Source organism: Sorex fumeus, unplaced genomic scaffold, assembly GCF_029834395.1.
Source record: "Sorex fumeus unplaced genomic scaffold, SorFum_2.1 ptg000001l, whole genome shotgun sequence".
Lineage (NCBI taxonomy): Eukaryota > Metazoa > Chordata > Mammalia > Eulipotyphla > Soricidae > Sorex > Sorex fumeus.
This window is the reverse complement of record NW_026606058.1, coordinates 9713979-9835874: the sequence shown is the minus strand read 5'-3', so window position 1 is coordinate 9835874 and position 121896 is coordinate 9713979. Positions and strand designations below refer to the sequence as shown.

General features: G+C 47.0%; 1 protein-coding gene and 1 pseudogene across 1 annotated transcript; both read left to right on the top strand.

Moving 5' to 3' along the window:
- The first annotated feature begins 392 nt into the window (after positions 1-392).
- Positions 393-14473, top strand: LOC130026436 (RAD52 motif-containing protein 1-like; annotated as a pseudogene).
- A 1225-nt stretch (positions 14474-15698) lies between these two features.
- Positions 15699-61950, top strand: LOC130032320 (leucine-rich repeat-containing protein 37A-like). The gene is made up of 13 exons (XM_056123927.1): positions 15699-16052; positions 18463-18534; positions 23208-23279; positions 27350-27421; positions 28290-28370; positions 39941-40012; positions 40928-41002; positions 45812-45927; positions 54161-54316; positions 55616-55911; positions 57343-57450; positions 59836-59879; positions 61460-61950. The coding sequence occupies exons 1-13, from the start codon at positions 15706-15708 to the stop codon at positions 61797-61799; spliced, it is 1851 nt and encodes a 616-aa protein (XP_055979902.1). The 5' UTR covers positions 15699-15705; the 3' UTR covers positions 61800-61950.
- The last annotated feature ends 59946 nt before the right edge of the window (positions 61951-121896 follow it).

Sequence of the window (121896 nt, the reverse complement as noted above, 5' to 3'; positions counted from 1 at the left end):
GCAGTACCACACGTAACACCAGCGACTAATTCCTTTGACTGATGTCTCAAGGACCTTTCCCAATTCTCCACCCTCCCCACACCAACATTCATGCAACCTCAGTTCTATAGATAAAAACTTTCTGTTTAGACTATAGAAGAAAAACAGTATGCAATATTAGAGAAGTGTGTATTACTGTATTGGGTTTGAGGGTATAGAGAAATATTCTAGATGGAGGAAATTCTAGTTCTGTGCGGTGGGTGACCGCGGCGTCCCTGCAACATTCTCTGTCCTCAGCCTTCCCCGCTTCGCCTTCTGAATGCCATGCGGGTCTTCCCCAAGGCTGCTGCCACCCCATCCGCAGTTCTAGGCCGTGGTCACATTGTATTCGCGTGCGCCGCCCACTCAGCCCAATGGGCCTGCAACCTGCAGCCGCTTTTCCAGTCCTCTCCGTGAAGGTGGGTTGGCGCTTGGCTGGGATTGGGGCCATGGGAAGCAGTACTGGGCTGGGGCACCTTGCACTGCCAGATACCCCCTGCCCCCCCAGCTTCCCGCTGCCTTGCAGTGTCTACCAGTATCCAGGCAACACACTGCGAGTCCCCACAGGCTGTCTTCTGCAGAAACTCCGAGGCTGGTTGCAGTAAGAGACTAGCTGGAAGGGTCAGAGCCCAGTTCCCAGCCTCCACTGGAGGCTTTGAGGGGGTCCAATGTGCGCTTGACAGTTCTGCTGCCTGGAGGGACTCGCGGCCAGCATCATCGCTCTGTCTTCCGCCCACTGTTCCCGGTGCCCACCCTGAGTTCCCATTTCCCACTGAAAACATTCTTCCCTTTGGGTGCTCCTGGGGCTCCACGGTCTCCAGCTCCTGAATTCCATCTTTAGTCCCATTCTTTTGTCTGGCCCATTTCCATTCTTCTGTGGTTCGGTTCAATTTTGGTGGAGCAGGGTTGGGTGTGGAGGGGATGGGGTTAGAACCTAGGGGTCCCCCGCTCCGCTGTTTTCCCGTGCAGACCCCCACCCCCTCCCATACCTCTGAATATATGAATGAGAATTATGGTTTCCAAGCCTTTCACATGATAATTCTAAGCCTCCTCTGATTGGCTCCCTGAAGTGGCTTCTCTTGTGGTCATTCTCACTCCCCGTCCTTTTGTCCTTGCCTGCGACTTGATCAGACATGAGAACACCCCTTCGTGTGACCACAGACTCTTCTGCTCCTCTGCAGACCCAACACCTGCTTCAGCCCCTACTCCAACCCCTAGGAGTGAAATCAAGGTCTCATGGACCTTATTTGCTTTGCAGACAGTAAGCTGCAGCTAAACTCTGGCCATCTCACGGTCATATTACAGCTGGATTTGAAAACGTTTTTGGCCATAGCAATTGAAAAGCTGGAGCGATAGCACAGCAGTAGGGCATTTGCCTTGCTCGCAGCCAACATGGCCGACCCGAGTTAAATTCCTCCGCCCCTCTCGGAGAGCCCGGCAAGCTACCAAGAGTATCTCGCCCGCACAGTAGAGCCTGTCAAGCTATCTGTGATGTATTCGATATGCCAAACACAGTAACAACAAGTCTCAAAATGGAGACGTTACTGGACCTGCTCCAGCAAATCGATGGACAACGGGAGGACAGTGATAGTAAAGAGGGGGAAAGCTCTTGGCTTCCACTTGCTAACACTGGTTGGATCCCTGGCATCCGGTAAGGTCTCCTAAGACCCACCAGGAGGGGTTCTTGAGTGCAGAGCCAGGATGAAGCCTGGGCATTGCCAGGTGTGGCCCCAAACCCCAAAATAAATAAATACACTTATATCCATTTTGGGCTGGAGCAATAGCACAGCGGGTAGAGCGTTTGCTTTACAAGCTACCGAAAGCTACCGAAAGTATCTCGCTCCCACTGCCAAGCCTGGCTAACTACCCATGACGTATTCGATATGCCAAAAACAGTAATAGAATCTCACAATTTGTTGTGAAACGTTACTGGTGCCCACTCGAGCAAATCTGTGGACAATGGAGGATAGTGCTACAGTGCTATATCCATTGTAATTCATGAGTGGTACTCCTCCCACCCCTTTCTCTCATTGGCTATTAAGACCATTTCGTAGGAACAGGGATGTGACTCAGTGGCAGAGCATAGACCTTGCATGAGTGAGGGCACCCCAGGAGGAAGGCGAGTTTCATAAATATGGTGTTGAGATTTTTATGGCATAAGATTCATTACCAGTATAGTGATAATGGCAACATTCTGTAAATCAGTATGTAGTTGTGAAGGTGGTACTCTAGTTTGATCTTCTCATGCACAGGCTGGGATTACTACCTTATCTCTGAAAATTATCCATTTCCATGAGAGGTTCTTTTATAACTTGGAGAGCACCCATTGTTCTTGTCTATCTTTGGCCTCCTATAAGTACAGAAAAGTAAAGGGGATCTTAATGTAAAATGAAGGAAAGACTCAAGTCATCAGAGAATTTCTTCATAGTTACCAGCAAAAAAATGAATAAAAAAAAACTGTTACAAAATTAAGGTAACTCCTCTCCAGGGTCTCAGAACCCTTCTGAAGCTTCCTAAGTTGACAAAACTGCAGTCACTACAGGTCCAGGCCAGTCTGTGGTGTAAACATTCAAAGATCAGTCTTCATTGCTCCCTCTCCTCAGGCAGCTTTAGGTTGGGGAAACTAATTTTGTTTTCTTTTCTCATTCCTTGATTTATTCTCTCAACCAACAAACTATCAAGCCTTTGTGAGTAACAAACTTTTCTTGCATCAGAGAATGAGGAAAGGATACAATATGGATCCTTTGAGCACTGAAGGTGTTTATAAATTGGTAATAGTGATAGGCACAGGAGACAAATCAATAATTAGTATTGCTCTGCTTTTATTTGTGTTTGAATAGTTTTTCTTTTATGTTTTGCAATGCTCAAGGCTTTCTTCTGACTCTGCACTCAGGGATCACTCCTAGTAGGCTTGGGGGCACCACATGGGACACTGGGGGTCATACCCAGATTGGCCACATGCAATGCAAAAATGCCTTGCCCATTGGACTATCTCTCCACCCTTGCATTTGAATTTTTATTAATAAGTTCATATAGTACATATTGGCTGAAAGTTAAAATTGTCATTTAAGAACTAATGATATAAGAAGTCCACAGTAATGTATTTAGTGAAGTTAGAATACAGGTATTTTGTATTTTATAAAGAATCTCTTATGCAGATGATCTTGATCACTTGGTCACTTGATATCCCGTTATTCATTGATTCGCTCGAGCGGGCGCCAGCAATGTCTCCATTCATCCCTATCGCGTGCTATTGTAGCCCAATGGCATCTGCTCATTCTAGGAACACGAAGAGCCTCAAATCGATCATTCAGGGTCTTGATAAAGAAGTCTGATCATCTCATAAGTGGACGGACACATGATCTTTTGATGTCCCGTGGAATCCAGTCCGTAATGGCTCTAGTCCAGCAGTCATCTCCAAATTTCATTACGTGTCCAACCCATCTGATTTTCGACGCCTTGGCAAATGAGACAGCATCCCTGATTCTTGACCGTTGAAGAAGGTGGAAACTTCGGATTCTTTTCTCTCATTTGAGTGAAGCATGATACTCAAGCATAGCTCTTTGGATTCCTCTTTGGGAGACTCGAATAGCGTTCTCATCATGTTTGTGTAGGGCCCAGGTCTCTGAGGCATATGATAATGCAGGAAGAACAGTGGAATCGAAGAGATGTGCCCAGAGCCAGAGGTTCTTTGTCCTCTTCGCTATTTCTTCAACATTCTTGAAGGCGTTCCAAGCCACTCTCTTTCTCCTGCGCAAGTCAGGTGCCAGGTCATTCGTCATGTTGACTTGTCGACCTAGGTACACATAACTGTTGCATTCGGAGATGTTCATCCCATTGAGAGTGAATGGAACGTCAGGAACGAGACCATTTCTCGAGAAATGCAGGTGATCGTTGCTTATAAAATGGTATAACAAAAAATAAACGAAACTATAGTCTCTTCTAGCAAGGCTAATAATTTGGAGAGAGGAGTGCTGTAGATGAGGTCTTGCTTTGGTGGCAGGTCTATCTTACCTATCTTTCAGGTTATAGTTACAGGCAAGAGCTTCTAGATAGAATCACTGAAGCAATTTACTTCTTTTGCTTATCTACAATCTTGCAGATCTTACAGCTTATAGTTTCACTTGCCACCAGAAGTCAGGGACATGCTCAGATTAATCAGAGATTTTGGAAATAATGCAGAAAAGTACCACGGCTTGAGAATAATAAGTATTAGTGCTTCCTATGAACTTAATGCCTAAACTGTTTAAAGGACCAAAGAAATAGGCCAGGAGTTAATGGGCTGACCTTGCTTGCTGCCAACCTGGTTCTATCCCCAGCCGCACATGATTCCCCCAACCACCACCTGGAGTGATCTCGGAGCACAGAGCTAGGAGTAACTGATTACTGCTGAGTATGGCTCTGAAACTACAGCAACCAGCAAAGTTTGTTTGATTTGCTCTTCACGGCCACTTTATGAAACTTGTACTGAGAAGTCTTGGGTGGGCTGAATTAGATCTCTGTGGGAAGTCGTTCCTAATCTCGGGTATCTCTCTTATGTCTTTAGGTTCGTCTCAGCAGACATAAAGCAGTTCGACATTCTACACTTGCCCTAAACAGCTCCCAGTGCCAGGAACTGGCAAACTAATATTTTGGTTTCAATGGATGGTCTAAAAGGATTGTCAAGGTAGGAAGCGGGGAGAGAGTTCAAGTGCGGAACTTGTGCCCACCGTGTTCAAGGCCCTGGGTTTTGTCCTGAGTATTGCACGACTCCCAGCTGTGTGGGGTGTTACCCCAGCGGGCTCAGAGAACCTACAGACCTGATAGATGAGAGTCGTCTAAGTGAAAGTGTTTGATCACCGGTCACACCCCAGAATCAATAAGGTCTCAGTGAGTTGACGGTGGTGTCCATATTCTACAAGTCTTGTGTGCTCTGTATGTTCATGGCTGGGAAGTTTTGTTTAATGTTGAAGTCACAGGTTACTTCAACGGTTGGCAAGGATTGCTGGAGTTTCGTTTTTATTTCTAATTAAACTTTTTTTTCCAGAAATATGTTTTTGTTTTTTAGAATTTTATAGTGAAATACCATGAGGTACAGTTGTACATTTACAAATTTTTGTGCTTGGGTTTCAGTTATACAATGATCGAATACCTATCCCTCCCACCCCCCCCCCCATCCTCCCCATCCCACCCTGCCTCTGTGGCAGGGCATTTCCCTTAGTTCACTCTCTCCTTTTGGGTGCTGTGGTTTGCGAAAGAGGCATTGAGTGGCATCTAATTAAACATTTTAAAATCTACATTGAGATGTTCAGAAGGACCTTCAATCTGAACTCTTAACAGCTTCAGGATCTTTCTGAACTTGAAGAAAGGGAAAATGAAGATATTGTGGTACCACTTCAGAAGCAAAGCGTGAAGATCTTCTGTGCTTTAGAGGTGGTTTTGTCGTCCTTTGGCAAGAGCCCTGGAGTTGGCAGAGCCGAGGAGACTTTGGATAAACTGGAAGGTCTCTGTGGGGACTGGAATGGGGGTGTGGGTAAGAATTCATTCTCTCTCTCCCTCTCTCTCTCTGTCTCTCTCTCTCTCTCTTTCTCTCTCTCTCATCATATTTTCAGATACATCACAAACTGCCCTCTCCTTGCTAAGTAAGCTGCTAAAGCCATGGGCCGATGCTTTTAATAATACTTGTTTAAATCTTAGGTAGTAACCAACAGAACCTTTTCTTTTTGGTGGGGGGAAGGACCTGGGGACCCTTCACAATTTTAGAGCTGTCTGCTTACCAAGAACCTTAGGGGTATAGGGATGGGAATAGTGTTTCTCCTATTTGGGGGTAACAGTCTTCTTTGTTCCAAAGTAATTTTTCAAATACAGATCATGTGTAATTGTCTGTTATCCCAGCGAAATCTTCATTTTGACAATGAAATACCCAAATAAAAATGTTTTTCCCCCCAGAATCTGTGGCATTTAGGCTTAGGGTATTAAATTAAAGGCAGCACTATTAGTGAAAGAACTGGAACAGACTCTGGTAGGTGAATCTTAGGGAGAGACCAGCTCATCCTTTCCACTACCAAATCTTCCTCAAGCTCCTGAAGTTGATAGGTGATAGGGCAGATGTTTGAATGGGTTGTCACACCCCGTGGGGGGTAGGGGCGTGCCATCTGCCCGAGGTTATCTAGTCACCATCACCAAAGCCGCCTGCACTTCCCCATGGCCGGAACCAAGGGGAGGCTGACCAGATTGGTTTTTAATCTGAGAAGTGCACTCATCCCCTGGGAATGGGCTCAGCGCCCATCGGGATATATTAGCTCTAGAATTACCAGTTATCCAATTCCGTTATTCCTAGCTGCGGTATCCAGGTGACTCGGGTCTGCTTTGAACACTATAATATTTTTTTTTTTTGCTCTTTGGGTCACACCCAGTGAAGCACAGGGGTTACTGCTGGTTCTGCACTCAGGAATTACTCCTGGCGGTGCTCAGGGGATCATAAGGGATGCTGGGAATCGAACCTGGGTCAGCCGCCTGCAAGGCAAATGCCCTATCCGCTGTGCTATTGCTCAAGCCCAGAACACTATAATTTTTGCAAAGTAATCGACTCCATGCCAGGCTGTTTTCCTCGAGGCACTCCAGAGAGGGGCAGGTGAGAGTCCTTCCTGTCCCACTACCCAACTGCCGCCACGCTCCAGGCCAGGGCGCTTTCACATTAGAAGACACTTCCTACCCATTTTCCATAATTGCCACACCATATTTGATGGAGTTCAGACAGTAGGCAACAAGTCATAGAGAGAAATACATAAATATTTGCCTCTTGGAGAGCCCATCCAGCTACTGAGAGTATCCTACCCACACGGGCAGAGGTTGGGGACTCCCTGTGACATATTCGATATTCTGAAAACACTAATACCAACAAGTCTCATTCCCCTTATCCTGAAAGTGCTCCAATCATTGGAAGAAGCTGCTAAAATCTCATCACTGGAAGGAATAGAGACGTTACTGGCCCCCACTCGAGTAAATTGATAAACAACGGGATGACAGTGATACAGTGATTATTATAAAGTAACTTATTATTATAAGGTAAAAGGTAAAGGCCCTCCCATTGATCGTTGATTTGCTCGAGCGGGCCCAGTAACGTCTCCATTGGAGACTTTGTTGTTACTGTGTCTGGCATATCGAATACTCTCGGTAGCTTGCCGGGCTCTCCGAGAGGGGCGGAGGAATCGAACTCGGGTCGGCCATGTTGGCCGCTTGTAAGGCGAACGCCCTACCTCTGTGCTAAAATCAAAATATTTGATTACATTTAATATTCAAACGCCAATCCCACCACCAGTACACCTTCCTACCACCATATTTTGTATATTTTTGCATCTCGAACCTGAACCCCTGCCCCAAAGCAGAACCGAAAGAATTTATTTTGTATTGTGTTCTGAATCAACTACTGAAAATACTCCAAAAAAGTTTCCTTAGAGGAAAGTATGTGAAGATTGTTCTATTTCCCCCAGGGACCATTAAGCCCTTCAATAAGAGGTTACTGACATGTTGTTAAAGGTTGAGCCTTGTTTGTTTGTGTGTGTGTTTGTGTGTGTATATATACACTCCTATATATACACACATCTGTAAAAATATATGTCCCTGTATGACTGGTAGCCTTCTACTTTAAATCCCATCAAATGTTTAGTGATACTCTTGGATTATTAGTGGTGTGAGGTATGTCAAGTTCCTAGTGTATAGTAGAGGAGTCTATAGGTGTCTAGCTTCAATTTGCCCATTTGAAATACATAATCAGTCTGAGATTTGTGCCATGGTCTTGACTAATTCCCTTCGAGTTTACCTGTTTACGAATGTCCAGAATAGATCAGACAGCAAAAATGTATGGTAATAGCCCTGACAGAATATACCTACCAGAGAACCTTTGAGACATAGCCTTGCGTGGTACCTTCCCTTACTCATTAAGATCGTGATGTAGTTCTCTTTTTTATTTTTTTATTTTTGTTTTTATTTTTATAACCTTTTTATCTTCTCGGTTACTCCCAGCGATGTTCAGGGGTTACTCCTTGTTCTACACTCAGAAATTACTTCTGGCAGTGCTGGGAGGTCCACATGAGATGCGGGGGTTCGAACCCAGGTCAGCTGCATGCAAGGCAAACGCCCTACCTGCTGTACTAGAGCTCCAGCCCCAGTTCCCCTTTCAGAGGTCATAAAAATCAATTCTAGAGGTTGGCATAGTAAATCCATTTGTTTTGGTTGGATTTAGGATCATTATCATTCCTTACGAAAAGGAAGACCACTCAGAAGTTTGCTATTCAAAAGACTGTGTCAGATGCATTTCAGAAACTGCTCATTGTGGTTTAGGTAAGACTTTTGTAGGTTGTCTTGAAGTCCTGCAGTTTTCTTACTTGAAGAGCAAATAAATTGATTTTGAGAAGTCAATTATATTGAAAATAATGGAAATATAAGTACTTCCTATTCCTCTATTTTCTAGGTGCTTTACAGAGTAGTCACAAATTTGTTCTTTGTGAAATCTGTGAAAAATAATTACAGCAAATATTACCCCCAATGTATAAACGTAGAATAGTTTAGACTGTAGAGAGAGTATTTGATCCAATTCTTCTTTCTCAATTGTTTGTCAATAAAGCAGAAGAGAATAGTGGTTCTAAACTTCAGAATCCTCTGTTTAAGTACTAGTTCTGTCCATTTTTTTCTTTTCTTTTCTTGGTTTTTGGGCCACACCTGCTGACGCTTAGGGCTTACTCCTAGCTATGTGCTCAGGTACCACTTCTAGCAGGACTCGGGAAACCACATGGGGTGCCAGGGACTGAACCTGCGTTGTATGCATGCAGGGCAAATGTTCTACCCATAGTAATAGAACTCTGGCCCCTCTACTTTTTAAAATGCAGCTGTAGGTCTCTAAACATATATGTGAAGGTATTTCTAAGCCGCAATTTTCTTTTCTTTTCTTTTTTCTTTGCTTTCTTGGGCCACACACAGTGATGCTCAGGGGTTAGTCCTGGCTCTGCACTCAGGAATTATCCCTGGCGGTGCTCAGGGGACCATATGGGATGCTGGGAATCGAACCCAGGTCAGCCATGTGCAAGGCAAACGCCCTCCCTGCCTCATTAAGCTGCAATTTTCTGAAAAAATATACTTTTAGTTTTGCTTACCTTATATTGTAAAAGTAAATAACACTTACCTAGAACTGCACTCATTTGTGGAATATAAAGTAACAGAATTGGAGACTAACACCCAAGGATAGTAGAGATCGGGACCAGGAGGATTGCTCCACAGCTCGAAAGCAGGCCTCGCATGCTGGGGGAAAAGGCAGCTCAGATAGAGAAGGGACCACCAAGTAAAGGATGCTTGGAGGGCCCATTCGGGATGAGAGATGTGTGCTGCAGGTAGACAACAGACTGAACATGATGGCCACTTAATGCCTATATTGCAAGCCACAACATCCAAAGGAAGAGAGAGATTGAAAGGGAATAGGGAGATTTAAAGGGAATAGGCCTGCCATGAGGCGTTGGGGGGGATGGGGGAGTCGTGGGAGGGATACTGGGAACATTGGTGGTGGAGAATGGGCACTGGTGGAGGGATGGGAACTCAATAATTGTATGACTGAAATGTAAGCACAAAAGTTTGTAACTCTGTAACTGTACCTCACAGTGATTCATTGAAAAAGAAGAAGAAACATACTGAGTAATAAAAATAAATATTTGTAAAGACTTACCTAGAATTCAGTAAAGGACGAAATATTCTAATTATTGCTACTGTTTTCTACTGAAGAGGAAACTTAACTGGAATGAGTTCAGGGTTGGTTTTCAGCACTGACATATTGAGTGGTTGTGATTCTATGTAGCAACCAAGTATGTGTTGTGCACCTTCACAATGATTCTGCTGGGGCCAGGAAGAAAGCTGAGAGCCTGGTGCACATGCTATGCATGTGGAAGGCCAGGGTTGGATTCCTGGCACAACATGAGCGTCCAGGAGCAGCCCCCAAGTACTTCGGTCAGGAGAAGACTTAACACTGCTGGGTGTGGCCCCCAACAAAAACAAATAGTGGTCATACTATTTAAGATTTTTAAATGTTCTCCTCTTATGGAATTTTCTAGTGCTATGGATATTTCCGGCTGTGCCCAAAGGAAAGTGAATAATCCGTAGAGAGTCCACAAACAGAATTGCTTTCCTTGCTTTATAGCCCTGCAGTCTTAGAGAAAGGAATTTTCAGTTGTCAGAGACCTTATTTATTACACGAGTAGCTCCTGGGTTGACTTCAGCCTTGCAGTCTGGGCAATTTTCTAGCAAAAGTGACTTCTGTGGTCAACTGGTAAAATTTCTATCAACTATAATAACTTTTGAGAACCAGTGGGGGTTTTGAAGATGGTACCAGAGCCTTGCATATCCCTGGCATGGCATATGGTCCCCTCTAGTACCATCAGGGAGCACAGAGCCAGGAACAGTCCCTGAGTACCAGAGGGTAGGATCTGCAAACCCCAAATAAAAAGAAATGAAAGAAGCAGTGGGTTGGAGAGATAGCTCAACAGGCTGAGCACATTCTTGGCATGCAGGAAGCAGGTTTCAGTTCCAGCTCAGCACAGCATTGCCAGGAATGACTCCAAGTACTAAGTGGGTATAATCCCTGAGCACCTTTGAGAATGGCCTCAAAACAGAGAGGCAAAAGGAACCAAACTTAATGTCTGCATTGACAAGGAAAATGCTCTTATTTTATGCGTTAGAAATAAAATTATTGGATGTATAAAGAAAATACACACCCACTATCACTGTGTACTACCTTCATAGAGAGAACATTTTAGCCAATAAGTTTGAATTGATCCTTGTTAACTTTATTTCAGAAAGTGGTAACGTAGCCGTGGAATATCGGCCTTTTGAGGAGCTCACTGATGCCAGAACCGAAGAGCTTCATGATTTAGTTCAAGTACATGAAAGAAAAACTCAAGGATGACATATACACAATGGTAGCAATTCAAAATAATGAGCAGATTTTAGAAGTGTTTAGCATGTGTAGGCAATTCTACCATCCCCAGAAAAATATGAAACTCTCAAGCTTTAGTTCAGAGAATTTCTGAAGTTTCCCTGAAGTCCTAGCCATTGGTTCTAAAGCCTTCTTTGAAATTTGGAGAGTTCTGAGTGCCCTCTGAGTTCTGTCAGAGAAATACCTTTTTGAACTCCTCTTAAACAGGATCTAGGGATTTGGGACCTTAAGTACGATTATGTTACAGCATTTGAAAAGTTACATTTTTTTTCAAGTATGATGTCATATCTAGAGCTCAGCATCTCATATATATCTTGTATGAAATATTTATATGAAATATGAAATATCTTTCTGTTAAGCCGATTGGTTAGGTTTGGTTTTTTTGGTGTTCCTTGAACAGGTCTCGGTAAAATTTATTCTGCCATTTCCAAAGCCTCCTGTTTTCATCTTGCTCTCTATAAGGCATGAATATATTGGTTTCTCATCACCCTGCTGGTGTTTGCATGTAGTGTTTGCTGATTTTTCTCTTTTTTTGATGGTTACCTTGTTCTTAAGAACCAAGAGATAAATTGATTATTTTTAAGATTTGCGGAGCAGAATGAAAACATGAATAATACTTTTAAGTTCCACAAACCATAAAAACTTGGGTTTGTTTCCTGTTCCCATTGATTTTGTTTTTTCCTACCATGATCCTTGTAATGAAATGGAGTGTGCCTTTTCTTGTTAAAAAAGAAAAGCTCATTTGAGTATGTTTTGTGTAATTTCTGAGTTGATAAATTGGACCTTCTTCAAAAAAGATCCTTAAAGTCAATGTCTTGCTATATCTGAAGAAGAAATATAAACTCTGTTTTCAAATTATTATGGGTGATAAATCCAAGACAGGCCCTTTTATAAATCAGATGTAAAATTTTAAAATGAGGTTTATAAAAATGGGCCACATTATAAACTTTTCCTGTTTTGGATCTCAGTGACAATATTTTGCACTTAAATACCTCTTATCTGAATTTTACAGGTTAAAAGGTAAGTAGCAGGAAGATAGTGTTTGGGAAGCATTCAGAAGTAAGCTTTTCTCTCCATTGTTCTGCATTTCTGGATTTTGATGCAATGCAGTATGAATTGTTTGCTTTCTTCAAGCTACATCCCTGCTCGACTACAGAATGGTGCTAACGAGTTAAATGAATGAATCAACTTGAAGGCTGATATGTGGATCCACAGTTCTGATTGGAATGTGGTTTAAACAGAAATTGTGTTGTTTTGTTCACACATTATTTACTTCTGCTTACCATTAGGTCTGCCACTAAAATCCATGGCTTAGATTTGAGTTCGTTGGTTTGATCTGAAGATGTATTGGTATGAAACTTTGTAGGTGCTAACCTCAGTTCTAGTAGTTTGTCTGGAGGAGCCCTTCCACCTCCATGGATGTAGTTCCCTTACTTTGGAAGTATAAAATTTGATATAAGCTGGTTTCCTAAGCCTGGGACTGGGGGAATGGCATTGCTGGTTCAGCACCTGGGAAGGATCTGACTCAGCATCAAAAACAAGGTTGGAGAAAGAGAGTACAGGGCGGAAGGTGCTGCTAAGGTGCTTGCCTTGCATACAACCGATCCTGGTTTGATTCCTGGCACCACACATATACCCCCTAGCGCTCCCAACAGTGATTCCTGAGCACTGATGTATATAACCAGAACCTTCCCCCTATAGTAAATAATAAGCATCAAAAACCCAATTTGAGTGGCATTTCTGACCTTTCGCTTTGAGTTTTTCCATCCAAACAAATGATCTTATCCTGTTAGTCCCTAAAATTCTGTTCCTGGGCTGGAGCGATAGCACAGCGGTAAGGCGTTTGCCTTGCATGCAGCCAACATGGCAACCCGAGTTCGATTCCTCCGCCCCTCTCGGAGAGCCCGGCAAGCTACCGAGAGTATCTCGCCCGCACGGCAGAGCCTGGCAAGCTACCCATGACGTATTCAATATGCCAAACACAGTAACAACAAAAGTCTCCAATGGAGACGTTACTGGGCCCGCTCGAGCAAATCGATGAACAACAGGAGGACAGTGATCAGTGATCAGTGATGAAATATTTTATGAAAGAACCTTTCTGTTCAACAATTGCATAGTATTCCAAATTAGGAATTAACTTGTTAATTTCCAGGAGAACATATGAATACACTATGTGTGTATTCTAGGGATGCTGGGGGGTGGCAAAATGTGTTTAATATCATTGGGAACAAATTTGGAGTTGGATATATGTAATTAACATGGCTCAAAGTCAGAAAATTTATTTCCAAAGTTAGGGAGTTAGGGGAAGATAAAAAGAGAAAAGGTGATTCTGTTCCTCTTGTTGAAAATCTGTTTTTTTCCTTTGTAAAATAAATTTTATTTGTGGGTAAGGTAGCGGGATTCACACTTGGTGGCGCTCAGGAATTACCCAGCCTGGCTCGTTGTTATAATCACTTGTGGAAGTGCTCGAGGGACCAGGTGATGGTAGGGATCAAATTCAAACCTTTCTTGTGCAAAGCATGCGCTCAATCTTTTGAACTATTGATCTAGTCCTGCAAAGAAATTTTTTAAATAGTTTAAATCAAACCCACCAAGAAAACTTCCAACACCTACAATTGGGTCTTAAAAGACTTAGCTTAGGAGCCTGAGACATAGTTCATCAGGCTGGAGCATGGACTGTGATGAGGGAGACCTGGGTTTGATACCTGCCACTGCATGGCCTCCTGAGCACTGTCAGGTACAGCGTCAAACACCTCCAGGTGTGGCCCCCAAAGAGACAACAATGTCCACCTTACTAAGAAAGGTGAGAAGACATTTCGTACTAATGCCAAAGAATTCAGAAAACGAACATCCATCCCTAAATGAGGCTACTCTTGGAACCAACTCCATTCGGGGCTCTCTACTCAACTAGAGAGTGGGAAGAAGCCCCTTCTCATGGAATTTATATTCTGGAAGTGTGAGATAATAAGAACTGATATGGATGAGAAGAAGGACTGTGAAGAAAGTAAAATGGGTACTAGTTACAGTATTGCAAGAGAGCCTTGTCACTTTCTGACGTGAACATCTTAAGTGTTCCCTCCGAGTGCTAGAAGGGCAGCCCTCTAGAAAGGAGCTTGCTCCTTTTTCTCCGTGAATTTATGTTGAGTTCCATGCAAGAAAGGGGGATTTCCCCAGGCCGGTGTAAAGGAGCGCATATGGCTGTTCATTCAGTTTAAGAACGGTCTTCCAGAATCAACTGTTTCTGGCCCCAGAGCCCTGCTTCAGAAAATGTTGTGTCCCTGATTCCGTGCTATCCCCTCTCTAGGAGAGTGATAAATAATCAGAGAGACTAAGAGCTTAAAGGAAATGACAACATTTGTGAACCCCCACCCACCCGAAGTAGTGCTCCTTTTGCAGGTCAACTGCCTTTCTTGGAAGCAGGATGGCCAAGGGGAGGAAGAATGTCTCTTGGATTTCAGTAGTGAGGAGGAAGCACCAAGACCACCACAGCTGGATTAGTGCTGTTGAATTCACCAGTGTTCCCTGTCTGGGGACAAGCTGTTCCTCCCCTACCCTCGGGGCTCCGCCCAGTCCCAGTCCTGTTGGGTGGCAAGAGTGGGAGGGGAGGCAAGGGGGGTGGGGTAGAGGACCTGATTGGATGTGTTTGGTGCCTTGGGGGAAGAAGGAAAGCCTGGGTCTTGCTGGCTTTAGATCCAATAAAGGTTGCTTAAAGGCTCATAAAGGTGCTGAGGGGGTGGGGCCCCCGGTTGTCAAGGGCCTGTGGTTGTCAAGGGCGTGGTTGATAAGGGCGTGCAGGGGCAGTGCCCAGCTGCCTTAATCCTCAGGCTCAGGAAGACTACACTTCCTTAGCCATGAATGTGGGATTAAACATATTTATAATTCTTTACCTCTCCACCCATCTGCAGGGCGCTCCTCTCCGGGGGAGAGTCCTACCCCCAGTCCCCCTGGCCCCCAGCCCCCCAGGGCTCCCCAATCCCTGGCTTTCATCTTCCCCTGATCCTGCCGCTGAATCACCCCCTACCCTTCAGCCCCGGATTTCAAAACTCCCCGCCTTCCTTTTGGATCAAATTGGCGGGCACCATGTTGCTGAAATTGTTCCAACTCGCAGGAAATCTAGGAGACCTCGTCGTCGACCACAACCAATGCAGGAGGATTACTTCGATTCCAGTATGGATACCTTTTATCCTGAGGGGAGTCAACCTTTGGTGGGAGATTCAGAGAAACATCCACAGATTCGTCACGAGACTGGATCCTTTTCACCCCAGCCTCAGCATCCAGAAACCTTTGAAGAGCTAGAACAGCTTCCCTTTAAGGCCCTGGAAGCTGAACTTTCAGCAAGCACACAACAGAGCCCAGCTGCACTTCTAGGATCTCCCGAGGAATCAAAACCTGTGGTAGTTTCAGACTCAGATTTGCTGTCAAGTACCCCTGAAAAGGGTGATACTGCTTCAGTCCTGCCAGAAACCCTAGTTCAGCCTACATTGGCTTCCGAGGAGAGAGGATCTTCAGTGCCTCAGGAGGTGGAAGCTCAGCCTTTAGAGTCAGGTCAGAGTTTGAAGAAAGTTGAGCCCGTATCATCTTTGGTCCATGAGGTGTCAACGTGGCCTCGAGAGCCATGGCCTCGAGAGCTTGTAGGTAAACCATCAGACCATCCTGAATATGTGTCATCACCAAGTAAGAATGAGGCTCAACCCTTCAATGTTCCAAGTGCGAGGGAAACACTTGCAGACATGACAATTGACATGTTTGCAGAGGTCAGTAATGAGCGTCAGCCTTCTCCCGAGCAGCAGGAGGTCTCAGCTCAGACTCCAAATGAAGCAACTCCACAACCAGAAACATCGACAACATATCATTCTTCTCTGACACACTCTTCTGCCCTTCCTGCTGTACGACATGCTTCAGAAAAGGCACACGTAGATTTCCCTGAGCAACTGGAACAGAATGTCTCCATGACCTTTAACATATGTGAGCTCTGTACCTGCACAGATAAGACCCTCTCCTGCTCCGGTCTCAGTCCAGAGAAGAGGCTCCATAGAGTGCCTGTGCCAGGGCCCAACACCAACACCTTCACCGTCCTGTAAGAATCCCCTTTCCTCTGTTCTCTGCATTCTGCCTATTGACATAGCAAGCCTTTTCTTCAATGTCTCCCTGTGTCTGCCTCATCCCCCTGCCCACGTTAAATGATTTCCATTTTTTATCTTTTGTTAGTCAAAAGATATCCTCATTCTCCTTATCTGTTGCTGCTGCTTCTCTAGTCTTTTGGTTATAAACGTCCGTACCCTTTTTCCTTCTCTATTTTTATCTCACCATCAGCCTATCCTTCATCCCATCATCCACTCATTTAATTCCTTAACCTTTGTTTTCTTTGTGCTACAGCCTTTTTTTAAAAAAAAATAGTTTGTCCTCCTTATCTTTTATTGCTGGTGCCACAATCTTGTGCTTATGGACATGAATTCTGGAGCCAGATTGCCCGAGTTTGCATTTGTTAGCTTTGTTAACTTGGACAAGTTATTTAGCTCTGTGACTCAGTTCCCTTTTCTTGAGGTGGGGGTAATGGTAAGTTATCACCTCCTAATATTGTTGTGATACTTGTTGATTTTGATACTTATGAAGTTAGTACCTTGAAACAAGTTTAACATGAATCCCTATAGAGATGAGGCCAAGGTGGTGGAGAAGGGTTGACTGTGAGATCTAACCAGCTCCAATTGCAACAAAAGTAATACTATGAAATCTATGTAAATACTTTGGGCCAGAGTGATAGTACAGTAGGTAGGGCATTTGCCTTGCACGTGTTCCACCTAGTTCTGATCCCCGGCATCCCATATGGTCCCCTGAGCACCACTATCAGTGATTCCTGAGTGCAGAGCCTGGAGTCACACCTGAGTATTGCCGGGTGTGGCCTCCCCGTGAAACTATATACTTACATCAGGCAACTAGCATACACATGAATGCTGTCTGTATTCATTAATCTCTCATTTCAGAATTACAGTTGTTTACATCGACTTTCCATATAAAGCACCCATTTCCCTCAACCTAGCCACAACAATATGTCATCGGCTCTTAAACATGATGGTATTGGGGAGAAAGGGAATACACAAAAAGGAAAGGCAGCGTGTCACCAAGCACCAACAGAGGCACAGAAATGTACAGAATCTTGTCAGTTGGGGAAAGCTGCAGAGAGCTGACACAGAGCAACTTCAGCTGGGAATTAGAGGTTGATTTTTTTGGATCAAAAATTATTTATGTGCTGGGCATATAAAAAGCTGTGCATGTTTGGTATGATTTTTGTGTTTGGAGATATGTAATATGCTTGTAATATGAAACAGTTACGAATCTGTGCCTCCTTAAACATATCCCTCAACTTGGGGCTTAGACATCATAAAGCATCCAGAAGTCTTGAGTGGAAATGTTCTCTAGGTTGGTGGGATAGGTTTCTGTTTCAACATTTTCACCCTGAAAACTGTGTATGTAAACTGATTAGGTTTATATTTGGATTATGTACACATTTGCAGCTTATATACACATGTTGCTGAGGGAAGTTGACAAAACTAGATTCAAAGTGATCCACAGAGTTAGTGTTTAAAACTGAACTCAGGGAGCCAGAGTCCTAGGACAGTGGGTAGGGCTCTTGCCTTGCATGTGGCCAACCCAGGTTCAATCCCGGACACCTCATAGGGTCCCCCTCCATCACTGCCAGCAGTTCAATGAAAAATTATTGACCCTGAGCGTGGAGCCAGGGGCAAGTCCTGAGCACCATCCCCCCCTCCACCAACTTCATGCGTCTATACATGTGTAAATTCATGAACATATTCTCTTTGTTACAATAGGTCAGTAAAGTAAACAGGATAAGGTGCAAAAATCCCACTTTCCCACTCTACCAGCTATTTGACTGCCGCGTGGTAACTTCTGTTACCATCTTGGGTTTCCTTCTACTCTCTTTCCTGTGCATTCCTCGCCACCCCCAATGAAGGTAGTTCTTTGTGATTTGTTCTTTTCCTGAGGCACGTTGAATATATCTCTCCTCACTAGTCCCCCCTCACTTTCTAATTTCCGTAGTCTCTATCTAGAAATTTCTACTATCTTGAAATTTCAACAGAGAGCATTGACTTAAACCTTTGGTGTTCCCTGGCAATGCTTTAAAATATTTATTTGCTGATAATTTTGTTCATTTTTCTTTATATGATAATTATGAAATTATAATTTTCTCCATTGATTTGCAGTAGGAGTTACAATAGGTGTGAGTTTAGAAAAATGGCTTACAGGCTAATTAGCTGGCAGTATTTATCTACTCCAGGAATTAGGAAGTTCAGATTGTGAGATATTTCATTGTTTGACCAGTCACCCCACATCATGTCTTTAGTTGGGCATAATGGGAAACTCATAGCTATGGAGATAAGCTGGAGTATTCTGTGTTTCCATGATTCTTTTACTTATTCTGTTCATTCTTTTCCTACCTGTTCAAATCTGTGAACTGTGTTTCTTCACAGAGATTTCCAAGGAAACTCTATTTCTTCCATTGATGGAAATACATGGAAGGCATACCCATGGGTTGAGAAACTGTGAGTATATTCTCTCCAAATATGAATATTAAAAAATAATTGCACCATAAAATCCTCCGTAGTATACAATTTTAAGATCAACACCACATAGAAGCTATTTCGCCCTCATGTCCCAAAACAACCTCTCTTAGTTATAATAGTTTACTTTAAAAAATTTTGGTTTACCAAGCTCTTACGTTAAAAGTCTTTTTGTTTTCCATTCCATAACTGGTAGAGTTAATTGTATACACACACGCACATATACATATAGGTATATATTTTGGTGATGTAGATGGTTTTTATTGAACTTATTTTAGAAAGATGTGAGAGGAGAAAAAGAGAAGTTCTAGAGAGAGCACACAGAGATGAGCAAACAGGAAATGTGTTCACAGGAGAACCTTGGCTTGAGTAGCAAGCCAACATGATTACTTTCTTTCTTTCTTCCTTTCTTTCTTTCTTTCTTTCTTTCTTTCTTTCTTTCTTTCTTTCTTTTTTATGTAGGAGTACTGCTATTTATTTAGCCACTGATTAGAACTCCATCTTACTTTTTTTCATTTTTTATAATTTTATTTATTGAATCACCATGAGAGCAGTTACAAAGCTTTCAGGTCTAAGTCTCTGTCATACAATGAAACACACTTGTACCTTCACCAGTGCCCATTCTCCATCACAAAAAACCCCAGTATACCCCCCTCCCATACCCTCCCCCTACCTGTGGGGCAGATGATTTCCACATTACTCTCTCTCTACTTTGATCACATTCAATATTTCAACACCAGACCCACCATTATTATTTGAGATTTTACCCCAACACTCAGATCTGTTGAAAAGGCAGCAGTAGACAATTTGTGTTCTATTGCTGGTTATGAATAACATATGATGTTGCGTGGCTGTAGTAGGGTCATGTGATTTTGCAATTTCAAAATTTTAACACTTAAATCTGGAGGGATTTCTGCCAAAAGCCACCGGGTTTTGAGATTTGCTCCTGAGTCTCTGGGATCATGGCCGTTGAGCAGCTTGATCAGGAGCCAGAGAGGCCGTTCTTGGGTGATGACTTGGGGTCTCATTGGGACGGGGAGACTAGGACCCGCTCCACCCCCATCCTGTGAGGCCCAACAAGTTTTGTCGCTGCAGGCCCAGACCTGACTGTCTAATGGCCTCTGGAGGATGATGGCCACTGAGCTGCCAAGGGGGCGCAGGCGGAGGGACAACACCCTTTCCCCCCTGGGGTGGCCCGGCGACAGTAACCTACTGCGGAGTCTGGACGCATTTCTGCCAAAAGCCACTGAGTTTTGAGATTTGTTTCTGAGTCTCTGGGATCAAGGCTGTTAAGCAGCTTGATCAGGAGCCAGAGAGGCCGTTCGTGGGCGATGACTTGGGGTCTCGTTGGGGTGGGGAGGACAGACCGGCTCCACCCCCATTCTGTGAGGCCCTGCATGTCTCGTCACTGCGGGCCCAAACCTGACTGTCCAGTGGCCTCTGAACGATGGTCGCCACTGGGCCAACAGGGGGAACAGGCCAAGGCACGAAACCTATTCCCACCTGGGTTAGCCCAGCTCTGGTAACCTACTGCAGGGACCAGACGCATTTCTGCCAAAAGCTGCTGGGTTTCAAGATTTGCTTCTGAATCTCTGGGATCATGGCCATTAAGCAGTTCAATCAGAAACCAGAGAGGCCATGCCTCCAATTATATAGCTGAGTCGGAGGTGGTTTGTAGGTATGTGGGAAACATACCTAACTTTTGTCAGTTTACTTTCTTGGTAAACTTTGCCCCAAGTTTTTGGGGTCTGGCCAAAGGCACAGCAGCAATTTTGGGGTATCTGGAAGTCTGAAGGTGCCATCAGGCTGCTGATGCTCTCGACTCACAGGTACATGATTACATTCTTCATTAAAAATTTTTAAATGATCCATAATGCGAAAGTAAATCTTCTGATTTGTTTTTTCTATAAATATAACAGCTACCACTTGATACTTTCACTTTATTTTGCTTTAGACTTCTTTCCTTTATGGTGCATAGAGGTTTACCCCATCTATTTAAAATCCTGTTTCATAATAATTCTATTGAAAGATGCTTTGATTTTTTTTGGTCACATGTATTACCGCAGCACAGGGCCTTGTGAATATGGGCAGATAGGTCTGTTAATTAGCTATTTAGAGATGGATTTGTTGGGCTGAAGAGTATATAGTTATAAAAATTTAATTGACCTCAAAATAGTTGTGCCAGTTCATGAAAGTATTGTTTCTCCATGCCCATCCACCTCTGGGCATTCTTTATTTTGGGGCTGCCCTGATGAATCAATAAAAGGGATCCCATCCATATTTTAATTTTATGGTTAGTACAATGGGTAGGGCGTTTGCCTTGCATGGGGCCAACCTGGTCAACCGAGTTTGATTCCTCCGCCCCTCTCAGAGAGCCTGGCAAGCTACAGTGAGTATCTCGCCCACACGGCAAAACCTTGCAAGCTACCCGTGATGTATTCGGTATGCCAAACACAGTAACAAATCTCACAATGTTACTGGTCCTGCTTGAGCAAATCGATGAACAGTGGGAGGACAGTGACAGTGCTATTAAATAACACATATTGACATACCTAATAGCCACCTGTATGTCTAACAACTAACTTCAAATTTGTGATGAAGAACCAAAAGATTGAGATGTCTATAACAAACGCGATGTGAAAAATATCTGTGGTTTGTATTAGAGGCCAAATGAACAATTTGCTAATCTGTCATTGTCAGTTGACATTCCTAATATGAGAAATGACCGTTTTAGGGCCAGAGCGGTAGTACTGTGGGTAGGGTTTTTGCTTTGCATATGGCCTACCAGGATTCAATCCCCACCACCCCATAGGGCCCTCCAGCCCTGCCAGGAGTGATCCCTGAGCACAGAGCCAGGAATAAGCCATGAGCACAGCCAGGCGTGATCTAAAACCAAAACCAAAGGCTGTTTCAGTGCGTTGGAAATAATTGTATTTTCATCCAGGCTATGACCTCAGACCTAGAGAGAAAGTCTACAAATGGAAATCGCTTGCATACTTTTCTAAACATTAAAAAAAGTAGAATTTTTTTTTAAATAATTTTGCTCTGGTGCCACACAGTGGTGCGCAGGGGTTATCCTTAGTTCTGAAAGGTGAAATTTTTCTAAACAAAAGGGGACATTGGAGCAGGGAATCTAAACCATAATTGGCAGCAATTATCGGTTTCCAACATGGGAGTCCTCAACAGACTATACAAACTTTCCAGTTCTGGGGCCTGGGCTGGGGGCAAACCGTGTGGAGACTCCCTTTTACATTTGATCCTTATAAGGTAAAGGAGGGAAGAGAAGCCGAATTTCAAGTCTTTGTTTGAAAATCTTGGATAGCTTTCCTGCCCTCTGGTCCTGCCTTCCAAGGCAACCCAATTCCATGGACCAGTATCAAATTCTCTGCCTCTGGAAAGGCTTTAAGCTTTGCAGACTGCTGACCTGAGTTTGAGCACCCCATATGGTCCCTTGAGCACCACCAGGAATGATCCCTGAGCGAAGAGCCAGGAGTAACCACTGAGCACTTCTGGGTGTGGCCCCACAACAAAACAAAGCACCGAAGAAACCCCCCAAATAATGTTCGTTCAAGTCAGGGGTGTGTGTCAGAGGAGGGTGTGATTGGTAGGGGCATGCTTGGGGCCTCTGGGAAGCTGGGTTCCTTGTCAGGAACGTGTCTTGGGGCCTTCGCTTTATTGGCCTGCTCTTTTTTGTTGGGGGGGGGTGCACAGCTACTGGTTATGGGCTGACTCCTGGCAGACGTGGGGGATCTATGGGGTGCCGGGTCCGACCCAGGTAAGCCACGTGCAAGGCAAAAACCCTCCCCACTGTACTATTGCTCTGGGCCCAAATGTCATGTGCACTTTGTGCACGTTTTCCTTCCCAGAACAAAACAATTTAATGGTGTTAAGTTTCTTAGGGCTTCCTTTCCAGACTTAATTTCATTCTTCATGGGGGACTCAGAGTAATGTTTGGGAAGAGAGCAGGGAGTGGCAGCCCTGTGTTTCTGGTGTCACACAGAATTTGGATCTGACAGATTTTGTGACCTAGAGAATATGCTTTATATAGGTTACTTGGTGAGAAGAGTCAATAGCTGTGTTCGTGTTCATGATGCATCTAGGTGAGGACAAAATAAAGAGTTTAAACAGAGGCCACTATCCCTAAGTTAAATAAGAATTGGGATATTTAGATAGCACCATTATTATGTGTAAGAATAGTCCTGTGCACAGCTGCACACGCTAGGGGAAAAGGCAGCTCAGCTAGAGAAGGGAGCACCAAATAAAGGGCGTCGGGTGGTTCTTCTCAGGATGGGAAATGCATGATGAGAGTAGACTATAGACCGAACAAGATTGCCACTCAATGTCTCTTTTGCAAACCACAGCACTCAAAAGGAGAGAGATAAGAAAAGGGATGCCCTGCCACAGAGGTAGGGTGGGATGGGAGGATGGGGGGTGGGAGGGATACTGGGACTGGTTGTGGTGGAGAATGGGCACTGGTGGAGGGATGGGTATTCAATCATTGTATAACTGAAACCCAAGCACAGAAATTTGTAAGTCTACAGCTGTACCTCATGGTGTTTCACTAATAAAAATTTAAGAAAAAAAAATAGTCCTATGTAATAAATAGTCATAGTTATTTTGCATTTTAGACCAGAAATAATTTTTCCATTTTTCAGAATACTCAGTGACAATTCTTTGGCAGAATTACGTAAGGATTCATTTGAAGCCCTTCCAAACCTCAAGTACTTGTAAGTTAATCATTTATTTATGAATTTTTAGCTCTGTTTTTAAAACAAGGGGGTGTGCAAGTTAATCTTCATCCTTTTTTCCAGCAATAAAATTTTGTAGTTTTGTAAGTATGGCATTAAAAACCTCTCGTGTCATTTCTGACACTAAATTACATTTGCATATATATATATATATATATATGATGTCGGTGGGCCCCACGGATGACTTATGTGAAGTGGGGTCTCGCAGAAAGGAATTTCAGGAGTAGACAAGCAGTGAGTGAAGTTAATGGATTTTATTTGTAGGATTTTTAGGTGCGGAGGGGGAGAGAGAGAGAGAGAAAGCGAGAGAGAGAGTAAAGTTAGACACGAAAGAATGAAAGTACACATCTGAAGAGGGGAGATGCGGGCCACACATGTGCTCAGACACCACATGTGCTCGGCCACGTGGGCGCAAGCAGCACATGGGCTCAGGCAGCATATGTGCGCCCTTCCTTTGTTCAAGGTGGCCTTTATAGGGTTGCTCCAGCCTGTCCCCACGTGAGGCCTCTTTCCAGGTAAAAGTCCGTTGCTAAGGAGGTTACCAGGGAGGTCCAAAAAGAGGAATTCCGTGGGGAGGCCTATATCCTGAGGGTCTGGTCTTATCAGGCCTTTGTTTTCTGTGTCCACAAGGTGGGTCATTCCTAGAATTCTTCTTCCATGAAACTTTGTTTCATTGCAAAGGGCCTTTCCCTATCTACCTGCCTACATCATATATATATATGGACATATATGAAAAAAAAAACTTTAGGCTTACTCTTCAAGCCCATGTTCTCCCTGGATCATGTAATTTGCTTACTTGTCCTCATGTCTCTTTGTCTGCTTTTTCTGCTCTGAGAAGCCGTGTTATCTCATGAACACATTCTTTCTCTTTCCCACCTCCCCACATCTTTCTAAGAAAGTTTCTTTCGATGTAAACTATCTTGCTTCACAAAAGTGTTTTTCAAACTTTACTAATAGATGAAAAGTACTTATATCTGCTCCACCCATAGAAACCTAAGTGCTAATATACCATCTCCTCCGTGTTCATATAGAGTTCCTTTATGGATCAAATCCAATGCATGGTCCAGTTTTACCTGGCCCATTAATTTAAGAATTGTTTTTGTCAGCTGAGGAGATTGCACAAATGATGAGTGTGATGCTTTGCAACAGGAGGCCCGGGTTGGATTTCCAGCAGGACACAGTTCTGGGCTCCCCAGTCCCTGACTCCCAGTAATATCCCTGAAGTAGACCCTGAGCACTACTAAATAAAAACAAAAATCTATGCAAATACGTTCGTTTTTATTTTTTAATATTTAATTATTATTTATTGCTTTTTGGATCACACTCAGCGATACTCAGGGGGTACTCCTGGCTCTGCACTCAGGAATTACTCCTGGCAATGCTGGGGGGACCATATGAGATGCTGGGGATCAAACCCGGGTCAGCTGCGTGCAGTGCAAGGCCAACGCCCCACTATCTCTCCTGCCCATGTTTTATTTATTTTTTAATTTTGTGTATGAAGCAAGGTAGTTTTTATTTAAACTTATTTAGAAAGATGTGAGGGAGAGAAAGTAAGAAGTCTGTGTTCGAGAGAGAACACAGGCTCTCCAGAGTGGAAAAAAGCAAGCAAAGAAACAGAAAGAAACAAGTGAGATATTTAGGGCATGAAGAGCAAGCCAGGTGCTTTTATTCAATCCTTCCAAAAGGGTTGTTTTTTCCTGGAATTTTGCATACTTAAACTTCATCTGGGTGTTTTCACAGGAATGCCTTACACTGTTGATATTCTCTTTGTTATCTCATGGATTCTTGTGTAACTTCTTCTCTGAGGGGGACCAGCCTTTTCTGGGTGGGACCTTGGAATTTTGCATCCTGGTGATATCTCAGTTTCTCTTCAAAGAGCTCAGAATTTGTATGTCAAATGATGTGATTGTCGAGCTCTTGGGATGCATGCAAGGCAAAGGCCCCACCAGCTGTACTATTGCTTCAGCCCATGGTTTTATTGATTTTGTTTTTTAATTTTGTGTGTGAAGCAAGGTAGCTTTTATTAAAACTTACTTAGAAAGATGTGAGGATTTGTATTTCAAATGATGTGATGGACAAGCTCTTGGGCTACTTTGGGGCTAGAGAATTTCTTCTTTAGTTTTATTATTCCCCCAAAGTACATTTCCAGGGCCCCTCACCCTGCCAGCTTGCACCAGCAGGAACGGGAAAGCAGTCCCAGCCTCATCACAGGCAATGTGGGTTCACCGCCTGTCCCTTGCAGGAAAGAATTTAAAGAGGTGCAACAGTGAAGCAGCATAGATTTATTGAATGTAAGGTGCTTAGGAAGATGTGGGAGGAGAGAAAGGAGGGTGATGTTGGAGAGGGAGCACCAGCTTTTCCAGCGTGAAAGTGAAAAAGCAAAGGAACATAGAGACTAGCAAGTGAGATACATGGGAGAGCACAGCTTGAAGAGCAAAAGAAAACTATGTGTTTGTAAAATCTACATTTGTGTTTTTCTGTAAAAAAAAAAGAAAAATTAAAATATGCTCTGCAAAATCTAGAATATTATTATTTTTAAATTTCTGGCCTTTCTACAAAACTTTTAAAAGCTGGTTTAATAAAAAACTATTTAAAAAATAAAATAAAAATAAACCTGAATTATAAAGAAAATAAAGAACTTGAATGCCATTAGCCTAGAATTTTAAAAAATTTTTAGTTTTCTCATTGTGATTTGCAATACAACATTCTAACACCCTATGTCAACATATTTTCGAATGATCTATGACTTAAACGAACATTTATATGGGAAATACGAGGCTAATACAGATGGATTCTATAGCAGTAGTATTAAGAGCAGAGGAGGTTATCACGAGGAGAGTTCTGGTGATAAAAATTCCAGTGTAGGAAATGTTGGGCGATTGTCAGACAGACATCTTGGACAGAATCTCGTAAAAAGAGAGCAGGAGAGAGGTAAAACACAGGAAAAACACCTCAGTGCTCTCAGAAGACCAAGAGAAAGAGGAGGGACATAGACCCAGGTGTTGTAAGCCAGGGCTAGCATGCTGAGCTTCCTCGTGCCCACCTGCGCTGGGGCACTCAGGCCTGTAGCAGATCACTGGGTGGGCCTGTGAAATCCCCCACCACAGTTCCTGCTTCAGTTGATTTGGAGTAGGTTGGTTTGAGAATAGGCGTCTTCAATCCGTTCCCAAGTGAGGCTGGTACTTGAGAAGGTTAATACATGACGGTGTGCATTGTGTGTTGGAAAAGGAAATACTGGGCCTTGCTTCTGCACATGGGTGACCCAGGTTTGATCCGTAGCACCATGCAAGATCCCTTGAGCACCCTCAGAGTGATCTGTGTGCAGTCAGGAGTAAGCCCTGAGAACTGCCAAGGAAGGAAGGAGACCAAGAAGGGAGGGAGGCAAGAGAAGAAGAGGGATGAGCTAGGAGATAGGTATACCCATCTTGGTCATATGTGAAAGAACTTAAGTAGAATTCAAAGATACAGAACAGTCACTTGTAGTCAAATCAAAGTTCAGTACTCTGATTTTCTTTGTTCCACCACTGTACAATTAAAGCAGTGAAATTCATGGAATATTCAGAAAATGTAGAACCAAAAATTGAATTTCTATGATGATAGAAAAGTTTAATTCTAAATTAGTTCAAAGTTCTGTCTAAAAGGATTTTCATATTATATGAAAAAGGCTAATTTTTTCTAGGCCAGTTTCTGTTAGCCTAGAAAACAGCTACACAGGAAGGTATATAAACATGAGACTGTTCATTTGAATATTGAAATAACTATATTAAATATAGTAATTTTACATGAAGATAAAAAACTCAACCCCTTCTAGAACATAAAATCACCTCATCAATTCTCTGCTCCGAGAAAAGTTTAACTCCAATATTAGAACCAAGTAGTCGTACATTTTATTCATGAAGATGTGTGGTTGAGAAAAAGGAAAGCCAGGTTAGGGATTCTGGAACATTCAGATCTACTCATTCAATATTTATTTTGACTTCTACTAGTTATTCCAAAAATTAGATACTTGGTAGTTAATTGAAGCAATATTTTCCCTTTCCTTTCCCTAGAGACTTATCCTGCAATAAAATACAGTTTATTGAAAGGCGGACATTTGAAGCAGTACCGTATTTGCAATCTGTGTAAGTTCAAAATATGCTTCATTATTTTTGGATTTTTTTTTTTTTGCTTTTTGGGTAATACCTGGTGATGCACAGGGGTTACTCCTGGCTCATGCACTCAGGAATTACTCCTGGTGGTGCTCAGGGGACCATATGGGATGCTGAGAATCGAACCCGAGTTGGCCACGTGCAAGGCAAACGCCCTACCCGCTGTACTATCACTCCAGCCCCTATTTTTGGAATTTTTGTAACACTTAATTGTCAGCCTCTGTTATTCAATTTAATATTATTAGAACATTTAAAAGTGGCTACTAAAACTGTACAGCAAATCCTTTTTTGCCTGTAAGTAACGATTACAATGGCCCTCAACCAGGATGATTTTGTACTCATATGACCCTTGATAGTGTCTCCAGGTAGTTTTTTTATTGTTTTGATTGCCAGATCTGTAATGATGCTGTTGGTATCTAGTAAGCAGAGGCCTCCAGATACACTGCAGAATATCTACAATGTACTGGACAGCGCCCCCCCCCCCCCCCAATTATCCAGCCCCCATGTGGTAGTAGTGCTGAAGTCATGAATCCCTGTCCTAGAGAACTTAATTACTTAAGTATTTGTTAAAATACTTAATACAAAATTTTTTTGCGTCTAATGCCCCCACAGCATCATAAACATCAAAGAATAAACCTTAAGCTTAGGTCGTCCACAGTGATGTTTAGCACATGAAATGTGTTTATGTGAATTAGAAGTTATGCTGGGTGTGACCCAAAAACCAAAAAAAAAAAAAAATTCGTCCTTCTTCTTCCTTCTTCTTTCTTCCTTCTTCCTTCTTCTTCTTTCTTCTGCTGCTGCCACTGCTTTTATCTTTTTTTTTCTTTTTTTTCTTTGGTAGGAATCTTAGTTGCAATTTAATCACCGAACTGAGCTTTGGAACGTTTCAGTCCTGGCATGAAATGCAGTTTTTACACAAAATGTAAGTGAAAAAGCAGATAAATATATATATAATAAAACTGCATAACCTCATCGTACAGTTATTATTAGCTAAGTGGCATAAGGCCAGTGTGAACTCTAACAAGTGTGTCTTGAGATCAGTCCCTTTTTTCAAATGAGGAAACTAAGGAACGAAGAGGCCAAGAGATTTGCATGGCGCATGGCATGCTTTGCTTTTACCTGTTACTGATGATTGGCATGAGCACTAACAGAAAGGCATCCGTTAGCATTGTCTTGTGATTCCCACTGGTGCAGCGCTTTAAATTCCCAGTTTAATTCCAACTTTGGTTCCTGTTCATGTGCAAAGTTCCTAACCACTTAAATGTATGCAACAAAGAGCTGGGAAGAACTAGATATAGCAGTTTTTACTGGGAGTTGGCAGGGAAGGAAAGTTATGGATTCGTTCATAGCTGGTAGCTTCTTTTACATGGTGAAGCAGAAGAGTTCCTGAACGTCTGTCTTAGCATATTTCCCTCCTAAGAATCTCGAACATTATTTTGAAGAAAAAAATGATATATATATAAATTGAATTCACTGTGCTCAGTATAAACCTTTGAGCTAGGGCAAAAGGTGGAAAAAGCTATGGTAAAGACGTTCAATAGTCTTCACACCTGGCAGTGCTGGGGAGGGACCAGGATCACTCCTGGCAAAACTGGCATCACACTGGCCAGCTGACCTAGAAGGAGGCCATGTATGGCACCTGGAGTTCTGTGGTGCGGTGGAATCAAACTCTGGGCCTTATACATGGCAGACATGTGCTCTATCTCTGAAACTATCTCTCTGACCCCAGAAGCGTTTGTGTTACGTCAGACTGAGTGAAAAGTATTCATCAAAAGTACGTTGCTGTTGTCTAATTTCATTATACTTACTTTTCTGATTACTCGTCTGTAAGAAGTCTGTGGTTTTATACCCTTTGGGTGAAAAGTTCTCTCTGATTTCTCTGATTTGATGTGACACAAGCAGATCAAAGTTCAGAGACATAAAGGAAATTCTGTACTCAAGCGGAAGATCCTCCTTTGAAAACGAGTCTTCACCTGCTTGTGTTTCAGAAATCCAGTTTTACACAATTTCCTGCAGATTCGATGAAGGTAGGGCAGGAAGGCAGCTCGGTGATTCTTCATGGGTATAGACCTGAGTTGACTCCCCGGAAGACCAGTTTAGTAAGGAGCAGGCTTAGAGATAATAGTTACCTCATTGTTTTAATGCCGCATTTTTACTAAGCATTTTATTATACCAGGCATCATAAGAACCTCAGTTTCGGTATAGTTTTATAGGAGACGGTGGGGGTTGGGGGCGGGGAAACGCATCATAGTTCATAAAAGTTAAGACATTCAAGAGCATTCACAGAGTGACATTTCTTCTGAGCGTCAGGCCTGTCTATACAGAAGAAGAAAGCAGGGTGTTTGTCACCAAGAACCTTAAATACTGAAGGAAAGAAGACAGATGCTGGTGGGAAAGCATGAGAGCCCCACTGCTAGTCCAGACGGCAGGGTAACAAGATAGCGGGATGACACTGGAGATAACGGTGGGTGGTATACTAAGAAAGACTCATGATGAATGAGGTTGAGGAGACAGCTCAAAGAGCTGGAGTCCACGCTTTGCACTGCCAGGAGTGACCCCCATTCACACCTCAGAATGTGCCCCCCCCAAAATGAGAAGAAAACCCAACAAATTGAAAATGGAGAAGGTGATGATTGATTTGCATTGCAGCACAGCGGTAGGGCGTTTGCCTTGTGCACAGCCAGCCCAGCCGAGCCAGGTTCGATTCCTCCGCCCCTCTCGGAAAGCCCGGCAAGCTACCGAGAGTATCTCGCCCGCACGGCAAAGCCTGGTGAGCTACCCGTGACGTATTCAATATGCCAAACACAGTAACAACAAGTCTCAAAATGGAGACGTTACTGGGCCCGCTCGAGCAAATCCATGAACAACGGGAGGACAGAAATACAGAGATACTGAAATTTTACTCTGAAATGAGAGAAAAAGGTAATGAAAGAATCAGAGATACCTGGAAAGAAATGATCATCCCTGTCATGTGATTTAAATAGAACTAGCTCCTACGACCAATTCGGTCAGCTCAACAGATTGTCACGGAGTCTGGGGAGATAGTGCACGCTTTAGTGCTGGAGCCCGAGGGTCAAGCCCCTGCACGACATGGTTCACCAGCACTGCACCAAGTGACCCCCAAACACCAGTGATGGCACTACCCACCCCAGCACCGAATGTGTTGGGGCCCGAATGTTTTGGGGGGTAGGCTCCTTTCTTTGGGTCCTAATTTTTCTAAATGACCAAGCTCATTCCTTTCAGGTACAATTTGCCTGTGTGATCAAAACTCTGTGACTGGAGCACAATTACCGTGGATGCGTGGCTTGCGTTGCACATGGATGACCTGGGTTTAAGCCTCACCACCCCACAGGGTCTTCCTGAGCTTAGCCAGGAGTAAGGCCTGAGCACCCTGCCATGTGTGGCCCAAAAACAACAAGGAAAAAAAAGCTGTTACATCTCTTTCCAAAGGCCAGGGATGCTAGTCCTTCAGTTACGTCACTTTATGGCCTATCTGACAAATGACTGGGTTGATTAGAAGCTGGGTTGATCATGATTTACTCCCTGCATTAAATATACCTGGGAAGAGCTCGAGATGAGAGCCAGAGAGAGAGCTCAGTGGGCTGAGGACCCGTCAGATGTAATCAACCTAAGCACAAAAGAAAACAGGCCCAGCTGAGGTGAATTGATGAGGAAGCTGAACTCCAAACCTTACTTGCAAGATCTCGGGGAAGATCCCAGCAATTTTTATATTCATAATTTTGCATTTCATTTATTTTGTTAAGCAGGGTTTTAGTAAACTATATAAAATTCAGGGCCCACAAAGCCTTGATTCTTCGTGGATTCCGGGTAGTTATCATTCAGTGAGTTTCTTGAATGAAGCATCTATAATATTAATAAACACTGAGAGGTGAACACATTATCAGTTGAATGAGTAACAGGTCACCTACAGTATGCCATAATAATTTGCAACTACATTAATAAATTTTCCATAAATTGCCAGAATATTTATAAGATGCCATTTTTTAAAAAAACTTTTATTAGTGAAACACCATGAGGTACAGTTGTAGACTTACAGATTTCTGTGCTTGGGTTTCAGGTATACAATGATCGAGTACCCATCCCTCCACCAGTGCCCATTTTCCACCACCACGGATCCCAGTATCCCTCCCACCCCCTATGTCCCCCATCCCACCCTACCTCTGTGACAGGGCATTCCCCTTTGTTCTCTCTCTCCTTTTGGGTGCTGTGGTTTGCAAAAGAGGCATTGAGTGGCAATCATGTTGGTCTATAGTCCACTTTCAGCATGCATCTCCCATCCTGGGAGGATCCTTCCAAAATCCTTTATTTGGTGCTCCCTTCTCTATCTGAGCTACCTTTTCCCCTAGCATGTGTGGCTGGCCTCCAAGCCTTGGAGTGAACCTCCTGGTACTTACCTCAGCTATTCTTGGGTGTTGGTCTCCTATTTTGTTTGTTACTTTATGTTCCCCCGATGAATGCAGTCTTTCTATGTCTGTCCCTCTCTTTCTGACTCCTTTCACTTAGCATGATACTTTCCATGTAGTACCACTTGTATGTAAATTTCATGACTTCATCTTTTCTAACAGCTGCATAGTACTCCATTGTGTAGATGTACCAAAGTTTCTTTAACCAGTCATCTGTTCTCGGGCACTCAGGTTTTTTCCAGATTCTGGCTATTGTAAAGAGTGCTGCAATAAACAAACAAGTGCAGATGTCACTACGGCTATGCTTGTTTGCCTCTCTGGGATATATTCCTGGGAGTGGTATTGCTGGGTCAAATGGGAGCTAAATTTCTAAATTTTTGAGAATTGACCATTGTTTTTGAAAGGGTCCTAATCATATCTCTTACAGATGAAATCAGGAATGAAGTATGTTATGGAAATCCAACAGTGTTTGCTAATCCTAAATGTTCAGTTTTGTTTTTTTTCCTTTTGCTTATGTTTATGGGCCACACCACCATGCTCAGAGGTTGTTCCTGGCTCTCCTCTCCGCGATTACTCCTGGTGGTGCCTGGGGGACCATATGGGATACCAGGGATCAAACCCAGGTCAGCTGTGTGCAAGGCAAACGTCCTACCTGCTGTACGATTGCTCTGGTCCCAAGTAACTTTTTTTTCTCCTTCTGACTTTCAAGTGTTTCTTCGTTCACCTACACAGGTCTAGACTGCTGGCTCGTTTAAACAATTCTTTTAGTCATTTCGTCGGTTCGAACGATACAAGTTCCATGATGGTAGCAACTGAAGACTTGACAAAGTGCAAAGGCGCTGCCGTACTCAGACAGAGCATGTGGACACTCTGGCTTGTTTGTGGAACTTCAGTATTTTGCCAAGACATAAGAACTAAGATAGAACAGAGGAAACCCAAAACTTGTTCCCACTGACCACGTGACCCCACTGTGGAGATGATCAGTGAGGTGGGGAGCTGCACTGTGAAGGCAGACGGAGCTGTGGTCAGGGCGAAGCCCTCACTCTCTCCCCGCCACAAGGCGTAATGACCTGTCTTTAGATAAAGTGTCCACACAAGAGCTTACTCGAAGGCATTGTTATCATTTGGGGTTATGTTCTGAACTCCTGGCAGCAGCTTCTCCTAGTTCAGAAGCTTCTACCTTAAAGATGAAGGCCGCTCAGGACCTTGGAATGGTTTAGGGGTGACTGGTGGGAAAGTTGAGGAGTTCATCACATTCAGCAACTACTCTAGTCTCCCAAGTGCATCTTTTCCTCCCATCTTTGCAAGGAGACATCTTCTGTTTAAACTTAGTACTGCTGCCAGAGCACTGCCAGGGGCCATTCCCGAGGACCACCCAGATGTGGTCCAGCCACACCCTGTAGTCTCCCAACAACCCCCAACCCCCGCCAACATGTTTAGCTTTCCTCCTCTTTATTGTTGCAAAATGTCTGAGGGTCATACACAGCCCTGGCTGTGATGCTCCCATATTCAAATCCCACATCAGGGCCAGGCGCTTGGCCTCTGGCCAGGCGCTTTGCTGAAGGCCTCTGTCCTTTTGGGGGGCAGGAGACTCGCACACATGACCACCAGGGGTCGCTCTTCTACTTTTGTGTAAGAACGTCCTAGGAGCGGAGCTCACACCTGTGCTTGTCAGGGGTGCCACTTCTCAGCGTGGTTCTTGCGCACCGTTTCTCTTTTATATCAAAGAGCAGCAAAGACCTTCGTTGCCTGAATTTCAGGTGGATTCATGTGCCTTTTGGGGTCTTGCTTTTCCTGAGACTGAACTCCACCCCATGCGCACATGCAGAGAGCCATCTGCTCAGCCACAGTGGCCTGGGCTGGAAGCCACTAGAGATTCTGTGGTCCCTAGCAAGAGGACAGTGAGGTCTATCCCAAACTAAGTATCCATATTTGTTCAGGTAAGCTGCGTGGTTGGGGGACAAATATGAAGTTCACTGTGTGCACATCTCTTTTTAAAAAAATACTTAAAGAACCACAATTTACAAAGTTATTGAGAGTTGTTTTTTGAATTGAATCACCGTGATCTACAGTTACAAAGCTTTCATCTTTGAGTTTCAGTCATACAATGATCGAACACCCATCCCTCCACCAGTGCACACTTTCTACCATCAATGTCCCCAGTATCTCCCCCTTCCACAATCCCAACCCTTCCCCTGCCTCTATAGCAGACAATTTTCCCCATACTCTTTCTCTACTTTGGGGCATTATGATTTACAATATAGATACTGAGAGACCATCACATTTGATTTTTTGTGTACTTTCAGTACACATGTCCTATCACGAACGATTCCTCCAACCATCATTGACTTAGTGATCCCTTCTCTATTCCAGCTGCCTTTTCCCCCAGCTCATGACATAGGCTACCAACTATGAAGCAATCTTTCTGGCCCTTGTCTCTACTTCCCTTGGGTGTCAGTCTCATTTTATATTCCACAAATGAGTGCAGCCATTCTATGTCTGTCCCTCTCTTTCTGACTCATTTCACTTAGCATGATACTCTCCATGACCTTCCACTTACAAGCAAATTTTATGACTTCATCTTTCCTAACAGCTGCATAGTATTACATTGTGCAGGTGTACCAAAGTTTCTTTAACCAGTCATCTATTCTCGGGCACATAGGTTGTTTCCAGATTCTGGCTATTGTGAACAATGCTGCAATGAACATATAGGTGCAGATGTCATTTCTACTGTGCTTTATTGTACCCTTGGAATATATTTCCAGAAGTGGTATTTTGGGGTCATATGGAAGCTCAATTTCTAGTTTATTTAGGAATGCCCATATTGGGCGGCCAATCGTTGTGTTTTTTTTTTTTTTTTGCTTTTTGGGTCACACCTGGCAATGCACAGGGGTTACTCCTGGCTCTGCACTCAGGAGTAGTTACTCCTGGCAGTGCTCAGGGGACCATATGGGATGCTGGGAATCAAACCCAGGTCAGCCGCGTGCAAGGCAAATGCCCAACCCGCTGTGCTATCTCTCCAGCCTCCCAGGCATTCTCGTGACATCCCGTGGAATCCAGTCGGTAGCGGCTCTGGTCCAGCAGTCATCTTCAAATCGCATTATGTGTCCTGCCCATCTGATTTTTGACGCCTTGGCAAATGAGACAGTGTCCCTGATTCTCGATCATTGACGGAAGTCGGATCTCCAGATTCCTTCTCTCACTTGAGTGAAGCGTGATACTCCAAGCATAGCTCTTTTGATTCCTCTTTGGGAGACCCAAATAGCGTTCTCATCCTGTTTTCGTAGGTCCCAGGTCTCTGAGGTGTATGTTAGTGTAGGAAGAACGGTGGAGTCGAAGAAATGTCCATGGAGCCAGATGTTCTTAGTCCTCTTAGCTATTTCTTCAACGTTCTTGAAGGTGTTCCACACCGCTCTATTCCTCCTGTGCAGCTCAGGTGCCAGGTTGTTCGTCTTGTTATGTTCTCGACCTAGGTATACATAACTGCCAGGAACTAGTCCATTTTTCATGAACATTGTCTTTGTGAGGTTCAGCTGCAGTCTGACCTTTTCATGCTCACGGTCAAAGTCGTCCAGCAGTTGTGATGCTTGGTTAATGTTTGCTGTTATTAGAACGATGTCATCAGCGAAGCAGAGGTGGTGCAGTTGCTGACTGTATATCTTTACTCCCATTCCTTCCCATTCCAGTCATCACATGACGTTCTTGAGGGTGGCACTGAAGAGTGTCAGTGAAATGGTATCGCTCTGCCAAACCCCTCTCTTAACATCGATGATCACTTTCTTGTAGAATGGTGAGATCCTAGTGGTGAATCCGTAATACAGCCACAGAGGATCCTGATGTACTGAGTTTGACTGCCCTGTTGGGCTAGGGCTTCGATGACCATGTCAGTCTCAACAGAATAAAAGGCCTTTTTTAAATCGATGAACGTTAGGCAGAGTGGCATCTTTGGCATCTTAAACTCTTGCAAAATCTCAGTGAGCGTAGTGTGGATATGGTCGATCATGCTGAATCTCTTTCGGAACTCGGCTTGCACGCATGGTTGTCCATCATCTAGTGTTCTGCCAATCCTATTCAGGATGACAGCTTGTAGATGGCGGACAATAGGCAGATCAGGCGATAGTTGCCAATGTCGTGGATGTCTCCCTTCTTGTACAACGGAATGGTCCTGCTGGTTTTCCATTGGGAAGGAACCTTGCATCCAGATAGGTAGAGTGTGAAGAGCCAAGCCAGTGTATTGACCAGTACTGGTGTCAGATTCTTCAGGTGTTTGGGTCTGACCTTGTCTGGGCCAGGTTCTGTACACTTCTTTACCAACGAAATGGTGTGTCGGATTTCGGAAAGGAGGACGTTGGGAACGACATATCCATCCTGTGGAATTTGGTATGTGGGCACTTGGACATGGCTGTTGAAGTGATCCAAGTAGAAGTTGTGAACAATCTTCTCCATTTCCCTTCTGGAAGATGTGATAGATCAATCAGGACATCGGAGGGCAGTCATCTTGGTCTTACTTATAGTTGGCGAAGGACAGGCAGGTGTTGTGAATATTTTTCCCAGCTTCTGCCGCATCAGACAACACTATTGCTCTTCTCTCTTTGAGGTCTTCCTTTATCACTTTTCTGCACAGCTTTGCGAGCTCGGACATTAGCTTGTGATTGCCAGAGGCTTGCTGCAAACCACGTTGGCAAATGAGCTCAAGAGTTTCCTAAGACAGGCATCTGTTTGTGACTTTCCCACTCTTGGCATTCCTTGAGCAGTCATGGAGGTGCTGAACCAGTCAATTGGATTCCTCGTTGATGTCAGCGACGGCATCTTCCTACGTTGCCTCAATAGTGCCAAAGAGCTCCCGTTTGGTGGTCATTCTGGAAGTTCTCTTCTTAAACTTTGCAGTCCCTTCTCCTTGCTCCATAAAGTAGAATTTTGCATGAAGGAGATGGTTGTCCGATCCGTTTTGGAATTTTGGGACAACAGCATCATCAGTCAGGCAAAACAGTCCATTGAAAATGATGTAGTCAATTTCACTGTGGAACTGTCCACCAGGAGACTCCCATGTCCAATGTTTAGAATTTGGCCTTCTGGAACTGTGAGTTACCATGTATGGTCTTGGTCAACATGATGAACTCAGACCGTCTCTCACCCTGTTCGTTCCATTCTAGGCCATTGGTCCCGATGTGGAGTTCTTTGGGCAACCTTCTCAGTCCTATCTTGGCATTAAAATAACCTACAATGATCTTGTAGGAGGTGTGGTCTTCTTTATAGAACTTCCCCAGCTCCATGTAGAACTTCTCAATACCTTCTTCATCGTAGTTGGATGCTGGTGCATAGACGATGAAGATGGAAACTGCCAGCAGTGAGCCACATCTATTCAAGCATAATCGTCTGATTTGGGTTGTTAGGCATTCATATGAATCAATGCTCATGGCCAAGTTCATGTTGACCAGGACACCAACACCACCGATGCCTCTATTGTCACATGTTCCGAGGAACAGTTCTTCTCCAGTGTTGTAAATGGCATGATGTGATCGATGCCTTCTCATCTCGGTCAGACCAATGATGTCATACTTAATCTGCGATTGCACCATCAGGTCCTTGATGGGTGCTTCGGATGCTAGCGTACGTTCGTTGAAAGTAAAGTCATTTTAGTCCTTCGTTTTGGCAGCCTAGTTCGGCCCTGAGATTTTATCAGCCTCTCTTTGTTTATCCTTATTAACACTGCCGTATTGGGGGCTCTTTCAGGTCAGGGCAATGAGGCCCATTGTTTTTACTGTTTTTGGCATATCAAATATGCCACGGGTACGTGCCTGGAGTCCAAGGTCACAAAGTCCCACCTCACCTGCTTCTGTGAGGCTACACTCATGTGCGAGGTCGGCAGGAGCTTGCCAGGCTCTGCCGTGTGGGCGGGATACTCTCTGTAGCTTGCCAGGCTCTCTGAGAGGGATGGAGGCTTTTAGGGAGGCCTCTAATCACCGTTACAGGCATTCCCATAGTTCACACCATATTTGAACCCCATCAAATGTGGTGCAGTAATTTTGGAAAATGGGTATTAAGTGTCTTATGCTGTGTTGCATGCCGCTTTGTGGCCACACTGTCCAGAAAGCGGCCTGCAGCATGGGGGCAGCTGCGTAGTGGAGGTCAGCAGATGAGGTATTTATCTGGCACCTGCAGGGTGGGTATTATGGGCATGATCCCTGGGTCTCCAGAGATTGGGGGAAGCAGGCAGAGGATCTCTGTTTCCGGGCCCCATTGAGTCTGGAGTCCAAGGTCACAAAGTCCCACCTCACCTGGTTCTGTGGGGCTACACTCATGCGTGAGGCTTGGCCTGAGCATCTGGAAAGCAGCCTGGAGCGTGGCGTATATATATATATATATATATATATATATATATATATATCTGTATCTATATCTATCTATCTATGTATCTATCTATCTATCTATCCTGCAAGGGTATGCCAATGTTTCTTGAATAGAGTTTACTGAAAATTTCTTTCCGTTTTTTTTTCCCTCCTGTGTATTTCTTTGCTTGTTTTAAAGAGTTTGCATGTTTTTAAAAGAAGAAAATTCATTCTAGCATCTTGGAACAAAATCTTTTGTCAAAAATGAACTGCTTCTGGTACTGGAGTGGTAATATAGCAGGAAAGGTGCGTGCTTTGCAGGCGGCTGACCAAGGTTCGATGCCTGGCATTCCATATGGTCCCCTAAGCACCACCAGGAGTAATCCCTGAGCATTCCTGGGTGTGACCCACAAACCAAAGAAAGAAAGAAAAGAGAGAGGAACTGAGGGAGGGAGGGCAGGAACTGGTTCATTTGACCAATATATCCATAATGTTATTTCTGAAGTATCTAGTAAATACCCGATATTGTCAGACCAGTGACAGTCAGGTGACCCTGGCATTCAGGAAGCTGAAAGTCCAGGAGACTGACAGGTGAGTCCGTGATCACATACAGCGTGACAAAGGTCTGGGCACAAAGATCTCTGTGGGAATGACTGGTAAGAAGACAGCTTCTAACAGCTCCTCTTCCATTGACCATGTCTTCTTTGTCCAAAACCAAGGATTGACCCTATTTTAATCTTTAGCTGGGTGTGTTGTCATGAAGTAGTTTGAATTTCTCAGGGTGTAAGAAACATTTTGAATTGTAGAGGCATCCATTAGAAATAATATTTGCTGCAGAGCAAGGACTTCTGCAGACATCATCACTCCTAGGGTTTTATTTCTTCTTTGGGGTTGATGGGGAGACATGCCCAGTGGTGCCCAGCGCTTACTCCTGACGCTGTGTTCAGGGATCACTCCTGGTGTGTTCCAGGGCCTGTGTAAGGTTCCAGGAATGAAACACAAGTGGGCTGCATGCAAGGCAAGTGCCCCACTTGCTGTTCTATTTGGTCCCTATTCCTAGAGTTTTCAACTTGGAAAAATTTGTCAGCATATTTTTTCTTTGCTCTACATTTATTTTCTCCCCCCCCCCCCCCGGTTCCCCTTCACTTTGTCATCTAGAGACTTGGGTGTTTCTCAAAGGGAGAATGCTTGGGGCTGGAGCAATACCACAGCGGGTAGGGTGTTTGCCTTGCACGCGGCTGACACGGGTTAAATTCCCAGCATTCCATATGTTCCCCCCGAACACCAGCAGGGGTAATTCCTAAGCGCATGAGCCACGAGTAACCCCTGTGCATCGCCAGGTGTGACCCAAAAAGAAAAAAAAAAGAATGCTTTATGGATTCTAAGCGTGATTATAAATAATCACAGAAAATAATGTTTTTTCACCTTCAAATTTCATGCCAATGGCTGGAGCGATAGCACAGTGGGTAGGGCGTTCACCTTACAAGCGACCAACATGGCCGACCCGAGTTCGATTCCTCTGCCCCTCTCGGAGAGCCCGGCAAGCTACCGAGAGTATTCGATATGCCAGACACAGTAACAACAAAGTCTCCAATGGAGACGTTACTGGGCCCGCTCGAGCAAATCGACGATCAACGGGAGGGCCTTTACCTTTACCTTTACCTTTTCATGCCAATAAATTAAATATAAATTTTAATGCTACATACTGATTATGCATATAATTTTAATTCTTTTTTTAGAATTCTCAGCCATAATCCCCTAACAACTATTGAAGATTTTTATCTTTTTAAATTGCCAGCATTAAAATATCTGTAAGTATTGTAATAAGTTTGTAGCTTATATGGTTTCTGCTATGATTTGCTGTCTTTATTTTTCTCCACTTTTGTCAAAGATAGAGTGTTTTGCATTGAATTTAAAAGTTATAATTTTAATTTTAACACTGGATTATTGAAATGACAGTTATTCTCAAAGGAAAAGATTAAGAAAGAATGACATGGGCAACAGCCAACAGAGGAAAAGAGCTATGTTGAGTACATATAGATAAGAAACATACAGATGCGTGTAGAAGTATTATTTATTCAGAAAGTAACAAGTAATAATGGACACATTATTGAAAAAAGAAAGTAAAGAAAAGAGGACCAGATAGGTGAGTGGTTGGAGCCCATGCACTGCTTGCTTGGAGGCCTGGATTCAACCTCTGACCCCTTATGTGTTCCCCAGAACTCTACTCAGAGTAACCCACAAGTACAGTGCCCAACATATCCCCCATGTACTATCAGATGTGGCCAAAATCCAAGGCCACCCGCAGCTCACATGAAAAAGAATCATTGAAAGGAGTAGATGCAATTTAGAAGTCGGACAAGGAAGGAAGGAAGGAAGGAAGGAAGGAAGGAAGGAAGGAAGGAAGGAAGGAAGGAGAGAAGGAGGGAGGGAAGGAGAGAGAGGGAGGGAAAAAGGAAGGAGGGAGGGAGGGAGGGAGAAGGAAGGAAGGAGGGAGGGAGGAAGGAAGGAAGGAAGGAAATTTTTTTATTCTCCAAAGTGTCATTAATTTGATGATAGAAAAGGCTTTTATCAGCAAGAGCTCTCTGGAATTATAGTCTACAGCAAACAGTTGACCTGGATTTACAGCAAAGCCAGAATCAAAGTTATCACTTCATTTATCTCATCTATTTAACTCTAGAGCTTCTGTATTTGGATTCACATCATGCTTGTGCTTTCTCCCTCAGAGACATGGGAGCAACACAAGTGTCACTTGCAGCAGTTCAAAACATCCTCATGATGAATCTTAAATTAGAAAAGCTGTAAGTTGATTTTCTGACATTTATTTCACTTAATTTTTTTAAGGCTTGTTTATTTCTTTCTCTCTCTCTCTCTCTCTCTCTCTCTCTCTCTTCTCTCTCTCAGTCTCTCTCTCTCCCTCTTTTTGTAGGGGTACTGGTATTTATTCAGCCATTGATTCAGCTAATTGAATTTGGCATGAACTCCACATTACTTTATTTTCAGAATGGTAATTTTATTTATTATTTTTTTAAATCATTGAATCCGTGAGATACAGTTACAAAGCTTCCCTGTTTGAGTTTCAGTCATACAATGATAGGACACCCAACCCTCCACCAGTGCACATCTTCCACCACCAATGTCCCCAGTATACCCGCCCCCGTCCCACCCCTCCCCCTGCCTCTATGGCAGACAATTTCCCTCATACTCTCTTTTGTATTGCTTGTTATGAATAGTACAATGCCATTCGGCCACAAAAGTGGCTGTGTGTTCCTGGAATTCTAAAGTTTTAGATAATTAGGATGGGGAGAAGGCAGAGAGCTGCTCAGTTCAGAAATTCTTTTGTGTATCTCTGGATCATGACCATTAAGGAGCTTAAGTAGCAGCCAGAAGCAGTTTGTGGGCATGACCTCCAGAGTCCCACCTGCCCCCTAAAAATCCCAGGGGCCACCAACATCCAGAACCCAATGAGAAGTGCAGGTATGCAGTTTCAGTGACAGCAAACTCCAGGCCTCCAGGGATAGGGGATGGGCCTGTCTCTCTCATTCCGCCCCCTACTCCTGTGGGACCCAGCCCGGCAGTCGACCTCCACAACCCAACCACCACCATGCTTCTGGCCACTCCCCTCTCACTCGGGCTGAGTCTCACGCATGAGTGAAGTCCCAAGGAACTCAGGTAATGTGGAACTTTGTGAGCTTGGATTCTGGGCTCAACAGGACCCAGGAGCAGAGATCCTCTGCCTGTTTCCCCCAGTCTTCAGTGACACAGGGGTCACTCCCAGAAGCCACCTCCTGCCAGCGCTAGATAATCTCGTCATCAGCCAGCATCCAGATCACAGGGCTACTTCTCCCAGAAGGGAACATAACATGAGGACCCCATAGCCGTGCCACCAGACTTGGTGCCAGGCTGATGGTAGAGACCTAATCAAACCCAAAGAAGAAGGCACAAATTTTCCTGAATATGTTATCAGGGTGGAAGGGATGCCTATCTGCACTAGCAACGGGAGTCATTGCTTAAAAACACACACGCAGTACTGAATGGCTGAATATCACAATTCTACTGAATCTGATAAAAAGCCATTGCTTAAAAAAAAAGAAAGCCATTGTTATTGCTCGCAGCAAATGGATTTCTGGATACTGGAAGTGAAAGTTTTGATACTCTACCATCTCTGCCTCCTATGTGAACTCCCTAAAGTTATTGAATTAGAAAACTGGATATATTGGAAACGATGTAAAGGAGAAAAAGCTAGAATCTATATTGATTCCTCTTATGGAAAAACTATTGATTGGAGTCCAGTAGGCTCAGCCTGGGCAAAAGGAGCTAAAGAATATTCTGAATTGGGGAGCAATACAAGGCTCCGAAGTGTCCCAAATTATAATTAACTCTAATATTAGCATAAGCCATAAGCCACACCCTGCCAGCGCCAGATAACCTCGTCATAGGCCACCCTCCAGACCTCATAGCTGTTCCTCCAGAAGGGAGCATAAAATGAGGCCCCCATAACCATGCCACTGGACTCCGTGCCAGGCTGTTTTCACTTGGGGCGCCCCAAAGGACCCAGCCCCAGCAGTGACCTCCACTACCCAACTGCTGCCATGCTCAGGCCACTTTCCATATGCTCGGGCTGAGCCTCACGGATGAGTGAAGTCCTACGGAACCCAGGTAATGCAGAACTTTATGACCTTGGACTCCGGGCTTAAACGGTAGCCAGGAGCAGAGATCCTCTGCCCGCTTCCTCCAGTCTCCGGTGACCCACGGGTCACACCGATAAGCCACACCCTGCTTGTGCCAGATAATCTTCTCATCGGCCACCCTCCAGAAGGGAGCATAAAATGAGGACCCCATAACCATGACACCAGACTCTGCACCAGGCTTTTTTTCATGCAGGATGCCCCAGAGGGGGACGAGTGAGAGCCCTCCCCGCCCCAAGGGACCCAGCCCCAGCAACTGACCTCCACAACCCAACCGCAGCCACGCTCCAGGCCGCTCCCTACTTGCTTGGGCCGAGCCTCACATGAGTGAACATATTCCTGGACCGCACGGCTGCGACATATCACAAGACACTTCCTACCCATTCTCCATAATTGCCACACCAGATTTGATGGGGTTCAGACAGAAAGCAACAACTTACCTATCTAGATAGATAGATAGATAGATAGATAAGATAGATACCTCTTGGAGAGCACAGCAAGCTACCAAGAGTCCACCTGTACATCAGAGCCTGGCAAGCAAGCCATGACATATTCGATATGCCAAAAGTGTAGCAATAAAGGGTCTCATTCCCCTGACCCAGAAAGAGCCTCCAATATGTTGGGAAAGATGAGTAAGGAGAGGCTGCTAAAATCTCAGGGCTGGGACGAATGGAGACGTTACTGGTGCCCACTTGATTAAACCGATGAACAAGGGGATGACAGTGATACAGTGAATATTGGCATAATGGGGTGCGGAGGTAGCTTTCCGCCTCCTACACCCTTCCTTCCTGGGCATAAGAAACAAAATCATCTATGGAAAATAGGGAATTCTTTTGGATACATGACAGCCCGGACAGTTTTATCCAACATAACAATGTCGGAACAAAACGTACTTTACATTTTGATAGAAATCTTACCCGCTATATACAGGCTTGTGTTCCACTGCCATATGCCATGCTGAAAGGGAGAATTAGCTGGGATAAAGTAGCAGAGGTAATATCTTGCAGTGACTGCTCTATGTTCACTTGTATTAATAACACTATGAGTCTCACAGCAGAAGAAAGCATCTATCTTCTTAGAGCTTCCATGGGGGTCTAGATGCCTGTGTGGCTTAACCGCTTGTGGGAAGACAGTCCAGCTACCAACATTCTTCGCCGGCTGGTCACTCCCCTGGCGCCACACACAAAGAGGTTTGTAGGACTCGTAATTGCCATTATCATGGGACTCGTTGCCATCACTGCTACAGCAGCAACGGCTCATATTGCATTGAGGCAAGGATCTCAGACTGCTGAGTTTGTTAAGAAATGGCACGAGGGGGCTGGAGCGATAGCACAGCAGGTAGGGCATTTTCCTTGCATGTGGCTGACCCTGGTTCGATTCCCAGCATCCCATATGTTCCCCTGAGCACTGCCAGGAGTAATTTCTGAGTGCAGAGCCAGGAGTAACCCCTGTGCATCTCCAGGTGTGACCCAAAAAGCAAAAAGAAGAAAGAAAGAAAGAAAGAAAGAAAGAAAGAAAGAAAGAAAGAAAGGGCATCAGGACTCTCAGAAACTGTGGACAACCCAGTGACAAGTTGATGCAGGATTACAAGAGGAATTGTCCGATGTTACACGAACTGTTACCCTACTCGGTGACCAGCTACCGAGTTTAAGAAGACAACACACTCTAAAATGTGATTGGAATACTTCTGCATTTGTATAACTCCTGTACCTTATTATGAGTCTGAATCTCCATGGGAAAAGGTTAAAAAGTATTTGTTAAACCATCAAAAATATGACCGACAAAATTATAGAGTTGCAAACTAACATTCACTGTGTATTTCAGGCCCACTTGCAAGTCTGGGGACCTGATACCATTGGGGGTGGATTGTTGGATGGGATCACTCAACTAAATCCTAAGAAGTATATTCTAGTCCTTGTGATGGGCTTTATTAGTATGTCTGTACTTATTGTTCTGTTGTTTCTTTTTTACATAGCCTGCCAAAAATTCAGAAAACAAAACAGAATAGCCCAATAACAACACGCTGCACATGTCGTCATGAAGGCTAAGCTGGCTGCAAAACAAAAAGGGGGAGACGTTGGAGCCCGACCAGAGTCATGAGGAAGTTCCTACAGACACTGCCTTGCTTTCAGTGTCATGCTGGAAGCAGCTTGGAACTCTGATTGAACTGGGCAGGGGTCAGCATGTCATGATGCAGCTACTCCTTGACACTGATTGATTACGCTATGCTTTGTTTAGGCAAAGTTAGAGGGGACATCCTGTCTAGACGGAAATGTAGATGATTGAAATATGGGGATGGGAGGTTAATCATCGACAGAGCAAGATCAATAGCCTTTTGTCCACATGGATTTGGTGATGCATCCCCTAGTGTACTGTATTACAATAAAAGAAGGTTGCTGGGTTTGATTAATGCCATCTGTCTGAGAGAACTCTTGGCCCTCCACGCTACCTCATTCCATGAATGTTGCTTATCTCTGTGCCCCCGACTGATCACTCCATAGAGAAATAACACCCCAGGTTGTAACTGATGTTTTTTTATTGTTATCTGGGAGCTGAAGAGATAGGATAGTGAGTTAGGTATTTGATTTGCATGTGGCTAACCCACATTCAGCCTCTCGCACTGCCTATGGTTTCCCGAGCCTGCTAGGAATGATCCCTGAGCCAAGAGCCCAGAGCAACCCCTGAGCACCACCAGATATGACCAAAAAACAAAACTCAGTTTTCTGAGGGCTGGAGCAATAGTACACGCTTTGCATGCATCACCTCCCAGTTGGGTTCCCACCACCTCAGAGTTTGAGCAACACCTCATCCATGTTTCTCAGGAACTTTTTCAATAGCTGCTCAGTGGCCTTGACTGCCTCTTCTACCTATTTAAAGTAACCTCTTGACTCTGCACTTAATTCTCTGTGTTTCCATTCATAGGATCTTACCTAACCATCTAACCTGCTGCCTCTGCCAATTTAAAAATAATATTGACGTTGTCTACAAGACAGTCAAACTACGTTGTGACAGTGAATGTCTTATCAGCACACACTGTGGTGAGTTGGATTGCCTGCTGATAGGTTTTTAATTTATGTTTCATTTTTATTTTAATCACTGATGGTACATTTGAAGCTGATTATGGAGTGCATTATTTTTATTCAGAGTTCAACTCCCTATATTTCCATGAGCTATTTCCCTTGGCAAAAGTCAGAATCTCAGCCACATCATTACCTTCGCAGTATATGAATGACCTGAAGGTTTAAGAGGAATGGAAGAAAGGGATGGAAGTGGGAAAGGGAGCTATCATTCATGGTCACAACTGAGTGCCACACTCTGGGCAAGGTGTTGGTCCTCCAGATGAGAGCTCAGCCACACAATGCAGTTTGCAAACAGATTTTATACACAAGAAATATCAGTTGCCCTTTTCTTTATAGGACTGGTGTAGCTACCTTATTGCATGTGTTTTTATAATTTTATAGGCAAGTACAAGTCATACTATCTTATGAACGTTTTGCTTAGAGCCTGAGAAATTCTGGTTTTCTAAGCATAGGCTGCCACTCAGTCCTTCTAACGATGGATTCTTAGAGCATCCCCACCTCCAAACCTACTTTGAATTTTAACCCTTCAAATCCACAAAGCACTCAGGTGCCCTTATATATTTCCACATAGTAAGTTTACTTGATAACTTCCGCAATGTCCTTTTAGGGGCCCAGGAAAATAGATCAATAGGTTGCAACACATGCTTTTCATGTGGGAGGTGTGGGTTCAATCCCCCCATAAAATAATTTTCGAAGAACTGCTGGGAGTATTCCTTGGGCACTGCTGTATGGCGAATGCATGAGCACATGCGCACACACAACGCACACACACACAACACACACACACATATACACCACCCATAAAACGTATTTTCATGCCGGGATATTATGAATCTGCTTCGCTATCAGCAGTTCGGCACATCAGATTACATTGCTTCTTACACAAAGATGTTATTTTTAAAATCAACTTTTAACATGTCTATTACTCTCTTCTCAGAGATGGGCATAACAAGATTTACGAATCACCTTTCATAACATGAACATCAAACCTGGGGATTTGTGGGGGGGGGGCGGGGAAAGAGTCAGATTAGAGGGGATGTACGAACTGTGGTGTCTCAGCACTTCGGCGGTGGTCCAGGTAAAGTTCACTTTGTACATGGAAACCAATAGCATTCGTATTTTGTAATCATGTTACTTCAACTTTAATAATGTTATTTAAAGAATAATTGATCACTGATCACTGTCCTGCCGCTGTTCATCAATTTGCTCGAGTGGGCCCAGTAACATTGTGAAACTTGTTACTGTGTTTGGCATATCGAATATGTCATGGGTAGCTTGCCAGGCTTTGCTGTGTGGGCGAAATACTCTTGGTAGCTTGCTGGGCTCTTCGAGAGAGGCGGAGGGATCCAACTCAGGTCGGCCATGTTGGCTGCATGCAAGGCAAACGTCCTACACGCTGTGCTATTGCTCCAGCCACAAAGAATAACTAAACCAAATAATCTAAATTCAGAATAAAAATACTAATAGCATTTTTAAGTGAATAATAGAAAAACAAAAAGTGTTAAATGTGCCTAATGCCTAGATCTTGTGTTCCCAGTCTGGGACTCCCTGCAAGTCCATGCTTCTTCCTCACATCCCTTAACTCCCCCTCTAAATTTCACCACCACCAAAAGAACTTTTAATTCTCAGTAATGTTTGGTTGGAAAGATAGTCTAGCACTTGCCTTGCATATGGCAGACGTGGGTTGGATCCCTAGCATCTCAGATGATCCCAAATTACTACCAGGAGTGATCCCTGAGCACAGAGACCGGAGTAACCCCTGAGCATTGCTGGGTTTGGCCCCACCGCCCCCCACACCAAAAGAAACCCAACTGCACAATTTTACACTTGACCTTCAAGAAGTCAGAAACTTTGTATGGTTCCCTAGGTAGAGCTGGAAGTATTAGGAAGTAAGTGAAGGCAAATACACATCTAATAAGAGTTGTTTTCCCCAATTTTGGGATCTCCAATGTTATTTCAGGGGCCAGAGAGATAGGACAGCGGGTAGGGAGATAGTATAGTGGGTAGGGGACTTGCCTTGCACACAAATGACCTGAATTCCATTGCCGACATACTATACAGTTTCCCAAGCACCAACAGGAGTGATTTTTTGAGCAGTGAACCAGGAGTAACCCCTGAGCATCACCAAGTGTGGCCCCCAAACAAAACAAAACAAATTATTTTATAGATTTTCTCAACATTGCACATTGACATATACTCTGGCAAATCCATTAACCTATACTTAGACATCTGTCCAGATTCAGCAATATGAAACTGAGGGCTAATAAACAAAAGTATTAGTTGGTAAAAGTATTAGTTGGCACGCATGAAGGTACCGGGCAGAGGAACAAAGGCATGCGGGTCCCGGGGCTGAGATCTCCAAGTCTGCTCGGATAGGGGCTGAGCATCCTCCACCCATATCCTCCATATTCCAGTAGGCAGAAGTCACACCCACCAACTGGCCCCCTGGCGCCGTGTAATCCCATCAGCGGCCAAGACCCAGAGACTATAAAACCCAGATCCCGGAAGAGAACAGCGCAGAGTCTCCTGCCCCCGCGCCTGGCTGTCCTCGCCAGGGCCCCTAGAGGGGAGTGGGTTGAGTTTCCCTCCCCGTCCCGACCAGGGCTCTGGCAGCCAAAGACCTCCAGAACCAGCCACCACCGTGCTGAGACCGCTCTCTGCACGCATGAAGGTACCAGCAGAGGAACAAAGGCATACGGGTCCCGGGGCTGAGATCTCCAAGCCTGCTCAATCGGGGCTGAGCATCCTCCACCCAGATCCTCCATATTCCAGTAGGCAGGGGTCACACCCACCAACTGGCCCCCTGGCGCCATGTAATCCCATCAGCAGCCAAGACCCAGAGACTATAAAACCTAGATCCCAGAAGTGCGCAGCCACATTTGCGGCTGCGCAACACCTTATTATCTCATTCTAACTTTGGACAAAATGGTAGGCTACCAGATGTAACCTGCCCACAGGGCAGAGTCTGGCAAACTCCCCGTGGTGTACCCAATATGCCCAATACCAGTAACAATGATGGGGCTCATTCTCCTAACCCTGAAAGAGCCTTTAATATGGCACTTTTAAAAAATCTCAGGGCTAGGATGAAGGAGACGTTACTGGAGCCTGCTCAAGGCAATCGATGAACAACAGGATGGTCGTGATCGTGATCGTGATTAGTTGGTAGGTGGAGGATGGGTGCATTCAGAAGAGGATCTGATTTCTGGAGGAATTTCTTCGTTGTCTGTGACAGTAACCTATGACAGTAACAAGATTAGCACACCAAAGAGTTAAAGAGAAACAGCACCTTCCAACCCCCAGCTACTGTTTCTGGCTCCCCTGGTCCCAGCTGAACCAGCGAACCAGGGAACCAGCATGCAGCCTGGTCCTGGTGGTGTGGCCTCTGAGCCAGGGAGCCTGGCCTTTGAGCTAGGGGGCGTGGATAGGGGGAATGGCCTACTCTGAGGGCAGCAGTTATTTTCCCCTTTCCTAGCAATTTGGACTCATATCTTGACCTCCATCACGTAACTCGGGGGAGAATGTCTCGGCCATCTCTAATACATTAGGCCAATAATCCACTAGCTCATCCCAGTTGCACCATAATACCCATAGACATGTACAAGTCCAATGTAGAGGACTACATCCCCCGAAGCTCCACTAGAGGCCACAGAGGAGAACATGAGAGGAAGCCACAACTCCTGAAGGGGAAAAAGGCGACCACTAGACCGAGCTCACCCAGAATCCCCAAATTAACCAAGAGGGAAAACTCATAGTGAACTGTGGTTCCCACCTTCATACTACCACCACAACATGAAAAAACAGCACAGATCCCCACCACGCCAAGAGGGGAAGATGAAGAAAAAGGTCCAGAGGCCCCCAACAGGGTCTACTCACAAAAACAGTCTCTCCAATAAGGAATTCAGAATCAAAATGTTGAAGATGTTCAATGAACTCAAAGAAACAGTGGAACAGACATCCAGGAAATTAAAAGAGGACTTGAATGAAACAGTGAACAGGCAGCCAACAAAATACCGGAAGAAATGAGAGCAGAAATAGAAAAGCTGCAAACAAATGTCATGAATAAAGGATTTGATAGATGAAATAAAAAACTCATTGAGTGCCCTCACCAGTAGAATGGCTACAGCCGAGGACAGAATCAGTAAGCTTGAAGATGAGCACCAGAAAGCTTACAGACAACAACAGACCATGGGGAAAGACCTCAAAATAGCCCTGGGGTGAATCAGAGTCCTAGGGGATGAATCCAAGAGGAGCAAGTAAGAATCATCAGAGTACCAAAAGGACAGGGAGGCAACCCCAATGGAAAAGCCACAGTTAAACATATCATTGCCGAAAAGTTCCCAGAGCTGGAGAATGCAGGCATCCGGATCCAAGGAGCCCGAAGGGTGCCAAGTAAAAGAGACCCTAATAAAAAGACTCCAAGACACATCAGAGTCAGAATGATGGATGATATGGATAGAGACACGATCCTGCAAGCAGCAAGGCTGAAGAAGGAAGTCACATACAAAGGAGCACCCCGTACATTTACAGCAGACCTATCAGAGGAAACCCTCCAACCCCAAAGGCAATGGGGGGATATAGTGAAAAAACTCAATGAAATGAACGCCTCACCAAGAGTACTCTATTCAGCTAAACTCTCATTCTAACTCAGAAAGAATCATACACTATTTCATGGATAAACAACAGCTCAGGAACTTCATAGACAAAGCCAAACTTGAAAGAACCACTAAGAGGGCTTCTATAAGACAAGAAAACACCCTACAAGCACAACAAGTCCCTACAGAAAGATGGCACAAAACCCTCTAACAATAATCTCTCTCAATGTCAATGGTCTAAATGCACCAATCAAGAGACACAGTGGCAAACTGAATGCGGAAACTGAACCCAACATTCTGCTGCGTAGAAGAAAGTCATCTGAATGGTCAGAGCAAACACAGACTCAAAGTTAAAGGATGGAAAACAATCTTGCAAGCAAACACCTCCCTCAAAAAATCTGGGGTAGCCACACTAATATCTGACAACATAAATTTCAGGTTGAAAAAGACTAGAAGGAACAGCAAAGGTCATTTTCTGTTTATCAAGGGATATGTGTAACAGGAAGAAATCACACTCTTAAATGCATACACACCTAATGAGGGATCAGCTAAATGCTTAAAACAACTGCTAACAGATTTCAAGGAGGACATTGCTAGCAACACAATAGTAGTCAGAGACTTCAACATTGCCTTATCATCTCTGGATAGATCAACAAGAACAAAACTCAGCATGCTAGACATTGACTTTGAAGGAAGAAATAGTAGAGAGAGGGCTAATAGACCTATACAGGGCTTTACACCCCAAAAAGAAAGAATACACATTCTTTTCCAGTGCACACATAACATTGTCCAAAATAGAAAGGCCACATGTAAGGTCACAAAACCGACCTCAATAGAATCCGAAAGATAGAAATAGTATCAACAATCTTTTCAGACCACGATGTGTTGAAGATAGGAACGAAGCATACGCAGACACGGAGAGACAAATCAAACACCTGGAAATTAAACAACTCAAAGTTGAACAACGAGTGGGTCAGGAAGGAAGTCAAAGACGAAATCAAAAGATACCTGGAAACAAATGTGAATGAAGACACGAGCTATCAGAACCTATGGAATGCAGCTAAAGCTGTGTTAAGAGGAAAAATGTATAGCTTTGCAAGCATTCCTAAGGAAGGAAGAAAGGGCCTCTTAGATAACCTGACCTCACAGCTCACGATCTTAGAAAATAACCAAAAAAAGGAACTCAAGCCCCGCTGAAGGAAAGAAATAATAAAACTTAGAGCAGAAATCAGACATGGAAACCCAAAAAACAATCCAAAAGGTTAGTGAAACCAAGAGCTGGTTCTTTGAGAAAATAAACAAGATTGATAAGCCACTAGCAAGACTCACAATGAAAGAGAGAGAGCCCCAATAAACCGAATCAGAAATGAAAAAGGGGACATTGCAACAGAAACCAATGTAATTCAAAAGATTGTCAGAGGCTGCTTTGAGAGTCTGTATGTCATGAAACAAGATAACCTAGAGAAATGGATATGTTCCTGGATTCCTATAATCTCCCAAGACTGAACCAAGAAGACTTGGATTGCCTGAAAAGACCCATTCATATCAAGGAAATCAAACCGAAATCAAGTCTTCCCAAAAACAAAAGCGCAGGCCCAGATGGATTCACTAGCGAATTCTTCCCAATATTTAAAGAAGACCTTTTGCCAGTTCTCCGCAAGCTTTTCCATGAAATTGAAAAAAAAAAACAGGAACTCTCACAAACAGCTTCTATGAGGCACTTATCTCCCCAATTCCAAAAGCAAACAAGGACACCACTAACTAAGAAAATTACAGGCTAATATCTCTGATGAACATGGATGTGAAGATCCTCAAGAAAATATTCACAAATAGAATCCAACAACTCATCAAAAAGATCATACACCACGACCAAGTGGCATACATCCCGGGGATGCAAGGATGGTTTAGCATTTGGACGTCAATCAACATAATCCATTATATCAACAAAAGTAAAGATAAAAACCATATGATCATATCAATAGAAACATACCAATATTTCACCAGGAATACCACTCCTGGGAATATATCCCGGAGAGGCAAAAAATTACAGTCCAAATGACATCTGCACTTCTATGTTCATTGCTGCACTGTTCACAGTAGCCAAGCACTGTAGCACTGTAACGCTGTCCTCCCATTGTTCATCAGTTTGCTTGAGCAGGCCCAGTAACGTCTCAGTTGTAAGACTTGTTGTTACTGTGTTTGGCATATGAATACGTCACAGGTAGCTTGCCAGGCTTTGCTCTGCAGCCGAGATATTCTCAGTAGCTTGCCAGGCTCTCCAAGAGGGGCAGAGGAATTGAACCCAGGTCAGTCTGGTGGGCCGCGTGCAAGGCAAACACCCTACCCACTATGCTATTGCTCCAGCCCACAGTAGCCAAAATCTAGAAAAAACCCGAGTGCCCGAGAACAGATGACTGGTTAAAGAAACTTTGGTACATCTACACAATGGAGTACTATGCAGCTGTTAGAAAAGATGAAGTGATGAAATTTACATATAAGTGGTACTACATCGAAAATATCATGCTAAGTTAAATCAGTCAGAAAGAGCGGGACATAGAAAGATTGCATTCATCTGTGAAATATAAAGTAACAAAATGGGAGACCGTCACCCAAGAATAGTTGAGATAAGTACCAGGAGGTTTGCTCCATGGCTTGGAGGCCAGCCACATATGCTAGGGGAAAAGGCAGCCCAGATAGAGAAGGAAGCAGCAAATCAAGAGTGTTGGGAGGATCCTCCCAGGATGGGAGATGCATGCTGAAAGTAGACTATAGACCGAACATGATTGCCACTCAGTTCCTCTTTTGCAAACCACAGCACCCCAAAAGAGAGAGAGAACCAAAGGGAATGCCCTGCCACAGAGGCGGGTGGGATGGGAGGAGGGGAGGGGAGTTGGGAGGTATACTGGGATCATTGGTGGTGGAGAATGGGCACTGGTTGAGGGATGGGTACTCAATCATTGTATAACTGAAACCCAAGCACAAAAATTTGTAAATCTAAAATGGTACCTCATGGTGTTTCACTAATAAAAATTAAAAAAAAAGAAAAGAAATCATAGTTGATCTGTAAAGAATCTAACTGAGCAGCAAATATTTGTCCTGAAGACTGGGTACTTGGTCCTTGGGGACCAGTGGAATAATCGTATGATTATCGTTTGTGTGTTTGCTTGTTTGGCAGCATCCTCAGAAGTGCTCAAAGTTTACTCCTAACTTTGTGTTCTGGGGTCAGAACTGGTAAGGCTTGAGGGAGCGTATGGGGTGCTGGGGATAAGACCCAGGTTGGCTGCCTACAAGACGAGGACTTTATCTGCTCTACTGTCACTCTGCCCCCCAGTTGAATAATCCTAAATACATGTACTGAACTCCATGCCCTATTTATTCTGAATAAATAGCGATGATCACTTTGTTTCTCCTTCTGTTTTTGCCAGTCACAGATGTAAATTTAGGGTTTCCTGTGCCCCCCCCCCCACCACACACACACACCATACGGCACTTGTTCACTGATTACTAGTTTACTTAGCTGGAACTTATGTCTGTAGATGCTCCCAAAATTATCCCCAGTTATCTTTCATGATCAAAAGCATGCTCTTCCTTTTTGACAGATGAAGAAGAATACATCAGTAATATGGATGGGGAGTTCATGAAGGCTTTACTGGCCCGAAAGAAGAGTACCAGCACCGAGCTGACGATTGAACCAGAGAAGGCCTCATCCGAGAGAAACAGCCTGTCCCTTTTCCAGCACGAGCACCTAGACAACAGTCATCAGCGTGATATGCTTACTAGACTAGAATCCATAATGTCTTTGTTACAGGTTGGGGACATAGATGCAGAATCAACATTGTTATCCTTCATTAAGTTTCTTTTTAAAGATGTGCAAGATGGAGGAAATCCTCTGGCTCCTTCGAAAACCAGCACGGCTTGGATTTCTATACAGCCCGAATCCAACAGTGAAATCTACAATAAGGTGAAAAAAATCCATGTTCTTCAAAGTCTGATCAACGCAGAAATTCAAGAAAAAATCCACAAAGTTAGAAAGAAGGAGAAAACTGCCACACAGGTCCGTTCCAGTCTTTTCGGGCCCAAATTTATACGCCAACTTTTCCCGAAGATATTGGAAACTGTCGGGCCACCAAAGAAAAAACACTTAGGAAATGTTCAGGAGTGGGAGACGCAACCACTGCAAGGGAGCAGCATGTTCAGGGATCCCCAGGGCCAGCAGAAGAGGCACTTCAAAGAAGAGGGCACTCCCCTCAGCCAGAGGCGAGGGAAGGCTTGGTCCGCGGCGGGGAATATTGCCCAAGAAAGACGGCAGGGGCAGCTGGCCCCGGAAAGACCGAAAGACTTTATCTTGGCAGGGAGGCCCAGGAAATTGGTGGAAAGCTCCTTCAACGAGGAGTCATCCTTCATCCAGGAGCACAGGGCGCCGGCCTCCGTGCCCCTGGAACAGCACTCCATGGGCAGCCTGTCTGCCGCCGCTGCTTTCCAAGTGCCACCGGAGGACGAAATCCCATCCAAAGACCTGAAAAGAACTCTACGCGTCTTAGAGGATGCGGGTGCTCGAGTTCGGAACATGAAGGTTCCCAGCCCCGGGCCACTCCCCGGGAAGAACTACCTGTTTCGTAAACTTGACTCTCAGCTGGGCCGCAGAATACCCCAGGCCAGAGTGAACACAGCGACAAAAGAAGCAGCACCGCAGAGGCCGGTGCTGGCCAGGAGGCCTCCTTTCGGTGCAGTGAAGAGCCTCGTCAACTCCCCGCCGAGGGGGCGGTCTCTGTCCTGGAGACACCAGGACAAACCTATCATGGAGCAATTCCTTTCATTGCGCTCCAGTCGGGAAAAGAAGACCGCGGAGAGCACGCGTGCTCCAAACGGGGGGGATGCCAGAAGCATCGTGCCGCCAGAGAAAACTGCCGGTATCCAAAGCACTGCCCCTGAGGAGGAAGAGGGGACGGAGGACAGCCTCATGCCTGCTGTCAGACAGCCCAACGAGATGCAGTGGGAATATCACAAGGTGGCCACCGACATCGACTCCCCCCCACAGAAACCCGACCCCAGAGACGAACTTGAGATGCAGCTCATCCAGAAGTTGCGGCCCCTTATCCCCAACAGTAATGTGAGGAAGTTCATTGCCCAAGTAATTCGGACTCTGAAAATGGACTGCTCCGATCCCCGGGTGCAACTGGAGTGTGCCAAGGTGGTCCACAAAACCGGGCTCCTGATGAAGCTTCTTAGTGAGCGGCAGGACGTAAAGGTGTCCAGTGAAAAATGGGATACGGACCAGTGGGAGGCTGAGAACTACATCAATGAGAATACCGAAGGCCAGGGTGAGCAGAAACAGGCGGAGGCAAGTGAGGTGAGGACAGACTTTTGTTTTTTTAACGGAGTCTCATGCAGAGTGAAATAAGTCAGAAGGACAGACATAGAATGATTGCACTCATTTATGGGACGTAAAAATAATTAAAACTTACTATGAGATTAACACCCAAGGACAGTTAGAAACAATGGCCAGGATGAATGGTCCACGGTTGGAAGCCTGCCTCAAGGGCTGGCAGAGAAGGCAGCTGGGATAGGGAAGGGATCACTGTAACAATGATAGTTGGAAGGGATAGCTCTGGGTGGGAGATGTGTGCTGAAGTGGGTACAGGATCAAACATGATGACCTCAGTATCTGCACTGCAAACCATAACGCCCAAAAGGGGGGCATGGAGTGAGCGGAGAGAGTAAGAGAGGGGGGGGAGGGAAGAAAGGGGGAAAGAGGGGGGGTGGGAAGAGAAAGGGAGGAAGAGAGAGAGAGAGAGAGAGAGAGAGAGAGAGAGAGAGAGAAGTTCCTGCCATAAAGGCAGAGGTAGGCTGGGGGCGGGGAGGAGGTGGCAGGAGGAATGCGGGGATTTTGTTGGTGGGTAATGTACACTGGTGGAGGGATGGGTGTTGGAGCATTGTCTGACTGAACCTGGATCACGATCAGGAAAGCTTTGTAACTGAATCTCACAGTGACCAGGCTCAGGGGCTTCCGGGCTCTCAGGCCATGCCATGAAAGAACACAAGCAAGAAGACCAGGGTGTCTTGGCTCTCCCTCTCCTGCTGGCTCGCTCTCTTTTTTGTGGCCACACAACTTTGACTACAAGAATGATTGTCCCTGTGCTCGTTTGTAGAAAGGTAGCACTGTTCCTAGGAGAGGTAAGAAGAGGACCTAACACACCAGATAAATAAATTGCAGAAGGAAAGGCTACAGACAAGATGGCATAATAGATCTGGTGTGCTCTTTAAGAACATATTGGGGCCTAGTTCATGCCCAATTTAATCAGCTAATCAGTGACTGAATAAATAGCAGTACTCCTACATTTGAAAAAAAGAAAAAAAGAACATATTGGGGCCAAGGAGATAGTTCAAAAAGAGTCCCCCTGAGTACTGAGCGAGAAGTAGCTCTGAGAACCCTAGATATGGGCTGATAAACAAACCACCCCAAAATAAAACCACATACGAAATAAAAACCTATAGTCCACTCATTTCAGAGGATGGGGTTTTAGACTAGTAGAAGGATAACCATTCTTTAGAACGGGCTTAAGAATCCTTCCCAACTTTTTCTCTAATTGTTCCTGGGTGTTGAAGCGATAGTACAGTGGGTGAAGCACTTACTTTGCATGCCACCAACCCGAATTCTATGCTCAGCGTCCCTTTTGGTACACCAGGAGTGATTTCCGAGTGCAGAGCCAGAGTAACCCCTCATCATCACTGAATGTGGCCCCCCCAAAAGTAATGCATGAAAATAATTTTTATTTTTCAGCTCATAAAAGTTCCAGGATATGTTGTGTACCACAATCAAAAAGCAGTCGTTGCAATAAATGTGGCTGTCGTCGTGATAATATTGGTTTTAATTTTATGTCTCATTGAGGTAAGAACAGTTCATTCAGACTTCCAGGATTTCATCTGTCTTTATAATAGATTCAGGGGCTACAAATGGAAAATAAAAGCCCCTTTTCCTCCTACTGATGCTTGATTTTCCTCTTCAGTCTTGAGTAATGAGGTGTGGTTGCTTCTCATATTGCAAAGATAATCCCAGGGTTTGTTGAAGGGAACTGACTCCCAAGAGGTCCCTGTGGAAATGAACCCAAATAACAAGCTTTTCGAAAATTTTGAAAAGTTAAGAAGGCTAGAGATGAAACAAAAAGTTGTCTTCCTGTGCGCTGTTTGGGACTACATCCTGGGATGTTCAGGGCCTGCCCCCAGCTCAGTGCAGAGGGGAGAGGGGGTGTCACTTCTGGTGGTGCTCAGGGGACCTTGCAGAACTAGGGATCCAGCCTGGCCCTTCTGCATGCAAAGCATGCACTTTGACCATTCAGCTCTCTCTCTGGTCACCATATAGACTTTTTTCCCCCCTTTTTAAATCAAAAGGATGTCAGTGGTTTAACTTAACACTCACTGACATTCTTCTACTGATTACTTTCCTTGTTGACTGGAAGGATCAAAAGTGTAGAATCTCCACCCTCCTGGGACCTGATCCAGTGCAGTAGCTCTCATTAGGTTTAAGCACCATCTCCCTGGATGAAGTTAAAACACTGCAGCTAAGACTGGGGAGAGAACTCCGAGGGCTACTTTTCACGCTTTGTGTGAGGGAGACCTGGGTTCCATCCTCGGCAATGCATGACCCCACCAGAGCCACCAGGAGCTACCGCTAAACAGCAAATCAAGTTGTTCCTGCCTATTACTGGGTGGCTCCCAAACCAAACACACCCGCACTGCAGCCTGAGCCCGAGAGTAGCCTGGGCTACTCTCAAGCCTGGCAGGCGTGCGGTAGTTACTCCAGGAGCTTGCCTATATCTGTCTTCTGTTCAATGACACACCACTGACTTTTCCCAGCAGGAACATTAAAAAAGTGATTTAAGGGCCAGGGAGATAAGTCCAAAGACTCAAACTTCAATTCACTTTGCACATGGGAACCCCAGGTGCTAGCCATAGTGCTCCATGGTCCCTGAGCACCACCCCAGAAGTAGGCCCCGCAAGCACCAGCTGGCAGGAAGAGCCTCAAAAAATGAACAACAGCAACATGGGATGGAAGGGGTTTAGGATATAGGTTAGTGGTGTTGCACTTGTCTTGCAGGTGTGAGGCCCTGGGTTCAATCCCTGGTAGAACCACAACCACCAACAAAGAATTAGAATAAATTAGAAGCCATGGTGCTGACTGAGGAAGAGCTCTCTCAGTCTTTGGTATTTTTAAGCCGCTCCTTTGTGACATCATCAGCAAACACAGCTCTGATTTATGCCAACCACAGTACAAGGAATTTCCTGTATGTTGTCTGGTTTAATCCTCGCAATCCTCTAAGGACGGCATTAGCATCCCTCCAATTTCACTCTTCTTGTCGTGCTGGGTACCGACCCCACGTCTCCTGCATGCAAGGCAGGCATTCTCCCACTGAGCTACCTCCCCAGCCCTATCATCCCGCTTTCAAACATGGGGGTCACCTGCAGAGCAGCCCGTGCTCCTTATTGCACTGTTCTGTTTTATCTCCTTAAGGACAAAAGCACGGAAATGCTTCAGGTATTGAAATTTCAGTCTAAGTCGCTCAAAGAGTTGACATATCGATTTAGTTATTTATTTGGGGCAACAGCCATCTGTGCTCAGGGCTTATTCCTGGCTCTGCTCTCAGGCATCACTCCAGGTGGGGCTCAGGGAACCATCTGGAGTCCTGGGATCGAATCTGCGTCAGCCACAGTCAATGCAAGTGCCCCACCCACCGTATGATATCTATAGCCCGAGGAATAACATATCTCATAGGACCTTTATTGTTTTGGGTTTATTTGGGGAAGAATCATTGCAGATGCAACCACGTTTTGTCTCCTGTAAGACTCGACTCTGCTTGCTGCATTGATGAGGACTCCTCACTGGGGATGCAGAGTGGTGATGGGAGGACTCCTCACTGGGGATGCAGAGTGGTGATGGGAAAGGCATCAGACTGGTTCTTGACATTGTTTAGAAAACGTTGTGGAAAAGGATGTTTCTGTGTTTGGGTTTTGGCAGATACTTTTAATTTCCTACCTCATAGTTTTTAATTTGGATTAATGTGCTGAATTTCTCTGAAACAGTCACTAAACTGTATTCCTAATGTGCCCCTTCAGTCATGTGCTGTAGGAGAGTCCAGGGACTATTAAACAGGAGAGAATTCCTGTTCTCAAAAAGTGATATCAGTGGGTAGATACAGCAAAGTCAATGGAATTAATAAGGTTTTAGAGAGATCGGTCACCGAGATAATCATGATCATATTTTTTTTTTCCAAAACAGATTTATTCTTATAGAGCAAGACAGTGTAAAGATGGAAGATCCAGGTAAATATTAGTCTGACAATCTTTCACTTGCACTGGAGTGTCCTCACCCTGGTTCTTGGGGACCCTGGAGCCCTTCTGTGTGCTTCTTGGCCCGTGACCTGGGCCTCCTGAGTTCAGTGTTAGTGTCTTAGGGCTCTGCAAGGCCGGGCTGCTCAGTCCCTCCTGTGGGGTGGCTGTTACCTATGCCAGCCCACCTGTGCTCAGGGAGGACATACGGAGCCAGAGGCCAGAGTTGGAGCCTCATGTCCAAAGGCCCTTTTAACTATCTGTCCAGTAGCTCAGGACCACTCCAGCCTCAGTGCTCAGTGTGGTGCCAGGAATTGAACCCAGGGCCTCACACATGCAAGCCAAATACTTTACCACTGAGCCACATCCCCCAACCTCTGTCTCTGTCTCTTATTAAAAGGAATAGAGGGAGAATGGAAACTACCTTGCCCTTGGGAACACACTGCTGGTGATTGGGAAAGAGCATGGTCCCTCTCCCTTGGGACCTCTCCATTGACTTGGGAGCTGCGTTTCTTGCCTCCACTCAGCACCCACGGGCTCTGTACACATGATAACACTGCCCGTAAAGCGCAAGACTGCTCTCTCCTCTGTTCACACTCAAAACCCATCTCCGTGCCTCGGTGCGGTTCCTGCCTTTGATGCTGATACCTGTGGCTTCTTTGCTCACGGGCGATTGTCTGCAGCATGAAAACTAGTGGGCTAAAGGATTTGGCTAATTGCACACAGACATTTACTCTGGTTCAGCATCTGGGATAAAGCAGCTAGGACGATAGAATCATCTCCCCCAGCCCCAACTCTCGGTAAAGGGTGCCTGAGGGACTAAATCCAGAGGCGACCAGTGGAAAAGCTTCTGGACAGACTCTAATGCTTTCGGTGTGGTGGGTAGTTTGTTCATTGCACAGGGCATTTGCTGGGGCAATGGTGGTAACCAGAACTAAATATCCTGCCTGTTTTCCAAGCCAGGTACCTATAAAGGTCTCTCAAGAGTCTACGGGGTCCCTTTGAATGGACCCGACAAATTTCTAAAAATCGCCACAGGCATGCATGGAAACTTTGTCAAGGGGTCAGGGCCTAGTGGTTTGACTCATCATGGCTCCAGACCAAGGTAGTTTCCAAACAAGACCAGAGACCTCCATCCTAGGAAGGATGGGAAATGGGGTGGGTTACGAATCATGTGCGTCCGTGTTTTCCTCCAAGGACCTTCTTTGGATTATTGCTGCATAGAAGTTCAGTGGAACATGAGAGTCAGGTAACCACTGGGGGGAGGCGGCACTTAGGCAGGACAAGAGTGGGCCGGGGTGCAGGCTTACGAGCTCCCCTTGCCTTTTCCAGAAGGGCTTTTTCTGGCGAAGACGGCCCCTGTGGCTGAGAGACATGTGTCAGCCACTCAAGGCTACATGTAAGAAAAACATGGCACAGAAGCTCCATGACAAGGATTCCTCTGACGAGGATGAGATTTTCAATAAAGACGCAGGGTAAACCATGGCAACAGCTCCAATACCTTCCTGAAGTCAGGAAGTGATGCAGACGGGGCACGTCCCTTTCAAGAGCTGACTGTATTCTTCTTGTTCCAGGGAGCCCAGGGAAGTCATGAAGAGAGCAGCACGGACTCCTGAGGAGAAAGCAGCCAAGGAGACCAAGACAGCCAAGACTCCCAAGACCCAGGGAGCACAGGGGACACAGGCACCACAGCGCCCCCCACCACCAATTGTCCCCCTGGCACGACAGACCAGCGAGCCTCCACATGGCTCCCTAGAACCACAGAACGCAGAGTCACCACACTCCATCGGGTCTTCACAGTCCGTCGCAGCACGACAGTCCGTCAGGGCTCCACAGTCCCCTGATGCACAGCAGTCCTTCAGATCCCAGGAGATCCCGTCATCCCTGGAGATTTCAGTTCAAACGGATGAGTAAAAAAAGGAGTCATTACAGGCAGCCGTGGTGTTAGAGGCCCTACAGTGAACACCTCCTGCTTCATACCACCTGGACATTTTATTGTCTGAAGAGCCTCTTGGCAGCTGCTGTAAAATTCTTCTTTTTCGTATGTTAAATACATACATGCATAAGAGCAGTGATGGGCTTTGAAATTAACGCCGAGAGTTCATCGATCATGTAACCAATTAAGGCTGTTGGCAGGAAATGCATGACTAGAATCCCTCCCAGAGGTGGGGATGAGGTCCCCGAGGAATGGATGGGATGGGAGGAAGGGAGGCTCCCCGTGTGGTCCCCTGCCAAGCGCCCTCGCCGCCCCCAGCAGCCAAATGTAGACGCGGGTGCGTAGCCCGGCACTTTGGGCGCTCGGTCAGTAGCTTGGGGGACATGGCACTTAAGGGGGGTGTCTGGACTGCCTCCCCCGGGGGGGCTTCAGTGGTGAGTTAGCGTGAGGGGCCGCCCCTGCTGCGTGGCCAGGGTTTCTCCTCGCCTTCTCTTCCCCTGGGAGGTCCTGGGGTTTGTATGTCTGGCACTGGCGTTGGATTCCCTGGGCTGGCAACCTGCCTGGTAGGCATCAGCCAAGTCCCTGAAGGTGAGTGCTGGTTCCTCAGTCACTCCCTCCACTGCAGGGGTGGGAACCAGCCCTTCCTTCCTGGTGCTGGCCTGGGAAAGTGGAGAGTGCCACCGCGTGGTCGCAGAATGCTGTGTGAGTTTTCCTGGCACATGTTAAGGCCTGTCACTCTGTGCTCCGCCAGCTAGGACTGTTTGCTGGTCAGCCCCAACAACCACCCACTCGGGAGCACTTGGCGATGAGTCTTGTAGGTAGGGGAGTGGGTAAGTGGGTCCTGGGAGGCTACTGCCAGGGTGGGCACAGGAGCCATTGAATTTGTTTCTTCTTTCTGCGGGTGCCCGATCACTGAATTTTGAACATTTGGGACACTCCTGGACCCAAGGAACTGTGACCTCAGAGCAGCACACACACATGTCCCATGCGTGGTAGGTGCACATTCCCTCCACATTCTCTTGACCGGACAGCAGAGAGGTGGTTATTTCACAGCTGTGGATACGGACCCATGGAGAACCCATCATCTCTGTGCCGCTTCTTTGAGTCTCATTCCTTCAGGCTCCTTAAGGTGCCTCCCAGATCCCCCTCCTTGAGACTGGACTCCTCAGAGATGCCAGGAAGTCCTGAGGTGCCAGGACTGGTTTTCTCCTCCTGCAGCTGTGTGTAGTGGGATGAGCTCTCCGGAGGCTCCTCTGATGATGTGTGTCTTCACTTCCCTTTCTCGCCAACTGGAGACACCTGCCCTGTCCCTCTCTGGATTTGTGTGGTGCTGGGGATCAAACCCAGCCAGCGCGTGAGTCACTGGTGACAGGAGAGACAGTCATGGCAGGGAAGGGGCCGGGCCTGGCCTTCCGCAGCTCACATCGTACATGTAGGGCCCAAATGCTCAGGATCTCTTGAACAAAGAATGCTGGGCTCACCAGAGGCCCCCACGCCAAAGATCAGAGCTGGACCCCTTAAGACACATGCACGAGTGAGCTCAGAGTGTGAAGTGGCATGAAAAAACTGAGGTGACAGGACTGCAGTAATAGTATAATGAGTAGTAACGCCGCTTGCACTTGCCTTGTGTCCAACTGACCCGGGTTCAATCCCCAACACAACATATGATGCCTCGCGCCCTGCCAAGAGTGATCCCTAAACTCAGAGCCAGGAGTAAGCCCTGAACTCCACTGACTGTGGCCCAGATCCACGATAAATTCAGCTTTGAAAGTTCGTAAAGAACAGAGTCAGTTTCGCAGTTGCTGAGGACAGTAGCATAGAGACCAAAACCAGGCTAGTTCAGGTGGTCATCCTCAAAAGGAAAACGTTGTCAGTTCCTGCGGTGCCATCAGGAAAGTAAAAACACGGCCCAAGGCATACAAAGTTTGGCCAGAGCTGTAGCATAGCGGGTCGGTGTTGCCTTGCAGCACCCAACCAGGTTTGATCCTCAGCACCCCGCATCTTTGAGTAACTTCTGAGCATATCCAGATGTCGCAGGGGAAGAAAAGAAAATTTCTGTACAAGCTCAGTACAGACGCACCCATCACCATCACGGTGGCCTAGTGGTGTAGTGTTTCCCACTGGTCGGTGGTGGGCCTGGGGGCAGAGGGTCAGCTGGAGCAACAGCAGTCCAAGCAGGTCTGGAGTCATGGCCCCTGTGCACAGCTGCCGGGGATGGGAAAGGGTGCAGAGTTCCTCAAAAAGATACAGAAGGCCGGGAGGAGGAGGAGCCACAGTGGGTCAGGAGCTTGCTTGGCATGCAGCTGACTAGGTTTCTGATCTTCTTCTGCCCCTCCCCCTTCCTGGCATCCTTTGTGGTCCCCTGAGCCCAGCAGGAGTAATTCCTAAGTGCAGAACCAGCCAGATGGAACCCAAAAACCCTAGAGTCTGTAGGGCAAGGGGGCGGGGCAACATTTTTATTGAGCAACTCTTGGCCCATTCCTGTCATGGGAGAAAACTGTTTGCAAATGTGGAAGCAGCCGAATGGGGCAAGAGCAAAGGCCACAGATGAGGGCAGTTGAAAGGGAGCATGGGAAGGGCCACAGGAGGCCAGAGCAAAGAGCCACAAAGGAGACCCAGGGAGTGGCCCCGGGGGCTCACAGAGCACTGGGTCAGGGTGGATGAAGCCAGAACCAGTGTCTTGTCTCCTTAGGGTGAGGTGGAAGCTGCACTGTGAGGGCCAACCACTCTTTCCCTGCTTCACAGGCTGTCACCTGGAATGAGGCAGGGGCGGGGCGGGGGAGGGGGGAAGCCGACCTACTGTGGAATTTTCCAGAACTTGTCTCTCTCCTCACTTGGGGATTCTCCCCTTTGTCCTTTGCTTTCATCCTGTGTCACTTTCTTCCCTTGCCCTTCAGAAACCAAATGGAACCAGAGCCTCGGGACTAAAGGGTTTCCAAGGGCTGCCTCCTCATTCCCATGCAATTCCAGGCCCCTAGCTCCTGACTGTCATTCGTAAAACCAAGGGCACCCCGATGACGTTTCTATATTTGGGGGCTTATTAAAGTGCTCCTTGTACGAAGAAAGTGATCACATTTTCCTGATCGAATTTGAGTGCCTACTGCAAGCGGAGCACTCAGGGTACTAGAAGGAAGATAAAACCTGTTGTCCGCAACATGTTCATCTTGAAGTGGAGACCGTGCGAACAGTTTCACAGGGAATGGGAGAGGCAATGGACGCTGTAGTTACTGGCCTGAAACAATATCAGCCTCCAGTAACTTATCCAAAGCCAGTTGTGTTTTGTGGAGAGAGAAAGCTTGGGTGCAGCTTAATGATCTGGTACGGTGGCATAGAAAATAGGGGTGGGCGGAGGAAGCGTGTCAGAATGCCAGTGATTTCAGGCTGCTTGGAAGAATGGACTAGAGTTCAGATCATCTTTCAAAAGTCCTGGATAGAATCTATGTCTTTCTCTTGTTTCGGGGAGAGGTCTTTGGGATGCCAATATGGAATAAAACCTGTTTAAGGACAATCCAGGGCAATTTTCCGAAAAGGGACAGATGAACGCATGTCCTGCGTGTAACACGCATCAGTCCTGATAAAACTGGGGTGCGCCTTGAATCCCTCATGTTCCTACTTCGAGTTTTAACTACAGCAGTCATAAAATGAGAAATGATGATGTGGTAGTTTCTAGACTTGTAGATTTCCAGAACAGACAAAAACAACAACAATACAATTAAGACCATGATCAAAGATTTTCCACTTTTAAAACAAGTTTAATACTGAAGGGGGATAAATAAAAATATCTTCCTTTTCATAAAACAATTATTAGTGTTGTAGAAAGGTCACACTTGATTAATGGAACCAATTTTTTTCTTAGAAAAGAAGAACTTCGGTTATATTATCCTTTATTTTTTGGGGTGTGTGGGGGTAATGCCCAGGGGTTTCTCCTGCCTCTGCACTCAGGAATTACTCCTGGTGGTCCTCAGTGGAGCATATGGGATGCTAGGGATTGAACCTGGTCAACTGTATGCAAGGCAAATACTCTACCTGTTGTCCTATCGCTCTGACCCCTGAATATTTTATTCTTTTTTCAATGACCAGGCAAAATATCACAGATGGGATTTGGTGCTGTCCTGACTCTGCTGACCTGAGTTCAATTCCCAGATGCATAAATGGTCCCCCAGCCCCTTCCAGGGGTTCAGTGATGCCTGAGCATAAAGCCAGGAGTCAGTTTGAGCATCACCGGGTGTGGCCCCAAAAGAACACAATTCCATCTGACACTAACACTTTTTTCCCCCTTTTGAGTCACAGGGGTTATTCCTGGCTCTGCACTCAGGAATTACTCCTGATGGTGCTTGGGGGACCCTATGGGGTGCTGGGAATCTAACCCGGGTCGGCCACATACAAGGCAAACGCTCTGCCCACCGTACTGTTGCTCTAGTCCCTGACACTAACATTACAGATGGGTAGGACCTGCTTGCCTCCCAGGCCGTTGCTCCACCAAATAGCTACAGGGAAGCTAAGAACAGCCTCTCGGGCACCACAAGCTCCCATGTTGGAGCCACGACTTGAATCAACTCGATTCCCCAGTTTCTGCCCTGACCTCAGCTCCGACATCATCCCGGCCCCACAAACTCACCTTCATAATAGTCCAGTATCCTGTGGGGTCGGGATTGGGGTGGGGAGGAAGGAAATTGGTTTTTTTTTTTTTTAATTAGTGAGACACCATGAGGTACAGTCGTAGACTTACAAATTTTGTGCTTGGGTTTCAATTATACAATGATCAAATACCCGTTCAGGCGGGACTAGCACTGACAAAAATTTTTATGATCTGCCTCTTCCACAAGGTCAGCGCTCCTCGTTTTCCAGTTTCACTAGGTGGTGCTCTCTGTCTGCTACCCAAAGGTCCCTGATGAACAAGAACCCGCTGCTTTCTCCAGGTCCTTGCCCAGTGTCCTTAAATTAGCTCTCTGTCTCTAATTCCGGTGACCAATGGCTCCAAGATGAGATACAACAATTTTCATACACTTTCCTCTACGGAAACCTTTTTGGATCATTCTTAGTCAGTTATTTATAGCAAGCAATACAAAATACATTTTTTTAAAAATTTTTATTAGTGAAACACCATGAGGTATAGTTGTAGACTTAGAAATTTTTGTGCTTGGGTTTCAGTTATACAGTGATCGAGTACTCATCCCTCCACCTGCGCCCATTTTCCACCACTGATGCCACTATACCTCCCACCCCCCATCTCCTCGCGTCCCACCCTGCCTCTGTGGCAGGGCATTCCCTTTTGTTCTCTCTCTCCTTTTGGGTGTTGTGGCTTGCAAAAGAGGCATTGAGTGGCAAACATGTTCGGTCTATAGTCTACTTGCAGCCTGCATCTCCCATCCTGGGAGGATCCTCTCAACACCCTTTCTTTGGTGCTCCCTTCTCTATCTGAACTGCCATTTCCCCCAGCATGTGCAGCTGGCCTCCAAGCCATGGAGTAAACCTCCTGGTACTTATCTCGGCTCTTCTTGGGTGTTAGTCTCCTATTTTGTTACTTTATGTTCCCCAGATGAATGCATATTTTGGGGAAATCTCGGACAGTGGTGGGAAAACTCAAAATAAAGGTGGTGGAAAGGGGTCATGGTGGTGGAATTGGTGTGGAAATATTGAGTGTAATTAAATACTGTGAAAAACTCTTTGAGAAAAAGAAAGAAACAAAACTAGCACTCTGGACTCTTCAAGAGAGACTTGTGCTGCTGGGACCCAGCGGGGGTCGAAGGTGGGGACTTAGGGCCAAGTCTGGTCCACTGTGGGCTGGGCGGGCCAAAGTGCCCCGCCCCCAGCAGCCCCACCCCTCGGGCGAGCCCCCTTGGAAAAGCACGGGCGAGTTCTGTGCAGGCGCAGTGCCTCGGGAGCCTGGAGCGCGCAGGCGCAGTGAGGCTGAGGATGGCTGGGTGGTACCTTTCAAAACCCTGCAGGTGCAGGAGCTGAGTCCTGGCCCTGCGTCCGGCTGCACAGCATTGCCTGTGAGCCGGTCCGGAGGGCAGGCGGGTGTTCTGGGAAAGGCGCCCTGGGAACCCAGACTTCCCGCTGTGGGCCCGCGCCAAAGACCCCATGGCTGTCAGCAGCCGCGACAGTTTCTCGTGCTGGACCCCGGGACCCTTGCGACGCTGCTGCAGCCCGGCTTGCAGAGTGCACAACGCTGGGAATGTGGCCCCCACGCGAGGGTGGGGGTGTGCGGGGAGCGTGGGCCTCGGCCGCGGGTCTGTGCGGTGGGTGACCGCGGTGCCCCGCAGCATTCTCTGTCCTCAGCCTTCTGCTTTGCCTTCTGATTGCGGTGTGAGTCTTCCCCAAGGCTGCACTGCCCAGTTGGGGTTCGAAGTCGTGGTCACATTTTATTCGGAGCTCACGCCCCACGCAGCCCAACCGGACGGACTGCGACCTGCAGACGCTCTTCCAGTCCTCTCTGCTGAGGACGGGTCGGAACTTGGCGGGGGGTCGGGGCCATGGGAAGCATTGCTCAGACGGGTCACCTTACACTGGCAGCTACCCACCCCACCCACCAGCTTCCCCTGCCTTGCAGAGTGTCCCCTAGTATCCGGGCAGCACGCAGCTTCTCCCCCAGGGCTGTCTGCTATAGAAATGCCCAGGCTGGTTGCAACGAGACTAGCTGGAAGGGTCAGGGCCCAGTTCCCAGCCTCTTCTTGGCTTTGAGGGGGTTCACATGTGCGCTTGACAGTCCTGCTGGCTGGAGGGACTCGCGGCCTGCGTCATAGCTCTGTCTTCTGCCAGCCGTTCCCAATGCCCACCCTCGTTCCCAGTTCCCACTGAAAACTTTCCTCCCTTTGGCTGCTCCTTGGTCTCCACGGTCTCCAGCTCCTGAATTCTGTCTCGCTTAGGCTCAGTTTAGTCCCATTCTTTTGTCTGGCCCATTTCCATTCTTCTGTGGTTCGGTTTTGGTGGAGCAGAATTGGGTGTGGAGGCGATGGGGGTAGAACCTAGGGGTCTCCCGCTCCGCTGTTTTCCCATGCACACCCCCATCCCTCCCCATGCCTCTGAATATATGAGTGAGGATTATGTTTTCCAAACCTTTGACATGATAATTCTAAGGCTTCTCTGATTGGCTCCCTGAGCTGGCTCCTCACTCCCTGTCCTTTTGTCCTCGCCTGCGCCTTCACCAGACATGAGAACACCCTTCTGTGTGACCACAGACCCTGCTGCTCCTCTGCAGACCCAACACCTGCTTCCGCCCCTACTCCAAACCCTAGGAGTGAGATCAAGGTCTCTTGGACCTTATTTGCTTTGCAGACAGTAAGCTGCAGCTAAACTCTGGCCATCTCACGGTCATATTACAGCTGGTATTGAAAATGTTTTTGGCCAGAGTGATAGTAAAGTGGGGGAAGGCTCTTGGCTTGCACTTGCTAGCACTGGTTGGATCCCTGGCATCCCATAAGGTCTCCTAAGACCCACCAGGAGTGGTTCTTGAGTGCAGAGCCAGGATGAAGCCTGGGCATTGCCAGGTGTGACCTCAAACCCCAAAATACATAAATATACTTATATCCATTTTGGGCTGGAGCAATAGCACAGCGGGCAGGGTGTTTGCCTTGCACGCAGACAACCCGGGTTCGATTCCTCCACCCCTCTGGGAGAGCCCGGCAAGCTACCGTGACTATCTCCAACTCACAGCAAAGCCTGGCAAGCTACCCGTGACGTATTCGATATGCCAAAAACAGTAACAATAAGTCTCTCAATTTTTTGTGAAACGTTCCTGGTGGTATTACAGAGTGCACAATGCTGGGGACGTGGCCCCCCGTGCAAGGGTGGGGGTGTGCGGGGAGCGTGGGCCTCGGCCACCGGTCTGTGCGGTGGGTGACCGCGGTGGCCCTGCAGCATTACCAAAGGGTTACTGGTAATAGTGATAGGCACATAAAACAAATCAATAATTAATACTGCTCTACTTCTATTTGTATTTGAATTGTTTTTCTTTTTTGTTTCGCAGTGCTCAAGGCTTTCTTCTGACTCTGCACTCAGGGATCACTCCTGGCAGGCTTGGCGGCACCAGATGGAATAGTAATCAGTTTTCCACATGGAAAGAAATAACCAAAGGGATAAAAGGGGCCTGGTGGAGTAGCAGAATGTCTTCACATTTCTACCTTGCAACCACATGGTTATGAGTTATAGTCTTCAATATCCCACATGTGCTGAATGTGGTCCTTGCAGCTCTGATGTCTGATCCCCAGCACTTCAAGCCACCTCTGGCTAGGCCACAGCCAGGTGTGGTAAGCACCACAAGAGGAGTGCAAACCCCAGCAAGAACACAACTGAAAAAAAGAAAAAAATAAATAATAAAAGAACACAAAATCTGTATTTGGTCATAAAGAATGACACTTGCAGTACAGTAAGTTTGATATCACCCTTATAGTAACCCCCAAACAAAATGTGATGAAAGGACACTTAAATCAGTGAATTGTCAGGGAAAACGGTTCAAATAAATAGGGATCTAGGGTCAGAGTAAAAGATTCGAGAAAGGCTTTCTAAGACAATTATGTACGGAAAATGATAGGGACTCCTCACAGCCAAATATTAGACCCCAAATCTTAAAATGTAATGTCGGAAACCATAAGTGATATATTCCAGATTCTTGACACCAGAGGCAATTTTTGAGCTTCAACTTCATTAGTCAGTGGGGGGTGGAGGGGGATTATAAATTAATGAAACTGCAATAAAGTTTTTAAAAATTCCAAAGAAAATATACAGGTGAATCACAGGCACTTTTTAAAAAATGCTCTCTGTAACACTTATTAGAAAATTGTAAATTAAATCCACATGAGTTATCGCTTCACCAGGAAGAATGACCTGCAGCAAAGAGACATAAGTCAAGTATTGGCAAGGATGTGAAGACAAAGGAAATTCAGGAAACAATTGTAAATTGGTGCAGTTCTATAGAGATGCCATGCAAATTCATTTTTCAGAATGTATGGGTTGAAGGCTGGAGCAGTAGTACAGTAGGTTGCTTGCCTTGGGCTTGGCTGACCTGGGTTCCATCTCCAGCATCCCATATGATTACCCAAGCTTGCCAGGAGGGATTCCTGCTATCTGTGCAGGCATATTGCCCTTTATCAGTACCCTGTGAGCTCAAGGTCAGGGGCAGATTTCAGTCTTAGAAAATGGTAAGCTTTCTCAGTCTCAGAAAAAGTCCCATCATTTTTGTTGTTGTTTGCTTTGAGTCAGTGATGCTCAGGGACTCCTGGCTCTGCACTGAGGGACGACTCCAGCAGGCTGGGGGAACTCCACCATATAGGATGCCAGGGATCATCTGGGTCAGTAGCACACAAGGCAAATGCTCTGTCTGCCTTGAGAGACCAAGAATTTGCAGGAACGGCCCAGGTCCCACCCCTCTGCCTTGTAAGCTCATCTACTGGCCTGGTTCCAGAGACTTAAAAGAGATCAACTAGCCTCAAATCATCTCTCAGATACCTGTTCCCTCCAGGGTGATCTCAGAGGGAGGTGGGCCAGCTCTTGCCCTGACAAAGCCTCGGCAGTCGCTCCTACACCCCAGACTGCAACCAGGCTTCCAGCCAGATTGCCCAGTTAAATATTCTGGATTTTCTGGACATTTCCAAAGTCTGCAATACTGATACCCCAGTGGCAGCACATCAGATTGGATGGGATACTATGTAGAAGCCAACCAGTCTTCACTAACAAAAACCTTAACATAGAAGGCTTAAGTTACAATAACAGCTCGGTAAACCCTCAGGCAAGGAGTTAATGTCCCCATGGTGAAATGCAACAGTTTTCACAAATTTTCTTCTACGGAAATATTTTTTCAGTCATCCCGTTAGCTCTTTGGGGTAACAAGTAATATAAAATAAATTATTGTGGGCCTGCTACAGGGCCAGGTTTGAGGGGTGGTTGGGAAATGGAGACAATGCTGGAGGGAAGGTGTGGTGGTGGCATTGATGTTGGAATAGGGCCTGCCTGTACCAAATCATCATGAACTTTGTAAACCACAGTGTTTAATAAAGTGGGGGGAAAGAAAGAGTGTGCAGGAATGTTTAAAATGTAGAATGGGGACAGCTAAAATGGAACTGTTTGCAGCAACTGTGAGGGGAAGTTAGACTTCCTCTTTCGGTATAATTCAGCAGCACCACTTACAGGCATTTATCCAAAGAACAAAAACACACTAATTCAAAGTTATATTTGCACCCCAATGTTCATAGCAACAATATTCATAACAACCTAAACATGGAATAAATTTAACTGAACAATGAGAAGATACAGAGATCATGGTAGGGCCCAGAATAACACAGTACAGCAGGCAGGACGACTTCCTGGCATGTGGCTGACCCAGGTTTAGTCCCCAGCACCCCATATTATCCCCAAACCCCACCAGGAGTGATTGCTGAGAACAGAGCCAGGAGTAAACCCTGAGTATTGCCAGGCGCGCCCAATCCCCTCCCCAAAATCTAAAGGAAAAGAAGAAACCATGGTATATATATTCAATGAAATACTACCATGCCATCTGTCACTGTCATTGTTCTCCCGTTGTTCATCGATTTTCTCGAGCGGGCCCAGTAATGTCTCCATCGTGAGACTTTGCTGTTACTGTGTTTGGCATATCGAATACCTCATGGGTAGCTTGCCAGGCTTTGCCGCAGGGGAGAGTCTCTCAGTAGCTTGTCGGGCTCTCCAAGAGGGGCAGAGGAATCGAACTTGGGTCGGCCATGTTGGTTGCATGCAAGGCAAACACCCTACCCGCTGTGCTATTGCTCCAGCCCACCATGTCATCTAAAAAGATAAAACCATGTCACTTGGGGCAAAATGAGGGTAGCCGAGGTGATTGTGCTACGTGAAATAAGGAAGCGAGAGGCAATTATTGGATAGATTCACTCTTATGTGGACTATAAGTAATCAAGCTAATAAATTGGAAAAAATTAAGAAAACAAATTCCCAGACTCAAAAAAGACTATGGAATTGAGTGAAGAGAAAGAGTGAAGGGTGGCAGAAATGGATCACGGAATCTGTAGTCCTCAAGCCCCACCAGGAGTGATCCTTCAGCATAGAGCCGGCAGTAAGTCCCGAACACAGCAGGGTGTGACCCAAAACAAAAAAGAAAAGAAAGAGAGAAAGAGACTTGCATATTAGAACCAAATATCTTTGATTCTAATATCTAAAAAATTAAAATACAGATTTCAACAAAATATTGATTTCAACAATGACTTTTGAGATTAAGTTCAAACATCAAACTAAACTAAAGGAAAATTCAACAAATGGGATAACATCAAACTGAAATCCTATACAGAAAAAAACAAGATAAAACAAACTATGATTAAAATTTCAGATTCAATACCTGGTACTGCATGGCCCTGAGAATCACTGGGAAAAAAGAACCCTATTAAAATGAAAAGACATTCTACTGAGTGGGAGAAAATCTTTGTTCTCTATCTGACAAGTTCTTAGTAGCATATACATAATTTATGAAATTCAAAAATAAGAAAGCAGTGCCACAAAAGACTGAAAGTTAAATACTTCAAGGTAGCGATACATTTGACAAACAGGTATACGGAAAAATTATCTTTTATTTATTGTCAGGGCATACAAAAATGACAATGAGATATCACCTGACATGTATAAAAATTATCTTTATCAACAAATCCATAAATAATAAGTTCTGGTGGGAATGTAAAGAACACGGAACTCTTCTTTTTACATTTTAATTTTATAAGGTAGTTCACAATTTTTGATTACATTTAATATTCAAACACCAGTCCACTACCATTACACCTTCCCAACACCATATTTGGGATGTTTCCATCCCAAGCCCCAAGCCCTGTCCCAAAGCACAACTGAAATAATTCCTTGTTCCCTGAACAAGGAACTCTTGTACACTGTATAATTGGTTCATACTCCATGAAAAACAGTGGCATGATGTCTCAAAATATTCAGAGCGTATCTACCAAGTGATCCAGATCCAGCAATTTCATTTCTAGGTATGTAAAAGAGGTATGTTAAAAAATCACTCATTAAAAAAGATCTTTACTATGTTTCTTGTAACACTATTTAAACATGTTTGAGAAAATACAGAAATAATGAGAGAAGTGTAGTCAAAGAAGAGGTGGTAGAAACATGCACTGGTATAAACTCTAAGAACGGATAAAATAATTGCCTTTTGTGACAACATGGATGGAGTCTATGCAAAAAAGGAGTCAGAGGAGAAAAACAAATACCAGATGATCTCACTCACATGAGGGATATTTGGGTGGCAAAGGGCGGGAATAATTAAAGCCAAGGAAAAACAAACCCTTGGATTCGCAGCAGTACTTAGGCGACTAACGCAGGGGGTCCAGCGGAAGGTGGCAAAAGGGGTTATTGTGGATAGCAGGTACTTGAGACCATGTGCACTAGTTAATAATATACATGTTGAAGAGGCATAACAATTTACCCTCAGCACGAGTACTTTCTTGTAAACCATCACCACCTCAATGAAAAATTTCAAAGAAGCAGGGCCAGAGTCATAATACGGCAGGTGAGGCGCTTGGCTTGCACGTGGTTCACCTGGCTTTGATTCCTCGTACCCCGGAAGGTCCCTGGAGCTTGCCAGAAGGGACCCCCGATGCAGAGATCGGAGCAAACCCCGAGCACGGTCTTATATGAACCCCGAAAAGAAAAGCAAATAAAAATCTAAAAATCAAGTAAATAAAGCAATAAGACATGCCTTCGTCAAAAAGAGACTGTAATTGATCGGGTTTTTGCTGGGTAAGAACTAGAAATTCTGCTTCTTTCCATGGCCTGAGCTGAGACTGGCGGGCGGGGGCGGGGGCAGGGGCGGGCGGGGGCGGGGGTGGGGGTGGGGGCGGGGGCGGGCGGGGGCGGGGGCGGATGGGGGCGGGCGGGGGCGGGGCCTCTGGGGACGGCAGAGGGTCCAGGCCTGAGCTCTCCAAAGGGAGTCATGGAAACCACCACCCGCCCCCGCTCTGGGCTTCCCCCGAGGGCCCCCAAGCCCGACAGCCCGCCTGAGGGCATCCCCATCCCAGAACCTGCCCACGCTTGTGTACAGCCGGAGGGGGCCGCTGCCCAGCTGGTGGACGGCAGGAAGGACTGGCCTGCATGGGCAGGGGCAGGGCGAGGGCGCCTGGGCAGCGTGGGGGCCCAGAGTCCAGGCCTGCTGGGGGACCGCGAGCTTCGTCCTTGAGTCTCAGGGCCTTGGCTGGAGTGAGTGTGACTGGGGGCAGGGAGCGACTCACTCTCCAAGGAGCCTCCACCTCTGGCACCAAGTCTCCCCCGGGTACGGAGATTCTTTCCCTCCCAGGGAAAGAAGCAGAATTTCCCCCACTCTTTGCACGGAGAACAGGCAAGGGCTCGGGTCTGCGCGGGCAGCGGGGAGAGTCACCCCCAGCTCCGCTGACAGTGCGCTCCGGGGGGCCAGGGTCGGGTCAGGCGGGTGGCCGCAGCCGGACGCTGGCCCCTGGGTGGGCAGTGTGGGCCTCTGGGGGTGCTCTGGTTCCCCCGCTGGCCCTTGGCGCTCTGCAGACTCTCAGGGCCAGCGTGAGCTGGAGCCTGGGTCAGCCTGGAGCTTGGACGGGAGGAATACCAGGAGGGCGTGTGGCTCTCCTAGGAGGGCCCCCAGAGGTCCCACAGACCACCCCCTCCCTCTTCCCGCAGCCTGACAGCCCTCTGCAGTTCTCTGGGCAGGAGTCCGGGATAGTTTAGTGATGAAATGAGAATCCCCCGCCTCCGTGCTCAGGGGCTGTGGGAGTGGGCCCCTGTGGGGAGGTCACACCTTGGTGTCCACAGGCCGGAAAGGACTCACCAGGTTTGCCCACAGGGCTCAGAAGGCGTCTCGGGGCTGCACCGCATCCAGGCTGAGCCAGGCTCTGTGCAGTGTGGTGTTGCAAAGTGACTTCGCCTCTCTGGGCTCCCCGTGGGCTTCAGAGACGTTGGCAGTGATGAGACAGCAATGCTTGGCCTTATCCCCCTGAGACCCCAGCAAGCTACCGAGAGTATCCTGGCCCCATGGCAGAGCCTGGCAACCTCCCCTTGCCACATTCGATCTGCTAAAAACTAACAATAACGGGTCTCATAAACCCTGACCCTGAAGGAGCCTTCAATACAGCAGCGTTGGCAAGGACGAGTACGGAGAGGCTGCTAAATTCTCAGGGCTGGGACAAATGAGACGTTACTGGCGCCCGCTCCAGTAAATCAATGAGCAACGGGATGATAGTGATACAGTGAAGAATTGAAAAAAAAATAAAGCAAACAAATTGTGTACTATTCAAAATGATGAAAATACTTCAGAGATAGTAGATGGAGTTGTACTTATGAAATGCAAATCAATTTCTGAACTCGTTGGCTAAGCCAAATCCTTCACACATTATTTTGATGTTTTCCTGACAACTATTTTCCATCTTTTCATTCTAGAAAAGATTAGTCATAATCCCCATTTTAGAGCCCATCTTTGGAATGACTGGAGTCAGAGATCAACAGGCAGATATCCCGTGTAGACTTGTGACTCATCAACTGTTTCTCCTGAGCACGTGGAGTCTCAAGAAAACAATGATGATTCATCTTCAGTAGTTCTAAAATTCTAGAGAACTACGGAAACACAGTGAAGGCTGATTTCAAAGATTTAGTCTTTCAAAGATAATCTTTGAAAGAGTTTATCATCTTCCTGTGTTGACTGTTAGATCAGGAAAACACAGAGTGTTGGTGGAAGATGTGTACATCAGGGACATCAAGGCAGGTAAAAGCAGTCGGACCTAATCTCCAGCCAGGTTGGGGCCCTTGTCTTTACGGCACAGCAAAGAATTTTCAGAGAAGACAGACAATGAAGTGAAATAGCTTAATTCACAAAATATGAGAGAGAGAGAAAGAAGAAGAGATCCTATGGAGTTAAAAAATATTATGTATGGATGTGGGTAACTCCAGAATAGAGTGCTTTTTTTTTTTTTGGCTTTTTGGTTCACACCCCGCGATGCACTCCTGGCTCTGCACTCAGGAATTACTCCTGGCAGTGCTCGGGGGATAGGATATAGGATGCTGGGAGTCGAGCCCGGGTTGGCCGTGTGCAAGGCAAACGTCCTACACGCTGTGCTATCTCTCCAGCCCCTAGAGTGCTTTCTTTCCACTTACTTTTGCAAAGTTGGTTCTAGAGCCTTTTTACAAGCTGCCCTGGCTTGGGCCTTTCTCTTCCACTTGCCTGCCTCAGCACTGGACATGGGTCTCTTGTTTTCATTCTTATTTTATTCTTTTATTCGTATTTTTAAATGTTTCTTCTAGTTAATGTATTTGTTTAGTAAATAAAAAGACTATTGACAGAATTGTTTCAGGCAGATAGATAGTTGGGTCCTGGTAATGAGTTTTTCAGAAAATCATAAGACTTTCATAAGAAAATCCTAAGAAAATTATAAATCAGAAGAAACTGCCTAGGCTGAAGTAGACCAAGGGCATGTAGTTCACATCCGTTTGAAATGCAAATACTGAACTCTTTGGAGAAGGAGAAAATGCAAAAATGAAGCACCACCCAGAGAAATTTGAGTGCCCTGGGGAAAAGAAGCTACAGCAGAATCTAAAGAATCGTTTAAGAATAGGAGAAAGGAGGACCTGAGAGACATCACAGAGGGTAGCTAGGGCACTTGACTTGCAGGTTCAGAACCTGACACCCCATACTGTCCAGTTCCCTGAGCCATGCCGGAGTGGTCCCTGGGCATAGAGCCAGGAGCAAGCCTTGAGCACTGCCAGGTATGCCCAGCTTCTGCCCCCCACCCTCCCGAAAGGACTTTTAAAGGATCATCAAGAGTGCAAGGTTTTTTTCCCTATGACAACACCCAAATGAACTTAATGTACACAGAGAACTCTAGGCTAAGACAAGTTAGAGAAATGTATGATCTCTTAAAGGTAGGCCTTTCCCACCTGGGAAGCCCACTCTCTCTCTCTCTCTCTCTCTCTCTCTCTCTCTCTCTCTCTCTCTCTCCACACACACACACACTCTTTCTCCTTCCCTCCCTTCCTCTCTATGCACACATTTCTCTAAATACATTTCTTTACATAAAATATTTTGTTTTACTATTGATGCAAAAACAATGAAAGTGAGTCTCTGTGTGTTGATCCGTTTCCAGGGTCAGTATTTTCAAGAATGAAAATACTGAGTAATAAAGATACTCAGACTTAGAGTTGGGAACAGACAAGCTTTTTGAAAAGCAGAAGAGAAAGAAACTCCCAAGTCATTACTTATCAAGAGAAAAAAAATACAGAGAATGCAAGGATTCCTGGTTGTTTACAGAGCGGTCTAGTTAGTTTAGGGCTTTTAGTTTAACTGTTTGGCCATTTGCCTAAGCATTTGCCTGAGAATATGTAAAGTTCCCCACTTTTGTTACCTTTAGTTCAGGGGGCACATCTGAAGTAATGCTCTAGGCTTACTTCTGGGTCTGTGCTCAGGGAGCACTCCTGGGAGTGCTCAGGGACCATATGTAGTGCCATAGATTGAACCTGCATCAGTCTTCTGCAATACAAGTAGTAACTCACACCCCCCCCCCACCTGCTTTTCCTGCACCTTATAGCTCAGACGGGTGGCCCTTTTCCTTTAGCAGAGCTTTGATTTCACAAGGGTGGGCCCAGTCACCATTGTTTCAGTTTCTCTCTATCCTCACACCTCTTGATTGTGTGTCAACAGGAGCTTTATCTTCAGCACATGACAGGCTTGCCTAATTAGAGCCTCAATTTCTAGTAAGACCTTAGATGTAAATGCCAGGGAATCAGAAATTATTCCCCCCTCCCCCGCCTCAATGAGACTAAAAAGTGAGAGAAAGAGGGTGCTAGGAGAGTGACCCTGTAAATTAATTTTTGGAGCTTGGAAGATAGCTCAGGAGTTAGGGGTGCATGCCTTACATGTGTAAGGACCCAAGTTTGACCTCTGGCACCATATGGACTCCTGAGTACTGGCAGGTGTGACTCGTGGCTCCCAGCACCACTGACCCTGAGCATCACTGTATCACAGGGCTTAGCTTTCACCTAATTATCCTGGCTAGTTGAGTATCTCTGGGCACCCGGAGAATTGCTTGGGGACTCCAAAGAAAAATTATTTATGGACCCCAGATTTTACAAAGACAAACACCCACTGATCTTATCTTAATTAGCAAACAAACAAAATGAGAATTTGACAGAGAATCAGTTACTCATGCTGACCACTGGTTTTAGTACTCATTATTGCACAAATATGAGGATATAGCAAAAGTTTTTAAAACTAGGTTGGTAGATGCTGTTTTGGAACTTCTGAAATAGACACAATCAAGTTGATTGTTTATTAAAATAAAAATATAAATTATTTCCTGTAGGATTTAAATTAGATCCAGAATCTTATACTATAATGCCCAAAATGTTCATGATACAAACCAAAATTACTTAATGTAAGAAGTCCCATTATCATTTCAAGATACCTGTCAGGTGTGTCCCTCCACTTGCCCCAAAAGAACCTTGTCAGCCACAAATCGCCAGAACCCAATCACCGCCATGCTCACAGCCGACTTTCATAGCCGACCAGAGCACCCCAAGCATTAGATTGAATCGCTAAAAAACCCAGGTATGTGGAACTTGTGACTGAAATCTCCAGGCTCCAGTGTGGGAATGGGCCCCTCCTCCCAGCCCCCCTCTGCTTCCTGTTTCCTGGCAGTCATGCCCAAGAACTGCCTCTGGGTGCCATTTAAGCGCATTAAAGGCCATGATTCACAGACTCACAAGTGAATCTCAGAAGAAAGCAACATGCTGCAGAGATGCCTCCAGACGCCCAAATCACCAGCCAATTAGTCTAGCACTGTAGCACTGGCCTCCCATTGTTCATCGATTTGTTCGAGTGGGCCCAGTAACATGGTGAGACTTGTCCTTACTGTGTTTGGCATATCAAATGTGTCACGGGTAGCTTGCCAGGCTTTGCCTTGCGGGCAAGATACTCTCGGTAGCTTGCCGGGCTCTCCAAGAGGGGTGGAGGAATCAAACTTGGGTCGGCCAGGTTAGCTGCAAGGCAAATGCCCTACCCGCTGTGCTAGCACTCTACATAAAATTTTAGAATTCCAGCAGTGTGTGGCCGAATGCCACTGATATACCAAGAATAGTACAACACATTTGATGGGGTTTAAGGTAGAAGACAACCAATCTTGATCAAATATGTATATACGCGTGTGTGTATATATATACATATATTATATGTGTATGGATGCATATATGGGCTGGAGCGATAGCACAGCAGGTAGGGCATTTGCCTTGCACACGACCAACCCGGGTTCAACTCCTCCATCTCTCTGAGAGTACCGAGAGTATCCTGCCCTTACTACCGAAAGTATCCTGCCCTTACGGCAGAGCCTGGCAAGCTCTCCGTGGTGTATTTGATATGTCAAAAACAGTAACAACAAGTCTCACATTGGAGACATTACTGGTGCCCGCTCGAACAAATCAAAGGACAACGGGAGGACAGTGCTATAGTGACAGATGCATATTTGTCATGACATATATATAACATATATATGAATATACATATATAAATATATCATGACAGCTTTGCACACAAGGCTCAAAATCTAGTAACATGTCTAAGGAAAACTTTTTGAATCATTTTTAGTCAGTTATTCATAACAAGCAATACAAAATAAATTATTTAGAATCAGCCTTTGGAGCGGGCTTAGGTGGTGGTTGGAAAATTCAAAATAATGGTGGTGGGAAAGTGTAATGGTGGTGGGATTGGCGTTGAAATATTGTATATCATCAATTACTGTAAACAACTAAGAAAGTAAAATTTTAGAAAAGGGAAAATTTCAAGATAATCACTAAAAACTAATGTCCTATTGATGTTGGAATTACCTGATAAAGGTGTTTAAACAGCTCTTATAAAAAACTCTCAAGGAATTGGGGAGATAGTTCAAAGGAATGGAGTGCATGTCTTACATGTACGAAGCCCTGAGTTAAATCCCTGGCAACTCCTGCTTCCCAAATACCTCCAAGTATTCTGGTAGCTTCTAGAATGACCAGGTCCAAGCAACACCAAATCATCAGAACTAAATTTTGTCATCAGTATTCACCTCTGGGTCCCAGCACCACTGGAAAGAACACTCCCACCCCCACCCCTCACCATAAGGACAAAATGAATTGATCATAGACTCTGTTAAAAAGATGTTAAAATTAGGAAATTCGGCGAAATGTAAGTTGCCATCTTTTTGATATCTTCTCTTCTAGTTCATTAATTGCACAAAGAAATACAACAGATTTTTGTGTATTGATTGTTGTAATGATTTGTTGTTTCTAGGAGGGAATTTTTTAGTGGAATCTTTAGGGTCTTATGCATATTGTCATGTCACCTGCAGTGTTAGTTTGGCTTCATCTTTTCTGATTAGCATTATTTCTATTTCTTTTTTTTCTCATTTTTTTGGTCTAATTGCTGTGACAAGGACTTCCAAGACTTATTGAATAAATAATAGTGCCCAATCTCAGAGGGAAGGATTTCAGATTTTTGCTGTTGAGTATGATATTGGGTATGAGTTGCAAGTGACCATTATTACTTTGAGGAAGAATCCTTCTATTCTTATTTTACGGAGTTTTTTTTTTTATCATTAAGGGGTGCACTGAATTCTGTTAAAAATCTTTTTTTTTTGCATCTAGTAATGTGATTATGTGACTTTTATTTATTTTGTTGATATGTGTATGAAATAACTTAATTTGTCTATAATTATTCAGCACTGCATCTCTGGAGTAAATCTCAATTTGCTGCAACTTGGATGGAACTGGAAGGAATCAAGCTGAGCAAAATAAGCCATGTGGAGAAGCACAGACACCTGATGATCTCACTCATCAATGGCTTATTGAGAAACAAAACAAAGGGATAGACATTTATCAACTGATAGCAAACCTTCAGCATTAGGTATAGAAAGGAGAAATCAAAGTGAAAGGCATGGGGAGAAAGTTAGGGGAAAGGTGAGTTGAATTGAAATGACACAGGGTGATTGGTGGGGAATCTTGGGTTCTTTGGTGGTGATGAGGTGAGATACTATAAACATCAAGACCACAAATGTCAATAGTATTATGAATACATAACCAGGACTAGAATAAAATTTTTTAAAAGTTTGAACGCTGGGGCCAGAGACAGTACCTCAGGGTAGGGCCCTTGCCTTGCATGAGGCAGAACTACGTTTGATTCCTGGCGCCTCATATGGCCCCCTCATCCTGCCAGAAGTCATCCTTGAGGACAGAGCCAGGAGTAAGCTCTGAGCACCACTGGGTGTGGCCCCAAATCAACAAAAACAAAAAATTCTCAATGTGAAAATGAAAAGAGAAAAAAACCCAAACAACAAAACTATCTTGTTGGTTGCTTTCAAAAAACAATAATAAAGAAAAAACAAATAGAAAAGTTAGAAGGTTATACTGTTTCATGTGTGTGTGAGAGAGAGTGAGAGACAGAGACAGAGACAGAGACAGAGACAGAGACATAGAGGAAGGAGAGAAGGGGATGTGTAGTAAAGGAACAACCAAGGGAACTGGATCATGAACTGAATCAGAAAGAGAGAAAACTGAAGCTGGTTGTTGTTGTTGTTGTTTTATCTAGGAAAGACCAGGATCAGGCTGTCTTGAGAAACCAGATTCTCAGTTCCAAAGCCAGGAATCTTCACATTTCCTTATGGGGTTCCAGCCCAGGAAGGAACAGAGTTTGGAGAGGTTTCAACTTTCGGTTCCCAAACTCGATCATTGTATGACTGAAGCGCAAGCACGAAAGTTTGTAAGCCTGTAACTGCACCTCACGGTGGTTCACTAATAAAAAAAAATAAACTGAAAAAAAAATAGATCTCTTTGACAAGCATGGATCAAAGAAGCAGGGTTGGAATATCATCCTTCAGGTGCCCCAGCAAGGAACAATTTCTGTACCTCCCAGACCCAGGACTCTCCTGGGGCGTAGTAAGGAGAAAGCCCATACAACTTTTCTTACTCAATAATCTATCTGCTCTTCATTGACAGAGTCTCAGGCAAGGCCCAGCTATACTTGGGTGTCATTCTTTTAGAACATGGAGAGAGACTTTGGGGAAGGAAAGGGAGTTGGAGAGGAGGAGGAGTGAAAAAGGGAAGAGGACCCTTTTTGCCATGGGCTGGGAATTATGGCCCTTGAAGTGAGAGAGTGATTAGTCAGCCTCAATTCCTGTCAGTGTCCGGTTTCAGGGAAGTAAAAGAGCATCTGGGTTAGGTGGATTCTTGGCCAATGAACCACAAGGTGACTGTTCTGACTGCTCAGAGAGGATGGCACACACAGAAAAAAAATGTGACACTTATATGGTACCACAAAATGCCACTGGTGTCAATATACTGCCGTGTCAGTGTTTGTGTCAGTATACTGCAACATGCTGTCAATGCAATGTCTCACTCTCTCCTGTCTTCTTCTCCTTCCCTTTTTCCTTCTTCCATCTCCCTTTCTGTCTTCATATCCTTTCCCATTTTCTTTTTTCCTGCATTATAACCTGCCTTCTTGTCTGCCCTTACTCTTTCAGTAATTTATTGATATATTCAACAATTTTTTATTGAGCTCCTGCCAATTTACCTGCTGCATTCTAAAACAAGAAGTGTGGTAGAAAACCCTCTTCTTACAAAACTTCCATTTTACTAGTGGTTATTTTTATTGGATATTGTACCATTCTATAGAGATAAAACAACAACAACAACACAGCTAGAGGATTTGGAATGGAAAATGTGTGTGTATGTGTGTGTGTGTGTGTGTGTGTGTGTGCTTGTGTGTACTTAGGAATATCAGTGGCCTAGAGGTATATTCCAGTGACCTATGGTTCCTATGTTTTTATTGGGTTTTGCTTGAGATGTCCTGCCCACTATCCCAACAGCTGAACTAGTTTCCTTTAAAAGTGCTCCTGACTCTATCTGAGCTCCTTTTCCCCTAGCATGTGTGACTGACCTCCAAGCCATGGATCAAACCTCCTGCTACTAATCTCAGCCACTCTTGGGTGTTGGTCTCCTATTTTGTTACTTTATGTTCCCCAGATGAATGCAATCTTTCTATGTCTATCCCTCTCTTTCTGACTCATTTTCCTTAGCATGATACTTTCCATGTAGTACCACTTGTATGTAAATTTCATGACTTCATCTTTTCTAACAGCTACATAGTACTCCATTGTGTAAATGTACCAAAGTTTCTTTAACCAGTCATGTGTTCTTGGGCACTCAGGTTTTTTCCAAATTCTGGCTATTGTAAAGAGTGCTGCAATGAACAAAGAAATGCAGATATCACTTCGACTATAGCTCAGATAGAGAAGGGAGCACCAAATAAAGGGTGTTGGGAGGATCCTCCCAGGATGGGAGAACCATGCTGAAAGTAGACTACAGACCAAACACAATTGCCACTCGATGTCTCTTTTGCAAACCACAACACCCAAAAGGAGAGAGACAACAGAGGGGAATTCCCTGCCACAGAGGCAGGGTGGGATGGGAGGGATGGGGGGTGGGAGGGATACTGGGATTAGTGATGGTGGAGAATTGGCACTGGTGGAGGGATGGGTATTCGATCATTGTATAATTGAAATCCAAGCACAAAAATTTGTAAGTCTACAACTGTACCTCATGGTGTTTCTCTACTAAAATAAATAAATAAAAGTGCCTATGACTAAGTGACCACCAAAGTGTCCCTCTTAGAGACCCTCCCCATGATGCCCTGCTCTGGTGCTTTCCTGCTGTGTCCTAAGGTCCTAAGGTGACCCTAAAGTCAGGGCTCCAGATATTGCCAGCACCCTGGGGCGGCTTCCCATCTGGACTCTGAGCCTCATTTGAATAACCAAAAGTCCATGGACTAACCCCCCACCTTGTACTTCTCCTCCCTCAACCCCTTTCCATCCCTTGATGAGTGTCACCTAGACACACTAGAGCTGTGTCTCAGAGGCTGCCTTGGCACAGCACCAATGAGACTGGCTTGAAACAAGCTTCCCTTTTGTTTGCATGTCATTCTCTGAACCGGGTGTTTGATGCTATAGATATCTTGAAAGTTCCTTGGTCCTGTATTTCACCGATAGACACTTGAACTCTATTTACTAAATCCTATTCCTTTTCTGTGGGCTGGAGCCATAGCACAGCAGCGGTAGGGCGTTTGCCTTGCATGCAGCTGCCCCGGCCAAGCTGGGTTTGATTCCTCCACCCCTCTTCAAGAGCCCAGCAAGCTACCGAGAGTATCTCACCCACATGACAAAGCCTGGCAAGCTACCCATGACGTATTCAATATGCCAAACACAGTAACAAGTCTCACAAGGGAGACGTTAGTGGGCCTGCTCGAGCAAATTGATGAACAGCGGGAGGACAGTGCTACAGTGCTATTCCTTTTCTATAAATAAATTCCTGGATTTTTAACTGTGGTGGAATAAGAGAAAAATCCATTTAGAAAACAAAGTGGAATTTTGCAGTTTTAAATTAATATGTATGTGTTGTTTTTATTCGTTTTATTTAATTATTGTTTATTTATTTTTGTTTTCGAGTCACAACTGGCAGTGTTCAGGACTTACTCCCGGCTCTGTGCTTAAAGGCCACTCCTAGTAGAGACTAAGGACCATATGGTTTGCCAGGATTTTAACCTGAGTCAGCTCCATGCAAGACGAGCACTTCACTCACTGTGCTGTCTCTGGCCTTTGTATGCTTTGCTTTCAACAAACCTAAAATGTAGGGCCAAGGAGATAGCATAGGGGTCAGGGACATGTGCACAGACCTTGGTTCAATCCACAGCACCACATGCCCCTCCTGCCCTCTGAAGTGTCACCAGGAGTACTCCAGTGATCCCTGGGAACCACCAGCCAGTTTAAAGCAATACCACATCTGCAGACCTTAGAATTGAGCCATCAAACCCCATCGGCAGAATATCACTGTCAGTGGCCGTTGAGACCCTTGAGCACTGCTTGGAAGGCCAAACCCTTCTCTTCCCTGCAAAATGTGCACATATTATTAAAACAAGTACATGAGGAATATACCAATATTTCAGGGAGAACCTTACTACAAAACTAGTTTTTAAATATTTCTTTAAATGATAATATTTGAGTGGCCTCTTAAGCAGTGTTCAGAGGTTCAGAGACACACCTAATCCAAGCTGGGAATATAGTTTAATTTGGGGGCCCTGCAATTCTGGAGACCATTTGGGCCACACCTGGAGATGCCTGGAGACCTCATGGCTTACTAGTGGTTGGAACTGAGAAGGCCATATGATGCTAGGGTGGAGCTAGGATCCTGCACATACAAAGCATTTACCCCTATATTTCCTGCCTCCTATATATTCACCTTCAGACGATTATGACATAAAATGACATCTTATGTAAAAAGTACATGAATTCAGACATTATTTAATGCTCAGGCATTTCCTGAGCTTCAGCTGGCAATTCTTGGGGGATCATGTGTTGCTGGAGATTGAACTGAGATCTCAAATCATAGAGGGAAATATATATATATATTATATTATATATATATAGAGAGAGAGCACTGTAGCACTGTCTTCCCACTGTTCATCGATTTGCTTGGGTGGGCCCAGTAACGTCCCCATTGTGATACTTATTGTTACTGAGTTTGGCATATTGAATATGTCACAGGTACCTTGCCAGGCTCTACCATGAGAGCAAGACACTCTCGGTAGCTTGCCAGACTCTTTGAGAGAGACGGAGGAATCAAACCTGGGTTGGCCATGTGCTAGGCAAATGCCCTACCGCTGTGCTATCCATATATATATATATGCATATTATATATGTTTATATATATATATATATATATCGGAGAGCCCAGCAAGCTACCAAGAGTATCCCGCCCTCACTGCAAAGCCTGGCAAGCTACCCGTGGCATATTTGATATGCCAAAAACAGTAACAATAATGGGTCTCATTCTCCTGACCCTGAAAGAGCCTCCAATGCGGCAGCGTTGGGAAAGATCAGTAAGGAGAGGCTGCTAAAATCTCAGGGCAGGGACGAATGAAGACATTACTGATGCTCACTTGAGTAAATCGTCAACGATGGGATCACAGTGAGGGATACAGTGATACAGTGATTATATATGTGCTTATAAATACATAAATATGTATGCATATCTATTTAAATGTGTGTAAATGATTCTATACTATTTACATATAGTTTGGTGTATCTATCTAGGTATGTGTACCTGTATCTAAAACCAATCTGTTGTTTTATTTTTAATTTTTATTAGTGGAACACCATGAGGTACAGTTGTAGACTTCCAAATTTTTGTGCTTGGGCTGGAGCGATAGCACAGCGGTAGGGCGTTTGCCTTGCACGCAGCCAATATGGCCAACCCGAGTTCGATTCCTCCGCCCCTCTCAGAGAGCCCGGGAAGCTACCGAGAGTATCTCGCCCGCACGGCAGAGCCTGGCAAGCTCCCCGTGACGTACTCGATATGCCAGACACAGTAACAACAAGTCTCATGATGGAGACATTACTGGGCCCGCTCGAGCAAATCGACGAACAACGGGAGGGGGTTTCAATTATACAATGATCGAATACCCATTCCTCCACCAGTGCCCATTCTTCACCACCACTGACCCCAGTATCCCTCCCACCCCCACCCCTCCATCCCACCCTGCCTCTGTGGCGTGACATTCCCTTTTGTTCTCTCTCTCCTTTTGGGTGATATGGTTTGCAAAATAGGCGTTGAGTGGCAATAATGTTCGGTTTATAGTCTACTCTCTGCATCCATCTCCCATCCTGGGAGGATCCTCCCAACACCCTTTATTTGGTGCTCCCTTCTCTATCTGAGCTGTCTTTTTCCCTAGTGTGTGCGGCTGGCCTCCAAGTCATGGAGTAAACCTACTGGTACTTATCTTGGCTATTCTTGGGTGTTAGTCTCCTATTTTGTTACTTTATGTTCCCCAGATGAATGCATTCTTTCTATGTCTGTCCCTCTCTTTCTAACTCATTTTGCTTAGCATGATACTTTCCATGTAGTACCACTTGTATATAAATTTTATGACTTCATCTTTTCTAACAGTTACATAGTACTCCATTGTGTAGATGTACCAAAGTTTCTTTAACCAGTCATCTGTTCTCAGGCACTCAGTTTTTTTCAAGATTCTGGCTATTGTAAACAGTCCTGCATGAACACACAAGTGTAGACGTCACTTCGACTATACTTTTTTTGCCTCTCTGGGATATATTCCTAGGAGTGGTATTGCTGAGTCAAATGGGAGCTCAATTTCTAATTTTTTTGAGAATCGTTCATACTGTTTTCCAAAAGGGCTGAACCAGTTCGCATTCCCACCAGCAATGAAGGAGTGTCCCTTTCTCGTCACATCCGCGCCAGCATCAGTTGCTTTTGTTCTTTTGGATGTGGGCCAATCTCTGAGGTGTAAGATGATATCTCATTGTGGTTTTGATCTGCATCTCCCTGATGGTTAGTGCTGTCGAGCATTTTCTCATGTGCCTTTTTTTGCCATTCAGATTTCTTCTTTGAGAAAGTTTCTGTTAATTTCACCGCCCCATTGGGGTTGGAAGTTTTCTTCTTGTGGAGTTCAACCAGTACTTTGTATATCCTTGATATCGATGCCTTGTCAGATGTGTGTTGGGAGAATATCCTTTACCATTCTGTAGACTGTCTTTGTATTTTAGTCACTGTCCTTTTGAGATGCAGAAGCTTCTTAGTTTAATATAGTCCCATTTGTCTATCTCTGTTTTCACTTGCTTGGCCAGTGGTGTGACATCTTTGAAGATACCATTAGCTTCAATGTCATGGAGAGTTTTGCCAACTTTGTATTCAATGTACCTTATGGATTCCGGTCTGATGTTGTGGTCTTTAATTCATTTTGATCTTACTCTTTATTTTTTTATGCAGGAGTACTGCTATTTATGCAGCCACTAATTAGCTGATTGAATTGTGCATGAACTCCACCTTTCTTTTTTTCATTTTTTATAATTTTATTTATTGAATCACCGTGAGAGCAGTTACAAAGCTTTCGGGTCTAAATCTTGGTCATACAATGAAACATCCATACCTTCACCAGTGCCCATTCTCCACCCCAACAGCCCCAGTGTAATCCCATCTCACACCCTCCCCCTACCTGTGGGACAGATGATTTTCACATTACTCTCTCTCTACTTTGATCATATTCAATATTTCGACACCAGACCCACCATTATTATTTGATACTTTACCCCAACACTCAGATCTGCTGAAAAGGCAACAGTAGACAATTTGTGTTCTATTGCTGGTTATGAATAACATATGATGTTGCGTGGCTGCAGTCGTGGCCACGGAATTTTGAAATTCCGAAATTTTAACACTTAAATCTGGAGGTATTTCTGCTAAAACCTGCTGGGTTCCGAGATTTGTTCCTGAGTCTCTGGGATCATGGCCGTTAAGCAGCTTGATCAGGAGCCAGAGAGGCCTTCATGGGTGATGACTTGGGGTCTCGTTGGGTTGGGGAGGACAGGACCGGCTCCACCCCATCTAGTGAGGCCCTGCATGTTCGTCACTGCAGGCCCAATCCTGACTGTCCAGTGGCCTCTGGAGGATGGTGGCCACAAGGCCACCGGGGGAACAGGCCAAGTGCAAATATTATATTGTAAAGGTGCTTCATGGTTTATATTTTACATGTGTATCTGTATGTATAACTAGGGTAAAGCCCCGACATCATGGAAGAACCAGGGCGAGGAGTAGTGGACAAACAGCAGAGGAGGTGACACTGTCAGTGTGGACACTGGATTCTCATGAGGGGTCTTTCTGTTAGTGACAGTTGAACTGACTGCCTGGACCCTGGGTTCTATGGCAGAGCAGGACATAGCTGTGGGGCAGAGGGGCAGTGGTTGGGGCCCAGCAGCGACACTAATGATGTCCCGGGGTCAGCCTGGCAGATAGCCCAGGTGTGCGGGAATTGTCAGGTTGAGAAATCTTAGCTGTCCAGGCACCATGACATGTCACTACCTCTTTCAAGAACAGGACCCATGGCCTGGCCTAGTTCACTCCAAGTTCCTCACCTTGGCCCACAGAAAGACCCTCCAGGTCTGCAAAGCAGGCTACACATTGCTCTTCCTCTGGGGTGTGACTCTCTGTGGCCCTGGAGGCAATTTGATCCAACTCAGAAGTACATTTCCTTTAATCCGCTTTGATCTGACTTTTGTGCCAGGCATTACACAGAGGTCAGAGTTGATTTTTCTGCAGGTAGCTATTCAGTGTTCCCAACACCACTTGTTAAACAGGCTTTCCTTGTTCCACTTCACATTTCTTGCTCCTTTGTCAAAGATTAAGTGGTCATATATTTGGGGGTCTGTGACAGAATATTCAGCTCTGTTCCATTGGTCTGCAAATATGTTTCTAGTCAGTACCGTGCTGTCTTAATTACTACTGCTTTGTAGTACATTTTGAAGTTGGGGAGGGTGATGCCACCCATCTACTTTTCCCCAAGGATTGCTTTAGCTGTTCGTGGGGGTTTATTGTTCCATATGCATTTCAGAAGTGTTTTGTCTATTTCTTTGAAAAATGTCATGGGTATCCTGATAGGGACCACATTGAATTTGTATAGTGCTTTGGGCAGTATTGCCATCTGATAAGGGATTAGTATCCAGAATATACAAGACACTAGTAGAATTGTACAAGAAAAAAACCTCCAACCCCATCAAAGAATGGGGAGAAGTAATGAACAGAAATTTCCTCCAAATGGCCAAAGGGCTCGTGAAAAAATGCTCACATTGCTAGCCATCAGGGAGATGCAAATCAAGACAACAATGAGATATCATCTCACACCAGAGGCACTGGCACACATTGCAAAAAACAAAAGCAACCAGTGCTGGTGTGGATGTGGGGGTTAAGGGACGCTCTTCACTGTTGGTGGGAATGCCCACTAGTCCCGCCTTTCTGGAAAACAATATGGACAGTCCTTCAAAAACTAGAAATTCAGCTTCCATATGACCCGGCAATATCACTTATGGGAATATATCCCTAGGATGCAAAAAAGCACAGTCGAAATGACATCTGTATCTATACATTCATCACAGCATTGTTCACCATAGCCAATATCTGGAAACAACCAGAGTGCCCTAGAACAGATGACTGGTTAAAGAAACTTCGATACATCTACACAATGGAATACTATGCAGCTGTTAGGAGAGATGAAGGCATGAACTTTATTTATAAATGGATAGACATGGAGAGTATCATGCTAAGTGAAATGAGTCAGAAAGAAAGAGACAGACAGAGAAGGACTGCACTTATTTGTGGAATATAAAACAACAAACAAGAGGCTGACACCTAAGGATAGTAGATACATGGGACAGATAGATTGCTCCAGAACTGGAAGCTGGCCTCATGAGCAAAGGGGAGAAGGCAGCTGAAATAGAGAAGGGATCACTAAGAAAAAGAGGGCTGGAGAAATCGTTAGGGATGGGAGATGTATGCAGAAAGCAGATAAAGGACCAGGCATGATAACCTCTCAGGGTCTGTATTGAAAACCATAATGCCCCAAAATAGAGAGAGATTATGGAGAATCATGTCTGCCAGGCAGGGGGAGGGTGGAAAAAGGGGGGGGCTATACCAGGGATATTGGTGGTGCTCTGGTGCACTGTGCACTGGTGGATGGATGGGTGTTTGATCATCGTGTGATTGGAACCCAAACATGAAAGCTTGTAACTATCTCACGGTGATCCAATAAAATTAAAAAAGAAGAAGAAGAAGAAGTACATTTCCCTGGTCACATTCAGAAGGGCTGCAGAAAGGCCCTGCGGGGACAGGTGTCAGCACTCTGGGGGTGCAAGATTAGGGAAGGGGCTAGGAGTTTGCATACAGAGGACCCTTCTTCCATCAGGCTCACGCAGCCTCCCCCGTTCTGACACGGTCCAGCAGCCGCTCCACCAGAACGTTCTTCATGTACCTCCTGCTCCATGTCCCATGGAGCAATCCCAATCCTCTGTCCATTCTCACTGGTCAGGGCACCTTCTACTCCCTCCCTGGCAGAGAGTCATAGCTGCTCCCCTTTGCCTCCTTCTCCTGCTTTATCTCCTTTCCATGGAAGCAAACAACTGAGTGCTTGAGAAAGGGTCCCTGGGCCTCACAGCTCCACTGCCCAGCCCTGCCTGACTGCACTACCGCCCGCAGCCACAGGGGGCGCCACACAGAGAGCAGGGGGACTCTGGGCCAGGATCTGAGCTCCAGGTATAGGGTCATGGGGTGTAAGAGACTCAAGCCCATCGCCCTGTGGACTGGGGTGTCATTGCCATGTGTCTCTGAGGTGGATCCTGGAGACCCTCTGCCTCCAGGGCTCTGAGTGAGAGAGAGCCTGAGGGGTCCTCCAGAGCATTTCTGCATCGGGGACTCTGCTGTTTCCTGGGACCTGGGCACTCTCTGTTGCTTCTCTCTCAGGTGTGCATGAACCACAGGACTTGGGGGCATCGCATGAATCCTTTCAGATTGGCGATGACCTCTCACTGAGATGCAGGCTTGAGTGTGAGGCTCCAGGCGCCCGGCCTCCCCTTGCTCAGCTGCCCAGTCCCCAGGTCAAAGGCCACGAATCCTCCATTTCCGAGTGTAGTCTCTCGCTCTGTGAGGATCAGGGCTCAGATGGGACCAGCCCTTTGGTCTGTGGGGCATATAAGGATGGTGACTGACTGTCAGGGACCCCAGGGCACTCCAGGAACCCTACCCCCCAGGCCCCTGACTCCCCAGGATTCCAGGAGGAGCAGAACCCGCTCAGTGCCTCTCACGCTCACCCTCCCCCCAACACAGCTGCATCCTGCCCAGGGGCTACTCTCAGGGTTCCCATGGGGCTCCCTCTTCACACGCACCCCGAGGCCAGCTCTGTTCCAGCCTGCTCACTTCCTGTGAGAGAGTCGGACCAGACAGGACCCCCCTCAGTGTGCCTGCGCCACTCCCGTCCTCCCGGTCTTCCTGGTGGTCTCTGGAGCTCATCGTCCTCGCAGACCATCCTGAACCCACAATCTCCCCTCCCATTGATCTTCCCACCTCAAATCTAGGGAACAGCAGCCAGGCCGCCCCCACTCCCTGAAAGCACCCTCCCAATGCCTCTCCGGGGCCTGATGGCACTGCCTCCCCTCTTGTGACCCTCCCCACTTATCTGCCTTGCACGTGCTGAGAAGACAGGAGAGTCCCCCAGAAACTCCGTGAGACCCCAGTGCCCGGACCCCTCCCTTTCAGCCTCTCCCCGCAGGCCTCCCACCTCCCTGCCTTCACAAGGAAGCGGCTGCTCTGCCCAGTGCTCCTGACATAGCATGGTGCTGGCTGGCGTGAAGCTCGACCCAGAGGCCAGTGTGTGGTTGGACGAGGGACAGAGCTGTCACGGCCAGGATCCCACCTGCGGCACTCAGCCAGCAAGTGCGGGCAGGACCCCAGGGGTTCCCTGGAAACAGTCAGCGCTGGACTGTTCTTCTCCCTCCCGCCTCCATGCGCCTCCCACCTCTGCAGCTGCTGGCGCCCCGCCCCCAATGCTCCAAGACCCTTCTGCTCTGGGCTCTAGGTCATGAGAGCGACAGACCTGGAAGTTGGGGCTTTACTGCTCATGCCGATCTCCCGACCTGACTCCCTGGGCTGGGGGCATTGGGGGCAGCTGCCAGCAGCTGTGCTCTAGAGCCAGAAGGTGCTCTCCGGAGGGTTGGACAGGGGCTGGTCGAGGGAGAGGCAGGCAGGGAAGTTTGGGTCAGACAGGGGCTGCCCCCTCCCAGCCTACTCTGGTTCCTGGACTCTCTGAACCCTCCCCAGCTCTCTGTGATTCAGTGACCCTGTAATGGGGGCCCTGAATTCAGAGAAATGATGTGTGAGCTTCCAATTTCATCTGGCCCCTCAACATAGCCCCGTGTATCCATTCTATCGGTGGGGACAGGAGGCGGTGAGGACAGAAGGGCCCCTTCGAGATTCAGAGACACAAGTGTCCCTACACTCACACAACCAGACATAGCAGCAGGATGAGATTCCAGCCTCAGGGGTCTCCTCAGCCCAGAGCCTCTGAACAGGAGAACCCAACAGGAAACCACCTTCTCTGAACATCTCTTCCAGCGACCTTCATGGTCTCCTTCTTGAGATTGAGAGTGCCTGGTCATCAGAGTCTGATGTCTGTTGGTTTCTGTCACCTGGGAACTGAAGTAGCCAGAGGATTCTTCGGGATGTGTGTGTGTGTGTGTATGTGTGTGTGTGTGTGTGTGTGTGTGTGTGTGTGCGCACGCGCGCTTTGGGTGACACCCACACTTGCTCAGGGATAACTCCTTGATGGTGCTCATATGAGGTGCCGAGAATTAAATATGGTTGGACTTTGTGCAAGGTCAGTGTGCTATCTCTAAGCCCACCCCCTTTTCATTATTGGACTCTTAGCCTTCCCTGTTGTATTGGTCATTTAAGATACAAATAAGCCAACAGGGCCCTCACCAAGCTCACTGGAACTGTTATCTCAGAAGTAGCTCTAAGGAAAGCATGTATTAGATCTCTATTTTCTCACTGGTTTGTGTCCCAAATCACTTACTGTGACTTTCAGGGTCCCCGTTCTCTGCCCTGTCCAGTGACCGTGAGGCTAGACCCCGGGACTTATGCTCCCCATCTGCTCACAGGGATGGTTCAGGTAAGACAGATGGGCAAGTAACGTGCATCTGAGACACAGGCTGAGTCACAGGAGAAAGAGAAGAAGGTCCCGGTAAGCAGAGTCGGCTTCTGAGAAGACAGCAGCACAGTCCCTAATACTCGAGCCTCGGTCCATCAAGGCCAGGAGGGCTTTGAAATTCATGACGATTCAGACTCTGCCATCCTGGGAAGCAATTATATCTGCCATTCACTCCATCATCAAATGGTACATCTCCCAAGGCATCATGTTGGCACTAGAGAAGCAGCTTCCAAACTGATCCCAGGGACCCCATAAGGGCAGACACATCTCAGTTTTCACTGAGTGGCTGTGACTGGGATATGACCAAGAGTCACGGGGCTGGGGCAGGTTTTTCTGGAAAACCTCTAATCTCCTTTTGCATCCCCATCCCAAAGCTTGCTGGTTTGTTTGGTTGGTTTTTTCCCCTATTTTTTTAGGATTCCATTTCTGTTTGTCTGCGGGTGTCTAGCTCTCTCAGGGAGGCCTGAGATGAGGGATAATGTATCTAGTGCCATGGCTTGTAAGTCACATGGGAAACAAAGGCAGAGTCCAGAAGTACAAACAGAAGAAACTCAGCCCTGGTCCTCTGGGGAGCTTGGGGCAGAGAATTGCCGTGACTGAGGCTGAGGCCACAAGCCCCGTCTGATGCTCACCCTGACCCGAGGTTTGGTCCGTGTGTGCAGGATTCACAAGCACACGCGTGGGAGCTCGTCCATGCAGAGGCTGGGGCATGTCTCTCTGCAGCAGGCGCCATCTCTGCACACTGCCCGGCCTCCCTGCCCCTCCTCTCTCCTCCCGGCTCCCCACCGCCACCCTGAAGCCCTTTCTCACCTCAGGCCTGCACTCAAAGCCCCTCTCCTAGACAAGTGGCTCCCGAATGCTGCCTACTCCTAGGTCACCCTTAGAGACCCAGCTCCTGAGAGCCCAGGACCCTTTTTCTCCCCCCCGAACCAAGGGTAACAGACCCCCTGCTTGCCCTCATTTGGTTTCTGGGAGCGCAGGTGGCCTTCTTCTGTGCTGGATTCAGGAATGTATCTGACCTTTCATTTGCTCCTTGATGGCAGGACCCCTGGGTCAATTTTTGTAACATCAATGACACCAACACCCATAACACAGTCACAGAATGCACTCAAGGATGGAATCGAACTCTCCTCACTTTACCGCAGCTGAGTTGCAGAGATGCCCTCGCTCCTGAAGCTGAAACACAGCCATAGTGGGCTCTGCGTGTACGTTTCCCACCTTAATTTTACCAGAATCTCAGGCATGGCCTGCCCTGTGGTGGTCAGTGTGAAGGTCCTCCAGCCTAGAACCCAAGTCATCCTGACAAAAGAGTGCATGACATTCCAGGCTGTCCCAGGAAGTGGAGCCAGGGCCCTCCTCAGATCAGGCCTCTCCCTCCCACCTCTTCTCCTCTGTGACCAGCTCCAGGGCCTTGAACCAGGTGAGAAACTGCTCCTGGGGCTGCAGGCGGTAGTTCTCCGCGGCCTCCTGGAGCAAAGCACTCTCCTGCAGGATCTTCTTTTCCTGGGACATGGCGAAGGAAGGAAGGGAAAGGCCTGAGTGGGATGCGGCGCTGTCCAGGGCTGCCCAAAGGCAGACTAGAAGGAAATTTCCACAGGGATCCCCCTTCACTCTGCCCATCAGCATCTCCACTTTCCTGAGGTCAGATAACCCCCTCCACCAGGAAGTTCTCCTTGAGGGATGCTGCCACCCACCCACACGTGTGTCTTCCATTGTTTCATTCTCCTACTACTAGGAGTGTCAGGCTGGAGGGACAGAGACACGGAGGATCTGACAGGGCACCATGGGACAGGAAGTCGGGTCCACTCCTCTGTTTCCCTGGATTCCCAGGTGCTCACCTTTGCGAATTCCTCCTCATTGACCTCCTCCCCTGGAAGCAATCAGCCAATGCATGAGAAAGGGCCCCAGGGGAGCCTGCCAGGCCTTTCACCTTTTCCATTTTCTGCCTTTTCATTCACCATCACGCTGCCCTCCAGATAAAGGCTATTCATCATGTCCTTTCAACTAGTCATGAAAATTCCCTTTTCCTCCCAGACTTTCCCAGCATGGAATATGATAAACATAGATTTTCATCTCTGAAGAAGGGGTAGGGCCTGAGGTCTCACTACATTTCAAATATCTTGGGTTCTGGGCCATTTTGCACACATGCTCATATGAATTTTTTGTTATTTATTAAGAAATGAATTATTTGTTCCTATCCTTAGCTCTTAAAATGGATGAGTGGGATGCAGAGATAGTCCAATGTTTAAGGCACTTGCCTTGCACTTGACCAACCTCAGTTCGATACCTGGCACCACATAGGGTCCCCCATGCACTGCAAGGAGTGATTTCTGAGCACAGAGCCCAGAGAAAGCCCTGCGGATTGCAGGGTGTGGCCTACAAACCAAAAAAGTTAAAATAAAAATGAACATGCCCACCTGATTTTCATTTATTTAAGAGAATAAAACGACTAATGTATCAACACTCATAGTCTGTTATGCCCCATATAGGATGGAATTATTTCTCCTATCTATCTCCTATATCTCCACTACACTTTTCAAGTGTATGTCATTTTTGGAAATAGCCAGTAGGACCGTTTTAGATGGTCTGAAATAAGGATATTTGGAAGAGGAAACAAAGATGACCACCACGGATCCTGGTGGCCAGGACACCGGCTGGTCAGAGGGCTGAGACAGGAACTGGGCGTTCTGGGAGGAAGGAGAGAGAGGTGAACTCAATTAGGTCTCTCCGAAGGAGCTGGGTGACAGGCGTGTGACCCAGATGCACAAAGACCTTGGGGTTCCCACGGAAAAGACGGGCAGCCCGGATGCTGAATTCCAGGGGCTGCACCCTCAGGGATGGTCTCTCCCTCCGTGGTCTTCAAGGAGCCCTCAGAGATGGATCCCAGCTTCAACCAGCAGCGTCCTTGGGCCTGAGGTCTGAGACCAGGTTGGGAGCAGCCGTGGCCATTATTCCCACAGTCCTGGTGAAGCCCTGAAGAGTGAGTGGGAAGAGAGGAGAGCCTGGAAGTGATAGTCCATTCCCTGACACAAGCTCTCTCCCTGAGCCCCCTCTCTGCCCTGCCCCCACACTCCGAAGAGCACCTCCTTCACACACACACATACACACACATTCCCTAGAGCACCTCCTTCACACACACACTCACACACACACTCCCTTGAGCATCTCCTTCACACACACACACACACACACACCTTCACACATTCCCTAGAGAATCTCCTTCACACACATACACTCCTTAGAGCACGTCCTTCACACATGTACACACACTCCCTAGAGCACCTCCTTCACACACGCACACACACACAATCCCTAGAGAATCTCCTTCACAAGCAGACACACACATGCTCCTTCACACACACTCTTTAGAGCACCTCCTATACACACACACACCCCCTAGAGCACTTGCTATACACACACTCACTCCATAGAGCACCTCCTACCCACACAGACACACTCACACACACTCCCTAGAGCACCACTGACACACACTCTCTCACACACAAATTCCCTAGAGCACCTCCTACATACACATACACATACACTCACACACACTTGTTAGAGCACCTCCTACACACAAAGAGACACACACTCCTTACAGAAACTCCTACACACACTCACACACACAAAAAACTCCCTACAACACCTCCTACACACACTCCTTAGAGCACCTCCTTCATACACACACTTTCCCCAGAGCACTTCCTCACATACACACACATACGATACCTAGAGCACCTCTTTCACACACACACACACACACACACATGCACACACACACTCCTTAGAGTGCCTCCTTCACACACACACATTCCTTAGAGCACCTCCTTCACACACGCACTCACACACACACACACTTCCTTGAGCATCTCCTTCACACACACACACACACACCTTCACACACATTCCCTAGAGAATCTCCTTCACACACATACACTCCTTAGAGCACATCCTTCATACATGTACACACACTCCCTAGAGCACCTCCTTCACACACGCACACACACACAATCCCTAGAGAATCTCCTTCACAAACAGACACACACATGCTCCTTCACACACACTCTTTAGAGCACCTCCTATACACACACACACTCCCTAGAGCACTTGCTATACACACACTCACTCCATAGAGCACCTCCTACACACACAGACACACTCACACACACTCCCTAGAGCACCACTGACACACTCTCACACACACAAATTCCCTAGAGCACCTCCTACATACACATACACTCACACACACTTGTTAGAGCACCTCCTACACACAAAGACACACACACTCCTTACAGAAACTCCTACACACACTCACACACACAAAAAACTCCCTACAGCACCTCCTACACACACACTCCCTAGAGCACCTCCTTCATACACACTCTCCCCAGACACTTCCTCACATACACACACACATACAATACCTAGAGTACCTCCTTCACACACACACACTCCTTAGAGTGCCTCCTTCACACATAGACACACTCACTAGAGCACCTCTTTCACACAAACACACACTCCCTAGAGCATCTCCTTCACACACAGACACACACTCCTTAGAGTACCTCCTTCACACAAACACACAAACACACTCCCTAGAGCATCTCCTTCACACACATACACTCCTTAGAGAATCTCTTCACACACATATGCACACTCCTTAGAGCACCTCCTACACACTTCTTGGAGTACCTCCAACTCTCACTCTCACACACACACTCCTTATAACACCACCAACACATGCACTCACATTTCCTAGAGCAATTTCTTCACACACAGACACACACTCCTTAAAGCACCTCCTTCACACAGACATACACACTCCATAGAACACCTCACACACACACTCCTAGAGCACCTCCTTCGCACACACACACACACACACACGCTTCGTAGAGCACCTCATTCACACATGCACACACACAGTCCCTAGAGCATCCCCTTCGCACACAGACACACGCACACTCCTCAGAGCACCTCGACACACACATATACACTACCTAGAGGCCCTCCTTCACATACACACTCCTTAGAGTGCCTCCTTCACACACAGACACACACACTCCTTACAGCACCTCCTTTACACACACACACCCTAGAGCATCTCCTTCACACACAGACACACACACTCCTCAGAGCACCTCCTTCACACACAGACACACACACACTCCTCAGAGCACCTCCTTCACACACAGACACACGCTCCTTGAGCACCTCCTACACACACACACACACTCCTTAGAGTACCTCCTACACACACTCTCTCACACACACTCCTTATAACACCACCTTCACATACACGCATCTCCCTAGAGCATCTTCACACACACAGACACACACACACACACCTTAGAGCACCTCCTTCACACAGACACACACACTCTTCATAGAACACCTCACACACACTCCTTAGAGCATCTCCTTCACACACGCACAAATGCACCTTAGAGCACCTTCACACACACTCTTTAGAGAATCTCCTACACACACACACACACACTTCCTAGAGTACCTCCTACACACACTCACTCCCTAGAGCACCTTCTACACACTCACACACACACGCTACTTAGAGCACCTTAACACACTCGTTAGAGAACCTTCTACATACACACACTTCCTACACACACTCCTCCCTAGAGAACCCCCTATACACATATTCACATGCACACACTCCCTTGAGCACCTCCTTCATAATACACACTCCTCAGAGCACCTTCTCTCACACACACATATACCACCTAGAGCACTTCTTTCACACATACGCACACTCCTTATAGCACATACTTCACACACACACACACACACACACTCCGTAGAGCACCTCCTTCACACACACACACATTCCCTAGAGCACCTCCTAGACCCACACTCACTCACACACACACACACATACACACACACACTCCCTAGAGCACACAGGCCTCTCTCCTCAATTTGCTAGAAGGGCTTCGGGTCCGAACAATCCCTAACAATTAGTTCTCTTCAGAGCATGAAACCAGCTGCCTTGGAACAATTCACTCCACACAATGTTGCTTAAAATTGGGCTTCTGGGATTTGAGAGCCAGGACCAGAGTCAAGGCTCTTGTCTTGCATATGACTGACCACAGTTTCACTCCGACACATCACATGCACGCGACTGACTGACCACTGTTTGGCCCCGACACCTTTCATGCCCCATGCTCTGCCAGGAGTGACTCGTCAGAACAGTGGGATAAGCCTTGAATAGTGCTGGGTGTGGCACAAAACAATTTTATTTCTTTACTTTTTATGTTTTTTTTTTGTATGTGTTTTTCATCACTCCTGGCCAGGGAAGCCAGATATTTCCTGCTAAAAAACTCCACGAGAGGACGAGGCTGCAGAGATTGCATCTTCCCTGCTCGAGGATCTACCAGAAGGTATCCCGCAGATATTCCCAAAAAGTGCAAGAGCTTCCCCAACAATGAGACAAGCCCTGGTGTGCAGGGGACACACACAGAAGAAGCAGAGCCTTTCCCGACAGTGGGGTCCACCTAAGATTCCTGTGTCGAAAGAAAGTTTCAGAAAAGCAAGGAGTTTATTATGGAGAGCACTGTAGCATTGTCCTCCCATTGTTCTTCGATTTGCTCCAGCACGTGCCAGTAATGTCTCCTTTGAAAACTTGTTCTTACTGGTTTGGGCATATTGAATACGCCAGGGGGAGCTTGCCAGGCTCTGCAGTGCGGGCGAGATACTCTCGGTAGCTTGCTGGGCTTTGCAAGAGGGACACACATATCGAACCTGGGTCGGCCACATGCAAGGCAAACGCCCTATCCACTGTGCTATGGTTCAACCCCAAACGAATCCAGAAGGACTGGATAAGAATCTCCACACCCCAGGCCGCAGGACCATAAACAGCTGCTGCTGGTGTGGGTGCCGAGTGTGTGAGGAAGGCCAGGGAGAAAAATTGTGACACTAAGAAATTGCAATAGGACACATTCTTTCTATCAATTGTTTTAATTCTAAACTAAGTTAGTGTTAATAGGAAATATCAGGGTTGAGGCTCTTTAAGAACAAAAAGAAGTGAAGGGGATGTCAAGTCCACTGTAGACGTTGGCTTCGTCTGAAGCTCGTTCCCGGCGGTGCCGTAGGTTGGATGGCTGAGTCGGGGGCTCCCGCTCGAAGGACAGGACGCGGCTGGGGACAGAGAGGCAGTGCTTGGCGATCAAAGCCACACTAACACGGTCTCTGCCAGGCTCAGGAGACCAGAAGGGTCCAGGCAGCAAATCACGTCCATGGACACGACGCAGACTATCCCAGAACTGGAGCCTGGACCCTCCCCCGATCAGGCCTGTCCCTCCCACCTTTCCTCCTCTGTGATCAGCTCCAGGTCCTCGAACCAGGTGAGAAACTGCTCATGGGGCTGCAGGTTGTAGTTCTCCACGGCCTCCTGGAGCAGAACAGTCTCCAGGAGGATCTTATTTTCCTGGGACATAGCAAAGAAAGAAAGGCGATGGCCTGAATGGGGTATGGCGTCATCCAGGGCTAGCCAAGGCTGACTAGAAGGAAATTTCCACAGGGATCCCCCTTCACTCTGCCCATCAACACCCAAGGGCTGGACGTACACCAGAAAGGGTGGACTTCTGTGCAGTTAAGCTATTGCATGAGTAACACCTCGCTAGGAAATAGGATCCTCTTTAGGTGGAAATAAGAGGGTTTTAGTGGAAAGGAAATCTCTGATACGACCCCGTGGGTCAGGAATCTTGACTTTCCTATGGCATGTGTTTGGGGGCTGGCCTGGGGTCTACACTTCACAGACAGGAGAGCTGGGCTGGTCCCCACCACTGCCTGGTCTCTGGAGGCAGGAATGACTGCAGAGCACTGCGTCCCCAAAGCAAAGCAAAACAAACTTATTTGGTAACTGATGCCACCATAAGATTATTTTAAGAGTTCCTTAAGAGTTCCTGCTCTAAATCTAACACACACTTAGAAAACCTGATTTTGAATGTTTATTCAAAGTGAAGGGGTTTAAGGAGGATGAGCAGATTCTGATTTTGGGGAGGGGTTATACCGGGAGATCTCAGGGGTTCCTCCTGATTCTGCACTCAGGAATTACTCCTGAAGTGCTCAGGGGGACCATATGTGATGCCGAGGATTGAACCCAAGTTGCCGGTGTGCAAGGCAAATGCTCTCCATGCTGGAATGTCGCTCCAGTCCCAGAGCCCCATTCTTTGGTCAGGACTATCCAACTTGCCTGAGCCATGAGCTCTGAGGCAGGAGGAGAGGGCAGCTTTCTTGACGTGTTCCTGACACAAGCCTGGAACATTGCACAATCCCCCGTCAGGCTGTCCATGACAGGGGATGTGTTGCGACGCCTACACGGACACGGCCAAACAGACCCCGGCAGCTGCTCCTGCTGACCAGTCCTTACGGCAAATTCCTGTGGTCTCTTCTCAGTTCTGACTTCTACCGTGCAAGCCACAAGTGCTAGAGGACATCGGGCCTTCTTCAGGGCTGGGAGAAATCCTGGTTTCCACGTTATTTCCTTGACGCGGAGAGCAGGCCCAGACTGAGTTCACCTAGACTCCTCCATGGCAATGATGATTTCCAGTCTTTCCTTGAGCCGACGTGCCTCTAGGGTTGCCCTGAGGTTTGTAGGGTACTTGCAACAGTACCTGTTAAGTCCCTGCTCCTGTCATTTAGACAGATCCCCTGACTGTTTCCCTGGAAGAGGGCTTTGGGGTCCCATAGCTGGTTTTTCCTATCTGCATGAGGGGTAGACCCTATTACAGAGAGGAAAGACTTACCTAGATTTATACAAACCAACATAGTGCCATGGAGCATTAAAAAACATACTGAAGGCATAAAAGAAGACAAGAGTAAGCATTTCACCTTACTCACGGTGAGGTGCAATACACCCATTTGCTGTGGGTCCTAGTCAAAAGAAGCTTAAATCTGTAGCGATAAAGGATACAATTTAACATCATGTTTAAACCTTGACTTCCATTTTCTAAGAGCACTGTACCAGGAGTCTGGAAAATCTGTCCAATATCTTTTCCATAGAGCTTACCAAAAAAGCACTAGAACAATTCTGCAGGTGTAATTTAAAGTTTCTTATAACAATACAGTTTGATCAGTTCCTTTTCTTCAAACACAACCTCTAGCCTTCTGCACATTCCTTAACATTCATTCTATCCTGTAAAAAACCATCTTCACTTTAACAGGATCCCTTTCCTTTTTCCCACTGACGATAACGCCATCCATTATCTTTCAGACTTAAGACATACATCTATATTCCTGTCATCCCACAAGTATGAACTCTTATTTTACTGATCTTAGTACAACATCATCTCCCAAGTTGGGACACAGCTACCAAGAATCTCACTTAACATAACAAAACTGTACTCTGCAGTGCTATTTCAAAAGCATTAGATCAGTTCTATAGCTATTCAAAAAGTCTTAAAAATGCCCACAATTAAAGCTCTTACAAGGTATATTCACTGGGCAAAAGATCACTTCACATTGGAAGTTAACCAGAAGACGTCTTAAAATTCTGATTTCCAGGAAAACGATTAAAACACTCATCGATTATCATGCAACATTAAGGATTTCACACTCGTGTACAAAGCTCTCTGGAGATCAGGGCTGGTGACAAGGCTTTGCATGAAATAAAGTTATCAAAATAGTAGCATGTACTTTCATGCACTGGACAGCCTGACTCACAATATATTTAGTAAAATTTCCCACATTTTCCATGAAATTCTCCATTCTCAGAAACTATTACAGCAAGCTGACATCTGAGATGAACCCATTTTATAACTCTAGAAACTCATGTTTAACTAAACCATTAGCAGCCTCCCTGACTTTGCTGGCAACAAAGTCGCAGAACCCGCCTCCTAGGAGACATCCAGGCTTCCCAAGTTCCTTTACTACACCACCAGGGTGTCCCCCGGGGGCGTGACATCTGGCACCCGGACACGTCTGTCAGCCCCAGTCCCAGAAGGCTCACGCCTCGCACGGACAGTCACAATGCCAGTCAGGAGCTGACCTTATGCGTTTGCGATCCCCAGTTTTTGGGCGCCTTACTTACCCCGAGAAGAGCCCGTTGGAGACGACTGGGGCAGCAGAGCAGATCTCGGTGGGACCTCCAAATGTTAGGGTTGAGATGCTCGCTGCGCGTGAAGGAGACTCCAAGAGACGTTCTCATGCAACACGCACAGGGTTTATTGTCCAAGCATGCTGGGGCTCACTACATGTCCCGAAAACAGGACAGAGGCAGCGAGCCCCGAGCCAAAGTACAGTGGGTTTTTATAACCAAGAGTAAAAAAGGAATCTGACAGTACAGCAATCTGCAGCTTTACCAAGAACAGCACGACACTTGCACAAGATGAACTTCTTCGGAACATCTGAGCACGTGTCCCCATATCAGGCCCAACCACACGGTCATAGCAGGGTGTAGGTGGGAGCTACATGATGACTCTTTTGAGCCAGCTTTTGCAGCTCCAACTTTCGCGGCTTTTCCAATTTTCTGGTGAACTCTTTCCTACCACTTAAGTCTTTCATGAGTATTAGCCCGGGCGGCCCTTACATTCCTATCTCTGGCCTTACAATAGCACAGGGATTAAGGCATTTGCCTTGCAGGAGGGATATGCTTCATATGCTTCAGCCCCTGCAGCCCCCCAAAGAACACTGATGAGTAAGGCTCAGTTTGGGCCAGGGAGAGGGCGCCAAGCTTCGGAAGCTTCTGGAGTGAGGGAGCTGACTCCCACCACAGCTGCCAGGTGAGGCTCTGCTAGCACTGCTCACCAGCCCACTGCACTGCTGCTCGCTCAAAATTTCAAGATCGACTTAAATTTGTTTTGTCTTTTTAGAAATGTTATTTTCTTTGTGAATTTTTTCAATCCTAGTGAAATACACAGAGTTGATCATGATTGGATTTCAGTCATATCATGTTCCAACACCTGTCCCTTCACCAGTGTACATTGCTCACCACCAATGTTCCCAGTCTCCCTATTCCCCCAGGCAGGCAAGGCACCTCTCTCTCCCTCCTCCTTTCTGCAGTGCTCTCTCTCTACCCCTCTCTCTGACACGCGCCTTTCGGTTTACAGTACAGATATTGAAAGGTTATTATGTATATCTCTTTACCTACTTTCAACACCCAGTTCCTGTCCAAAGTGATTTCCAAACATTTCCAAGCATTAGTGCCAGACTGGTCCCTACTCTATCCTAACTATCCTCTGTCCCCTACACTTGTGGTAGCTTCCAACCATTGACCAGTCCTCCTGGCCCCATTGTCCTAGCCTTGGATATCAATCTCATATACATGTATATATGTATATTATTATCATTTCTGCTCAGGGGATGCAGCTGTCAGCAAAATGCCTGTGAGTGATCTCTCACTGTGTGTGTGTGTCTCTCTCCCCAGAGTTCTGGAGCCCAGCAAGCACCGGACTGTCATCAGTAATCATCAGAGAAACTGGCTCCCTGCAGCTGCCCCATTTAGGGGCCCCCGAGAGCAAGAAAATGGACCTTTGCCCGCACCCCTCAGTTCAGAGTGCCCATGCCTGGCAGGGGGCAGGGACGTCCCAGACACACAGGCACCCATCCCGGCACAGCGGCACTCGTCATGGAGGGAGGCACCCCCCCAGCACATCAGTCACACTCATGGGGGGCACCAGGATAGACTGAGTTGGTGGAACAACAACGGTGACAGTTATTAAGGCAGTGATGGCAATGCCAACGATTGTGGCGGTGGTGATGGGGGCAGGAATAGCTGTCGCATGGTGCTGTGGTGATGATGCTTTGGTGGTGAAAATGGCAGCATTGTTGGGGATGTAGTTGCGGTGATGATGGCGACATTGTGATGCGGACAGAGCTGGCGGGACACTCTGCCGATCAGATCATGCTGGTGATCTGGTGATCATGGTCTTAGGCTGGTCATGGTCATTTTGGTAGTGGTGGTAATCATGATGTCGGGCATGAAATGAAGTCATGCACAAGTTTGATGACTCCCTGTGACGATATGGCGAATTTGGCGATGATGTGGCAAGTTATTGACTTTTGGCCTGGCTATTATGGGGTATTTCCGTTTTGGTTGACTGTGGAACAAATCCGGTGACATTGGCAATGCTATGGCAAATTTGGTGAAGTATGTCTCTGCTGTTTTTTGTATTTGTTTTGGTTGACTGTGGCACAATTCTGGTTAATTTGGTGATCTGGTACATTCAGTGAATTTTGGCATCGCTATTTTTTGCTATTTCTGTTTTGATTGACTGTGGCACAAATCTGGCAAGTTTGGTGATGTTATGGAAAATTTGGTGATGTTTGGTACCGCTATTTTGCTATTTCTGTTTTGGTTGAATGTGGCACAAATCTGGTGAATTTCGCACACTGTGGGAAAATTTGGTGAGGTTTGGCACTGCTGTTTTATATTTCCGATTTTGGCCGGCTGTGACACAGATCTGGTGAATTTGGTACACTGTGGCACAAACATGGTGACTCTGGTGTTGTTATGGTGAATTTGGTAACGTTTGCACTGCTGTTTTTTTGGGGGTGCTCCCGTGTTGGTTTGCTGTGGCACGAATTTGGTGGGCTTGGCGACATTGTAGCAAATTTGATGCAATTTGGTGGCCGTATGGTAAACATGGCATGATACTGGCAACGTCGGCAATCTAATGCAAGGATTCTGATGTCTTTTTATCGAAGAAAGATTTTCAATAAAATTCTTCGGTAAAATGTTTTTATTGAAAGAAATTTAGAGAAATATGAGGGAGTGAGAAAGAGATCACGGGGGGCTGAATGAAACAAGGCAGACAGGGTCATGTGGGGGCAAAGGCAGGGGTGGCTGGCCAGATTTTGACTCTCCAGCCTTTGACTAAGCTGCAGTTCTCCCAAGCTGCCACAGGAGGGCGCGCTTCTCGCCGGCGGGGGTGATCTGGCCAGAGCTTGGTTATCCAGCTCTTGTCTGAGCTGCAGTTCTGCCGAACTGCCACGGGGGGGCGCCCTTCTCGCTGGCGGGGTTGGCCCTGGCCTGCTCTTAATTTTCCAGCTGGTGTCTGACTTGCAGTTCTCCAAAGCTGCCACGGGAGGGCGCGCTTCTCGCCGGCGGGGGTGATCTGGCCAGACCTTGGTTATCCAGCTCTTGTCTGAGCTGCAGTTCTGCCGAACTGCCACGGGAGGGCGCCCTTCTCGCTGGCGGGGTTGACCCTGGCCTGCTCTTAATTTTCCAGCTGGTGTCTGAGTTGCAGTTTTCCAAAGCTGCCACGGGAGGGCGCGGTTCTCGCTGGCAGGGTGGCCCTGGCCTGATGTTGATTCTCTAGCCTGTGTCTGAGCTGCAGTTCTCCCACGATGCCACAGGAGGGCGCGCTTCTTGCCGGCGGGGGTGATCTGGCCAGACCTTGGTTATCCAGCTCTTGTGTGAGCTGCAGTTCTGCCGAACTGCCACGGGAGGGCGGCCTTCTCGCTGGCGGGGGTGGCCCTGGCCTGCTCTTAATTGTCCAGCTGGTGTCTGACTTGCAGTTCTCTATAGCTGCCACGGGAGGGCGCCCTTCTCGCTGGCAGGGTGGCCCTGGCCTGCTCTTGATTATCCAGCTCTTGTCTGAACAGAGTCTCCTGCCCCTGCGCCTGGCTCTCCTCACCTGGGCCCCTTGGAGGGGGGAGGGTTGAGTTTCTCTCCCCCCGCCCCGCCCCGAGCACAGATGGCTGGATGGGATTCCTGAGATTAAACCCAGATCAGCCACATGCGAGTACCCTACTCACTGTACTATCTCTTTAGCCCAAGATAAACGCTTTTAAGAAAATGGTATACAACCATCTCACACCTCAGAGACTGGCCCGCATCCAAAAGAACAAAAGCAACCGATGCTGCCACGGATGTGGCGAGAAAGGGACACTGTTTCACTGTTGGTGGGAATGTCGACTGGTTCAGCCTTTCTGGAAAACAGTATGGACGATTCTCGAAAAATTAGAAATTGAGCTCCCATTTGACCCAGCAATACCACTCCTGGGAATATATCCCAGAGAGGCAAAAATGTACAGTCGAAGTGACATCTGCACTTGTTTGTTCATTGCAGCACTCTTTACAATAGCCAGAAACTGGAAGAAACCTGAATGCCCAAGAACAGATGACTGGTTAAAGAAACTTTGGTACATCTACACAATGGAGTACTATGTAGCTGTTAGAAAAGATGAAGTCATGAAATTTACATACAAGTGGTACAATATGGAAAGTATCATGCTAAGCGAAATGAGTCAGAAAGAGAGGGATAGACATAGAAAGATTGCATTCATCTGGGGGATATAAAGTAACAAAGTATGAGATTAATACCCAAGAATAGCTGAGATCAGCACCAGGAGGATTACTCCATAGCTTAGAGGCCACCCAGGCATTCTAGGGGAAAGGGCAGCTCAGTTAGAGAAGGGAGCACCAAATAAAGGGTGTTTGGAGGATCCTCCCAGGAGGGGAAATGCATTTTGAAAGTAGACTATGGACTGAACATGTTTGCCACTCAATGCCTCTTTTGCAGACCACAACACCCAAAAGGAGAGAGAGAACACAGGGGATTGCCCTGCCACAGAGGCAGGGTGAGATGGGTGGGATGGGGCTGGGAGGAATATTATCCATGGTGGTGGAAAATGGGCACTGGTGGAGGGATGGGTATTTGATCATTGTATAGTCGAAACCCAAGCACAAAAAATTGTAAATCTACAACTGTACCTCATGGTGTTTCACTAAAAATAAAAAATAAATTAAGAAAAAAAAGAAAGAAAATGGTATACAGGCCCAGAGCAATAGTGCAGCTGGTAGGGCATTTGCTTTGCAGGTGGCCAATCTGGCTTCAATCCCTGACATTCCATATAGTCTGCCCAAGCACTGTCAGGAGTGATTCCTGAGTGCAGAGCCATGAAGAGGCCCTAAGACATCACCAGGTGTGGCACAAACATAAAGAAACAAAAAGAAATTGGTGTATCAGAATTCCATTGCAGAAAGTGCTTTACTTATTTGACTCTATAGTTCTTGACTGCTAGCCAAAAATCTTTTCTAAATAAACCTGAGAATGATCAGTTATCACTGGCAAAAAAGAAATAATTTTATTAAAGTAGATATAGAACACTTGTTTGCTCAGATTTTAATATTGCTTTACATAGTTTGTGAAACAATTTCAATAATGGTTATTACTAAAAATTTCAATTGATACAGATCTTTCACTTGTCAGACAGTTCATAATCTCCAGAGGAAAATACATCAAAAGCATATATACAATTATAGAAGTTCTTATTATACATGTAGCCTGAGTGGTACATTATTTATCACTTTTTAAAGAACTAGAAAACATTTAAGTGAAGAAAAATCGATTCAAACTGGATGATAAACTTCTGATGGTTGAGGTCCTTCATTTAATTTTTTTGTGATAAGAAAATCCAAAATTATTAATGTTGAATTTCTCATCATACATTCATCTAAAAGCACAGTGAAAAAAAGTAAAACTGGTAAAAACAGTAAATTGGTTATTTTAGGTGTTTCACAAGTAGATTCTTATCTCATCCATCAACTGCTGGAGATTTCTGCACAGTGCAGAGAATGGGGTGGCCGGGTCAAAATTCTTGTTGTCATAATTGTTGAGGTCGTCCGCGTTCCCGTCGAGAGCCGCCTCGGACATCATCTCCACTTTCATCTTGAGGTCCTGATTCTTTGGAGGTCCACAATCACGGAATTCAGGAAATCAATCTGTGTTAAAGGAGAGCGTGAGACGGTGAGCCATCTGCGGGAGCCATCTGAGCTCGCCACAGAGGAGGCTGGGCCCCGCTTCCAGTCCCCGCCCCAGGGTTTGAGGCAGCCAGAGCTCCCCTTTCCCTTCCTGAGCGCAATCTCCCGGGTGCCCCAGAGAAGACCCCAGGAGGAGATGCTGGGCCCCCTCGGTTCCTCTCAGAGCAGGGAGTCAAGAGGGGCCTTCCCTCTCCTACAAAGACAGACTCGCTTCTTTAAAATCGATGGCGGAAAAAAAATCCCCCTTTACAAAAGCAAGCATGACTGTAGGCACAAACATTCATGTTTCACTTAAAAACTGGCAGTTTGTGTCTGAGTGATAGCAGGGGGAAAGGTGCTTGCCTCGCATGCAGCCAACAAAGGATTGATCCCTGGCATCCCATAGGGGCCACCGGAGAGCAGCCAGGTGTGATTCCTGAGTGCAGAGCCAGGAGGAAGCCCGGAGTATCACCAGGTGTGGCCCCCAAAGAAAGTAGAAAGAAAACCAGAAAAACAGACTGATTCTTTTTCTCCCTCAGGGCAAGTTCTGATGCCTAGTCTCTGAGAGCGCCCAGGCCCTCCCACACTGGAGGCAAGAAACACAGATATCTCTTCCTCCAGCTGAAAAAAACAAAACTAAACAAAACATGGAAATGTTCAGTTCCCAACAAGCCCATGCAGGTCCACCTCCACAGCCCACATGCAAAGTTCACTTCAGCCCACATGTGCCCTCCAGGGCCACTGGCTGTTTAGTACAGAAGTGCAGGAAGGGAGGGTGTGCAGGAACTCCTCAGGGCACTGGGACCCAGCTGGTCCCCTTCCTCGGAGAGGACTCAAACTATAAAGTGCTGCAGGCCTGGGTGGTATGGAAGGGGGTTTGGGAAGGACAGACATCAAGGAGGCCCCAAGGCTGACTCCTGCCACAGGCCAGATCCTAACCTGGTGGTGGTAGGTGCGGGCCCTGGGGTCTGCAGCCAAGTGTGCAAACCCCAGAGGACCCCACCCAGCTGTCTCCCTGGACAGGAGCACGAAGCAGGAAGGCGGCCTGTTGGACCAGACTCCCCAGCTCTGTGCCTAGAGCTTGTGCAATGAGACCGGGACAGCCACATGCCGGTGGGCCTTTCCGTTCGCGACTGGACCTTCCTGATGGGAAGGAGGCCCTCCAAAGTGGTGTTAGACTCTGGCAAAGTGAAGATTTGCCAATTTTAGGGGAGCCTGAAGCTCAGGTTCTGGGAGAGCAGCAAGAGTAAGGGCAGTGGAGGGGCCTGGCTTCTCGGGCGCTGGCAAGGACGTGACCCCTTGACTGAAGGGATGTGTCCTTGTCCATGGGCCTTTCACTCCTTAAGCATCACCTCTTGTGCTGGGAGCATGTGGGGGTGGGGTTCTGGCAGCGTGTGCCCGGCCCCTGGTTCTCACACGCGCCTTGAGCACAGCCCCTTCTTCCTCAGCTTCCTTCTTTTGGGCTTCTGTTATTTTATTTAATCAATTAATTTCGGGGGTGCTTTTTGGGTCACAACCTGGCCTTGCTCAGGAGTGACTCCTGGCTCTACACTCAGGAATTACTCCTGCCGGTGCTTCGGGGAGCATATGGGATGCCGGGGATGGAACCTGGGTTGGCCGTGTACAAGGCAAACACCCTACCTGCTGTGCTATAGCTGCGGCCCCATTCTCAGATATCTTAAGTGGTAGATATTCCCCGACTCTTTTGAAGCATACACGCATATATACATATGTACTTGTCTGTGTATGTATACATGCTCATCTATAACCTTTGTGGGTAGTCAGTTTGGTTTGTTTGGTGGGTGGGGACTAAGCCCTGGCTCTGTGCTCAGGGATCACTCCTGGCGAGGGAGGAGCAGCCCAGGCCGTCAGCAGTCACTCGAGCCTGGGAAAGTGGGGCTGTGAGGTCAGAGGGCACTGGCTCTCCTCACGGTCATCAAAGAGCCTTGAGACGCTGCATATGTCAACACATGTGGCTTCTCTTCCTGTCCTGGCCCAGGCTCTGGGCGAGCTAAGTGGGTCGTCCAGTCCCTGCCAGGCTCCCTGCTCCTCCGAGCAGTCTGGGAGTGGTCAGCTGTTCAGTGATCTCACCAGGCTGCCCCAGGTCCCCCGTATCCTGTGTGCTCACTCCGCGCAGTACCTCCCCAGGGGTCATGCAGGAGTCATGCAGGGGTACACTTCCCTGTGTAAACTCACACAAAGTGGGGCGCACAGCAATCACAGCGGCGGTGGCTCTATCTCTCCCGCCGCCCGCGTTCGGTTGTCTCGCCCTTCTCCCATCCCCGAGAGGTCGATGGCGATAGTCAGACGAAGGAAGGAACGAGGGCCAGGCTGGTTGGTATTTATTATTCTGATTTATTCTGATTCTCTCCTCATCTGTCTCTGCTCCCTCTCTCCTCTCTCTCTCTCCTCCCGTCTCTCTCTGTTTCTCCTCGTCTCTCTTTCTGTCTCTGCCCCCTTCTCCTTCTGTCTCTCTGCTCCCCATTCTTCCTCCCCCAGCTACTTCATTCTCCTTCTCCATTCCCCTTCATCCTCCTTCTCTGGAGTCTGGGTTCTCATCTCTCTCCACCACCAGCCCACTCTTACAGTCTAGTTAAATCCTCTCTCCATGAGGAATTGGGGAAACAGTTACACATAGGTGCGGTCACAATCAATAGGGGTGGAGATCAACAGGGGTAAAAATCTTGGCCTCAGGGAAAACCGCTCCTAGGACAGATCCTTCCTCAGCAGGAGGACCCACCCTAGAGCATAACCCCATGGGCGTGCCTCTCCTCTCCTTGTCCGACAAGCATATAAGAATATAATATAAATCATTTTGTATGGATATAGTAAGAAATATCTTAAACTTATAGAATTGCTCTCCTAGGGCCATCTCGATCTCAGACTACAGTGCTCAGGCCAGATAGTCTTTCCCACCCCTAGCAGGATCCTAGTCTTGTCGTTACCTTTGGATCATGACAGCATTTGTCTATGATCAAACTCTTAACTTATAGTTAAGAATCGTGACACTTTGGCCTGGCCCATTTTGCTGCCAGGGTTGCTCACCGCTTGCCCTGGGTCCATTCAGTCCCTTGTCAGGACCCTGCTTTGGGGGTGTTAGGAACTAAGGGCAACTGAGGCTTAAGTCGAGAAAGCAGATGCCCAGGAGTGAATAATATTCAAGGCAAATCAAATCCTAAGTTACAAAGCATAATGTTAACGGTCTTTCTGTATCTATACAAAAAGGATATTACTTTAAGGTAAACTGTTCATAAGGCATAAGGAGAGGAGAAAGGCAATATTTCACTCATACATAGAAAATCATAGATTTCTGGGAAACTGATCTTACAAATTAACAAAGTCTGATTAAGGGGAAAGTTGATTAACTGGGTGGGAAGGAGAGCATAGGGAAGACTGTTTACATGTTTACATGTAAACACAATGGAAGTGGAAGTGCCTCTGGAGCACTGTGATGGGTGTAACCAGATAAAACCTAAGCTTCTTGTAGAAGGACAAAGCAATGTTACCCAACACTTCCCCTCCTGTGCCAAGCGAGAACCAGGGACCAATTACTCCTGGCGGTGCTCAGGGGACCATATGTGATGCCGGGGTTTGAACCTGGGTGTGCCGCGTCTAACTCAAACGCCCTCCCCGCTGTGCTACCGCTCTGGCCCAGGATATGGTTTCTCTCAGGCCTGAGGCCGGGCCTACACAGCCCTGGTCACCACCATAACCCACCTCACTCTGCGACTTCGCATTGGTGTTCCTGGTGTCCTCCAGGGAGGCCAGGGTCTCGGTCTTCTCCTTGGTCATTTGCTCCATGAACTGCCTGGCATCTTCCGCAGTCTGCACAGCCTGGAGAGAGAAACCTCGTTGAGCCACGCCGGGGGGCAGGGAGGGGTTGGTCGCAGTGGCACAGCACAGCGCGGAATGCTCCACACACCACCCACACCTGCCACAGCGGCTCCGGCCCCCGCTGGCCGCCGCTCAGCCCTCGGGGACGGGCGTCTGAGCCGCTCAGCAGCAAGACTGACGCCCCGACACAGCCCAGTGCTCCCAAGAACCTGCATTCCTCACACAGAATAAAAATGACATGAGCGGACAGATAAGCAGGCCTGGGTGGAAAGCGTTGGGGGTGGGAGGAGGGAGAGATGTGAGCCGTGAGCACAGGTGTGGGAGTGGGAGAAAGGTAAACCGTGAGTGAGGTGGGAAGAGAGAACACCTGCCCTGCACCAGGCACCCCCGAGTCCAGGCTGCCCTGCACCGGGCACCCTGCAGGTGTCACAGGGCACCCCGAGTCCCAAGTGAGCAGACTCAGGGCAACCGCTCAATGTCCTCCCGGAAGACACCATTTTACAACTTAGTGCCTCTCTCATGCCTTCCCTTACGTCTTCAAGAGCCACAGCGCAATCTTCCATGAGAACTCCACCCAGAAATGAACATACTGTGCTTTTTTGGTTTTATTCACAGCTTATGCCTTGTCCTAGAGGTCACCAGGCACGTGGTGACAAGCTGTCCCTGTGCCCGCAGCAAACAGCTCGTGACACACGTGCGACGGGTTCCGTGGGGGTGCAACTCTCCTTGTGCCGACAAAGAGCGATCCTCTTAACCGCTAAAAGGGGGTGGCCCGGGCCAACGGGGGTCGGGCCTGCTCCACTTTACCATGAATGGCTGCAGCGTCTCGAGCTCTCTGATCTCAAAGGCGAGCTTGCTCCTGTCCTTCCTCAGCACGTGGTTCTCCTTCTGGGCCTCCAGGAGGTTGGCGGAGACGTGGCTGCTGGTCTGGGCCAGCCGACTGACCTCCTTCTGGAGGAGGAAGTACCTGCCGGCCAGCTGCTCCTTCTCTTGCAGGAGCTCGGCCCTCTCTTGCTGCAGCTCCCTCTTCTCGGCCAGCAGGCTCTCGTTCTCTTGCCCGGGCTGGGCCCGCTCGGACAGGGCCGCCTCGTGCTTGCGCTGCAGGTCGGCCAGGATCTCAGCGAGGCAGCTGTGCAGGCCCTGCAGCTCCAGCTTGGACTTGGACAGGGCCGCAAAGTCGCCCTTGAGGGCCTCGAAGTGGCGGCCAGCCGGGAGGCGTCTGCGCTCAGCAGCTCCTCCTCCCGCAGGATCTCGGCCACCTTCTGGTCTGACCGCGCCTTCTCCTGCAGCAAGCCCAGGCGCTCAGGCTGCAGCCCCTGCTCGCTCGACCGCAGCTCCTGGCCTCCTGCTCCAGCAGCCCCAGGCGGCCTCGCAGCTGGCTGGCCTCGTGGGCGGCCACCTGGGTCTCCTGGGCGCGAGCCTCCTGCTCCTGCGCCAGGGCCTGCTGTGCCGCGAGCCCGTCCTCCGCCAGCCGCCGGCACTCCTCCTGCCGCTCAGCGTCGAGCGCCTCCTTGGCCTGCAGCACGCTGGCGTGTGTCTCCTCCAGGCTCCGGCCCCGTCCGGGCCTCCTGCAGCGCCTGGTCGTTCAGCAGCCAGTCCAGCTGCCCCTGGAGCTTCGTGGCCTTCTGGCACAGCAGCTCCTTCTCGGAGCCCAGGCTGTTCAGCTGCTCGCGCAGGGCCGACTCCACGCGGCCGCCTCCTCAGAGCAGCGGCCGAACTTCTGGGCCAGGAGGTCCTTCTCGCCGAGGAGCTCCTTCTTCTCGGCTGCCAGCCGCCGCTCGCCGGGCTCAGCATCTCCTTCTCTTGCAGGAGTTGCACGTACTCCGAGTCGGAGATCTCCCTGCTGGTCTTGATCTTCTCCAGCAGCCGCGCCAGGTGGGCGTTGGCCGACTGCGTCTGCAGCGCCTCCAGCTCGGCCTTGTGCACGGCCTTGGTGGCCTCGTCCAGCTGCATGCGCAGGCACTGGCCTCGGCGCCCACCAGCTCCTTCACCTGCAGCACCGCCTCCAGGCTGGTGCCCAGCTTCTCCTGCTCCTGGAGCAGCAGGTACTTCTCCAGCTGCAGCTCCTTGTTGCTCTGGGCCAGGCCGTCACGCTCCAGCTTCAGGGCCACGCACAGGCTGTTGAGGCCCGACTGCTTCTCCAGGGCCGAATTCTTCTGGGCCGTGAGCTCCTCGATCTCTTGCACCAGCGACTTCTGATCCCGAGCCAGCTCCTCGTAGGAGCACTGCAGCTTCTGGACGATGTTGTCCTTGTCCTTGGCCAGGGATATGTTCTCCAGAACGAGCTTCTTGACATGCTCCTCCAGCTGGCCCCTCTCCTCCAGGCCCTTCTTCCACTCGGCCACCAGGCTGCTCTTGCTCATCTGCAGCTCCTGCACCAGGGCCTGCAGCCCCACCTTGGCGACCTGCAGCGCATCCTTCTCGGCGCCCACCCACTGGAGCTCCTCCTGCACCACCCTGCCCTCTTCGAGCACTTTCTCTTTCTCTGCCTTGAGGGCTTCTAGGCCAGGCCGCTCCTGCTGGCAGAGCTTCTCTGTGGCCCACTTGGCCTTGATGACCTTCTCTTTGTGTAAGCGAATCGCTTGGTTCATCAGCCAGAGCTTCCTCTGGTCTTCCCGCAGCGAAGAGTTTTTGGCCTCCGCTTCTGTGAGCTTCAATAGAAACGACCCTCTTTCTGACTTCAGAGAGAGCTTCTCCTTTGCCAACAATTGATTCTCTGACCTCAGGGCCCTGCGATCCTCCGACATCAGCTCAATTTCCTTTTTGGCTGATTTTAAGAAATAAGTTAATGACTATAGAAACAAAAAGCGGGGAAGAATGGAAACAAGAATGAGATCAAGCAGGCACAAGCAAGCCAAGCACTTAATGTGGCCTAAATACCAGAACTGAAAATGTCAGAGTAGTCCAGTCTCACGCGTGTACATGCACACACACACACACACACAGAGGATGGAGAGGCTCAAACACAGTTAGCTTCACAAGGTCAACATATCTACCTGCCTATTTTGTGGATGGGAGCCCCAGACCTGGTGATCTCGCTCAGGGTTCTGTGCTCAGGGATCACTGCTGGCAGGGTTGGAGGACCATACAGGATGCTGGGGATCAACCCCGGGTTGGCCGAGTACAAGGCAGCACCCTGCCCATTCTACTATCAGCCTATTTTATTTTTGAAATGCCGTCTGAAATTATTCCTGACAGCTCCCTGGTAGTTTTACGTAGTTCGATCTTGACATTGGGGCATAAGATTTTTCCCCCCACTTCAATTATTCTGTTATAAAATCCATCACTGTCATAGAAGGGATGCATTAAAAACTATTTTTCAATACAATTCAAAGAACTACAAAAAGTATCTTGTTTTTTAACTTTGTGCAGGAGGGGAAGGGAAAAGCAACCACTGCTTGTCAAACTATTTTCACAGGGACAAACAGAGGCAGGAAATGGACTTAGTCCCAAAAGTTATACACTTTATAGAAAATCCAGACTAATCCACCAAGCTTTGGAGACTGAAGCCAATGGTTTTTGCTTGCCAAACACAGTAACAACAAGTCTCAAAATGGAGACATTACTGGGCCCGCTCGAGCAAATCGATGAACAGTGGGAGGGCAGTGTTTGCAGTAATTTAGGAGGGGCCCAGGGGCTCCAGGAGGAGTGGCCGCACACGGGCCAGGGTCTCCCTCACCTGCTCTCCCTGCCCGTCAGCAACGGGTTGTGCGTTTTCGTTTCTGAGTCTCAATGCACACCATAGTTTAACCGCCATGTACTTTCCAGAACTTTCTGCAGCAAGGGCTATCTTCTCTTTCCAGCTCAGCAGCCATGAGCCGCAGCAGGCTACTGGCGTGTGCTGGGCAGCTGACCTCTGACGGTCATGTTACTGGAATGTGACTGACCTGAGCATGCACAAGAGGCTGCTGGCCACAGATCTGGGCTGTGCAGGTGGTCAGGGAGGAGACATAGCCCTGGATCTGGTGCGTGGTGGAAAGAGGCCGGGCACCAACACACACACGGGCCATGGCCGCCACTCAGCAGCCCTGGTTTCCTCTGATGTAAGCTCGATTCCGTTTTCTTTCCATTGGCGTAGAGATATGTATACACACACATATACATCAAGCACATATGTGTATACGCATACACATATATGTACAAACTATACATGGGATTTTGTCGGCCGATCCTTTCTCATCCTTCTCAATGCTGCCATGTCGGTGAAGCCTTCAGGGTCAGGTGAATGAGACCCGTTGTAGTTACTGGTTTTGGCATATCGAATACACAACGGATAGCTTGCCAGGCTCTTCCGTGCGGGCGGAATACTCTCGGTAGCTTGCCAGTCTTTCCGAGAGGGATAGAGGCTTTTGAGGCAACCCCTAATCACCCTAGTAGGTGTTACCATATTTGAACCCTATCAAATGCGGTACAAAAATTCTGGAAGATGGGTATTTAGTGTCTTATGATGTGACGTGTGGCCGCGAAGCGGCCGCGCGGGTCCAGAAAGCTTCCTGAAGTGTGGCGACGGATGGGTAGTGGAAGTAGTGTCAATAGTGGAAGTCTGCCAGTGGGGTATTTATCTGGGTAAGGTGCGTCTCCTGTGGGCAATTCGATCCCTGGATGGTTGATGGAAGCAGACAGGCAGGGTAGGGTGGGGCTCCTGATTAGAATCCCTTTGTCACCTGTGGTTGGTGGGAGCAAGCAAAGAAGCTCTGACCCTGGGTCTGTTGAGCCTGTAGTCCAAGGTCTCAGAGAGTTCCGCTATCTTGTTCTGTGGGTCTTCAGTCGTGCGTGAGTCTCGGCCGGAGCTGCCATGCGGGTCTGGAAAGCGTCCTGAAGTGTGGCGATGGCTGTGGTTCGTGGGATCAAGCAGAGAAGCTCTGTCCCTGGGTCTGCCGAGCCTGGAGTCCAAGGTCTCAGAGAGTTCCGCTATCTTGTTCTGTGGGTCGTCAGTCGTGCATGAGTCTCGGCCGGAGCTGCCACGTGGGTCTGAAAAGTGTCCTGAAGTGTGGCGATGGCTGTGGTTGGTGGGATCAAGCAGAGAAGCTCTGTCCCTGGGTCTGCCGAGACTGGAGTCCAAGGTCTCAGAGAGTTCCGCTATCTTGTTCTGTGGGTCTTCAGTCGTGCGTGAGTCTCGGCCGGAGCTGACACGTGGATCTGGAAAGTGTCCTGAAGTGTGGCGATGGCTGTGGTTGGTGGGATCAAGCAGAGAAGGTCTGTCCCTGGGTCTGCCGAGCCTGGAGTCCAAGGTCTCAGAGAGTTCCGCTATCTTGTTCTGTGGGTCTTCAGTCATGCGTGAGTCTCGGCCAGAGCTGCCACGTGGGTCCAGAAAGCGTCCTGAAGTGTGGCGACGGCTGGGTAGTGGAAGTAGTGTCGATAGTGGAAGTCTGCCAGTGGGGTATTTATCTGGGTAAGGTGCGTCTCCTGTGGGCAATTCGATCCCTGGGTGGTTGATGGAAGCAGACAGGCAGGGTACGGTGGGGCTCCTGATTAGAATCCCTTTGTCACCTGTGGTTGGTGGGAGCAAGCAAAGAAGCTCTGACCCTGGGTCTGCCGAGCCTGGAGTCCAAGGTCTCAGAGAGTTCCGCTATCTTGTTCTGTGGGTCTTCAGTCGTGCGTGAGTCTCGGCCGGAGCTGCCATGCGGGTCTGGAAAGCGTCCTGAAGTGTGGCGATGGCTGTGGTTCGTGGGATCAAGCAGAGAAGCTCTGTCCCTGGGTCTGCCGAGCCTGGAGTCCAAGGTCTCAGAGAGTTCCGCTATCTTGTTCTGTGGGTCTTCAGTCGTGCGTGAGTCTCGGCCGGAGCTGCCATGCGGGTCTGGAAAGTGTCCTGAAGTGTGGCGATGGCTGTGGTTGGGGGGCTCAAGGAGAGAAGCTCTGTCCCTGGGTCTGCCGAGCCTGGAGTCCAAGGTCTCAGAGAGTTCCGCTATCTTGTTCTGTGGGTCTTCAGTCGTGCGTGAGTCTCGGCCGGAGCTGCCATGCGGGTCTGGAAAGTGTCCTGAAGTGTGGCGATGGCTGTGGTTGGTGGGCTCAAGCAGAGAAGCTCTGTCCCTGGGTCTGCCGAGCCTGGAGTCCAAGGTCTCAGAGAGTTCCGCTATCTTGTTCTGTGGGTCTTCAGTCGTGCGTGAGTCTCGGCCGGAGCTGCCATGCGGGTCTGGAAAGCGTCCTGAAGTGTGGCAATGGCTGTGGTTGGTGGGATCAAGCAGAGAAGCTCTGTCCCTGGGTCTGCCGAGCCTGGAGTCCAAGGTCTCAGAGAGTTCTGCTATCTTGTTCTGTGGGTCTTCAGTCGTGCGTGAGTCTCGGCCGGAGCTGCCACGTGGGTCTGGAAAGTGTCCTGAAGTGTGGCGATGGCTGTGGTTCGTGGGATCAAGCAGAAAAGCTCTGTCCCTGGGTCTGCCGAGCCTGTAGTCCAAGGTCTCAGAGAGTTCTGCTATCTTGTTCTGTGGGTCTTCAGTCGTGCGTGAGTCTCGGCCGGAGCTGCCATGCGGGTCTGGAAAGTGTCCTGAAGTGTGGCGATGGCTGTGGTTGGTGGGATCAAGCAGAGAAGCTCTGTCCCTGGGTCTGCCGAGCCTGGAGTCCAAGGTCTCAGAGAGTTCCGCTATCTTGTTCTGTGGGTCTTCAGTCGTGCGTGAGTCTCGGCTGGAGCTGCCATGCGGGTCTGGAAAGCGTCCTGAAGTGTGGCGATGGCTGTGGTTGGTGGGATCAAGCAGAGAAGCTCTGTCCCTGGGTCTGCCGAGCCTGTAGTCCAAGGTCTCAGAGAGTTCCGCTATCTTGTTCTGTGGGTCTTCAGTCGTGCGTGAGTCTCGGCCGGAGCTGCCATGCGGGTCTGGAAAGTGTCCTGAAGTGTGGCGATGGCTGTGGTTGGTGGGATCAAGCAGAGAAGCTCTGTCCCTGGGTTTGCCGAGCCTGGAGTCCAAGGTCTCAGAGAGTTCCGCTATCTTGTTCTGTGGGTCTTCAGTCGTGCGTGAGTCTCGGCTGGAGCTGCCACGTGGGTCTGGAAAGTGTCCTGAAGTGTGGCGATGGCTGTGGTTGGTGGGATCAAGCAGAGAAGCTCTGTCCCTGGGTCTGCCGAGCCTGGAGTCCAAGGTCTCAGAGAGTTCCGCTATCTTGTTCTGTGGGTCTTCAGTCATGCGTGAGTCTCGGCCAGAGCTGCCACGTGGGTCCAGAAAGCGTCCTGAAGTGTGGCGACGGCTGGGTAGTGGAAGGAGTGTCGATAGTGGAAGTCTGCCAGTGGGGTATTTATCTGGGTAAGGTGCGTCTCCTGTGGGCAATTCGATCCCTGGGTGGTTGATGGAAGCAGACAGGCAGGGTACGGTGGGGCTCCTGATTAGAATCCCTTTGTCACCTGTGGTTGGTGGGAGCAAGCAAAGAAGCTCTGACCCTGGGTCTGTTGAGCCTGTAGTCCAAGGTCTCAGAGAGTTCCGCTATCTTGTTCTGTGGGTCTTCAGTCGTGCGTGAGTCTTGGCCGGAGCTGCCATGCGGGTCTGGAAAGCGTCCTGAAGTGTGGCGATGGCTGTGGTTGGTGGGATCAAGCAGAGAAGCTCTGTCCCTGGGTCTGCCGAGCCTGGAGTCCAAGGTCTCAGAGAGTTCCGCTATCTTGTTCTGTGGGTCTTCAGTCGTGCGTGAGTCTCGGCCGGAGCTGCCATGCGGGTCTGGAAAGTGTCCTGAAGTGTGGCGATGGCTGTGGTTGGTGGGATCAAGCAGAGAAGCTCTGTCCCTGGGTCTGCCGAGCCTGGAGTCCAAGGTCTCAGAGAGTTCCGCTATCTTGTTCTGTGGGTCTTCAGTCGTGCGTGAGTCTCGGCTGGAGCTGCCATGCGGGTCTGGAAAGCGTCCTGAAGTGTGGCAATGGCTGTGGTTCGTGGGATCAAGCAAAGAAGCTCTGTCCCTGGGTCTGCCGAGCCTGGAGTCCAAGGTCTCAGAGAGTTCCGCTATCTTGTTCTGTGGGTCTTCAGTTATGCGTGAGTCTCGGCCAGAGCTGCCACGTGGGTCCAGAAAGCGT

Coding starts and splice junctions, on each gene's coding strand:
- LOC130032320 (XM_056123927.1), top strand. CDS start 15,706: ATGACAATTGACATGTTTGCAGAGGTCAGTAATGAGCGTCAGCCTTCT. Junction 16,053..18,462: donor ACCAACACCTTCACCGTCCT/GTAAGAATCCCC, acceptor GTTTCTTCACAG/AGATTTCCAAGGAAACTCTA. Junction 45,928..54,160: donor TCTTATCAGCACACACTGTG/GTGAGTTGGATT, acceptor CCTTTTTGACAG/ATGAAGAAGAATACATCAGT.